General features: G+C 50.5%; 3 protein-coding genes across 9 annotated transcripts in view; 1 reads left to right on the top strand and 2 right to left on the bottom strand.

Annotated features, from left to right (window-relative positions):
• ITGB2 (integrin subunit beta 2) overlaps positions 1-24,423 on the top strand; it is a 51,802-nt gene extending 27,379 nt beyond the window's left edge. For all 3 annotated transcript variants that reach the window (XM_034785668.1, XM_034785667.1, XM_034785669.1), the window contains 14 exons: positions 2,250-2,338; positions 3,155-3,338; positions 7,022-7,192; positions 8,293-8,534; positions 9,055-9,210; positions 9,936-10,031; positions 10,740-10,829; positions 16,262-16,402; positions 17,585-17,769; positions 19,078-19,322; positions 20,757-20,976; positions 21,745-21,947; positions 23,176-23,342; positions 24,300-24,423. In XM_034785668.1, coding sequence (XP_034641559.1) covers positions 2,250-2,338; positions 3,155-3,338; positions 7,022-7,192; positions 8,293-8,534; positions 9,055-9,210; positions 9,936-10,031; positions 10,740-10,829; positions 16,262-16,402; positions 17,585-17,769; positions 19,078-19,322; positions 20,757-20,976; positions 21,745-21,947; positions 23,176-23,342; positions 24,300-24,365 — 2,255 coding nt within the window. In that variant the 3' untranslated portion in view covers positions 24,366-24,423. The remainder of the gene's footprint in view (positions 1-2,249; positions 2,339-3,154; positions 3,339-7,021; positions 7,193-8,292; positions 8,535-9,054; positions 9,211-9,935; positions 10,032-10,739; positions 10,830-16,261; positions 16,403-17,584; positions 17,770-19,077; positions 19,323-20,756; positions 20,977-21,744; positions 21,948-23,175; positions 23,343-24,299) is intronic.
• A 3,738-nt stretch (positions 24,424-28,161) lies between these two features.
• On the bottom strand, positions 28,162-66,724 carry KMO (kynurenine 3-monooxygenase). Of its 4 annotated transcripts, none has more exons than XR_004647623.1 (16): positions 66,527-66,724; positions 62,343-62,412; positions 56,731-56,828; positions 55,568-55,657; positions 54,664-54,712; positions 50,847-50,934; positions 49,273-49,438; positions 47,528-47,599; positions 45,712-45,833; positions 39,531-39,678; positions 35,803-35,860; positions 34,837-34,919; positions 32,411-32,512; positions 32,254-32,313; positions 29,085-29,367; positions 28,162-28,984 (listed from the first exon to the last, which is right to left on the bottom strand). XR_004647623.1 is itself a non-coding variant. In XM_034785261.1 (16 exons), the coding sequence occupies exons 3-16, from the start codon at positions 58,673-58,675 to the stop codon at positions 29,197-29,199; spliced, it is 1,374 nt and encodes a 457-aa protein (XP_034641152.1). In that variant the 5' UTR covers positions 58,676-58,916; positions 62,343-62,412; positions 66,527-66,545; the 3' UTR covers positions 28,162-29,196. The 4 variants fall into 4 exon arrangements, 3 of the variants coding, with proteins under 3 accessions (XP_034641152.1, XP_034641151.1, XP_034641153.1); XM_034785261.1 differs by adding an exon at positions 58,609-58,916 and having other exon boundaries at positions 28,162-29,367; positions 66,527-66,545; XM_034785260.1 differs by having other exon boundaries at positions 28,162-29,367.
• Positions 66,725-80,538: 13,814 nt separating this feature from the next.
• Positions 80,539-110,174, bottom strand: C11H21orf58 (chromosome 11 C21orf58 homolog). 2 transcript variants are annotated; one of them, XM_034785039.1, is made up of 9 exons: positions 109,875-110,174; positions 102,335-102,392; positions 98,891-98,964; positions 97,902-98,045; positions 89,141-89,255; positions 85,678-85,817; positions 82,634-82,872; positions 81,880-81,947; positions 80,539-81,013 (listed from the first exon to the last, which is right to left on the bottom strand). In XM_034785039.1, the coding sequence occupies exons 1-8, from the start codon at positions 109,932-109,934 to the stop codon at positions 81,902-81,904; spliced, it is 876 nt and encodes a 291-aa protein (XP_034640930.1). In that variant the 5' UTR covers positions 109,935-110,174; the 3' UTR covers positions 80,539-81,013; positions 81,880-81,901. The 2 variants fall into 2 exon arrangements, with proteins under 2 accessions (XP_034640930.1, XP_034640928.1); XM_034785037.1 differs by having other exon boundaries at positions 81,880-81,942.
• Positions 110,175-141,304: the final 31,130 nt, after the last annotated feature.

The following is a 141,304-nucleotide window of genomic DNA, read 5'->3' as shown; positions in this document are numbered from 1 at the left end:
GAGGTCATGTAGTCATTTTTGTTGTCAGAAGGGGGTCGCGGGGCAATGAAGTTTGACAGCCCCTGGATTGAGTCATAGAAAGGCATCCAGGTGAAAAGAAATTGAAAAGGCTGAGCTTGTTCAGTTTAGAGAGGAGATTAATAAGAAAGCCCCATTAATAGAGGCTCAATTTAAATATACACCCCAATTTTAAAAACATAGTAAGAGAACGAAAAAAGAGCCACCGTGGCTAACCAACAAAGTAAAAGAAGCAGTGAGAGGCAAAAAGGCATCCTTTAAAAAGTGGAAGTTAAATCCTAATGAGGAAAATAGAAAGGAGCATAAACTCTGGCAAATGAAGTGTAAAAATATAATTAGGAAGGCCAAAAAAGAATGTGAAGAACAGCTAGCTAAAGACTCCAAAAGTAATAGCAAAAAATGTCATAAGTACATCAGAAGCAGGAAGCCTGTTAAACAACTAGTGGGGCCACTGGACGATGGAGATGCTAAAGGAGCACACAAAGCCGATAAGGCCATTGCAGAGAAACTAAATGAATTCTTTGCATTGGTCTGTACCGCTGAGGATATGAGGGAGATTCTCAATCCTGAGCCATTCTTTTTAGGTGACAAATCTGAGGAACTGTCCCAGATTGAGGTGTTATTAGAGGAGGTTTGGGTCCAAATTGATAAACTAAACAGTAATAAGTCACCAGGACCAGACTGTATTCACCCAAGAGTTCTGAAGGAACTCAAATGTGGAATTGCAGAAGTACTAACTGTAGTCTGTAACCTATCATTTAAATCAGCTACTGTACCAAATGACTGGAGGAGAGCTAATGTGATGCTAATGATCATGTGATGCTAATGTGATGACAGAGGTGACCCCAGCAATTACAGGCCAGTAAGCCTGACTTCGGTACCGGGCAAACTGGTTGAAACTATAAGAAAGAACAAAATTGTAAGACACATCGATGAACATAATTTGTTGGGGAAGAGTCAACATGGTTTTTGTAAAGGCAAATCACCAATCTACTAGAATTCTGTGAGGGGGTCAACAAGCATGTGGACAAGGGGGATTCAGTGGATATAATGTAGGTAGATTTTCAGAAAGCCTGTGACAAGGTCCCTCATCAAAGACTCTTAAGCAAAGTAAGCTGTCACGGGATAAGAGGGAAGGTTCTCTCATGGATTGGTAACTGGTTAAAAGACAGGAAACAAAGGGTAGGAATAAATGGTCAGTTTTCAGAATGAAGAGAGGTAAATAGTGGGGTCCCCCAGGGGTCTATACTGGGCTCAGTCCTACTTAACATATTCATAAATGATCTGGACAAAGGGGTAAACAGTGAAGTGGCAAAATTTGCAGATGATATCAAACTACTCAAGCTAGTTAAGTCCAAAGCAGACTGCGAAGAGCTACAAAAGGATCTCACTAAACTGGGCGACTGGGCAACAAAATGGCAGATGAAATTCAGTGTTGATAAATGCAAAGTCAGGCACATTGGAAAACATAATCCCAACTCTACAGATAAAATGATGGGGTCTAAATTAGCTGTTACCACTCAAGAAGGAGATCTTGGAGTCATTGTGGACAGTTCACTGAAAACACCCACTCACTGTGCAGCGTCAGTCAAAACAGAGAACAGAATGTTGGGAATCATTAAGAAAGGGATAGATAATAAGACAGAAAATATCATATTGCCTCTCTATAAATCCATGGAACGCAGGCCAGATCTACACAAAAACTGGTACCACTTTAACTGAGGGTATTTTTAAACTGCTTTCATTACACCAGCCCCAGTTTGTGTGTAGACACCCTTACTTCGGTTTAGCCTAATCAGGTATGAACCTAAACTAGAGTAAGCCAGTCTGAGATGGAAATAAGAGAGCCCTCCTCCAGAAGTGCAGCCCTTTTGCTGAGTGTTGAGTGTGTGGAGTTTCAATACAGGGTTTCTGTTTGATCTGTAAAATCACTCTAGTGGTATGTCCACTTGGACGTCCCACTGCCAAGCCACACTGTGGCTCGCAAGGGGCCTGTCTGGACTGGTTCCTCTCCTGATCTCATGCCTGGCTTCAGCGGAACTGCTGTTCTTATTGTTGGCCATGTGGGCTCAGGGCAGTGTGTGTGGTCTGGGTGAAGAGTTTATCTAGATGGAGTTACTAGGGCTGGTGCACACCAGGGGTGGCAGTGGGCTGTCCCCAGGGGTTGGGCCTCTCCCTCGTGGGCCAGCCGAGCTCCCGTCATGCTTCTTCCCCACCCCTCTCTGTTACAGCTCTTGCCCTGGAATGCCCCAAAATCAAAGTGAGCACCTGTCAGGACTGCATCCAGTCAGGCCCCGGCTGTGCTTGGTGCAAGAAACTGGTAGGTCTGCATTTTTTTTCATTGCACCAGCTCTCAGCTTCTGTGCTGGCCTCCCAGCCGCCTCACACACACCTGTGACGGTGCTTGGGCACACTCACTCCTCCGCAGAAGTCGCCCTGCTCTTGAGAGGGGAGGCTGTGCCAAGGGGTCCCCAGGAAGATCTCCCACTGTCCCAGACTGAGACACAGGGAGTCTCCATCGGAGCTCCATGAGCCCAGGAGACGTTCCTGGGAGTGTCTGTCTCCCATTGCTGTTCCAGGGGGAGATGGACACTCCCAGGAATGTCTCCTGGGCTCTGGGAGCTCCGATGGAGGCATCCCCCCAGGCCCCACAGACTCCCTGCAGCTGGTGATCTGGGCCCTTGCTGACCTCTCACCATGGGGAGATGAAGGGTTAATGCAGAACGCAAGGAGGTTTATTTCCTGGGAGGGGGGATGGAGCCCATGGCTGAGTGAGTGCAGGAAGAGTGCAAGATGGGCAGGGGCGGCGGGGAGCCGGAAGATGAGATGGTCACATTGTCTGAGAAAGGATGTTTCCTGTTTCCTTGATGAGTGAGTTCCTCCATCTTGATGGCCAGGCCAGTAGTTAACTACCAAACCCTGCAGCTCCAGTGCTATGCTTATGCCTGGTGGGGGGGGGGGAGGGGTGCTGGGGGCGGGAGATGGGAGATGTCTGGTGGCAGTAGGCTCTGTAATCTTTTCTGTGCCCCCTGTTCCCAGCTGTCCGAATGACTCGCTTGGGCAGGTCTCTGAACTAACATGGCTTGTGCTCAGCCAGGATTTTCCTTTCTTCCCCCTTTGGTTTTGCAACGCACAGAAATTCACCAAAGCGGGCGAGCCAGACTCCATTCGTTGTGACACCAAAGAGCAGTTGCAGCAGAGGGGATGTGACGCAAATGACATCGTGTTCCCAGAAAGCGATGTCATCCCATTAAAGAACGCCCTTCTGGAGGACAAGACCCAGCTGGCTCCCCAGAAAGTGCGCCTGATGTTAAGACAAGGTACAGTTTGCTGGGAAGCTGGGTCTGGCGACGGGGTGGGAGTGATGCCGTGTGGAGGAAAGCACAGGCGCACAGCCATTGATCAGCGTGGGACCGGTTCAGGCCCAGAATGTGCCCGGGTTCCTCTTTTTCTGCAGTGTGTTTAAATCACAGGTGGGTGCTTCGTTCGAGTGTGGAAACGGGCGCATGAGAAAAATCCTTGTGCCAGCTGAGACAAGCACTGTGGGCGGGAGGTGGGGTTACGTGTGGAAATTAGAGCTGAGGACTGTGCGATGCTCTGGTAGCAGCAGCCAGGCCAGGATTTCACCTCTCCAGGTGCAGCAGGCTCACTGCAGCCAGGCATGCTTGCAGAAAACAGGTACAAATTCACTGGCAAGGTGAGTCAAGTGCAGAGTTGAGGCAGCTCCCCCACAACAGTGTGGGGGACAGAAGGCAGACCCAAAGGGTGGGGAAGCAGAAAGGCCATGACCCGGGAAGGAATGTCAGTGTCTCCAGAACAAGCAGACAGCCCTGTTGACAAGCACCAGGGATGCTCCGCAAGGGTGCAGTTCCGCGCTCTCCCCAGCACCACACAGCCGTGACTCTGCCCCCTTGGCCTGCCAGCACCCCCTTATCCTGGTTCATTGTGAGTGAGCAATAGTTGCCCTAGGAATTGCCCTGAGTAACTAGGAATTGCCCTGATGCCTTGTTAACTGTAACTTTGCTTCTGGAGAGGAGGAGGAAGAGTAGCTCAGTATGCCCTGGGTGATCCCTGTCAGCCAGCAGCAAGGATCAGCTAACGCAGAAATGCTGTGGGGCTGTAGGAACACCAGTCCTGGCTAGAGCTATGGGGGGTTCCAAGAAAATGGCCTCTTGTGTTTGGTAGGAGTAAAATCCTGTGATAAGCCCAGTTCCTAGAGTGGTCCCAATGGGGCAGAGTTAAGGCCGCGGGCTGGTGGGGTGTGGCAAGCAGCACCTTAACTCTGCATTCCCTGGGGTTCATAAGTTTGTGGTGAGTTTTCTCTTGTCACAGTAACTTTCTTTACAGGGCTGTGTGGAGAGGAGTTTGGGGCTTTCAGTCTGAAAAGACACAGGGGCCACAAGGCCCTGTTGTGTGACACTGACCTTATCTCCACCTTAACGCAGTTCGTTGTACATGAATTTCCTTTGTTTTCCAAATATGTGAAAGAACCCAGCTGGCGAAGGGCCCAGCCATCTCCCTAGCATCAAAGCAGATGTACTCTCTCCTGCCTGGGACAGAGCCTCTTTACAGACAGTGTTAGCCATTGCTGTAGGTCTCAAAGAGTCAGACCAACCAACAGTGCTTCTGGAGAGCGCCTGCAAACACAACAGCCTTCAGAGCCACTGTCTCGTCCAAGGGATGAGCCTCATCACCACTGACAATTGCACTATATACGGAGGTTTTTTAGGAGCTGATGAATAATGAATAGGTGTTTCAAGCATGTTACAAGCATGCCTAGTATGTGTTACAGATGGTTATAAGCATATGAGTAGAACTGGGCAAAAAAAAAATTGGCTGAAACTTTTTGCTAGTGAAAACTGCAGATTCGGGTTAACTGAAACATTAGGCAGCTTTGTGTCAATTTTTTTAAATTGTTTCAGTCCAAATAAAACCTAAAAAATATTCCAAAAAATGGAACTGCTTTGTTTTGAAAATGTTGAAATGAAACATTTAGATTGTTGGATTTGAAACAGCTTTTCATTTTGAAATTGCCTTCAATTTTATAAAGGCAGGAACATGTCGCTTTCGATGAAATTTCATTTCAGAAAAAATAGAAGTGTTTCAATAAGGTCGAAATGTTCCGTTTCACAACAAAATGTTTCAGTTTTTCATTTCAAAATGAGTTTCCATTTAGAAAGGTATATTCTTGTATTATATTATCCCAACTACTATACCAGCTATTGAATCATGACCAGTTATTGTATATGATAATTTAAAAATAATTTTTAAACCCTAATTTTAAAATATTATAAGAACAGAATAAAAACTAATATAAAATAAATATAAAGTCAAAATCAAAATGAAATGTTTTGTTTAACCCCCCCCCCTTTGTTTTTATTTTGTTGGGCAGGACATTTTGAAATTTCAACTTTTCATTCCTATTTGGAGAGTTTTTTCCCCTAAATGGTGGAATTTCCCCTGGAATGAATAATTCAAGTTTTGACCAGCTGTAGTTGCCTTTACCATAACAATAATTATTATCGTAGTGCCTAGAGCCCCCGTCATGGAGCGGGACCTCACTGTGCTAGGTGCAGGGATATACACACAATAAAAGGACAGTTACTGCTCTGAAGATCTTACGCTGTAAATATCAGAGAAGATCCAACAGATGGAGATAGACCTGGGAGGACAAGGAAACAATGAGATGCATTGGTCAGCAGGACAGGTGCACCAGCAGCCTCACCAGGGTCCGAGGAGATGGAGGCGGCCGCCATGATGGTGAAGCTCACGCCTTTCTCTTCTCCTGTCCTTCAGTGATCCACTATTGTGGTTGTGACACCTCAATTCTCCCCTCCACCCCCCGAATTTTGTCTTTCAGGGACCCCAAAGGGAGTGATGGGTGGAATAGCCCATCCTCTCATTATTTTTCTGACACCTTGATTTTGGTGCACTGATTTCAGGTCCCACAGTCCTTGAGTCAGACCAGGAGGCTTTTTGTTTGGATTAATTCAGTCTGTCTGTCTCTCCCTTTTGCACCTTTTCTCATCAACATTTGTTGTTGTCGGTTATTGCAATACTTTATGAACTTTCACTCACTTCTCATAAAAAGAACAGGAGTACTTGTGGCACCTTAGAGACTAACAAATTGATTAGAGCATAAGCTTTCGTGGGCTACAGCCCACTTCTTCGGATGCACTTCTCATAGTTGAGCTCACAATGGGGGTAAATTGGTAGGCCAAGTTATTACAACAGGGAAATGGCCAAAATGAAGGGCTAGGAGAATTATCTTTGTAGCTGCATTCTGAATGGCTGTGAGCAGAGCAAGATGGCATTTGTGAAGGCCAGAGAAAAGGATTTTGCAGGAATTGAGATGTGCGAGGCAGAGAACCTGCAGGAGAGTTTTAGCTGTGTGGATGGAGAGGAAAGGCCAGATCTTACGGATGGTAGTCATAGATTCCAAAACCAGAAGGGACCATTGTGATCATCTAGTCTGGCCTCCTGGATAGCACAGGCCAGAGACCTGCCCCACAATAACTCCAAGAGCAGATCTGTTAGAAAAACACCCACTCTTGATTTAAGAATTGTCACTGTCGTGCAGCGGAGCAGGCGATAACCCACTAGGATCCTTGGTAAATCTTTCCAACGGTTCATTGCTTTCACTGGTTAAAATTGACCCCTTATTTCCAGTCGGAATTTGTCTAGCTTCAGCTTCCAGCCATTGGATCATGTTACAGCTTTCTCTGCCTTCAGAAGCTCATTCGTAAATATTCATTCCCCCTGCAGATAGGTATAGACTGTGATTAAGTCGCTCCTTAATCTTCATTTTACACTAAATAGATTTGAGTCTGTCGCTATAAGGCAGCTTTTCTAATCCTTTCATGGTTCTCATGGCTCTTCGCTGACTCCTCTCCAATTCTACAACATCCTTCCTGAATTGTGGGCACCAGAACTGGACACAGTGTTCCACAGCTGTCACGTGATTCCACTGAGCCGTTTCCATGCTCTGTCTCTCCCCTGGCAGGTCTGCCGGCTAAGTTCAATGTGACCTTCCGCCGTGCCCTAGGCTACCCTATCGACCTCTACTATCTGATGGATCTCTCCTACTCCATGCATGATGACCTGGAGAAAGTGAAGAAGCTGGGAGGACACCTGCTCGCAGCTCTGAACAAAATGACCGGCTCCGGCCAGATCGGTGAGTGGTTCTCTGGGCACTCGCACTCTCTTGGGAGCATTGAGGAGCCACTAGCTAAATCCAGTTCTAACAAGAACATAGGAAGACGCACGGCACAGCAGTGAATATGGCCACCCGGCCAGCCTGCAGTAGCCAGGCCGGAAGAGACATCAGGGCTGTGGGAGGAGGTGTCCAGTAAGCGCACAGGGATAATGCATACCGGGATCACCCCCTTGCTCTGCCCAGCCTCTCTATGGAGAGCACTGCGCTCTGCTCAGGCACACGTCCGCGGAGGGGAAGGGGGCCCATAGCTGCAGCCAAGAGAAGTATTGGTTCCATATGTGCTTGGTTCAGATGCTGCCGCTACGTTCAGGTTTGGTTCTGCTTGCTGATATCACTAGCAAAACTCTCTCTGGCGGCCAGGGGCACAAGCAAGGAGCCTATTGACTGCAGGCTCTCAGACCCCACAGGTTTCACTTAAAACCAGGCTGGAATGTCCGACCCATTTGGATCTCTGGCAGCAAAGAAAACAGGCTGAATGGGGAAGGAACTGGGGGCGGCCAGCCGGAGACAGCAGCCCTGGGGGAAATGTGGTCCACCCAGAGCCCTCTGCAGGGGAAAGACAGCTGGGGGCAGGGTCCATCAGAGAGGGAGAGGGAGCCACCAAGGGAGGGGAGAGCAGGACAGAGGGACCAGTGACATCCAAGGCAGGAGGAAGGGAGAATGGGGGTCAGGAACCACAGCGGGAGGGGAGAGGCAGCAGCCACCAGTGGGCCATGAGGAGATTCCCACTCCACTGCTTGACTGTGTCCCCAGAGGTGGATTAAGCTTTTGTCCTGGGCCCTGGGCCAGAGCAAGTGAGGGCCTCTCCCTACCCCTTCCGCCTGAAGTCCCCCCGCCCCTCTCTGTGCTCCTGCTGGGGAAAGGGGGTGGGGGCGCAGAGGCACCTCTCGTTTGCCCTGCGCTGGTTACTTGCACCTTCCGCCCACGCCCCATAGCATTGTGACCCCTGGGTTTAGTACCTCCCCACAGCTGCACCCGCCAAGCCGCTGGCCGTGGCTGTTTGAGGGATGTGGTACTGGGCACTGCTCCCTAATGCTGCGTCCCCCTGTGCATCCCAGGCTTCGGCTCCTTTGTGGACAAGACGGTGCTGCCTTTCGTGAACACACACCCCGAGAAGCTGAAGAACCCCTGCCCAAACAAGGACACCACCTGCCAGCCGCCATTCGCTTTCAAGCACGTCCTCTCCCTCACTGCAAATGCCAACATGTTTGAGACGGAGGTCCAGAAGCAGTCCATCTCGGGGAACCTCGATGCCCCCGAGGGGGGGCTGGATGCCATGATGCAGGTGGCGGTCTGCGGGGTAAGTCCAGTCGCCATCACCTAGCTTAAGCTGGCTGCCAGGTGGGGATGACTCAGAGCCAGAGCATGTGTGGCCAGACGGTGAGGGGCCTAACGCCAGGCCAAAGGGACCATGCAAATGACTGAAGGGTTAGACACCAGGCCTCCTAGGGAGCGGCTCAAGGAGCTCAAGCTAGTTATCTCAACCCAGAGAGGTTGGGGGGTGACTTGATCCCAGTCTGTAAGGAACAGATATTTGATCATTGGCTGTTCAGTTGAGCTGAGCGGTCTAACACAGCCCCACAGTATGTCTGTATATTTCCTTGCATTGTTCTTACTCCCCAGCTGTTTCCAGGGAACTTGCATGCTAATGTCCTGTCTCTTTGTGGTATGAACACAGAGTCTCTCTTTCGTTAGGACGTGATACTCCATATTCCTGAGGTGGCCTGGGCTCTCCCCTTCTTGGGCTCTCTCTGACCCTGTTGGGGTAGTTCAGGCCTTACCAATCCACTGCAGTAAAGTCCCATCCTTTCTGTTCTCAGGGCAAGATTGGCTGGCGCAACGTCACTCGTCTGCTGGTATACGCCACGGATGACGGTTTCCATTTTGCTGGGGATGGTAAACTCGGAGCCATTCTGACCCCTAATGACGGTCTATGCCACCTGGAAGACAATAGCTACAAAAAGAGCAACGAGTTTGTAAGTGTCCTTAGCAGCATTTGGCTCTCACTCACCCTGGCTTCCCAAGTGAGCAGCCACTTTGCGGACTAGCTGGAGCCACTTCCCCTCCAACACTTGACCCCCTTCCCATCCTTGGCTGCTCCCCTGGTACATCCCTCTGCCCCCGTGAACGGCATCCAAATGTGAAGTTTGCAGTTAAATCTGCATTTCTTAGCCTGCTGCTGGTGGGCACTTACCTGCTGACAAGGGGCCCCCTAAGAGACTGTAAAGCAGGCCCTTTGGGGGGTGGGGGGGTCTGTTACTAAAACAGACCCCGGTTTTACTCTCAGAGCATGGAGGAGTGAACTGGGTGCTGGGGATTGTGTCCTGGACGCTCTGGCAGGCCTTGCCCATAGCAGCCACCCAGAGAAATGCTTTAACCCACTCACACAGCAAGGAAAGCAAACCGGAGAAATTGAAATCCCTAATTCTGGGGACTGCTCCTATTTCTCTCATTTACATCTGGGAAAGTCAGACAGATGGTGGTTAAGTCTGTTGCTAGGACCACAAGTCTTCTGCTGGAGAAAGGAAAAGCCAGTCAGCTACCCGCTCAAGAGAGGAGATCCCAGGGTATCTCACGCCATCAGAACCCGTGACCATGCTGGTTCTGTGAGTGGGTCTGGAAAGCAAGCACATTTATCTTCCCGATAGCAAAGACGTGTCTAAAATATGAACTCACTGCTGCTGTTCCCTTTCTCCCACAGGACTACCCGTCTGTCGGCCAGCTGGTACAAAAGCTTGCTGAAAATAACATTCAGCCCATTTTCGCTGTCACTAGCAGAATGGTTGGAATCTACCAAGTAAGTAGAACTTGAACAGTCCCAGAAACGTTGTGGGTTAATGCTTCTGAGAGACAAGGATGAAAAGCGACCGGAAGCCCAAGTCTCTCCTTCCACTCTGTGACATTAGCGCAGTTCATGCTTCCTGTTCTGCTCTTGCACAGATGGGGTGTACAAACCCCACAGGAATCGGGAACAGGTCAGTGCGCTGGTTGAGGCCAGTCATCCCTGCCCTGCAACGCCTGAAGCAGGGGCCTGGCTGGGAGGGAGGAACTCAGCTGGCATCTGCTGCGGAGAGAGAGCAGTGGGAGAGCCGGCTGGCTGGGGGGCAGGGACTGAAGAAGATGCTGCCTGTCCGAGCTGGCCTGAGGGCAGGTGGGCTGGCGTGAGACAGTGACTGACATAGGCTGGGGTGGAAGCCAGTGCTGCGTTGGTACTCTGCAGAGGCTGGGCCAGGGGAGGAATCAGAGGAGTAGGAACCCAGGTGGGAAGGCAGAGTTTGGACTTTGGGTACCCTGGACGGGATGAAACATCTGTGTGACCTAGCCACAGGGCTAAGCCAGCTTAGCCTAGAAGGTGTTCCAGGTGGGGTGGGATAGCGGAAGACCAGGAGGGAAACTGAGGCAGAATGATCGTCACGCTGCACAACACAGTGTAGGGCGAGTACGTGCTCATGCGCACATGATTAAATTAGGGGATGCTTTTCATGTGTGTGTTCTCCATTGGTAGAAGCTCAGTGATATGATCCCCAAATCAGCAGTGGGGGTGCTGCATGAGGATTCCAGCAACGTCATCCAACTCATCCAGGAAGCCTACAACGTAAGTTTCACATCACGTGCTCGATGTATCTTTCTGGACCTTGCCAGGCAGCCTGCACCAAGAGCTCTGTGTGCCTTATACCCTCTGGGGATGGGGGGATGGAACGGGAAGGGTAGTTTGCTCAGACAGTTATACAAAATATAAACAGACCAGCTGCACCCCTTTCCCCCACGTCTCTGTTGATTTCTACGCCTGTAGCCTGTGAATGCTTAGGCAGGCCTTCTTCATCCCTCTGGCAAGGACCTTCTACACTGAGAGTATGATAGCACTGGGACATGCCCCCGGCTGCAACCTGAACTGCTGTGTCCCCCGAGCGCTCCAGCCCAGGGGCCTTTGCCACTGCTTTGCTAGTGACTAGCAGCCCTCTCCAGGCTCCGCTCGCTTATAGCCACCAGCTGAGTATGTGAATGCTAGACCCAGCCATCCAGGAATAGATGACACCCTCAGATCCCACAGTCCCCAAGAAATGTGCCTCTTGTACCATTCTGTAGCCCACTGGACTTACAAGCTCATAAATTAGTTCATCATTCCAAGAAAGGGTGATGAATATGCACCAGCCCTGTTGACCTGAGTAGAGCTTTTCCCAAACACTTCAGTCAAACCCACTGGTTTAGATAAAACAATGAAACAAGTTTATTAACTAGAAAAAGATAGAGGGAACATGGCTTACAGTCTAATTTTTACCACCCACGTGCAGAAGGAATTTTGTTCTGTGCACCAATATGGGGGTGATTTGTGACCTGACCCTGTGTGACACATTATCTCCATATTGGTGCACATAACTAAATTCATGGGGTGGGGGTCGGGCCAAGGGGTTCGGAGTGTGGGAGGGGGCTCAGGGCTGGGGCAGAGAGATGGGGTGCAGGGGGGTGAGGGCTCAGGCTGGGGGTGTGTGTTCTGCCGGAGCTCGTCCCTCTCCGGGGCGGCGGGGAACCACACCGCCTTGCTACCAGGGGCAACTCTATGTATTTTGCCGTCCCAAGCACTGCAGTCAGGCTGCCTTCGGTGGCATGCCTGCGGGAGATCCGCCGATCCTGCGGCTTCAGCGTACCCGCCGCCGAATTGCCGCCAAAGCCACGGAACCGGCGGATCTCCCCCAGGCATGCCGCCAAAGGCTGCCTGACTGCCACCCTTGCGGCGACCGGCAGGGCGCCCCCCGCGGCTTGCCGCCCCAGGCACACGCTTGGGACGCTGGTGCCTGGAGCCACCCCTGCTCACTACGTCCATCTGGTTATGTCGGGGAACTAGTCTGGCTAGACTAGGGGTCTCCCACTGCGGCAGAGGCAAAACAACGGTTACTCATGCCCGGTTGGTGGGCAGTAGCGAGTCCTACGCTCCAGTCCTTGGACAGGGACAGAGCAAACCGTTAAGCAATAAGCCCAGGCTCTGGGTTAAGGCGGGCGGCAAAGAGTCTGTGGCTCAGGCCCTCAGGCAGGGGCTGAGCAGACAAATAAGTTTAGGAGGCCCAGGTCCTGGCTCCGAAGGGCCTGGGAGAGGGGGAGATGGCCACCTGCGAGGTGGGTGGCAGGGGGGACGCAGGCCCACCCACTCCACTGCATCTCAGCCCGGGGCACTAGCCCGCTGCTGTGTCAGTGGGGATCCTGACCGCAACACACTGACATGGGCTCTGGGTGTGCTGCAGCCAGACTAGGGTCGGCTGCCCCCGGGCTACTTCCACACACACCCTGCGTCTGGATGGAGTATTCCAAGGAATCGAGCACCAGGGGCTCCTCCGGGTACCCGGCGAGCGGCAGGCTTGGCAGCTCCTCTGGGTAACTTGCTACAGGCAGGCTTAACAGCTTCTCCGGGGCCTGGTCGGTATCTGGCCAGTCCTCGGGTCGGCCGCAAACTGCAGGAGTCTCCCCACCGGGAGCTAGGCCACAGGCGTCTGGCTTCTCCGGTGGCCGGGTCTCTAGTGAGCTCTGGGGTTGGGCTTTTGTACTTCCTGTCCTGCGCCCTGACCTCTGGGGGGCGGGCGCAGGCCCCACTGGCTCCGCCCACTTTGGCGTCCAGAGGGTCTCTTCCCTCTCTGGGGCGGCGGGGAACCACAGCGCCTCGCTACAGGCCTCATCTGGAGTACTGTGTCCAGTTTTGGGCCCCACACTACAAGAAGGATGTGGAAAAATTGGAAAGAGTCCAGCGGAGGGCAACAAAAATGATTAGGGGTCTGGAGCACATGACTTATGAGGAGAGGCTGAGGAAACTGGGATTGTTTAGTCTGCAGAAGAGAAGAGTGAGGGGGGATTTGATAGCTGCTTTCAACTACCTGAAGGGGGGTTCCAAAGAGGATGGATCTAGGCTGTTCTCAGTGGTGGCGGATGACAGAACAAGAAGCAATGGTCTCAAGTTGCAGTGCGGGAGGTCTAGGTTGGATATTAGGAAACACTATTTCACTAGGAGGGTGGTGAAGCACTGGAATGGGTTACCTAGGGAGGTGGTGGAATCTCCATCCTTAGAGGTTTTTAAGGCCCGGCTTGACAAAGCCCTGGCTGGCATGATTTAGTTGGGAATTGGTCCTGCTTTGAGCAGGGGCTTGGACTAGATGACCTCCTGAGGTCCCTTCCAACCCTGCTATTCTATGATTCTCTGAGGGGTTTGGGGTGCAGGAGGGGGCTCCGGGGCTCTGGCAGGGAGAGAGAACTCTCCCCAGCTCTCTCTCCCCACAGCAATACGTGGACTGGGGGAGAGAGGCGCATCTCCCCGCCAGGGCAGCTCTGGGGCTGGGGCCGCAGGATAGGCTTCTCCTCCCCCCAAGCAGGTCTGGGCCGGGGCTGGGTTCAGGCTGGGGGAGGAGCGCCGTGGCAGGTCCGGGCCCGGGCTGGGTCCAGGCTGGGCCACGCCAGCCGCAGCTGGGTTCGGGCCGGGCCAGGCTGCCCCGCTGGGTTCAGGCCAGAGTAGGGGCGCCCCGGCTGGTCCAAGTGCCCCGGGCGCGACAGAGTTGGGGCTGGGGAAGGAGTGCCCCGGACGTTGCAAGTCCGGGCTGCCCCAGCCACAGCAGGTTGGGGGCCAGGCTAGGTTGGGGCCAGGAGAGGAGCGCCCCTCCCCTGACCCCCGAGCGAGTTCCCCGAGGGCCTGCGTGGTGATAAGAAGGCTTCTGCGCAGCCACACAGCTTACAGGGAACTAGACTGTAAGTGATTATAAGTGTTAGGGCATAAAAGTCAGAACTGGTTACAATCCAGATCAAAAGATAACACTGCAATCTCATTCCTAAACTTTACCAAGCTAAATGAGATTTGAAGCAAACAACATTCTCACCATAGCAGATACTGCAGCCAGTTCTTAGTTCACAGGCTGGATTTCCTTTCAGCCTGGGACCACTCCCTTTAGTTCAGTGTTCTTCAGGTATTCCTTGATGTTATGAGCAGAGCAACATATGGTGGAGAGGTGAGGTGGCCTGAGGCATTCCCCTCCTCCCTTATAATCTAACCCTTTGTACTGGAAAAGTCTTTGCTGGGTCATGGGGTCAGGCAATTCCATGGCATACACAAGCTGCTAGGTGTCCTTCAGGTGAATTGTAAATTTCTTGTTTACAGCTGGTGAATTTCCAATTAAGCAGGTAATGACCCTGCTGGTGTGAAGTCTCTGAAAAACTAGTTTGAGCCAGCTTTTCTAACTTTGTAACACGTTAAAGTAAAATTATTGTTATCTATTAGAGACTCAAAAAGAACAGGAGTACTAGACTAACACGGCTTCTACTCTGAAACCTATTAGAGACTCATCACTTTACATACAAAATCGCCACACATATTTTACCAGGCTAATAATGTCCAGCAGATTATGAGTTTTCAAATGATACTGCACAAGGCATGTTTTGTACAAAATATATCATAACCCTATATAAGTGGTGAACATAGGGTACAGTAACAGAGGGCTAGCCGTGTTAGTCTGAATCTGTAAAAAGCAACAGAGGGTCCTGTGGCACCTTTAGGACTAACAGAAGTATTGGAGCATAAGCTTTTGTGGGTGAATGCCCACTTCATCAGACGCAAGTGGGCATTCACCCACGAAAGCTTATGCTCCAATACTTCTGTTAGTCTTAAAGGTGCCACAGGACCCTCTGTTGCTTTTTATAGGGTATAGTGTGTCACAACCACTACTAAGTATGGTCTTCCTAGGGGTTTCAGCTTCTTAATCAAATCACTTCCTGGACCATCACATCCAACTGAGTGTTATCAGTTTTAGGGCTTGCAGTCTCTTTCAGTCTCCTGGCTATTTTCTTGAAGGCAACCTGGTGTGGGGTTGTCACCCCTTTGCTACCTCAGGCCTTTCCACTTCCCTTTCCTTCTCTGTGCTGTGCCTTTATAGCAGGTCTTGTTTTCTCTACTGATTGCAGCTGTGGGTGCCTGCCTCCACGATTGGCTGTTCTGGAAGCTGCTTGAGAGTGTGATCAAGCTGCTTCCTTGTAAACAGGGGAGACTTTCCTTCCCACTGCCCCATGTTCACTAGGGGGGTTGTAAACCAGTAATAATACTAATCCCAAGCTCTTATACAGTAGTATCAAATAAAATCAATACTGGCTCAGGATAAATAAGAAGCAAAATACAACATTTCAAAAACAGTACTGAGAGGTTGGAAGGGACAATGGAAATTAACATGGGTTTCACCTGCACATTTTTTAGTGCAGTCTTTGTTTTTGCAGCAAACAATTAATTACTCACAGATCATTCATTTTGTATATGAGAATTCTAACATGCCAAGTACACCTTTACCCTGATATAACGCGACCCGCTATAACACGAATTCGGATATAATGCGGTAAAGCAGCGCTCCGGGGGGGGGGGGCGGCGCACTCCGGCGGATCAAAGCAAGTTCGATATAACGCGGTTTCACCTCTAACGTGGTAAGATTTTTTGGCTCCCGAGGACAGCGTTATATCGGGGTAGAGATGTATCTGACATATTATTCATGCAAGTGCTGTGCACAAACTTCACACTAAATATGAGTCACTGACAGAGCATGAACCAAAATGTTCCTCCTTGTCCTTCCACTGTGTGCTCTCATATTGAATAATGGACATATTTCCCCGTCTGGAAAGACTTGGAGCAGTGCAGAGTCGAAGCTGACGTTCCCAGTTATGTTGCCTCATTATCACAGAGCAGGGGTGATGGATCTGGGATAGGAAAGACTGACCCACTCTTCCCCCAAAACAAAGCATAGATTGTACATCCCAAATCCCGACTCATACCCTAGCAATCCCATTTCCACCACATTTACCAGAGCTAAGATCTCATTTACTAGTCCTCCCTCTCAGTCATACCTTGTATTGAACTGATTACAATTACACCTAAAGGAAAAGCAGAAGGTGTAATACACTGTGTCACAGGTGAGCCATCCTCAAGGAATGTTTATTCTGAGGCGGTTCTCAGATTTGATCCCCTTTTTGTGAGGCTGACATATTTCTGTGTCATTTTCTTTCTTGTTTTCCTCACAGAACTTGTCCTCCAGAGTCATCCTGGACCATGGTACCTTGCCGGACTCTTTGAAAATCACATACGATTCTTTCTGCCATGGCAAAAAAACCACCGTGGATGGCGCGAGAGGGGAATGTGGTGATGTCAAGATCCATGATCAGGTAGGAGAGCCCTGGCTCAGTCCTTTCTGTCACCTTAGTTTCTCACAGAAAGATCCAGAGCAATACTAACGTTCTAGAGCTCAAAGTGAACCCAGGATCCTATATGTTCTTTTCAGAGCAGAACCCAATTCCCTGCCCCATCGCCATGTTCAGGTGAAGCTAAGGTTGAAGTTACCTGTCACAGCAGGAGGGAGAATCAGAAAATGGGGACTTTGTTTCTTTTCGGCAAAAAATTTTGGCAAAACAGAAACATCTCCTGCAAATCCTGAATCCCTCCCAGGCTTGGGCACTGAATGGCAGTTGAGGAAGGACTGCCTTCATAGTGTGATCTGTCAGAACTGGCTGGGAATTCTCCAGCCAAATGTTTGTTTGATGGAAAATGTCGTTTCTGCAAAATCAACATGTTTCTATTGGAAAACGTTGATTTTTACAGATTGTTTGTTTGTTTGTTTCCAACTGGGAAAAACTGAAACTAAATACTTTGTTTTGGGTTGGATTGACCTGAACCAAAAATTTCAGTTTGTTGAATCTGTGTCTACATGAGCTGTTTCATGGAGTGCATCATGGAGTTGTAGTCTGGGTGCCTCGTGCCTCCATTGTCCCCTATGAACTGGATTCTCTGGCTAGACGTTATCTCCTACCATGTACTGTGGCCTTGCCACTTAATATGGTGCATCATGGGAATCCCATGACAGCAGTGTATCATGGGAAATGTAGTCCAAACCAGGAGCCTGGCCCATAGAGGAGAATGGGGGCATGAGACACCTGCAATACAACATGGTGGCTTAGTCGACACTATTTAATGTCAAACTGATCTGACACAAAGCGTTTCATCCCTTCTGGACCTAATGTTTTTTTCTCTGAACTTCTAATTTGTGTGTGTGTATGTGTACGGTGGGGGGTTGATATTTTGACTTTTTTCCTGATTCAGGACAAAAACAAATGTTGAAATAGAAGCATTTCCCATAGGATGGAAATTCCAATGTTTGACCATCTCTGCTGTGTTCTAGTGAGAGATTTGAAAAGGGACCCCGCAGACCCGATTCCAGAAATTACCTGTCTCCTGGAGGGGACATTTCAGGACAGAGGCAAATTTAGGCTAGGGCTGGTAGCCTGAGCACCTTGACCATGATGCTTTCCTAGAAAACAGTCCCATAACCTGGCTCCTTCACCTCCTTCCAGATTACTTTCCAGGTGAAAGTTACAGCAAAGAAGTGCATCCAAAATGAGTCCTTTACCATCCGGCCCCTGGGCTTCACAGACACACTCACTGTGGAACTGTTCGGCCGGTGCGACTGTGACTGTGATGAGCAACAGAGCCCCACTGCCTGCAACGGGAACGGCAAAATTGTGTGTGGCACGTGCAGGTAAATGATCCCAGTAACACCAGGCCACAGAACCGGGGGTCCGAGGGCGCATCAGGAGCTTGGGGATCACTGGGAATGGGCAGCTTTCCAAGCACCAGGCCAGCTGATTCGTGGCAATGTTGGGACAGTCTTTGTGCACCGGGACCATGAAATCCACAAAGTGTGAGGCACAGACACTTACTTCAGTCAATCTAATGTGCCCATTTCTTTTCTTCCCACGAGAACTTTCAGCAGGTTGGTTTTATTTTCAATGACTGGTGAATGTCACCGTGACAGGACAAAGTTAATGGGCCAAGTTCCGCCTGTCAGGATGTCCTGCAGTGGACAAGGGATAGCAAACAGATCAAAGCCGATTACCTAGCAAATAAACAAAAACGCAAACTAAGCCTAAACTACTAGAAAGATTGGATATGAATTAGCTAATTCTCACCCTGGCTGATGGTACAAGGTTGGCAGATTCTTAAGGCACGAGCTGCGTTTGCTTTGCAGCTTGGAATCCCCAGGTGTTTCATACTCAGGCTAGAAATCCCTTTAGCCTGAGCCCAGCACTTCCCCCAGTTCAGTCTTTGTTCCTCAGGTGTTTCCAGGAGTGTTCTTGTGTGGGGAGTGAAGAACAACAGATGATGTCAGTCCCTGTCTTATAGAGCTTTAGCATATGGCAGGAACCCTTTGTCCTAAATTCAGTTTGTGGAAAAACACTGACATCCCAAGATGGAGTTCAGAGTCATGTGGCCTGGTCACATGCCCTTGCATACCTTGCTGATTCATAGCAGCCATTACTTACAGGCTGTCTGGAATGTTCAAACAGGAGGGTTAAGTTCTTCCAGGGTCCATTGTCTTTGCTGATGGGCCATCAGCACTGTCTGGCTTCTTCATTGTTGTACCAGAAAGGCTAGTTTGAGGTGTCACCCAGAGTAAGCAGGATTGACATATAGATCCGTAGTCAATATTGCTAACTTTAGATACAAAATTGATACATGCATAGAAACAGGATAATCATATTCAGCAAATCATAACTTTTCCAATGATACCTCACATGACCCGTCTTGCACAAAATATATCATAATTATGCAATACTCATATCATAATTATATCACTGTGAAGAATATGGGGTGCTGTGGTCACAGGGATGAACAATGGAAAACCAAGGGGGCTTCAGGTGCTCAGCATCTCTGAGAACCAGCTCCTAGGCACAAGCTCTTTGTGTTGCTGTGACAGGTCTGAGGATGGTCTGACCAATGTAATAGATTCCAGTCCATACCGCCTGCCACTGACCCTGATTTCTCGGTTCCTCTCCTCTCACACCAGCTGCAATCCAAGCCACACTGGGAAGAACTGCGAGTGTGAAACAAAAGGCAAAACCAGCAAGGAGCTGGAAGGGAGCTGTCGGAAGGACAATGCCTCAGTCATCTGCTCGGGCCTGGGGGACTGCGTGTGTGGGCAGTGCACCTGCCACACCAGCGACACGCCCAACAAACAGATCTACGGGACCTTCTGCGAGTGCGACAACATGAATTGCGAGGTCCATAACGGACAGTTGTGCGGCGGTGAAGGTGAGTGACGGCTCCGTGGTCTGACTTGGCCCCCTCCCTTCCCGTCCTATGGCCACTGTTCCAGTGGCTACCTGCTCCGGGGCACTGGCTGCAGGCCCCCGCTGTGCACTCACGCATCAGTGCATTATTCTTAGCAGACAAACTCCTGAGTTAGACCCGGGCCGTATCCCAGAGAAACAGCCGGGTTAGTCTCAGTCAGGGCCTCCGTACTAGCCTGCCATGTGCCCTGGATCGCCATCCAGTGGAACTGTATAGGCGAGACAGCCCGTTTCCCAGTGCTTTGCAAACACAATCGCCTGATGGGGAGTGCAGCAACAGCTGTGCGGGCGGCACACTCCATGCCCTGGGGCAGGCTAATATTTGTAACGGGAACATCATCCCAGACGCTTCTTTCCACTCCACAAGTTCCCCACGAGGCCGTTCCTTAAACACCCAGGGCTTGGTGTGCTCGAACAAGGGATGTGCTGTGAGAAGCTAGTGAGAGAGCCTTAATGTCTGGTCTCTTTCTCCTCCCTCTGACTTCCCACCGTCCCTTGTGGCCCTGCGGGGACGAGCTGTAGCAGAGTGCTCCACTGGATGTCCAGTAGTTATGCTGATACAGCCCAAGCTGCCCAGTTCACTAAGTGAGATGCCGTAGAAATGTGCCTGCTGCGTGGGGGGAAGGAGGTGCAAAGCCCCTACCTGGAAGACCATGTCACTCGGGGGTCCTGCAGGACGCTGCTTGGGAAGGTTTCCTTCCTCTGATACAGGTGGGCTGAACCCCTGCTGAGCAAATCAGCGCTTGCAGGTTAAGCCGTCTGCTTCCAGGAAGGAAAGGCCCCTTGTGCAGGATTTAAATTCAGCCTGAGCTGCCCGGGGCAGAGCTCCTTGAAATATTTTCAAGCCCACAGGGCTGAAGCCCCAAGTTCTGCAACGCCTCACAGAGCAGAAGCTCTGAGCCCTGGCACACCCCACAGGCCAGAAGCCCCAAGCCCCAGTGCACCCACAGAGCTAAAGCCCCAGGTTCTGGTGCACCCCACCAAGGTGAAGCCCCAAGCCCTGGTGCCTCCCATGGGGCAGAAGCCCCAAGTGCCAGTGCGCCCCACTGAGCTGAAGCCCCAAGTCCTGGCACCTCCTGCGGGGCAGAAGCCCTGAGCCCTGGCGCTTCCTGCAGGGCTGAAACCCCAAGCTCTGGGGCTCCAGGAAATACTCTGAACATTTAAGCCCTGCCCATCTGGAAGAAAGGATGTGTTCTGAGCCTGTCAGGTGAGGAAGAAAATCCAGGCAGGCAAAGGCCAGGCTGGTGAAGGAATCCATAACTCTCACATGATTGGCCCCTAGCTTCTTCTGTTACTGTAGAGGTTCATAGCTCCCGGTGGCCCCACCCAGATACCTGCCTACGGGATTTGTCCCAGAGCAGCGGTATTGGCTCTAAAATCTCTGTTTGCCCCCCAGAGAGAGGGCGCTGTGACTGCGGGGAGTGCAAATGCAAAGATGGCTTCGAAGGCAGCGCTTGCCAGTGCAAGAAGTCTACAGACGGCTGTGTGAACACGCGGGGAAAAGTGTGCAGCAACCGTGGGCACTGCCAGTGCAATATGTGCCAGTGTAAGCCAGGCTACCAACCCCCGTTCTGCGAGGAGTGCCCTGGCTGTCCTTCGCCCTGTGCCCGATACATGTAAGTGACCTGCAGAAGTGCCCGAGCCAGGCTGCTCCCCAGGCTCTCGCCTCCCCCGGCCGGAGCAGGTGCTGGGAGCCCAGGGGCCCTGCGCGGGTGCAGTTTCCCTCTCTCGTCCAAGGTGGCTGTTTTTGTGCTAGTCTGGAAAGCTTGTGCTAATGGCCACTTCGGCCCCACGGTTGTGGGGTGGAGGCACAAGAACCTGGCTCTACAGCTGCCCTTGGCCCGCGAGTGCCCCCAGCAACTCTGCCCCCCCCAGGAGGCTTCTGAAGTCCGTGGAACCCCAGTCCCAGATAGCCCCCTTCTCTTCCCAGCCATCAGGCTGCCTCCTCCTGCCCCGTGTGTCTGAGTCACTAGCTAACCAGCCCCAAGCGCAAGGCCAGAAGGGAGCAGCAGATTGTCCGGTCTGACCTCCCGCATGTCACTGGCTCGCAGCACCACCGGGCGCCCACACACTGCACCCAGCAGCCCACGGGAGACCACAGTGTGACAGCCCCCCGGCAGAGAATGGGGGGCAAGGCACAGCAGGGTCACACTGCTCTCTTAGGCTGGGTTGGTTAGTGAAGCAGCTGCTGGGTAAATGCATTACACCCGGATAATCCTGGCAAGCGACGTGCACGCCATGCTGCAGAGGAAGGCAAAGCCCCCAAGGCCACTGCCTGTTGGAGCTGGGGAATATTCCTTCCCACCGCACACATGGGTCCCCCATCCCTGAGCTGCCAGCCAACCTATTGTCCGAGCCATGCGCCTCCTGGGTCTGTCTTCTAGCTCCTGTGTGGAGTGCCATGCGTTCGAGAGCGGCCCATTTCAGAAGAACTGCTCAGCTGCGTGTTCGAACATCGCCAAACTCAGTTCGTTCGCAGGCGGCCGGCAGTGCCGGGAGAAGGACTCAGAGAATTGCTGGATTACCTACCTCATGAGACAGGAGGATGGGGAGGACCAGTACTCCTTTCAAGTCATTGGCAAGAAAGGTACTGGAATCTCGTCCCACACCCCTCTCTGTACTCCGTAAGGTGGGGTGGATTTCGCACCAGAGCCAGCCTGCTAAACCCAGAAGAGGATACAGCGCCCCCTACAGGCGCAGCAGGAGGGGAATTTTCAAACAGAAAGAAAGTATTGGGGATTTTGCTTCATTCAAAATAAGTAAAGATGCCATGAGAAACACGCCCCGCCCTTGCCAGTGGGGAGTCCCCTGCCGCCGTCCCAGAGCAGCGCCCCCCATGGGAGGAGGGGAAGAACACTGTCACCCCGACAGAGAATGTTCTGGAGACGAGCGTGGCTAGTGCTGGTCCATGGGGGGAGGGATAGCTCAGTGATTTGAGCATTGGCCTGCTAAACCCAGGGTTGTAAGTTCAATCCTTAAGGGCAGGGCTGGCTCCAGGGTTTTGTCCGCCCCAAGCAGCCAAAAAAAAAAAAAAAAAAAAAGCTACGATGGCGATCTGCGGCGGCAATTCGGCGGAAGGGCCTTCGCTCCGAGCGGGAGTGAGGGATCGTCCGCCGAATAGCTGGACCTGCTGCCCCTCTCCGGAGTGGCCGCCCCAAGCACCTGCTTGCCAAGCTGGTGCCTGGAGCTGGCCCTGCTTAAGGGGGCCACATAGGGATCTGGGGCCAAATCAGTACTTGGTCTTGCTAGTGAAGGCAGGGGGCTGGACTCGATGAGCTTTCAGGGTCCCTTCCAGTTCTAGGAGATAGGATATCTCTGTATATTATTATTATTACAGAGGGGCCCGCAGTTACAGCCAGCGCTGGGTCCCTTGGTGAGCGCAGAGAGGCCTTTATGGCCCTTTCCTTTCCTCCCACCAGGTTCTGAAACCTCCTCCCTTCCTCCCCGTTCTGTCTTTCCTGCCGAGTCCTGCTCCTCGCTGGATTCAAGCCGCAGGGCCCTCCCCCAACCCCCAGGGAGCTGGTCAGGCCCTGCTGGCTGGACGCCGCAGACTGGTCCCCAGAGTGCCAGTGGGATAACAGCAAGCAGCCTGCAGATCTAGCAGTTGACTAGCTGCACCCTGCTGCCGCTGCCAGGCGCCGGGTGCTGCGGTTGCTGCTATGTTTTGGCGGCGTACAGCCCATGCTAGCTGCAGTACAACAGGCCCCGTCGGGCTCGGTGTGTGGCCAGCTCTCATCACACCCTGCTGGATGTGGCACCAGCCTGGCTGCTGGCGGCAGGGCTGAACGCTGTCCCGTGCTCTCTCTGATCCCCAGAGTGTCCGCAGCCCCCAAACATCGCTGCGATCGTGGGCGGCACCGTCGCGGGCGTGGCCCTGATTGGGCTGCTGCTCCTGGTGATGTGGCGGCTGGTGATGGAGGTGTTCGACCGCAGGGAGTACAGCAGGTTCGAGAAGGAGAAGTTGAAGGCCAAGTGGAACGAGGTGAGCTGGCTCTGCCGTTCCCGAGGCACCCCACAAACAGCCGCCCTGTTCCGTCTGCCCTGCCTTTTCCCCAGAGCTGCTTGGAGCCCTGCCAGCCTGACGGGTTTCTATTCTTAGTTGTGGGGCGGGTGGGCTCCGGGGGGGAGGCCTCAGGCCCTCTTGCAATCGTGCAGGTGTGGGAAATAACTGGACACAAGCCACTGCCAAGTGGTTCCCAGGCTTTAATTCCTGGTGGGCCTCACGTGTCCTATACCCTCCCCAAACCCAGCACCAGGGCCAGTGGCTCCTTTATGGCCCCAGGCTGGAGCTGTTGAGAGAACAGACACAGATGCTAAGGGGCACTCATGGTTTGGGTACAAGATGGGGTGGACTTTCCCTTCTACAGTGTGGGAGACACAGGGGGCCCAGAGACTTACCCAAAGCAGGTTTATCTGGAGGCCCCTGGCTAGCGGAGATGTCTCCCGTTGCACATCGCTGCTGCCTCTCATGCCCGGGTTGGTCTCATGGCAGGAAGGAGGAAATGCCCATGCAGCCCTAACCAGAAATCATCGGCACATGGCTGGTATGGGGACCTGAAAAGTTAAAAGTTGCAGAACTGAATTGTATAGCCGCTCCACTGGCTGCCCACTGCCTCTGAGAGGGACAGCCACGGACGTACCAGGTTCTTTACAGTCCAGAAGCTCTCACCTGGGCAAATGCTTCTGCACCTGAGGATGAGTATTGGAGGGTTGGAGCAGTGTGTCCACATCATAGCAGAGGAGCGATGGCTCACCTGTCACCAAACTGTGGGGGAAAAGCTCCCCGTGACTGGGGGAGGACCACACGTGAGCAGCCCGTCTCTCCGTCCATTTGTTATGTTCGCTCGAGCCGAACCTTAGCCAGCTGGGTGAACTGAGGCTCTGTTTCTGGTACATCCAGGCAGCACTAACAACGTACCTGTCTGGTTTTTCTTCCCAGGGTGATAATCCCCTTTTCCAGAGTGCTACCACCACTGTCATGAACCCCAGATTCAATGGAGAATGACGTGGCACTACCCTGTACAGCCTGTGAAGGCTCGGCTGTTAAACCAGGAAATACCAAACTAAGGGCGCCAGCATTTTATTCTCTAAGCAAAGAACTGCTGTACGCTGTTCCCTTCTTCCATGACGCTGCCAGTGAAGGGCAGGCTTTGTCCAGCGGGCTGTGTTGTGCACCTCCAGCAACCTCCTCCCTCTGCGTGGCTCCTGCAAGCTGTGTTAATGGGGCTGTGAGAGGGCCGCAGCATAAGCTTTGATGGGTGGGATTATGATCAGTTTGCATTAGCAGGGGCTCCTGGATAACAATCCCACCATCGCTCTCAACTCACGCTGCAAATACCTGCAAGCACTGGCTGCTGCTAGAGCTTGAAACAAGCCTGCATTGTTACTAGTTTTCAACCTGCACCCAATATTGATCTTCGCTTGGCATTTTACCAGATGCCACCTTCTTTCTAGTCTAAAGCTCTCCGCTCAAAGACTGCGCTCACTCCAATCCCTGGCCAGCTGTGCTGCGCTCTGTTACGGGAACTATTGCAGGTCTTGTAGGAAAGACAGTGCTAAAGTCATTCTGGGGTCGGGCCACGTGCCGGTCTCCAGAGCTGTAAACCCACTGGGAGGGTGGTGGCCATAGGGGTGGGTGGATGCTGGTGGCTGGAAAGAGGGAGCAGTCAGCGACGTGCCCCACATCTTCCTAAATCATTGCCCTCTTGCCAGTGACTGACCCCTCAGTTTTCTGCTGCATTTCGGAGTGGGTCTGCAGCCCCAGCTGCACCCGTAAGCCTTGGGGTCTGAGCCTTCGCAATGATGGGTTAGTGGCAGGGAAACAACTGTTCCAAATGTGAAATATGTCAGGTGCAGCAGTCAGATTTCTACGCTAACTTCATCCCATCTCACAAGGATCCTCCTCCCCTTCGCAGTGAGTCAGTCGGACACACGCACCCCAGGAGAAAGCGACAGGCACATCCCGGGGGTGTCTCCGTGCTCAGTGCTAGCTGGAAGTGCTGCATTGAATGACTAATTCTTATTTCAGAGGGTCATGCCTGTAAAAGTCTGTATGAATCTAGAACAGGGGTGGGCAAACTTTTTGGCCTGAGAGCCACATCAGCGTATGGAAATTGTATGGCGGGCCATGAATGCTTATGAGATTGCGGGGCGGGGGGCGGGAGGGGGTGAGGGCTCCAGCTGGGACTGCAGTCTCTGGGGTGGGGCCAGAAATGAGGAGTTCAGGGTGTGGGAGGGGGCTCTGGGTTGAGGTATTGGAGGGTGAGGGCTCTGAGGTGGGGCTGGGGATGAGGGGTTTGAGGTGCAGGAGGGTGCTCTGGGCTGGGACCAATGGGTTCAGAGGGCGGGAGGGGGATCAGAGATGGGGCAGGCTGTTGGAGCATGGGGGTGAGGGCTCTGGCTGGGGGTGTGGGGCTTGGGGTACAAGGGGGGCTCTGGGCTGGGATGGAGGGGTTTGGAGGGCAGGAGGGGGATCAGGATTGGGGCATGGGGAGGGGGGCTGAAGGGTGCAGGCCCCGGGCAGTGCTTACCACAAGCAGCTCCCAGAAGCATGTCCCCCCTTCGGCCCTGAGGCAGAGCCGGGCGGCTCTGCCCCCTGTCCTGTCCACAGATGCCACCCCTGAAGCTCCCATTGGTCGGGAACCGTGGCCAATGGGGGCAGCGCCTGCGGACAGGGCAGCACACAGAGCCGCCTGGCCACACCTCCACGTACGATGTAGGAGCCGGAGGGCAGTCATGCCGGCTGTTCCTGGGAGCCGCGCGGAGAGGTGCAAATCCCCAACCCTGCTCCCTGGGAGGAGCTGAGGGCCAAATTAAATGGTCTGACAGAAGTGGCCCGCTGGCCACAGTTTACCCACAACGATCTAGAACTTGCTTTATGTGTGAGAACAATTTGCCTGTAGCATCATGTCACATCCCCACTCTGGTCTATTAATAAAAATACATCAAACCCGGCAGCTGGCCTGCAGTGTGTGTCTGCAGCCTGCGTGATGCCTTCTGTTGGCTGCCTCTCGAGGGAGTGGACTGATTTAATCCAGCCAGATGAGCCCAACCCAGGTCACGTCACACAGCTCTTCTGGATACGAGTACAAGCCCTGGGCAGAGGTGACTTGGGTGTCCCCTGTCCCTCCCCCTACTGAGTTAGCCCCCCTCCCGTCTGCCCGTGCGCTGGAGCGGCTTGGAGAGGCAGGAGAAGGTGCCAGTGAAAGCACCGCGGGGGTTACTGTACCTTCCGCCTCCTGCTCCACTCCAGCCTGTGCTGACTCCAGTCAGCTCCCGCACACATCGGTGGAGCAGGCGTAGCCAGGTCCAAGGGACTCTGCCTAATACCACCCCCCTGACTGTGGCTCTAGAGCGGTGATACTCACAATACCCCCATCAACACATTGCACCCTGGACGGTCAAGTGATCTGGGCCCGCACTGCCAGCGAGGATGTGCCCCCCGCAGATGGCAGCAGAACTGAGGACCATGGGACTGACTGCTGGCAATGGGTGCTCGTGGCAAAGCCGGGCTGCCCACACCAGGTGCGTTGAGCCAGGCCCTTGTTTGAAGGCTGACGGATGGTATGCACAGCACAGCGGAGCTGGAGGAGCGTCAGGTATTACCTCTGTGCTGCGCTGCGTGTGTCTTCCCCCCGACGCAGGAATCTTTGGGTCCCTTACAGGACCCCTCCCAGAGGGGGAACGGGTCATGTGCCCAATGCTGCAGTTACAAGCCGAGCTCGGGAGTTAATGTGGTCTCAGGGACGGGAGCCTGCCCCTCTGCGCTGGGATGCTGCATAGCTCCAAATGCCCCTGTTAGGGAGTGAGTGGGCCACGAGCTCTGCAGCTGGAGAGAAACTTCCCGCGATGCCGAGGCACAGTCAGGAGCCCTCTCTGGGGCTGCAGCCAAAACCCACACCGGGAAACCCATCCCAGGCTCAGGCCGCACGCTACACACATCTTAGGCCGTTACATCCCAGCAATGCGAGGTGTTCGTTTAAATACATGGCTACCGCCCACTGACTTCAGGGCAACATTACAGCTGTGCTTTGCTGAACTGGGCCTGTAGCACCAAAGCCCTAGAAACTGCTCTGAGCACACGTGAACAAAGCAGTAACCCCTCTCTCTAGGTTCAGCTGCCCCTTGCGAGGATCAAACTCACAACACCCCAAGCCTCTCCCCACAGTCTGCTTGGAGCAGCACTGGGGCTCCAGCAGGGGGCACTGAGAGACCTTACGCCCTGCCACAGAGATCATGAGCCCAGAGAAACAAATCAGCCAGACGAAGCTCAATGCCGTCTCTCGGGAGAGCTACTCGCAAAGCAGTGCCTGGCCATTATCCCGCTGCCTCCCTTTCTGCTGGGCACGGGCTGAAATGGGCCCAGGCTTTTCAAGCACATCCTGGAACTTTCTACTGACAAGTTATTTCATTTAAAAAAACCAATCGGTTTTCAATTTTGAAAGAAGGAAGCCTCACACTCAGTCCTGCCCCACGCCCAGACCCCCAGCAGGCACTACGAGGGTGCAGTCTCAGGGTCGGGGGCCAGTACTAATCCCCGTTTTGCACTTTACTCTCCCAGGCCTGGACAATCACGGCAGTGAGGTACAAAAGCTAGTAGCTAGCACTGAGGCACCAACTGACAATCCCAGGGAGCAATCGCTGCGCCTGATTCCAAGAACAGTGCAAAGGGACCAGCCAGCCAGGGTATGTTAGTGGCTAGGAGACCCCGCAAACAGGCCAGGCAGCGCTGAGCACTGGCTAGCTGAAGAAATGCACGGCAGCAAAACATGTCTGAATCACAAATGTTTATATGTTCCATCTTTTGTTTCAAACAGCTTTTATTTGGGTAGACAAGGGTGACAAAATAACGGGAGTTTACTGATTAAAAATCCCATGAGCGCTTAGGCCTCATTTCAGCCAGTGTCTGACTTTAGGCACATGAGTAATCCCACTGAACTCAATGGGACTCTCCACGCTGCCCAGAGTTAGCCGCATGCCCAAGGTTCTTGCTGAACCAAGGCTAACCCAGGTGGTTGTATCCTAGTACTCATCCTGCCAAACAGAGGGATGGGGGTGCCGGGAAATCCTGGACCTAAACAAACTCAATAGCAGTAAAACTTTCCAGAGGGAAACAGAACTGAACTGTTTCAGCGACAGTGATCTACGATCGGGGAGCTGCCTGCCTGCAAACTGCCTTTCAATATTACCAGGAGAGCCGGTAAGAGCCAGTTTGAAAACCACGGAGGAGCTTTCTCGGCAGAAAGTCCTACTGGGAGTTTGGTCCCATCCGAGTGGCCAGCAGCCTCCCTGTGGAGACACGTGGCTTGCGCTGAGCATGACTCTGCACTGAAGTCCAAGGCTGACGAGGGGTGGAGGTTCATTCTGGAACATCCTGCCTGACGGGGACTTCCTGACGCTAGGATGTGTGGCACCTTGGAAGGATCTTAATGGCGACCCGGGGGGGAGGCAAAGGGTCACATGACCCTCCCCAAAACGCTGGGGAAGGGGGCAAGGCTGGCAGCTGGGGCGATGAAGGGGCAGGGCCAGAGCCGGAAGGGAAGAGGCAGGGCCAGAGCCTCTCCTTTTCGGGCCACATTACCTGGTGCGGCATGCAGAAACTGCACTCTCCCAGGCAGCCTCCGGCCACGCTGCCTGCCAGAGACAGCCCATAGAGAGCAGCCCCTGTGTGCCACACCACGGCGGGCAGCGTCCCAGGCAGGCAGCGTGGCCGAAGGCTGCCTGGGAGAGAGCGTCCCCTTTAGCTAGTGCCCCCTTTGTGTCCCTCCCCCTAGTCGCCTCTCCGAGTTTACAGCCTAGGCCTTTGCCGTGTGTCCCCTCAGCGGCTCCGCTGGCATTTATGCCAGCTGTGTTTCCGGCAGGACACTTCCAATTTTCTTGAGATGAAGTATCCAGCTCCACAGCTCTTCTGCGCAGGAGTCGGACTTACGAGAGAGCCACTTTATGAGCGGGTAGCTGCCACCCAGTGCTGCTGCTGCCCCAATTACGAAGAGTCCTTTGTTAATCACCTGCAAGTATAAGGAGAAATTCAGCCTGGCTCAGAAGGCTTGTTTTGCCCCTAGCAGAGAGAACACACCACTTTATAATAACCCTCCTCGCCCCTGCCCTCGGGCAGGAATTACACCGCCCCCAGCATGGAGCCTTTCCCACCGACCGGGGCACTCCAGAGGAAGGCTCGACTGCTAAGCCAAGCCAGGGTAAGTGTGAAAAATAGCAGATAGCAAGTGTGAAAAATCGGGACAGGGGTGGGGGGTAATAGGAGCCCCTATGAAAAGAAGCCCCAAATATCGGGCCTGTCTCTCTAAAATCGGGACATCTGGTCACCCTAAGCCAAGCCCCGAAGCCCCAGTGTGATCAGGAAAAGGAGTTTGCTGAGAGGACGGAAGTCAAGCCCGGTTGGCTAAGTATCAGCACAGAGCATTGCAGGCCCCTCCTCTGGTCTAGAGCAGCCTCACAGCTGCCAGTGGAGACATCTCAGGGGACTTGTCTTCACTCAGAAAAAGGGGCGTCCTTCGCTCAGGTTAGCTGACAGGACGGAAAGTCCTCGTGCGAACAGGGCAGTTTGTTAGCAGGTTGAAGGAAACCCTAAGCTCCCCATGGTTAAGTCGAGCTGGGGGAGGTTAGGGTTTGCCTCAACCTGCTAAATCCTGTGAAAGCCACACACCACCTTATCTTCGCTCGGGTTTCCACCATCTTAGCTAACGTGAGCTGAGACACATCTTCCTTCCTTCCCAGCGAAGACGCACTGATACAGGAAGGGCTTGCTGCTCTCAGAAGCTCCTGTGGGGTTCTGAGAGGGGGCGCTCACCCCACACTGGCCCTGGAAGGGCTAAGGCAGGTTGAGAAGGGGCTAATTAACCCAGCAGGCCACAGCTGGGAGGAATCAGGAGGCTGAGTCCCGTCCCCACCCCCGGCTGAGGGTGGGAGGAAGGAGCTGGGCTGGGCGTAGAAAGGCAGGAAGGTGATAGCAGAGGGGGCTGCTAGGAAATGCCGCAGGCACTCCTGGGAGAGGGAGGAGTGTTTGGAGGCTGTGGAGACAGGTAGCCTGCAGTTGCTCCCCAGGAGGAGGGAGTGGTGGGGCTGGCACCAAATGTTAGAAGAGAGCTCAGGGAAAGGCCGTAAGGTCCAGGAGGGACCAGACCTTGGCTGGTGGCTAGAGGGTCCCTGAGCCAGATCCCGGAGCAGAGGGCAGGTCCAGGTTCCTGGTCAGGCACTGAGGTGTGGCCCCAGGGGGCAGTGAATGGGGAGACTGCCTGAGACTGCTAGGGAGTGAGACCCTGGTGACCCAGAAGGGGACAACGCATATAGTGAGCTGGCCGGAGGTGGAGTCACGGAGAGGCAGCAGCAGCTTGTGGAGCAAGAGAGGGCTGCACACTGGCAGAGAGGGCCAGAGTGGCATGGAACCGCAGGAAGGGGCGTTGACCTGATAAGCTATTCTGCAGAGAGGCCAGGAGGAGGTGCCATCCTGGCCGTGAGCGGAGCCTCCTGTCACAGGTATTCTCCAGGGTTGGCGGATGCTAGCCATGCCGATCACTTTGTGTCACTAGCCAGAAAGGATTTTGTCAGACAGGCCACCTACACTCGGCCCAATGACTGGCCATGGGCGGCACATGAACCGCTGGCTGGGGGAGGCTAGCCCCCAGCCCCCCCCTTCCATGCACCCCAGAACCCAGAGCCCCCCGACTGTGGCCGCCGGCCTCTGCCCCAGGCTGGCTAGTGCCTGCAGCCCCCACGGCCCCAGGAGGGAGAGCGCATGATGCTGCCGCAGCCCCCACAGCCCCGGGAAGGTGAGCAGCATGGCCCTGGGGTAGAATGTGGGCGGAGCCACATCTGGTTGTTTGGGGAGGCACAGCCTGCCCTACCCACTGCCCATGTGACTGGCCTAAGTTCACAGGCCAGGCAAAAGCGCTGGGGGAGGTATGCCGGGGTGGAAAGGCGTCTTTGGGGGCATGCTTGTGATAAAGTCAGACAAGGGGGACTGGGCTGAAAGGGCTGCACGTGGAAGGCCTGTATTCATGCTGGCAGGTGGGGCTTAAGCCCACAGCTACCATAGCACCAAACGCAGAGGGCAGTTTCCTGCCCGTCATTTGCTCTCTCCCAGCAAGAGGTAGAGGTGCCATGCACAAGTCACTGGAGTGGAAAGCTGAAGCAGGCCACCTCCCCAGTGGCCCTTTCCCACTGTCCGTCCCTCGCCCCCCCACCCCCTCAGCTGTTCTGCACCAACATCCAGTAGAGTAAAAACACTCTCCGTATCTGAAGGGCTCTTTGGCATTTTACTCAATTGTCCTCACTTGCTAGCATAATAACCCCTCCCCCATTGTCACCAGGACTTTCAACACCACTAGCACAGACCAGCGGAGCCAAAGGAGCACCTCCATTAGTAAGCAGCAGTAGTTGACTGTTATCCCCTAGTGCACTAGTTACTGGCGGGGGACGTGATGCATCCAGTACAAATGTGCGACGCTGAGCCGTGGGGAGACACTGCAGGGAGCAGAGCTGGAACGGGGCTGAACCAGTGTCTGCTCCTTGCAGGAACCTGGGGCAAGACGCGTGCGCTCTGTGCAGAGTGGCACAGCTCCCTGCATTAGGGTTCTGGGAAATGACCAATCCGCAGCCTGGGGCTGGGGGAACAGCCCGCTGAGACGGGAGCTCCACCATGCTGCTTTCTGAGGAAGCTCTGAGCCCCTGGCCCCTATTTACTCAGTTTCAGCTCTGCAGATTCACAGCCAGGGGTGTCTCGAGCCAAGGCAGGCCAGCGCAGCCAGAAGGGGCTGGGAAAAGTACCTACCAGTGGCAGGGACACCTGCTTCTATCATCTGAGGAGGGCAAAGGGGGAGGGCACGAGAGGCTCTGAATGTCTGGGTCAGTGAAAATTGGCTCCAATTCCCACTCACCTTGTTCTGCCATTTCCAGCGCTGCCGCGCCTCGTGGTAGCGTATTCTGGTGAACGTGACCTGCGCCAGAGTGCAAAGATAGTCAGCCCTTCGGGGTGAGCAGAGACTACACCAGGGGGAAGGGAGAGCAGGCAGGGGACAGAGAAGAAGGCCTTACCATTGTGTATAACGGGATAATGGTGGACGGCATGAGCCAGTGAAGAAAGTTGTCCACGTACTTGCGGAAAATGAACCACTTGGAATTAACATGGGCACGCATCTGGAACAAAGCGCTGAGTTGAAAAGGTGGTGCCAGTGGGGATTTTTACCCCCATGCTGTTACTTGCTCTCATCCTCTTCGGCCACTCAGAGCTCGCACTTCCTACCACTAAGGCTAGGACCACACTGTCCAGGTCTGAGCACCCTGGCTAGCCGAGCCTGGGCGTGAGCATCCCCACAGGAGAGCCTGACTCGGATTCCTGTGGCCTCACCATTTCTGCACCCGCCTGTGTGTGTCTGAGGGCATATCCCATGGTTCTTTGCACTGAGTCACCCTAGGCAACTGCAGAAAAACTTGTCTGTGCTGTGGCAGGGGCTTGTGGGAAGGCCTGGGAGCCCAGCAGCACTCAAGTGATTTGGCCTGTGTCCTCGCTGCAAAGTGGTGGGTTCTAGCCCGAGTTAACGCAGCGCTTGACTCTAAGCCACTGCCCTCAGCCAGGCCGGGTAGCTGGTGGGAGCCACCTCCCAACCCAGATCGGAGGCTTTACTGGGTTTAAGGCAAGAAGCCAGGTTAACCATGTAGTGTAGACGTGTCCTGGCAGTCACTGCCTGGAGCAGAGTCTGCCATTGTATTAGCAATTTGCACCGGGGTCAGTTTAAAGGCACTCTTAGGCCAAAGTCTCGCTGTGCTCTGCCACAAGCAGATACGGGATGGGGCGAAGTGACAGACAAGTCACGAGGCCAAAACAATGTACAGCAATAGGCACAGATGAGAAGCGGCATGGCCCAGTGGGTAGAGCACTGGAGTGGGAGTCAGGAGAGCTGGGTGACCCTGGACAAGCCACTTCCCCGCCTGTTCCTGTTTCCCCTCCCGGCCTGTGTGTGTCTTGTCTACACAGGAAAGTTTTACCAGTTAGACCAGTATAATTATAGTTACCCCAGTATAAATCCACCACCACCTCCTCCATGAGGACTCCTGAGGCCAGAATAAAAGTGTCGTTTTTTTAATTTATTTAGCTTTAAACCCCTTCCAAAGAGACATCATTTAAACTGAAAAAAGCCCCTTCTAGACAAGAATAAAAGTGTCCCCCTGTGGGAGGGGGATTGGACCAGTATAGCTAGAGTGCTTTACATTCACATCTTAGCTTCGACTGGCGTAACTTGCCCCTGGTGTCTAGCCCCTAGCCTGCAAGCTCTTCAGAGCAGGGCCTGTCCCTCTGGGTGCGTACAGCACTTGTCCCAGTCCAGAGCCTGAGCTGGTTGTGCCATCTGGGTGCCACAGGAATCCAGAGCAGAGAGTCAAAGGAGGCGCTGGGAACTCAGAGCAGCACATTTGATGTCTGTTTACATTAGTTAGCAGGGCCGGTCTCCACACAGGCCACGCTCTGACTGAACGAAAGGGGTGACGATTTGTGGCACTTGTGCAGGCAGACATTCGGAAAGTGGTGTAAGGGAGTAACTCCAATGTGTGTGTGTGTGTGTGTGTGGCTGCTGGACAGTAATGGATCACACCCCTGCCTCTCCGATCCCGCCCTCAGGCCCTCGCAGTGTATGTGGGGAGGGGGATTTGCACTCCTGGTCAGGTAATACGCAGTTGTAGAGTGAGGAGGGGACGGCTGCCTCCTGTAGCAAAGCTTCGAGTCCTGGGCATGACCCAAAGCATCTCAGCTCTCTGGAAATCTGCCCCCGCACCTCTCCCAGCCCCTTCCTGCACAGCTGGGGAAAGGCTGCTCTTAGCTGGGCTTGGAAACCTCAAATCTCCACTTATAGTTCACTTCAGCAAAGGTGCTGGGAAGTCAGGCACTGGTAAAGGGCTCCTGGGTGTGCGTGCGTGCGTGTGTGTGCGTGCGCGTGTGTTTGTGTGTGCGAGTGTGCACGCCTGGAAGAGAATGGGGGACAAGGGGTTTTCTTGCTGGGAGTTCTCAGATGTCAAGTCTTATTTCCCTCCCCCCAGCTCTAAGTTTGTAGTGGCAGAGGACAATATCAGAACCATGTCACTGCATTAACAGTCATTAACAGACACGGGACATCTCTCTGACCACGGTAAGGGCACAGCTGACCTGTCACTCAAAACTGCATGTGCGCGGGGCCGGATTTCCAATGAGGCACAGTAGGCACGTGCCTAGGGGCGCCGAAGAGTTCAAAGTTTCATTTTTCCGGAAAACACAAGGTCAGCGGTCGGGGGGACGCCTAGGGGCGCGTAAGGTGTAAATCCAGCCCTGCGTGTGTGCACACACATTTCAGAACAATTGGCCAGGTTACTAAAACAGCTCAGCTGCTGCTGCTCCCTTTCGTCTTCCCCCGAGGGCATTGCCTGCGCCCAGGACTGCTCACGGGCACCTCGCGTAGAGCACCTGCACGCCCAGCACTGCTCTGCTGTCTTACCTCCAAGTAGTTGTACATGGCTAGATCGGAAATGGCATGGTCGTCGGGCACTCGCAGCCGGGAGAACTCGGGCAGGCAGGCACCTGGGGAAGAGGGATCAGTTCCATACCAGTTAGGCTCCAGTCTGCTCCCTGGCTCTGCCTTCTGTCCTGGTCCCTCTCCCAGCTCCTCCTGTGGGAGGGAGCGTGCCGCGTTCCAAGCCAGGGAGTGGGGCGTTCCATGGTGCATGCACTGCTCCCCAGGGCACACGGCACGAGTGCCCGTCGCTCGACTGAGCCGGCCTCTCAGGAAGTGGCTCGACCAAACGCCAGCTTCTGGGACTGCAACCCAACAACTGGATCAGCTCCACCCTCTGCAGAGTGCCCGCTCCATTAGCCCTGTGGGCACTGGCTCACCCCCAACTGCGAGCACCATGCAGTTCCCAACGGCTAACGGGAAGCTGCTGCGGTGCTGTGCTGGGTCCCGGGGCTGGCACGAAGCTCTTCTCTCTGCCATGAGTCTTGTCTGGCCTTGTCTCCCCGTCCCCTAGCCTGTCTTCTTGTCCTGCCTCGCTTGACTTGCTTCCTGCGCCATCCAGCAGGCCACGCATGAGCACAGGGGCTATGGGGCACGTCGGCGTCAGCAAGGAACGCAGAGTGGCTCCAAGGAAGGCGTGCTGCTGCCAGCCCACCGGGGCAAGGGGAAGGGGCGATAGGAGTGAGGGGGAGATGAACCTGGGGAAGGTTGAAGAGGGGGGAGGCTTTGGCACATCTAGCACCATGTGCCCCTTCCTGGGGATAATTAGATACCCCAGGAGCCTCCTGGCCAAATGGTTAATTCCCGACTGTCCCTCACAGTAAGTGTCTCCCTTGATCTTCTGGGTAGGTCAGAGGCCGTCCCTGGGAGCACCCATTTGGTGACTGATGTCAGATCAAACTGCCCGGAGTTCCCACCCAGGTCTGTTTGTCATGCCAAGGATTTACTCACTGAGATCATTGTGGAACTGGTCCATTAACTCATCGAAGACCAGGCAGTCTTCAAATCCCTGAAAGACACAATAAAGGGAAAATAGCTGGCAGCAAAAGCCTGATTGCTCCTAAACTGGGGTTGGCAGGCAGGGGGCAGGCAGGAGCACTGGCCTGGGCTAGACCTGCTGCCTGGGCTAAACAGGTTTAGTGGCTGCTCAGGGTACGTCTACACAGCAACAAAAAAAAACCCGGCAGCGAGTCTCAGAACCTGGCTCACGGGGCTTGTGCTGCAGGGTTAAAAATAGCAGTGTAGATGTGTGGGCTTGGGCTGGAGCCCAGGGCCTGAAACCCGCCCCCCTCACCCAATATCAGAGCCCGGACTCCACCCCGAGGCCAGACGTCTACAGTGTTCTTTCTACCCCCAGGGCAAGCCCCGTGAGCCTGAGTCGCTTAGCCTGGGCTCTGAGACGTGTGGCCGCAGTTCTGAGGGGAGGTGGGGAGCTGGCTGTGTAGTGGTACCTTAATGGCCTGGGGCAGCAGCAGGGGGCTCTGAACCTGCTCTCTGGCTGGCCCCTCCCTTTCTCAGAGGAGGAGGGATGAGCCTGGCTCCAAAGGAGGTGGATGCAGGGTGCTGCAGGACCAGGGGGGACGAGCTGAAGCATCCCCTACACCCTGGGCAGGAAAGAGAGGTCAAGAAAATCCTCCCTAAGACTTTTTGGAGGAAGAGACCCAGCCCTGCTCTCCTGGAGGGAATCCCAGCCACAGTAACAGTGCCCGCTCCCCTTCCTTTGGCCTGGGGAGGGAGAAGAACCAAGAGAAGGTTGAAGACATGGGGCAAGGCAAAGAGAGAGCTGGGGAGAGTGGGGCACCTAGGACCCAGGGGTAGAGGAAGAAAGCGAGGGCAGCTTGGGAGTGAGAGAGATCCCAGAGAGAGACTCGAATATATTTTTCTATACAAAACCCACTGTGTTAAGACTGGTTGATGGGTCGCACTGGAAAGTCAGGAATAGGCACGTGCAGCCTTAGCCCTGTCCCTGGTGTGGATGTGTTCCAGGACAGGGATTACTGCACTATTTCCCCCAGAGTTGCTAAGCACCCACAACACCCATTAGCTGCAGTGAGAGCACCTTTGAAAATCAACCCCTTTTACTGTGGTCCCTACTGTGATGGAGCCAAATCTGAGACATTAATCTCTGTGCTTCAGTTTCCTCAGATGTAGAGAGCGGGAGTAGCCCATCTACTGTCCAAAGTGACAGTGACGTGGTTAAGGGCTACACAGCATCCTAAACTGCACCAGAATAAACACACACAACTTTCCCGGGCTGGGATCCCGCAGCCTTGTGGCTCCCGCTTATTTGACCAACCCTTGCTTGTATAAATGCAGTGTGGACAGACACCTGCATGAACAGCTGGGCTCCATTGCTACAGCAGGAGGCAGTGGGGCGGGGGGAGGATAGGACCTAAAGATTCCCTTCCCTCCCTCCTATGCCCACCCACACAGAGCAAGATAACTTTGGGGAAGGTCCAAAGAATCACCCCATTATCGCCCCCCCCCAGCGCCTCTGCTCAGCGCTCTGTTGGGGTGTGTTCTTGGTGGACAGAAGTCCCTTACTATGGAGGGGGGGATATGGCACACAATTGTGGGGCAGGCCCACTCAAAAATGCAACACCCCTGAGAACACAGACAGCTCCCCTTTGCTCCACCTGCAGCTCCCAAGGGACCTCAGTGCATAGCCATCGCCCCCAGGGACCCAGGCTGGCGCAGTGCAATGCAGACATGTGACAGATGGCAGTTTCCTGCAACTCCTGTGCAGGACAAACTGTGCTGAATGAAGTTCAACTTTATTGAATGAAGTTTATATATCATTGTGGGCCAGAGATTGTATGTAATTCTCTGGGGGAAGGGGACCACACCCCTCCTGGGACTAAGAACTGTGAGGGTGTGGGGTTAGGAAAATTCATTCAGGTTGTCAAACCTCCCCAGAGCTCCCACCGCCTGGAGAGAGACTCAAATAGACTGGTTCAGACTGGATTCTCCAGGGACCAACAGGCAGAGAAAGGACTTTCAGTTAAACAGCCTGAGTTAAAACTGACTCTGATCATAGAAGAATCATAGAATATTAGGGTTGGAGGAGACCTCGGGAGGTCATCTAGTCCAAGCCCCTGCTCAAAGCAGGACCAACCCCAACTAAATCATCCCAGCCACGGCTTTGTCAAGCAGGGCCGTAAAAACCTCTAAGGGTGGAGATTCCACCACCTCCCTAGGTAACCCATTCTAGTGCTTCACCACCCTCCTAGTGAAATAGTGTTTCCTAATATCCAACCTAGACCTCCCCCACTGCAACTTGAGACCGTAACTCCTTGTTCTGCTACCACTGAGAACAGCCGAGCTCCATCCTCTTTGGAACCCCCTTTCAGGTAGTTGAAGGCTGCTATCCAATCCCCCCTAACTCTTTTCTTCTGCAGACTAAATAATCCCAGTTCCCTCAGTCTCTCCTCATAAGTCATGTGCCCCAGCCCCCTAATCATTTCTGTCACTCTCTGCTGGACTCTCTCCAATTTGTCCACATCCTTTCTGTAGCGGGAGGCCCAAAACTGGATGCAATACTCCAGATGTGGCCTCACCAGTGCCGAATAGAGGGGAATAATCACGTCCCTCAATCTGCTGGCAATGCTCCTACTAATGCAGCCCAATATGCTGTTGGCCTTCTTGGCAATGAGGGCACACTGCTGACTCATATTCAGCTTCTCGTCCACTGTAATCCCCAGGTCCTTTTCTGCAGAACTGCCGCTTAGCCAGTCGGTCCCCAGCCTGTAGCAGTGCATGGGATTCTTCCATGCAAATAGAGAAGATCTCTGGCCCAAGGGGGGGGTCCCAATCCTTGGGGAAGGGTAGGAAGGACTTCTGCCCCATAAAACTGGGTGTTCAGGTTCTGAGCAAAAGGTGCTATGAACTTGTAACCACAGGAAAACCCCTGGCGAGGTAGTAAGGACTGTTCACCATCCAGAGCCCTTGCTGGAGTCAGGGGGTGATCTCTGGTTGGCTTATTACCATGTGTGTAGGGGCTTCTATTGTTTCAATATATTTTCTCTGTAATGCTTTTACCTTAAGAATAAAGGTGCTTGCTTAGAAAGAGCTGTGCGGTAACTGAACTGGGACCATTACACTGTTTACCACCTCTGAGGAGAAAAGGAAGGGGAATTCACAGTGCAGGCAGGGAGCAGGCACCTGGAAATACTCTGCTCAGGAGGGAGAGAGACAGGGGTCTCCATGCAAGAGAGGCAACAGCAGATGTCTAAGAGTGGTGCGCTGGCTGGCTCAGAGAAGGGAAATTCAGGTGCAGTTGCCCTGCACTGTGACAGTCTATCTGAAAAGGGAAGACGCAGCCGCCTGGCCTGAGCATGCATGAGCAAATGCATTTCCCTACACCGCTATCCGGACATCCAGCAGCAGCTGAAGATACCGGCGCCTCGCTCTAAAGACTTGCGTGACTCTACGGGGAGCAGAAAGACCCAACCCACTTCACACAGGTCCCTTCAGCCTATCAGGGAATCTCAGTCTTGTGTGGATCCAGACCCAGACAAGTCCTCCTCCTCCTCCTCCTCCAAGCCTCAAACCCGGCAAGACCCAGGGCCAGCCAATCAATTGTGCAAGCAAATGGAACCAACTGGAGCTAAATGTCTGAACTCAAAAGCAATGGCTTTTTGGTCACAAATGATGCAGGACATTAGGAACTGCAAACTCACAGCATTCATGCCTTGTCCATAGAACGGTACCATGGCGTGGGCGGCGTCTCCCATCAGCACACACCGGGAGGCGATGTGGTAGGAAGAGCACTTCACAGAGATCATGGCCTGGGGTGGCAGCAAAAAGTAATCACGCTGCAGCTCTCGCCTTCAGCCAAAACAACAGACAGTTTGCATGAAATGTGTGATGTCATCATTGGAGACAAGCGAATCAGTCATCAGTGTAATACGTAATGTGCCAGGATGCGCAATCCAACCTTTACCGTGGGGTACTTGTGCTGAAAGTTGTGGGAAACCCGACTAGCTAGATCGTGAACTTCAAACCAGGGGATTAAGCTGCCGCATGCCGCAGAATGTAACGGTAATTTCATGGAGCTATAGACTGCCATTACTCTACAGCTGATAGTCATATTTAACACTATCCCTCATGTGTGTGGTCCTGTTTACACTGCATCCCCTTACAGCAGTGGTATCCAACCTTCTTAAGCACAAGATCACTTTTGAATTAAGAGCAACCCAGGATCCACCCCCACCCTTCCCTGAGGCCCCACCCCCTCCCCGAGGCCCTGCCCTGCTCACTCCATCCCCCCTCCCTCACTTTCCCTCCCCCACACTCTCATCGGGCTGGGGCAGGGCGTGGTGGTGTGGGCTATGGACTGAGGCCGAGGGGTTCGGAGTGTGGGAGGGGGCTCCAGGCTGAGCCTGGGGCAGGGGGCTGGGGTGTAGGAGGGGTTCAGAGTGCAGGAGGAGATTCTGGGGGTTCAGGGATGGGGGTTGGAGTGCAGGAGGGGTGCAGGCTCTCGCCGGGCGGTGCTTACCTGGGCGGCAGCACAGCAGGGCTAAGGCAGGCTCTCTGCCTGTCCCAGCCCCGTGCCACTCCCAGAAGCTGCCGCCACATACCTGCTCCGCACGCTGGCTCCGCGCGCTGCCCCTTCCTGCAGGCACCACCCCCACAGCTCCCATTGGCTGCAGTTCCTAGCTCCCAGCCAATGAGAGCTGCGAGGGAGGTGTTTGCAGGCAAGAGCGGTATGCAAAGACCCCACCCCCACGCAGGGATGTGCCAGCTGCTTCCAGGAGTGGCCCGGGGGCGCCAGACTTTTAGTGGCCGGAGATTGCGATCAACTGTCAGAGGCGCTGTGATTGACCCATCGATCGCAATCTACCGGTTGGTGACCACTGCCTTACAGGGCCCTTCCCGTCTCTATTCAGCAAAGTACTTAAGCACATGCTTCAATCCCATTCACTTCAACGGGATGTACTTAAGTGCTTTGCTGAGGAGGAATGGATTTCAGTCCATTTAAATGCTTTGCCTTTTGAAGCCCCACTGCAATCCACAAAACTCCCACTCAGCTGCTGCCAAACCTGGTAGGCTCCTAAACTCACTCAGTGCCTTCGTGTTTGCAGTAAGCGTTCCTTAGGGGCCTGTGTGTCTGCCTCTGAGCATGTGCATGGCGGCCTCCCTCTGGGCATCCCTCTCTCACCTAAGCCCCAGTGCAAACTACAGAGTAGGGGAACACAGGCATTTGGCCACCTAACTCTTGGGTTGGGCCCCATCTGGTAGGCATGCTCAGAGGCTGCCTAGACCTACATAAAGCAGCCCCAGAGGGTGGGGAACCGCGCTTATAACCCAGGGGTCATGATACTCTCCCTGGATGGGAGACCCCAGGGCCAGCCCCCCTCTGTCGGATGAAGAGCTGGGATGTGCCAGCTTTCAGGTGAGTGCCCTAACCACTGGCCTATAGACTATTCCGATGCCCTCGAGCTCCACTTGAATGAAAGATGAATTGGGCCAGAGCTAGAATGACTCTATGGCCCACTGGTTAGGCATGCACCTGGGAGGTGGCAGATCCCTGTTCAGCTGCCCTCTCCTCAGCAGGTAGAACTGGGGGGGGACTTGAACTGGGGGGTCTCCCAGCTCCTGGGTGAATGCACTAACCGCTGCACTAAAGGTTATGCAGGAGCATTACCGTCTGCTTTTGTGTGGAGTTAGGCAGCCTCTGTGCATGCCTACCAGCTTAGGACCCGCATGTGAGTTAAGAAAATAAGAACGGCCAGACTGGGTCAGACCAAGGTCCATCTAGCCCAATATCCTGTCTTCTGACAGTGGCCAATACCAGGTGCTTGAGAGGGAATGAACAGAACAGGGAATCATCAAGTGATCCATCCCATTGCCCATTCCCAGCTTCTGGTAAATAGAGGTTAGGGATCCCATGCTTACCCATCCTGGCTAATAGCCACTGATGGATCTATTCTCCATGAATTTATCTAGTTCTTTTTTTTAACCCAGTTATAGTCTTGGCCTTCACAACATCCTCTAGCAAAGAGTTCCACAGGTTGACTGTGTGTTGTATGAAGAAATACTTCCTTTTGTTTTACACCTGCTGCCTATTAATTTCATTTGATGGCCCCTAGTTCTTGTGTTATGAGAAGGGGTAAATAGCACTTCTTTATTTACTTTCTCCACACCAGTCATGACTTTATAGACCTCTATCATAACCCCCCTTTCGTTGTTTCTTTTCCAAGCTGAAAAGTCTCAATCTTATTAATCTCTCCTCATATGAAAGCTGTTCCATAACCCTAAGCATTTTTATTGCCCTTTTCTGAACCTTTTCTGATTCCAATAGATATTTTTGAGATGGGGCAGTACTGACGGTGTGGGCAAACCATGGATTTATACAGAGGCAATATGATATTTTCTGTTTTATTATCTAACCTTTTCCTAATGATTCCCAAGATTCTGTTCGCTTTTTTGACTGCCACTGCACATTGAGTGGATTTTTTCAGATAACTATTCACAATGACTCCAAGCTCTTTCTTGAGTGGTAATAGCTAACTTAGACCCCATCATTTTATATGTATAGCTGGGATTATGTTTTCCAATGTGCATTACTTTGCATTGATCAACATTGAATTTCATCTGCCATTTTGTTGCCCAGACACCCAGTTTTGTGAGATCCCTTTGTAGCTCTTCACAGTCAGCACTGGACGTAACTATCCTAAGTAGTTTTGTATCATCTGCTCTGGGCTGAGTGGAGTGGATGGTGCAGAGGGCAAGCTGGGCATCCCTTATGCTGTGCGGACTCTCGGCGGCCTTTTGGCCCCCACTGTCTTTCCCACAGGGCCCCTGCCTCATTCAGTGCTCAGGGCAGACTCGGCTCAGGAAATGAGGCAGCAATTCAATGCTTTGTTTTATTCTTGTTCTTCAGGGTGTCGTTTCTGCCTCGTTCCCAGTGCACTAGTGCCCCCTGGCTCTGAATACAGAAATATTCATTCCCTCATTCTCTGAGGAGCTTTTCTGTGCCACTTGTCACCACCTGAGTGCCTCCCCGCCACTGCGGGAGAAAAACGAGTGGCCAATGTGGAAAATGTTCTCTGATGAAGTAACTCACTCTCCCACTAAAACAACAAGGAGTCTTTAAGGTGCCACCGGACTCCTTGTTGTTTTTTTGTGGATACAGACTAACTAGTCTCCAGGGAAGGCAGTTGTGTAATGCTGGAGACTGGTCTGTAGGTGGCAGCAAAGATGCTCACATCACACTGACTTCTCTGGAACTCAGGGCTTGGTTAGGGGATATTGGCGTCAACAGGTTTCACATATCTCATTGTTCTGTTAGCAAAAGGGCCATGTCAGGACCAGACCAGCGGTATTTAAAAATGACATCGATAACTAGCCCCCGAGCGAATGGGGAGCATGCAGTTAGTGGCCACCGGTGACAAGGCTGGTTTCCCAGCATCATGCAGAAATTCTGTTGCAGCCGCACGGATGGAAGCCAGTTGTCTTAACCATAAAACTGTCCCTTCTCCTCTGGCAATCCCTGATTTATTCACTACGCATCTTCCAACTTCTGCAACAAAAGAGACAGGGTCCTACAGACACCAGCCTCCTTCACTTCACAACCCTGATTCAGTCCTGAGCAGGTCCATCCTTGGGCACTGACCGAAGCAAAGGTCTTGTTGCAAAACAGTATGTGATTATGTAATAATGACTGTGTTGTAATGCACATGCACAAGGGGGATGAATTAAGGTGGCTCAGCAACCTTAATTCTGGCATTTCCTACCTTCGGAGAGCTTGACTTTGCAACATTCTTTGGACATTGGTGGGGTTTTCTATGTAATTGTGACAGAGTTGGTATGTCCATACGAATTGTGTTCTCCGCTTGGTACTGTGTGCTGAACATGTCTGAACTTGCTCAAGGCAGCCTATTGAATGACATTCCAGAGAGCCGCGCTGCTCAGAAAAGGAGTTTCACAGAAAAGTCACTAAGACAACAATCTGGGGTTATCAGCTTGACTGGCTCTCAACTACTGGCTCACCCCCATGGGTCAATGGGCTTTTCTACACGGATGGGGCAAATCTAACTGGGGAGGGGGCTGGAACCTTCCCGCTGAGCACATGGTTAAAAAGCGACAGACTCTGTTTAAGAGTGGGGTGCTGCTAACTATCACCACCTGGAAGCAGGAGACACAGGAGAGGAGGAACTCTGCCTAGCCTGAAATATGGAGAAATCCTCAGACTCACAGGAGGGGTGAGATCAGTCTGGAGTACCTCAGAACTTCTATTTTCTGAAGACCTGTAACTCATTAGTGCTTATGAGTAAAATGACTGTGGTTAAGACAGTCCTTGGCTAAGCCCTGTTCCTTGCTTTCCTGCCATAGAAGATCAGGGTTGGAAGGGACCTCAGGAGGTCATCTAGTCCAACCCCCTGCTCAAAGCAGGACCAACACCAACTAAATTATCCCAGCCAGGGCTTTGTCAAGCCTGACTTTAAAAACCTCTAAAGATGGAGATTCCACCATCTCCCTAGGTAACCCATTCCAGTGCTTCACCACCCTCCTAGTGAAATAGTGTTTCCTAATATCCAACCTAAATCTCCCTCACTGCAACTTGAATCATTACTCCTTGTTCTGTCATCTGGTACCACTGAGAACAGTCTAGATCCATCCTCTGTGGAACCCCCTTTCCGGTAGTTGAAAGCAGCTATCAAATCCTCCCTCACTCTTCTCTTCCGCAGACTAAATAAGCCCAGTTCCCTCAGCCTCTCCTTGTAAGTCATGTGCTCCAGCCCCCTAATCATTTTTGTTGCCCTCCGCTGGACTCTTTCAATTTTTCCCACATCCTTCTTATAGTGTGGGGCCCAAAACTGGACACAGTACTCCAGATGAGGCCTCACCAATGTCGAATACAGGGGAACGATCATGTCCCTTGATCTGCTGGCAATGCCCCTACTTATACAGCCCAAAATGCTGTTCGCCTTCTTGGCAACAAGGACTATGTTGTCCCTGAAGGGGTTAAGCTAGAAGCCAGAGTGACCACAGGTAGATGGCGCTCTGGGAGGCTCAGGAGATCTGAGGCACTGGTTCCAGAGGCTGGAAACCAGAGTCCCATGTCTCAAGGATGGGCTCAGAAAAGAGATCAGAGCCTGGGATTGTATGTTATGGACCCAGAGCTGGAAATGGGGACTAGACTCTGCCCAGATCCAGCTACCTTGGAAGCACATGGGACCTTGTAGCTGGGTCTGCTTGCTACAGACTGATGGCCCTACAGTGCAGTAATGGGCCAGGCTGGGACAGTGACAGTCTAGGTTTTCAGTAAAGAAAAATGGACAAAGCAGACATTCAATCATGTGCAGCCAAATGGCCCTCACGTGTGTTGTCACCCAGGGCCTTCAGATCCAGAGCTCCAACCCCTACCGTTCAGCTAAAGCATTAACTGTTAGCAGTAGGAGGCTGGTATCCCCAAAGTTTTCCAGTCACCAGAAGGGCATGTGATACACACCTGGCCAGTAGATTACGTAACTGGTAGACTGGAGTTGAATGCTGGGAATCAGAACTCCTGGTTTCTGTTTCTGGCTCTGGGAATGGAGTGTGGTCTAATGACTATCACCTGGTGAAGGGCAGCCTGTCCTTCCGACTTGTTATGCCCATTGGAACTACAAATCAGCCTTCAGTCTCTTCTCCTACCCATCCGTTCTGCAATATATCTGGTGTCTAGAAAAATACAGAGATCCACTCCCAAGGAACCTGTAGTGTCCTGCATTTGTCACATGAGGTAGAGTCCCTGCTGATTCGCACTAGAGCATGAAATCACCAGCCCTAGGTGAACACTCAAGTGCTCGACACATCCCTGTTGCTCTACGGCAGTGCGCTAATTAACAAAGAAACACCAGAAATAATACTTACGCTCCTATGAGGGGAATTGAATCTGGGAAGTAGGTTTGGAAGAAATCCAGCACTTGATCACCTGTCGTGAGCCGTTCAAACTCCTCGAAGGGCATGAAGAGCGTGCAGGTGAACGACTTATCCTGTGGGTTCAAAGGGATATTCAAAGAGATTCTGAGAGGGTGGAGATGAGCCCTGCACAGAGCTCAGCCGGGGACCCCAGCGAGGGAGGCAAACAGCTCAGCTTGGGAAGGGGGTGAGGACTGCAACAGCTGCCCCATTTCCCCTCTTGCTGTTGTCATTGATTGTTTGTATCCTCATAGTACCCACAACGGTCTTGGCATGTGCCAAGCGCCAAGGAGAGGCCTGTCTCCGAGCGCACACAAGCCGCAGACAGGGAGCAAAGGTGGGAGAAGGAGCTAGAGCACAGATGGGTCATGGCCATGACTTGGTAGGGCAGGTGGTGGTGGGTATTGCTTCTACGTATGTGCTTGGCTGTATTTCTATTGCAGTGGGAAACCCAGTGAGGGTTGGTTGGTTGGTTGGTTGGGAGGCACTTGTGGTTACAGGGGAGTTGGAGGGAGCAGAGAATGGGAGAAGTGGGAAAGGAGGAAGTGGAGCTCAGTGCTGGGGTGCATCAGTGCAGGGATCAGCTGGTGAAGCTGGCAGGAGGAGGATGCTGTCCTGTGAAGCAGGAGGTGGGGAGGCCTGTTAGGCAGGGGGATATTGGAAAGGCCCAGTCTGCTCGCTAAGTCCTCTGCCAGGAGGATGGGCTGGCTCTGGCTTGCGCCTGCCAAAGTCAGTGACCAAACTGCCACTGCTTTTAAAGGAACAGGTGCAGGCCCTTTGCCTTTGTCTGAACCCGCATTATGGAGCATTCTCTTCGCCCATGTGCCAGGGCTGGAATCCCCGGCAGACCCAGCTGTCTAAAGAACATCGATCATTGCACCAGGTGTACAAATGCAAAGTGCTGCTTGCACTTGGCTGTCTGCCCATGTGCACTCATGATCATAGCTTTTCAGGGCAGGAGGGAGCGCTCTAACCTTCTGCGGAGCACAGGCCATATACTGAATGCAGCCCACTGGAGGGCAGCTTGGACCTCGTCTCTGTTCTCCTTACCTTGGAGTAAAGGAACTGAACCTAGTACCGTGTTCCATAATACGCCTTCTGCAGCCATGCACAGGTCGGCCCATGGCCAGTCTCAGCCTCATGTTCTGGGACCAGGCACCGTGGCCAAGGTCACCAGAAGGGTTGGTGTGAGGGTGCAGCACAGCCAGGGGAATTCTGACAGTGCGGGCATTTGCCATCAGGAGTTTCTAAAGGGGAGTTGGGTTAAAGTGCTGATGGGCTGCAGGGAGGATCTGGGCTGTATCTGCACGGGCTAGGTGTGTCCTGCCAGACTCTGTGGGGCTGCCGTTTCCACCTCCACCTGTTCCTCCCCCCTCACGCATTGCTAGTCCACTTGCTAGCAGTGTGTTATCCCCTGCAGACAGGCCCAGCTTTGTGTCAATCAGGAGTCAGGCCCTTTCACACAGGGTCTGCACTTTCCTGGTCCGTTCCACAGAGGGTCAGATTGTGGTTGGCCTTTACGTGAGAGTGGTGCACAACAGGGAAAGGGCACGAGCGACCTCTCCCCACCCCATCATGGCCCCCGTCAGCGGCAGAGCACGGATTCAGGCTGTGGGCCTCCCTGGGTTAAAGAGTGCACCCCGCTCACCATGGCAGTGCTAGGGTGTGTGTGTCTCCCCAAGTCCCCTCCCAGACCCAGAGCTTCTGCAGGAGCCAGGCCTGGAGCCGTCCCTGTGCCCCGAAAGGATTGGCAATGGTGGGTTCTTACCAGGTTAGGCAGCGCTATCATCATGAAGGTGTTCCTGGGCCAGATGTGAAGGTAATTCTCTTCCATGGCAAACTGAAAGGAAGGGACTGGTCAGTGTCTCGTTAGCAAGCCTGTTACCCACAGATCACCCCTGCAGAGAGGCAGGCAGGGCAGAAGGAAACTGCACCATTTACAGGTGGTAAAAGCCTTAGCAAGCTGGGTCGTTTCCCTGTCATCCCCACCCCACTCACTCCCGCCTCTTCCTTAGGGTTGCCAACTTTCTAATTGCACAAAACCGGACACCCTACCCCCGCCCCCTGCCCCGAGGCCCCTCCCCTGCCCCTTCTCAAGGCCCCACCCCTACTCACTACATTTCCCCCTCCCTCGGTGGCTCACTCTCCCCCACCCTCACTCACTTTCACTGGGGCTGGGACAGGGGGTTGGGGTGCGGGCTCTAACTGGGGGTGCAGGCTGTGGATGAGGGATTTGGGGTGCAGGAGAAGGCTTCAGGCTGGGGGGTGGAGCCATGGGATTTGGAAGGTGGGAAGGGGCTGCGGATTGAGGCAGGGGGTTGGGCTGTGGGAGGGGGTACAAGGCTCTGGGCTGGGGGTGCGGGCTCTGGGGTGGGATTGGGGATGTGGGGTTTGGAGTGCAGGAGAAGGCTCCAGGCTGGGGGTGGGGCCAAGGGATTTGAAGTGTGTGTGGGGGGGCTGCGGGTTGAGACTGGGGTGCAGGAGGGAATGCAGGATCTGGGGTGGGGCCAGGAATGAATGGTTTGGGATGCAGGAGGGGGCTCCGGGTTTAGGGGGGGCTCAGGGCTGGGGTAAGGGGTTGGGGCACGGGCTTACCTCGGGCAGCTCCCGGTCAGTGGTGCAGTGGGGCTAAGGCAGGCTCTCTGCCTGTCCTGGCACTGTGCTGCTCCCCAGAAGCAGTCAGCAGTAGCTCCAGCTCCTAAGCGAGGGGGGCGGAGGCAGGAGGCTCCGCGTGCTGCTCTCGCCTGCAGGCACTGCCCCCCCCAGCTCCCATTGGCTGGTTCCCGGCCAATGCGAGTGCGGAGCCGGTGCTCAGGGTGGGGGCAGCGCAGCACCGCCGACGGAACTTTTAACAGCCTGGTCGGCAGTGCTGATCGGAGACACCAGGGTCCCTTTTTGACTGTCGAAAACTGGACACCTGGCAACCCTACTCTTCCTCCATTTGCTATCATTAGTGCCCCGCCCTAGTGGTGTCCTAGACTGGCTGCTGACATCACCCCCTACTGGCTTCCCGGAGCCAGGGCAGCACTTCCTTCGTTTTTCCTTCAGCACCAAAGACTGACTGCAGGAGCCCTGCCCCAGAAGGAAAGGAGCTGTCCGTTCAGTGAAAGCTGCGTCTAATTCCAAGCACTGGTGGGAGAGGAGGGCGTGCAGAAGGGCCTCTGTGGGTCCTAAGGTCTCCCCCCAGGGATGCTCAGGTATTGAGCAGAGCCCAAATACTCACTATTTGCAAGTCCTGTGCTAACACGCAATTGCCTTATTCTACCACCTGTTTTACCACCGAGATTCACTGGTTCTACCAGCTCTTACGGATCCTGTGATAAGCTTGAAAACAGGAACATTGCAGTGATGTCTGTCTGAGTCTGCAGGGAGCCTGAAATAATAGCTCTGAGAGGTGGGACCAGCCCCATCCCTCCTCGAGAGCCAACATTCTTAAAAGGGATTTCTAGACAGGTCGCTGGACCAGGGACCAGGGCGTTACAGCAGAGCGCAGGATGGAGGGTGGCTACTTACATCCCCATCCTTGGGGGGGATGGTCAACTCCATGTACCCATGAGGAATGTACACATGGCTGTAGTTAAAGCATGTTTGCCGCATGAACTGCTTTCTGACTGTAGAAAAGGCTCCATCGCATCCCACTATGAGGTCACAAGTGACTTCCATGGGTCTTTGGTCAGGTCTGACAAACAAGAGAAATCATTAGTATGAGGCTGCAGGACTTTGGCCTGGACCAGTGAGCTCCCACAGCACCAGCGGCCAGGGTGGACGGGCCGTTTGTACTCTGATGAAGAGGTGTCGAAGGACTCTTCTGGGCTCCATTTTTTGGTACTGTTTTTAGCCTCTAGGTGTATGAAGAGACTGTTTGATCAATGCAGATTTTATAGAGTTCAAGGCCAGATGAGACCATTGAGTCTGACCCCCTGCCTATCACAGGCTGTTACATTTCACCGATACCTGTGCTGAGCTCGGTGACTTGAGTTAGACCAAAGCATTTCAGGCCACAGAGACTAAACTGTTGTGCGCTACAGGCAGTGAGCAGGAGAGAGCGAGGTGCAGGGCCACCCAGAGGGGGGACAAGTGGGGCAATTTGTCCCAGGCCCCGGGCCCCGCAAGCCCTGGCTGAGAATCCCTTTCCTCACCCAGCGGCGGTCCGGGTCTTCGGCGGCGGGTCCTTCAGTGCTGCCGAAGACACTGAGCAACTGAAGGACCGGCCGCTGCCACCACCACAGACTCGGAGCGCCGCACGGTGAGTACAAATGCTCCCCCACTTTGCCCCAGGCCCCCTGAATCCTCTGGGTGGCCTGGCAAGGTGCCACCTGCACCCGAGGCCCTGCAATGGAGGAGGTGAGACATGCCCAGGTGATCCCTGCAGGCAGCCTATGCCCCATGCTGCGGAGGAAGGTGCGGAACCCCAGGTCCCGGCCGTCAGTTAATAAGCTCTGGGGGTGGAGTAAAGACTTAGTCTGTAGGTTATTAAAGTTGGTGTTTGTCAACTAGCCGCCACAGCTTTTGTAAAAGGCTTCTGTTTACAGGGTGACCTAGCGCTGACAGCAGCCACCAGCGTTTCAGGGCCGTGCTGGGTTTGATACCGTATGTCACGCTCAGCTAGAACAGTGTGTATTTGAATACCCAGACAGACACCACAGACACCTTTGCACAATGGCCACTAAGGTCCCCTCCCAGGAGGACACACACGTCATAAATCTGTCAGACTGGTTCAATGCTGATGATGCCGGGGTGTGATCCAAACCTGCCGGGTCACAGAAAGCAAGTCATCACCTTAACTCGGGGGAGACTGTCTAGCCAGGACATGGATGGAAAACTAAAGGTGGCAAGACAAGCATGTCGGTTACTTGCAGAAACAAATAAATCCACGTGTCTGGCTTATTGCTGATGAAGTTGCTTTGACGCTTTTCAACTCTTCATGAAAACTGCTGCAATGTCTGAGTCTTCACAAACCTGACATCAAGGGTCAGCTCCGAAATAACAAACTGGTTGTGAACAGACTTGCCCAGTTGTTTGTTTTGATTAATTATTAGGCAAAAGCTCTATGAAGGGAGCACTCTCAGGGACAGGGCCTGCTTTACCCTTGTAAGGTTAATAGCCCTGATTCAACGTGGCAGCGGAGCAGCTTGTGTCCAAAGTACAACGTAGTGTTGGGGTACTTCTCAGCCGCTGTGAAAAGAAAAGACGTTTCAGCGTAATGGATTGTGCTAGCCCACAGAGTGTCGCTGAAGTATGGAGCCTTTCATCTCTTTGATCAAATTAGATTCCTTCTAGTGGGGGGGAAGAGGGAGATTTTATGGTTAAAACTTGTGAAAAGTATTTACTAAGTGCAATACATCCTGGCAAAGGATTCTTGTTCCCTGAGACAATCTTCAGATACTGCCATGACTCCTGTCCCTGCGCTATAGGAATCATCACAGAGCCAGGGCCTGTGTGATCCCCCAGCAGCCAATGGGAGATATGTGCATGCATCTGAGGGCAGAATGTGGCCACCCAGCTGTATGGCTGACACGTAACCACTTTGTAACATGCTGCAAGTACTGACTTTTTTTCTAGTAATGTTAAATCACTCCCTGTTGCATTCCAAACTCAGTCTTCAGTTCAACTCAGTAGAATGCAAATACACTGAAGAGATGGGTTATGTAGCTTTCCTGTCAACTTTCCCCTTATTTATACACAAAGCAGATCATTAGGAACCGTTCAGATTATCTCACCCAATCTTCAACATCCCCCACCATCAAAATCCCCTGTGATATCAGCTGTTTTCCAATGAATGTCTAATCTGTCGGCTCAGTTTCCATGTGCGTCAGGATGCTGTCTCTCAGAGCTAGTGCTTTGGAAATCAGTCCTTAAAACAAATTTACATATCAGGGCTACAGAACTTTGCTGCTGCTAGTTTCTCCCTTAAAATGTGTTCTAGGTGCCAGACCAGAACGCGGGGCGTTTGGAATCCTAAAGCCTACTTCCACAATAGCCACAGACTGGGAGTGAGAGCCTGGCCACATAATTCAGGCCCAAATTTTCAGAAGGGCCTACTAATTCTGGCACCCGGTTAAAACAATTAGGCAGCCCCAAAATGAGGCCCCCCAAAGTTTGTAACAACTTTTGTAACTTTGGCCCTTACTCCCTCTGGTCCAAGTTTATTCCTCTGTCAAACGAGCACAGTATTTTCCTACCATAGAGGTGTGTTGGGGCGGGGCGTTAATGTTTGTAAAATGCCTTTCTACTTTCAGATAGAGAACACTCTAGATAAGTTTTAAGTATTCTTCAAGACGTGTCTTCAAAAGCTACATGTTAGTCTGTAGTTGTAGACTCCGGTAGTGGCTTCTCACTATCGTCAAGAGACCCAGAACCCTTGGAGAACCAGAGCAGCATTTTGGAAACTTAACCCACTTAAAACTTAGATCAACCTAGCTTCATAGCTCAGGGGTGTGAAAACTTCACCCCCGAGTGCTCTAGTTAAGACAACCTCACCCGTCACCCCCACCCTGCCCCTGCGTAGACATGGCTAGGTCGACAGAACAATGTAGGTACTGACCTAGCGACCGCTGCTTGGGGAGCTGAATTGCCTACGTTGATAGGAAAACGATGCAGGAAGCATCTATACTACATCTCTACAGCACCATAGCCTTTAAATTAGGGCTGTCAATTAATTGCAATTAATCACCATTTTAATCGCACTGTTAAACAATAGAATACTAATTGAAATGTATTAAATATTTGTGGATGTTTTTCTACATTTTCAAATATATGGATTTCAGTTACAACACAACACAAAGTGTGCAGTGCTCACTTGTGTTGGGCCATGTATGGGTTAAGTAGAGACCTGGGAAGCTGCGAATGTGCTGACACGGCATTAGGGGACAAAGGCATCAGAAGGCTGGAGTTCTTTGGTTAATAAATAAGTTGCCATATTTTGCCCTTCCCTGTTGCTTGTAAGAATTGATAAGTGTTGCAGCTGCATAAGAAATGTGGGGATCTAAAGGATACCTTTTGGGTAAAGCAGTGTTAGCTCCTCCTCCCTTCCTGTCCCAGCTACATAAACAGGCCCTGGCTTATGGCCCCTTCCTCCCGCCCCTGAAAATTGCTGACCAGGGAAATTTGTGGCAACAAATTATTGCGAAGAAATATATTTTCAAGGTAAAATGCCTGTGAATATATGTAATGCTGTGCACAATGAATAGGGTGGATTTACTAACAAAATGGGTGTTTGATTACTTAATACGGGTTTTGGGGTGTTGTAACAAATGCAGGTGTGTACATACTAACAAACAAAAAGAATGTGCTATAACTAATTCGGTGCTTACTGGACAATTGGGTCCAGGGGAACAAGTATCGCAATAAAGAAGCCTGTACTCATATCCGCCTCCGGGACAATCTGCTCCTTCTTCTAACTTTATATTATTATTTTAATTACAAATATTTACATTGTAAAAATAACAAACAAAAGAGATAGTATTTTTCATTTCACCTCATACAAATGCCGTAATGCAATCTCTTTATCGTTAAAGTGCAACTTACAAATGTAGATTTTTTTTGTTATACAACTAAACTCAAAAACAAAACAATATAAAGCTTTAGAGCCTACAAATCCAGATGTTCGCATGGCACTGTTGTAGCTGGAGTCACACGATAGTTACGTGCCAGATGCACTAAAGATTCATACGTCCCTTCATGCTTCAACCACCATTCCAGAGAACATGCGTCCATGCTGATGACGCTCGTTAAAAAAATAATATGTTAATTAAATTTGTGACTGAACACCTTGGGGGAGAATTGTATGTCTCCTGCTGTTTTACCCGCATTCTGCCATATATTTCATGTTACTGCAGTCTTGGATGATGACCCAGCATATGTTGTTCATTTTAAGAACACGCTCACTGCAGATTTGACAAAAGGCAAAGAAGGTACCAATGTGAGATTTCTAAAGATAGCTACAACACTCGAACCAACGTTTAAGACTCTGAAGTGCCTTCCAAAATCTGAGAGGAATGAGGTGTGGAGCATGCTTTCAGAAGTCTTAAAAGAACAACACTCCGATGCGAAAACTACAAAACCCAAACCACCAAAAAGGAAAATCAACCTTCTGCTGGTGGCATCTGACTCAGCTGATGAAAATGAACATGTGTCGGGCCTCACTGCTTTGGATCTTTATCGTACAGAACCCGTCATCAGCATGGACGCGTGTCCTCGGAAATGCTGGTTGAAGCATGAAGGGACATATGAATCTTTAGTGCATGTGGCATGTAAATATCTTGCGACGCCAGCTATAACAGTGCCATGCAAACACCTGTTCTCACTTTTAGGTGACATTGTAAACAAGAAGCGGTCAGCATTATCTCCTGTAAATGTAAACAAACTTGTTTGTCTTAGCAATTGGCTGAACAAGAAGTAGGACTGAGTGGACTTGTAGGCTCTAAAGTTGTACAGCATTTTGTTTTTGAAAGCAGTTATTTTTTGTACATAATTCTACATTTCTAAGTTCAACTTTCATGATCGAGAGATTGCACTACAGTAGTTGAATTAGGTGGATTGAAAAATACTATTTCTTTTTTTTTTTTACAGTGCGAATATTTGTAATAAAAATAAATATAAAGTGAGCACTGTATACTTTGTATTCTGTGTTGTAGTTTTTGAAATATTTAATTTTGTAATTTTTGTAATATTTGAAAATGTAGAAAGCATCCAAAATATTTAAATGGTATTCTATTATTGTTTAACAGTGTGATTAATTGCGCTATTGATCATAATTAATATTTTTAATTGCACGATTAATCGCGATTAATTTTTTTAATCACTTGACAGCCCTACTTTAAATCCTTGGTCCAACCCTAGATTCCCTTAGTAGGACAAAGTGAAAACGGGCTAGGAGCCCTCAAAAAAGGCCAGGACACTTACCCGTTAGCAGCTCTTGGTTTAAATTTGCTCTGTCCACGGAGAGAATGTACTGCAGGAAAACAGTTTTAGGAAGTGAGTATTTCTGAAGCACTTTTTGCACAAAATATTAGGAGGATGACATGATAGGCAGCAATCCTGCAAACACTGACATGGGTCCTTACTTGTAAGCACATGAGCTGTCTCGCTGACAACGAGACAAGGCTCTGAACCTTCTCCAGTTTTTCAAGCTGTTTTAGGATGTGAGCCCCCGAACTGTACACAATCGTCCAGCAGTGCTCTCTTTGCTATGGGGGGAAGTGGAAGGGGCAGCAGGGCTGGGGGAAGGGAATGCTGGGTGAGGCAGGGAGACTGCATGTGGGGAACGCAGGGAGAAAGAATGTGGTGGAGCAGAAAGACTGGGTGTCAGGGCTGGTGGCTGAGAGGAGATGGGAATGGGGTGGGCCCACCGCGAGGGATTGCAAGGCATAGGAAATTGAAGCCATGTTTACACAGTTTGACTGTGAGAATCAAACCCTGGGGACAGTTTTTGTGAGGACCCAGAGAAGTTAAAATTTGTGTTTTATGGTTGCAAAAAACATTACAATGTCCCTTGGCCACAAGATACATTTTGCACTAAAGGCAAAACAGCCAAAATATGTATTGTTCCATCATTATGGTGCCGAAGGTGTACAGTCCCTTCCCTGAGGGCTCAGAGCCCACTCCCAGCAAGACAGGGTGCAATGGAAAATGCAGAGAGGGGGATAAGGAAGGTTTTGTGCATAATTACTGTTCACTCACTCCCCAGGGCATCCTTTCATCCACACAGGCTGGATGCGATCCCTGACCATTACACAGTGCTGTAACACCTGTCCAGTGAACGTAAACAAAGGTCCCTCCCCCCGGGGCAGCTGTGGAAGGAAAATACCTGGCTCTTTGTTCCATAGGGGATGGAATATGTGTTTCCTGAGGGCGTGTGTATCCTCCTGGCCCGCATGGGGATGCCTTTGGCCACAATCTGAAATCAAAAGGGAAGAGACCTCCATTACCTTCAGCTCCGATACCGAGGCTGAGGGGCCAGTGAGTGACTCCCTGAAGCCCATTAAGTCCAGTGGGACCTAGGCCCAGTGAGTCAGGGATCCCTAATCTGGCCCTGGCAACGTGTGATGTCACTGTGCTACGCTATAAAACTGCTGCATCTCACTGAGACAATTAGCTGCCGGCTCCTTCTAATAAAAATCCCAGGCAAGTTGGTTTGGCTAGAAAAGGTCTGTAAAGCCCCCAGTGCCTGTGTGGGAATCCGAGCCAAGGGGCGGCACTGGGATACAAGCTGTGCATGATCTGGGCTTTATTCTCCCCTCGGATCTGAAGCGGCACAAGCCTGAGCAGCTGCAGCTAGACCCCTCTCAGCCGGGGCAGGGCAGGGCGTGCACTCAAGCGGGCTGTGCGAAGCTCATGGCATGCTGCAGGCCTGAGCCAAAGCCCAGTGCGGTCTGTGGAAAGGCTCTGATTTCCATGGCCTTTGCAGCAGGCCCTGGGCTGAGGATATATGGGAAAATTCAGCTCTATCCCTGGCTGTCTTGGGGCCTGAAAGGTCTAGGACCCACTATTCTGCTCCTTGGCACCAATGCCCCCACCTGGCTTACTACAGATGATGCTTATGATGCTTCCATTGACATCATACTTGCCTTCCCCCCATCCTCACTCCTCCTAGGGCTCGGGGCTGCCGTGAAGAGCAAGTGCTCTCTCTCTAGGTCCCCTGGCCCGACAGCAGAGTGCCAGCTGCATGGCCTCGGCCCACACCTGCTCCTGGGGAAACAGGACTCGCCCTGCCAGGGTCCGGTGCCCTGCAGCAGAGGAGCGCCAGGCGCCTGGCATGCAGGAGAAGTGGCGATTATCCCAGGAGGCCGGGCCAGTGAACAGCTTCAGGGTATGAACGTCTCCCGGGTAACGTTAGGGAGAAGACAGCTATGGCCTGTCCCTAGGGCTTCGAGCTGCTCCCAGCCAGCCAGCAACTGAAAGGAAAGCGGCGCTTGACAAAGGGTCATCAGGCATTCGCTTAAAAATACTCGAGGGAGGCCGGGAGGCTACCTGCTCTTCCATCCCAATGGCCTTGAGGGCCTGGCGTCCTCTGTGAGACAGCGCCAAGTTGATGCTCCTGCCGCGAGCAGCTCTGGTGACACGGCTATCTGAAAGGAAACAGGAGCTGCAGTTTGTCCCTTGTGCGGCCCTGGCTCGTGCGCAGAGGAGAGGCTGTGCACGGGGCATACGGCTGGCCAGGCAGGAGCCTCAGCAAAGCCTTACGCTAGCCTCCGCCGAGACCAGGGGTTTATTCACACACAGCTTCACCAGACTGAGGTTCCTGCAGCAGCACGAACCCTTCCCGCCAGTGGCAGCTCCAACGCCATCGCGCAGACATGCGCATGGGACCGGAGGCAGCTACGCCATGGCAGGAGACTGGCCTCAACCACGCTTTCTGCCTCCCAGCCCAGTGGCACCTTCCCTCACCCTTCCCCAGGGAGACTCTGGCACACTCCTCGCTTCCTGGAGGGCAAGTACATCGCCTACGAAGGACCTCACCTTGCCCCCTTGACGCCAGCTGAGCAGGACCTTACCCCAGGACTAGCCCCATGAAACCCATGGCGTTACACTCAGGACAAAGGGCCACTGGGCAGGAGTAAGGCAGCAGACACAGACTCCAGGGGCCTGGTCCCAGTCAATGGAAAGACTCCTCATCACTTCAATGAGCTTCGGATCAAGCCCTTAAAGCATGCACGTTTCATGCTGCTGCGTGAGGTGAGCCCAGTCCTGCAGCCCATGCTTGGCCCAGGTCCCAATGGCTCCAGACGGAGGTTGACTGAGTGGAGCTGGTCAGTAGAGGCCTGTTTTTACAGTGAACTATCCTCTTGATTCTCCCACTGAGGAACCAGAGTACCCCCCACACCCCAGTCTGTGACCTTGGCTCTCTGAGGGTGGCAGTTCAGGGATGCTGGAGGGCCAAAGAGGGTGCGACACAGATTTGGGGTTGGCTTTGCTTCACGAGTGTAGCTGTTACTTCAAGTCAGTGACGTTGCTTGCTTGTTTTTCTTGTGTGTGCTGGTGCCTGAGCGAGGTACCAAAGATGCTCCCAGACTGCAGCACCAGCCCCGCACACCCCGGAGTGAGTCAATTCAGTCATTGCTTTGAATCTATTTGAACTGTTAATTTTTGACAGCTGCACTGTTAGTGGTAAACCACCTTTTTGTGTGTTGTCGGCTCTTACAGAAGCGGATGGACGCTTCCTCCACAGCTGTGGCTGGAGCTGAGTAACGTGGAAACATGCAACCCTGGATGTAAAAACCAAGTTCTCTTTTATGCTGCATTCAGTATGTCCATTTCCTCTGCAATTCAGCTTATGCCAGCAGAGCTGAGAGCAGCCAATGAGCATCTTGCTGCTCCCAGCCCTGTGGGAACGGGCGGCTGCTCTCCTGCACCTAGCTCAGGGAGATGGGCAGAGTTGCGGGGAGTGGGCTCTGAGGCCTGCCTAGGGCAGAAGCCATGCTGAAAGGGACCCCAAAGGGAGCTGGAGAAGAGCCAGTCAAGGCAGCATTTGGAGAGTCCATTGGAAGAGCTTAGGAGGTGACAGGTGGGCAGGACAATAGCTAGACAGGGACTGTGATTGAACGCTGAGGGGAAGGAGCCACTGGCCGCAGCCCAGCTGTGCAGCAAAAAGAAACAGTATTACAGAGCAGGGCCGCCCAGAGGATTCAGGGGGCCTGGGGCAAAGCAATTTCGGGGGCCCCTTCTATAAAAAAAGCTGCAACACTATAGAATAGTATATTCTCGTAGGGGCCCCTGCGGAGCCCGGGCCAAATTGCCCTACTTGTGTGTCCCCCCGGGCAGCCCTGTTACAGAGGCTTGATTAGCTGTTTGTAAGAGTGGCTGATCAGCATGGATAAAGCAAGGGGAACCAAAACAAACCAGACTCACTTCCTCTTTGGTTGAATGCACACTGTGGGAATCTCTGTCTCCGAGTTTTCTGCTGTGTAGGACTCATCTTTTCAGTGAAGCATACCGAGAGCTCTGCCTGCCATCAGCGCTTGGCTCCACCAGCTGAATGATGCAGGCTGGGATGGCTAGCCAGATCACGGTGCAGAACAGCTCAGGGCTGAGAGTGGAAGGCCTTTCAAAGTCTTTTACCAAAGAGGTACAGCTCTGTGCACAGCCTTTGTGCTGCTGAGGAATGGGTTTGGCACCCCCAGCATCCTAATCCTCTGTCAGTGATGTTCTGAGGCAGTCTGGGAACAGAGGGGCAATTGGGGGCCCATCAGTGGTAGGGCCCATCAGGTGGTTCTGTATTTTTACCAACCCATTGGCACCTTGGCCTCGTAGCTGGGCACTTAGTTTCCAGCATGTCCTAGGACAGCATAGAGGAGTCAAAAGCTCTGGGAGGCAAACCAGCTTTACTAACTCCCCTGGACGGACGAGCCCCTGATCTTGGCCTGGATTAGGTGCTGGTTAAACATTTGTGGTGTCTTCAGTGTTCACACCCAGACTGAAGCATGCCTGGCTGAATGTGTTTGTCTGGAGCACCCTACACAACTACTGTGGTTTCGGGTGAGCTGGAGACCGAATGCTAACATATGCTTGGTGTCACTTCTGTGCAAGTTGAGGTCACCCAGCACAATGGCGGTTCCCTCACTGTGACAGAGCGTCCGTACATTAGTTCCTCCTGGGAAGTTGGCACCATTCCACCTACAGGTCTGCAGAGCGTTAGGGTTGAGCTAGGGACAGCAGGAGCAAGGGCTGTGCAAGCTTCCCCAGGTACCTGCCAAGCTGCCTCAGCCCTGACTGTGGCAAGTCTTGTCCACCATTTGCAGAGAAGTGGTTCTGGAACATGCACAACGTTAACTTGGACATGGAGGAGACAAACCTAGGGTGCTTTTGAAGGGTGTAATCCTGCAAACATCCAGTACTGGGGGTGGTGCTGTGAGTCGCTCCATTGGAGCCTGGCAAGACGATTTATGCTCAGTACAAGCTTCGTGAAGACGTACAACTATTCAGCTGACCTGGACTCTTCGTTTTAAAGGAGAAGCAGAACAGCATCAGCAGCATGTAATGGAGTCCCATCAGACGGGATTTTTAAGTCAACGTCTAGTTCCTGGTACAGGAGAACCCAAACCGATAAATATCACACGTGTTTATTTTTTCAGTCGATTCTGAATACCGTTAGCACTAGATACTATTATAGGTGTCCATTAGCAAAAGGTATGGTGTAACCATACTCCACTTTCCTACGCCTGGTCTACATCGGGTGGGTGGGGGGAGGAAAACGAGAATAGTGTTGCTGAAGTTGACGTATCTTAGGTCGACTTACCTCACTTCCTCACGGCGCGGGGTTGACTGCCGCCGCTCCTCTGTCGACTCCGCTTCCGCCTCTCGCCGTGGTGGAGTACAGGAGTCGATGACAGAGCAATCGGGGATTGATCACTACCCACCAATCCGGCAGGTAGTGTAGACGTACCTTTAGTTTTGCTTAATGGCTTTTAAGTAACCAGTAATCTTTGCAATTTTTTGGAAATGAACCAAGGTAGTGCATGTATTTGCCTCTGGGGGAAGAGGGGTTCCCTTCCTCAGCAAAAATATACCTGGGGTGCTCAGAACATCTCCAAGGAAGAGGGCATGCATTGTGGCGCTATTTACTGCAGCGTACCTTATGCTATACCATCAGCTGAGGCAGTAATGCCAGAAATTGCAAAAATCAGGGTTTGATCCATAGCCCTCTAATATTAGCTGGTCTTTTGCCAATCAGTTAGATGCACGTATGCTCACATCTGTGAGCCTCTCGGAAGATCTCAGGTTAGCTCTTGGAAGTGCAAAGACTTTGTCGGCTCACTGCTGTAGTTGAGAAACGGACTCAGCAGTACTGGGTATTCATTCACTCGTCTGAGCGTATCCTCTTTTCCTGATGCTTTGTGTGCATAAGACTTTAGACACCATTACCACTAGCCTTGTCCTTAGTGAAAACTTGTTAGAGGACTTGTTACCTTTAAAAGTTAAATACAAGCCCTGGGTGCAATAACTTCCTCTTGCAGCTCTTTCTCCACATAGCACTGGGAATGAGGGGAATGGAGTATTCAAACCTTGCGCGACCTTCAGCCTTGACAAACCCAGAGAGTCAGCAAATAATTCTACAGCGTTAATCAATCATTCACTGCCAGGGTTCTGGTACAGCTTCTGTTGTCAAACTTGGTGTTCAAATCAGCCTTACAATAGGTGCATAAAAAGAAGGGCACCGGTAAGTGCCACAGTTCTGACAGCTGGGTTCATCATGTTACTTGCACATAGGGTGACCAGATCACCCAAGTCAAATATCGGGACACGCGGGAGGGGGGGGGGGGGGGCGGGGCGGGGAAAAAAAACACAAAAAAAAAAAAAAAAAAAACCCCAACAACAACAACACACCGTTCCTCCCCAAGCGCTGGGGGGAGGCCCGGGAGACTCAGGGGAAGCGCGGGGCCAGGGTGAGTGAGAGTCCGGCCTGGCCCCGAGCAGGCAGGACTCAGTCAGGCGGTAGGGAGAGGAGGGGGGCGGCCCGCGGGACCAGGCGGCGGCTGTTCTCCCCCCTGGTTAGCGGGACTCAGGAGCAGCCACTGCTGCAGCTCCCACTGCCGCGGGGGGAGGAAGCGGCCGATGGCCAAGCTCAGCGGCTGCGGCTCTGGCGCCCCCGAACCCCCCTGAGCCCGGGCCTGCCGTGGGGACCCAGCAGCGCGCACGCTGGGCCCAGCCCCTGGCCAGTCATGTCTGGGCTGCTGCCCAGCTGGTGCTATCCCGCAGCGGCCCTGGAGTGGGGGCAGCAGGCCCCAGCCCCCCCGTCCCACTCGGGTCCCGCAGGGGAATGAATGGGGCTGGGCTGCCGAGGCCTCCGCCGCGGGATAGCACCAGCTGGGCAGCAGCCCAGACGCGACTGGCCAGGGGCTGGGCCCAGCGTGCGCACTGCTGGGTCCCCGCAGCAGGCCCCGGCTCGGGGGGTTCGGGGGCGCCAGAGCCGCTTCCTCCCCCCGCGGCAGTGGGAGCTGCAGCAGCGGCTGCTCCCAAGTCCCGCTGCCTGGGGGTGAGAACAACAGCCGCCGCCTGGTCCCGCGGGCCGCCCCCCTCCTCTCCCTGCCACCCGACTGAGTCCTGCCTGCTCGGGGCCAGGCCGGACTCTCACTGACCCCGGCCCCGCGCTTCCCCTGAGTCTCCCGGGCCTCCCTCCAGCGCTTGCGGAGGGAGGAGGAATGGTGAGCCTGGGGAAGAGGTGGGGATTTGGGGAGGGAGCCAATCGGGGGAGGAGGGGGCGGAGTCGGGGCAGGGGCGGGGGGCGCGAGCACTTCCAGGCTCTGGAGCATTTGCTTGTTTGTCCAGTGTCCCGACCGCACATCAGTCGGGACGCGGGACAAACAAGGAAATATCGGGACAGTCCCGATAAAATCGGGACGTCTGGTCACCCTACTTGCACATTCAGAAAGGCACATTGCAGAGTAAATGCTAGCATTTCAATCACGTATGTTCAGAGTGAAAGCAAAGGAAATATTCTAAAGACACATTTTCAGATTCTGTTCGTTCCAGTCTTTGCCCATAACATTCCTTTCCCCTCCCCACCTCACTCCCTTTTAGGAGGTGGTGGAAATAAAGAAGTGATCAGATTATTAATAGTGTAATTATCGTAAGATGGGGCTCACCTTCTCTGGCTTCATACATATCAACTTGGAACCCTCTTCTTGCAAAGAAACAGACATTTAAAGCACCCACCTACAAGAGAGTTACCGAAATATGTTACAGTTATAGAACAATTTCCTTGCAGAGACTCTGAATGTGCTTTGCAATTATAAACATGCAGCATCACTGACAGGCAGCTTCCTATAGAGGGGACGGTGACAACCAACTGGTACACAGCTCAGCAGGAAATGGGGTATCTTGACCATGTACCTGAGAGACCTCTTCTCCTAGGAAAGGTGCCCTAGAATCCCTAACATGCATACAGGGTAGCTAGGACTCGGTGGTCAAAGTTCCCAACCAAAGATCCCGTCACACTAAGTTGCACTGAAATTTAGGCCTTGTCTACACTCAGGCACACACACCGGATTCAGCAAGCAGTGTAACTTCGACGTGTAGGCAAGGGCAAGCTGGAGTTTGCACCAATTGTCAAGCCCCTGTTTACCTCCCGCGAGAGAATTTAGGGTGTTTCTCTTGCAAACTCACTCCAGGGAACTTATGACTGGCTAACTTTGCCTAGATGCCCAAAGTGCTACAAAGGCAAATCTAGATCGTATATTGCTCATACACCATGCTTTTGACTGGTGCTGTGACCTAAGAACCTCTTAAGGCCAACTGGCAAACGCATGCAGAGCTGTTACAGGAATTTCCTGTCTGCCACGTACATTCCTGTTCACCAAAGAATGATCCCAACTGAAAGCCGGAGTCACACTGGTTATGAATAGCATCAAGAAATGTATGTGGAGATACTAGATAAGGAATCATACGTTGATACTGAAAATATGTTCTTAAAGTCTGTATCAAGGTACTGGTCACAGCAAAGGTGAAAAACAGTTTCTCTGTCAGACAAGAGATGTTTCCGGCTATCAGTTTATATGTAGACGGAGTTTTGTCTCATTCACTATGAGTCTTGTATCACCAGTCTGGACTGCATGCAAATGAAGGATTGAGGGGACGTTAAGAAGAGAAACTAACAGGAAGAGAAAAACAGCAGGTGTGGGTGAGAGAGAGCCCTGTCTAGAGCTGCACATCAGAGGTTTGCTCCACTATATTTGTGAAGCAAAGATGACATGCTGGCATCCTTCACTGAGAAAGTAAAAGGCCAGTGACTTTGGTTCATGAAAATGGGGGCTCAGCCAGACTTGGTTGGAAACGCTGGAGAGAACTTTGGGCGTGATAAACTTTTTTAGACAAGAGAGTAACTCATTAGTTACGTCTAGTCTTTAAAAAGTGTGTTGTGATTTGTTTTATACGTAAACCTTTGTTTCCAGTATTCTTACTCACAGTCACTTGAGTCTCTAGTCTTTGATAATAAACATAGTCTCGATTTCCACTACAAATATATCTCAGTGCCGGTGTGTTAAGCAAAGTGCTGGTCCTGAATTGAAGCTCACAAATTGGCATGTCCTGTTCCTTTGGGAACAGCAGGCCTGGTCATTCAGTGAGTGTGCAGTGGATAAGGAGGGGAACACGCCACGTATTCAGGCATTGGCGTGTGCCCGTCACTACCTGTACGGAGAGCAAGGCCTGCGCTGTGCTGCCAGAGACTGGTGGTTTCAGGGCACTGAGCCCTGGCAGGCCCAGACAAGACTGCTTCATGCGAAAGGCAGATGGTGGAGAGGAGCCTAACAACCTGGGAAGCGTCCACAGCTGCTGCCCTTGTTTTCTGCATATCCATCATCATTTTCCACAAGGTCTGCTACAAATCCATGCCAGAAGACAACCCAGACACTTCGTTACAGGGCTCTGTTCCACTGACTTGGCTAGTCAAGGAGCAAAGATCCAGCAAACATGCCAAATCTGCCTTCATGCTACTGTCCCCCACGTCCGTTATCCTACAGGATTTGATTTTAAGTTCAAGGAAAAGGGAGATCAACAGTGGGGAGGAGACATGAATTTCATTATTATTGCTGTTATTTCTTTCTTTGTATTACTGTCATGTAGGGGCTCTAGTCCTGGACCAGGCCACCCACTGTGCTAGGTGCTGCACCAATGCAGAACAAAGGCTGTGCACATCTTGGGACAGGGACTATGTGCCCAAGATGTGTATAAGTCAAGAGACAACACATGGATACAGACAGATTGGGGGAGCACAAGAAAACAGATGATACCATCTAACTAGACCAGAGAGACCCAGCGTGGGGAAGGAATGCACCAGCAGAGTGACTTGTGTGATGGCACGAAATGCACATTAGTGCCACTATTCATTGGACGGGGGGAGGGTGGGGGGAAAAAGGAGGGGATCAGCTAACTGGAAAGACAAGGGAAGGGGAGTGAGGGGGACAGGGCAGGGGGCAGAGGGTCGGGAGGGAGTGAAGGGGGAGGCTACGTGGTGGCGGGAGGTTTGCACACATGCAGAGGGCAGGGCACTGCAACTCAGATAGGATGGCCCACCATCCTGTTCCCAGCTCTCCTGAGGCTTCAGCAGCGACAGGACTGGCTGGGGCTGGAACCATCTGGTGATGATGTGAGAGGCTCCAGCTCTGTAGCAAATATGAGCCCTGCATGGGGGAAATACTTCCTCTGATTGGCCACCTGCCCCACTGCCCTGCCTCCTGGAGCAGAGCAACCAATCCGAGTTGCTGTAGGAAGAGTTCTCTCTCCACCCAAAGCCATTCTTACAGGAGGGGAGGGGGGCAGCACAGAGCCAGCAGCTCAGGGCAGCCCCACTTCCCGCCCCACCCTCCTGTGAGCAATGGGGATGGGATGTGTCTTCTGCTCCTCCCTCCATCCTCCTGCACACCACCTGGTAGGGGCAGAGGGGGGACAAAGAGTCCCTGGAGCTGCCCCCCATCATCAGTCCTGAAGGGGGGAGAGGGGACTCTGCTGCAGTACAGGCTTGGGGGGGGTGTGAAGAACCCCAGGAGGAGCACTGGGGGGGTTGGGGGCCAGGATTAATTTCTAGGCAGGCAATGGACAGACATGGGGTGAGAGTTCCTGCAGAATCCCCCTGCCAATACGTTCATTGTCACCCCCATTCCACGGGTGGGCCGGGGGAGTTCAGCAATCCAGGCAGAAGGGTAAATGTTAGGCTGAAACATCTGTAACAGCTGTAAAGGGGTGGAGGTCTGTGTAAGGAAACAGTCGAGTCCCTGTTATTGTTGTTTAAATGTTATTTAGGCAACACTCCAAATCCTGCTGACGCGATTCTGGGTTGTATTCGGTTGGAAGTTTGTTCCCTTTGCATGAGGCTGACTGGGAGCGGTGACTAACACTTACAGTCAGACAACAGTCCTGAGGTGCGACGCTGTGTAAAGCTCTCTGAGGAGCCAGAACGTGGCCTGTGCGGCCTCCTAGAGTTCAGCTGCGATGCAGAAAAGGGGCCTGTGATGGCAAAAGTTTATCCCCAGCACTTGTGAGGCAGACCAGGGACACTGCCAGGTGTCAGCAACACACATCCACCGAGTCCCAGGCAGGGAATTTCCTCTGGGAAAATGGCAGGGACACTGTGCGGCAAGTGTGGCTTTTCACACCCAATCCTGGCACTTGTCTCACCCTAGTGTGTTACTCGTTCACAAGCTCTTTCTGCCTAAAAGATGTTCTTCAACAGCCTCTCGCTCAGCTCCCCCGTAGAAAGGTGCAACCCAGCAAACACAGCAGTGCATGTGGTGCAAAGTCCTGTATGCACAAACACACTAGGCACTGCCCCTGGCAGTAGCTCCACTGAACCCATTCTAGCTTCCAGGCTTCTTCGAAAACAGCCGGTGCCTTAATGAAGGCAGAGGGCTAAAAGGTAGCAGTGAGGTTTAACTCACCAGCTGAGGGGTTATTCCCTTCGTTTACAAAGCACAGACAAGCAAATACTGTAGAAAGCAGGCAAAAGAGCTGGTTGCATTTCAAACGCTTGCAATTATCACTAGCAGCTATTCCCAACAATCACACCTCACCCAGGGGCAGCTGCCTTGATTGGAGGAGCCCAGTTTTATCAGTGGTAGCTGCAGCCTGCCCAATGATTTTCACTCTGAAAACTGGGCCTGATCTGACCAGTTACACAACCCAAACACCAATCACTTTGCTACAGCTCTTCACATTTTCAGGTCTTGCTAAGAATGACTTGCCCAGCAGTCTGTTCTCATCCCATGCCACAGTCCTGGATCCCTTCTGAGCAAACACAATCAAACCACAACAGAGATAAGGGTGAGTTTCTTACCAGACCACCTCCAACAATGGCTACTTTCCCCTTCTGAAAGTCAGTGGAATTCATGATTGCAACAATCTCACTACAGCATGCTTTTTGCAGTCTTCTGTCCCCTGAGAGACTAGTGACGCTGCTCACCCTGTTACACAAATGTGCTGCATTTGCCAGAGAGCAAAGAGAAGGGAGGGGGAAGTAGGCAGTCTAGTCATGCTCTGAATCACCCTCCTTGGTTAATATTCAGGTTTTACGCCAACCTCAAACTCATAATTGGATCAGCTCTGCCCATGTGACAAGGCCAGATCCAGCCAGGGGGCCCAGCTCTGCTCAGGTACCTGGGTGGGGAGAGGATGTTATTTACAGTGGTGGGTTGCAAACACAAAGGTATCTTTGAAATTTCCCCAAAAGTCTATTGTGTGACTGCTGTGCTGCATATGTAATCCACACACCTTCTGGGTGTGGTGTTCTGGCCTATCTAGTGGGGGGGGGGGGGAAGAGGGAGAGAGATAAAAATGTCTGCTCTACAGCCTTAGCTAATGGGCAGTTGGCTTTTAGCTCATGCTGTAGAGCAGGGGCGGGCAAACTTTTTGGCCTGAGGACCACATTGGGTTTCCAAAATTGAAAGGATGGCTGGTTAGGGGAGGCACAGCCTCCCCAAACAGCCAGGCGTGGCCTGGCCCCCGCCCCTTTTCTGACCCCCCCTGCTTCTCTCCCCCTGACAGCCCGCCTGGGATTCCTACCCCATCCAACCCCCCCTGCTCCCAGTCCCCTGACAGCCCCCCCCCGCCACCCCGACTGCCCCCTGTCACCGCATCCAACCCCCCCCTTCCTGACTGTTGGTGTTTTACACACACACACACACACACACACAGTGAACAAACCTCTGGTATCCCACGCCGATCCTTCTCAACAACACAGAACACAAGACGTGCCAGGTGTCGGCTACGGGGATAACTTGCATTTATTTGGTTGCTGACGAGTGCGCTGCAAGGTTGCATCTGCAACAGCATCTTTCAGACCATGAGATAATACCTCATATGCATCACGAACACTTGTCTCTGAGACAACCTACGGTGTGCGCCTTGCCCCCAGTCCGGCTTTGGGAGTGCAGGATCCTGGCAGAAGCTGGGCACGGGGTGCAACGCTTTCGATGCCGTTGCGCTTTTGCAGTGAGGCCTCATGCCTATATTGCAAAGTCCTTCCCACAAACAACACTGGGTGGGATCCACCAAGGGGCAAAATTTCTACAATGCTGACAGCCGCAGCTGTGTAGAAACTCACAGGAACAATGCGATCCATAAAACTGCGTTAGGCGCCAGGCTCCCTATACAACAAATGGGGAGGGGGAAGCGCCTTAGAATGGGATCCATAAAAGCCAGCACACTAGGTATGGACCCTCCCCTCTCTCAGCGAGGGGTACCTAAGTCTGGGCTGCAGGGAGACAACTGTCTCTGCTAGACATCGCCAAATGGGAACCCCTCTCCCTGAGTCGGGTGGTTTAGGCACCTAAGCTGGGTTCTTTGCAGGAATGAGTTTATCGCCTGCCTCACTCCATACAAAACAGGGGAAGAGCTGGTGGCGGCAGTGGCCACCTTATAACTTTTAGCCTAGTGGTTAAAGCACTCACCTGTGATGTGGGAAACCCAGGTTCAACTCCCCACCTCTCTGCTGGGGGGAGAAAGAATTCGAACAGGGGTCTCCTACCTCTCAGGCAGCTGCTCTAAGCGCTGGGCAAAGGGATGTTCTGATGGGGGCTCCTGCAGCCTCCCCCATTGAAGCTGTTCTGCTGGAGATAAATAATGACAGAGTGATTGAAAGGAGCAGGGGGACTGTAAGGGGGTTGGCTCCTGCCTCTCATGAGCGCCCCCTTCCCTGGCCAATAGTGCCTGCAATCGCAGTTCTTTTGAGCAGGTCTTCAGCAACTCAGTCCTCCGGCTGAGCCATATTCACTGTCCCCCCCTTCCAGGGTGTTGCCGGCACAGAGGCCCGAGGACAGCAACAGCGGGGTTTGTTGCCCGGTGTGCTTCACGCCAATAAACATACCGGGGTGGAGAAACAATGAAAGTTTATTTGAGATCTCAAAGTGATGCAAGGAGATAGGCAAGTCTCAAATCAAGCACACCAGCAAAAACACAGTTTCTCTCTTCTTATACATTTTACAACTAAGCCCCCCCTCCCCCTCTCTACCACCCCCCCTCTACTCCCCCTCCCCTCCCTACCGATGGCATGTTTATACATTTAAGCCGTTAAATCATTCTAGGGCTATAAATCTAGCTTGTTAGTAACACTCCTCTAAACAGTTATTTGGTCCTGTTTACCCTTAGTTTATTACCCCTTCTCCAGCTAGAAACATGCAAACCTCATCATTATCGCTTGATACCTGGTATGAGCAAGGTCGTAATTGCTAACTGTCTGTTTACACATTCCAATTCCTGTCCTTGGCTTTTGAGGTCGATTAGAGTTAAACATGGAAGGACAGAGTTTAAACATGGAAGAACTTTGGTTCACTCGGCCTAATGACGTCAGCAAGGGTATACAGTCTCAGATTCTTTTCCCGGCCCTGATATGGGGCAATAGCTCTAAAGCTTCTTCCCAGAGGCCCTGCCTTCCAACCAGCCAGGCTCCTGGTCCTCCCTCTTCAAGCTCTAGGCAAGAACTGAACTCTGTTCTGCTGCTTGCCTTTTATATGGCCCTTCTGGCCCCTGATTGGTTGCTCCAGCAGCCCCTGATTGGTTGCATCTCTGAAGCCACTCTAGTCTGCCTGGAAAACTTCTCCACTACTCTATTCTGGGGTGGGGTGATGCAGAGCTGAGAGGCCTCCAGCAAGGGGCCTCTGGGTAGGGTTGCCAGGCATCCGGTTTTCAACTGGAATGCCTGATTGAAAAGGGACCCGGGTGGCTTTGGTCAGCACAGCTGACTGGGCCGCTAAAAGTCCAGTTGGCCTCAGTGGGGCTGGCAGGCTCCATGCCTGGCTCTGCGCAGCTCCCAGGAAGAGGCTAGCATGTCCCTCTGGCTCCTAGGCAGAGGGGCGGCTAGAGGGGCTCTGTGCGATGCTACCGCCCGCAGGCGCCATCCTGATCACCAGGTCTACAGCTCCCATTGGTCAGGAACCGCAGCCAATGGGAGCTGCAGGGGTGGCGCCTACAGGCAGGGGCAGCGCGCAGAGCCCCTTGGCCGCCTCTCTGCCTAAGAGCCTGAGGGACATGCCGTCGCTTCCCAGGAGCCACCTGAGGTCAGTGCTGCTCAGAGCCCACACCCCAAACCTGTTCCCATGCCCCAACCCCTTTCCCCAGGTCGGAACCCCCTCCTGCACCCAAACCTCCTCAGCCCCACCCCAGAGCCCACACCCTCAGCCCAGAGCCCTCACTCCCCCACCACCGAACTCCCTGCCCCAGGCCTGAGTCCCCTTCCACATTCTGAACCCCTTGGCCACAGCATGGAGCCTCCTCCTGCACCACAAACCCCTCCTCCCTGGTCCCACCCCAGAGCCTGCGCCCCCAGCTGGAGCCCTCACCCACACCCCAACCCCTGCCCCAGCCTGGAGCCTCCTCCCACACTCCAAACCCCTCACAACCCCCAGCCTGGAGCCTCCTCCCACACGCCGAACCCCTCATCACCCCCAGCCTGGAGCCCCCTCTTGCACCCCAATCCCTCATCCCCAGCCCCACCCCAGAGCCCGCATCCCCATCCAGAGTCGTCACCCCCCCCTGCACCTCAACCTCCTGCCCCAGCCCAGATCCCCCTTCCACGCGCTGTACCCCGTGGTCCCATCCCCTAGCCTGGAGCCCCCTCCTGCACCCCAAAACCCTCATCTGCAGCCCCACCCCAGAGCCTGCATCCCATACCTCCTCCCACACCCCAACCCACTGCCCTAGCCTGGAGCCCCCTCCCACACTGTGAACCCCTTGGCCCCAGCTCGGACCCTCCTCCTGTGTGTGCAATATTTAGCATGCTTTGGAATACAATGAATTGTACTGACGAAACAGCAATTTTGCATGCCGGAAAAATAAAAAAAAATTGAGCTAATTTGTGGAACTTCTTGCCACAATATGCTTTGGTTAACGACATACAGGAGTTAAATACTGAGCTTAAGTTATATTTACCCAAATCAGGTAAATCTGTTTTCTAATCTGGCTGTACAGAAGTTTAAGGTCATTGTGACAGGATGCGACTCACCACTGCGGTGCCCCCTGCTGGATGTCCCAGGGGATCAGCTCTGCTAGCCAGTGCACCCACTTCTGCTCCAGGGACCCACATCGTTCCTAGGACGGCGGCGTCCTCTTCATGACACAACCCTCCAGCTGAGCCATACTCTATGCTCCCCCCTTCTGGAGGAATGGCAGTCCTCTGTCCAGCCACTTCCTCAGTGGCAAGTGAAGGTTTGGTGGGGGGGACCCGGGCCCGCCCACTACTCCAGGTCCCGGCCCAGAAACCCTGTAGATGGCAGCCCTGTGCTGCATCCCCTCCAACCCCTCAGTCTACTTCCCTGGGCCACTTCCCTGCAGCCCCAGCACCTTCTCTGCCCTTGTCTCAGGGCCTCAGCATTCCAGCAGTCAGCCAGGAGCTCACTCTCATTCCCTGGATCCTGCCCAGCCCTGCTCTGTACAAGATGCTGGCTTTCTTCCTCCTGCAAGGCAGCTAGTCCTCCCTCCTTGAGCTCCAGGGAGCAACTGCAGCTGCTCTGTTCTGCAGCCCTTCTTATATGGGTCACCCCGGCCCTGATTGGCTGCTCCTTGCAGCCCTTCTCTAATTGGCTGCCTCCTGCGCAGCCTCCCTAGGGCTCTATTAACCCCTTATGGGCCAGTGTGGGGAGACGCCCCATCACAGCCATGTCAGAATCATGGCCCCTGTAACCAGAATAGCATTTAGATTAAGATCAAACGACTGTTGAATTGCAGCCTAGTGCAGTGTTTCCCATCCGGTGTGCCGCGGCACTCTGCTGTGCCACTGGGCATGAACGGGTGTGCTGCAGAATTCTGGAAAAATCACTTGTGAGGAAAAAAAAATCTGATTTATTTTAATTAGTGTCAGAACCAAATTACATTTTGTGCTGTTGCTCTGTGGGTGTACCTGCGTGAGACAGACGTTACATCACACTACGCTCAGATGACCTTGCTGATCGTGTGGGATCACGTAGTAGCCATGGTTTCTTATCAACCATTAAGGTGCAGTGGTGAATTTTGAATTGAAGACTCAAAAATGGACAAATATTTGAAGAAAAGAAATTCTGGTGCCTCCACATCTACTTTCGCTGATGAAGCTGAACATGAACATAAGAAAGCCAATCAGCTGTTCGGTGGCTGGCGGGAGGTGCTTAGGAGAGGGGACTGAGAGGAGCAAGTTAAGGGGGACTGCTGGGGGTGATGGAGTGGGGTGGGGCCTCGGGGCAGAGCCCGGGTCAAGCACTCACTAGGAAAAACAAAAGCCAGCGCCTATGACCCACACATTCTTCACAACAGTCATACAATACGTTCAGTGCTTCTTTAGACTTTCCATTTTCAAAGGGATGCCGTCTCCTCACCACGTATCCTCCGCTTCTGTGTGATGTCAGAAGAGTGTCTCCAAATAACAGTAAATCAGAACTGTTTTTGATTAAATGATTAAATGCATTTTTGATAGTGTATGAAGAGATTTGGAATTCTGTGATTATATGTGTGAGATTGTGCAGTCTATATGGTTTTATAAAAACATGATAATAAGTGAATATAATGTAACTGGAATATGGTTCAAGCAAAAGGTCTCTTGTAAGGTATTATTACAAAGCTTATAATCTATTGAGTGTGATCATCCTATTTGTATAAATGTACCACTCTTGTATCTGAAACTAGAAATATGAAATATAACTCTGAGGGCCTATTGCAATTATGCAAAGTGTGGGCCATTAATGGTGGTTTGGAATCTTGATGACTCCCATTAACCAGGACCATTGTCTGCAGTTGGCTGTGTTTACCTGTGAGTCTTCCTGTATATGTGTGTGCTGGCAAGTGGGTAATGAAATTCTTGCAGTGACATGTGATCATGTCACCTGAACTGGAATCCATCTTTAATCTGGTGCTTTTCCATGGGGGGTGGGGTGGAAACCCAGAGGGACAAAGGGTTCCCGCCTTATGCAAAAGATATATAAAGGGGTGAAAGAGAACAAAGAGAGGAGAGGAGCCATCATGAAAAATCCCCTAGCTACCACCTAAGCTGGAACAAGAACTGTACCAGTAGAAAGAATTGTGCCCAGGCCTGGAAGGTGTCCAGTCTGAGAAAAAACTTGCTGAAGCATCTCTGAGGGTGAGATTATCTGTATTCAGTTTGATTAGACATAGATTTGCGCATTTTATTTTATTTTGCTTGGTGACTTACTTTGTTCTGTCTGTTACTACTTTGAACCACTTAAATCCTATTTTCTGTATTTTATAAAATCACTTTTTCCATATTAATTAACCCAGAGTATGTATTAATACCTGGAGGAGCAAACAACTGTGCATATCTCTCTATCAGTGTTATAGAGGGCGAACAATTTATGAATTTACCCTGCATAAGCTTTATATAGGGTAAAACGGATTTATTTGGGTTTAGACCCCATTGGGAGTTGGGCATCTGAGTGCTAAAGACAAGCACACTTCTGTGAGCTGTTTTCAGGTAAACCTGCAGCTCGGGGACAAGTGATTCAGACCCTGGGTCTGTGTTGGAGCAGACGGGAGTGTCTGGCTCAGCAAGACAGGGTGCTGGAGTCCTGAGCTGGCAGGGAAAGCAGGAATAGAAGTAGTCTTGGCACATTAGGTGGCAGCTCCCAAGGGGGTTTCTGTGACCCAACCCGTCACAATATGTGTAGGTGCAGTTCAATTCTCTTTATTTGGACTGTGTGATGAACTGACCGTATCCCTGTGAAGTCTGGTTGCAGACTACCTTTTGAGAGTGCAGTTATTAAAAATACTATTACGCTCATGAATGATACTTCTTCAGGGGAAGCCAACGGTTGTAGCCTAGGAACACGTATGTAAGGATACCCCAAGAGCTGTACTCCTCTGTCGGGCAAAGGGCCTCTTCCAGGAGCCAGAGCAGTTTTCAGTGAGATGCACATGGAAGAGTGACAGGGACCCAGCCAATATAGCCCGGATGACCCGAGTGCAGATATGTCTCACAGCCAATCGCCTTCACAATCTGTATAAAGGTCATGCAATATGTCTGTTGCATCTCTGGGTTTTCTGTTTTCAAACAGGTTCCATTACTGACATCCTTCTCAGTGGAGAATGTCTAGTCAGAACAGTAACTCCAAATAATGGTAAGTCAGACTTAAAAATAAGACCTATTTTCTTTGTTTTAAATTGTGTAATAAAAGATGTGGACTATATGTATGCAGAGCTTGACTTTGGATGAAGATTACTGCATATAAATGCAGTGATTCAAACCCCGGCTAAGATGAATGTTAGTCCACGGTTCTAGCAGGGGAGAGTAGCTAGCTATAAGACAACAGTTGGGGAAGATTGGCCTCCAATATCCAGAGCACAGACTTCTGAATGATGCACTGAGAAGGATCACAGGGACATCATTCAGTTCATTCAATATAGTCCTAATAGCCCAAGTGCCAATATTTGTTGTAGGCAGATCACCCTAAGTGGTTGGATAGATTCTATTGCTTTATTCTAGGGAAAGTCTGGGCTCTCTGTTAGGACTTTTTATGATGACAGTGATCCTGCAGAACTTAATAGAACCAGCTATGATCATCTTTGCTGTGGTGTTCACAGCTTCTTTTCATATCCGTGATGTGTAATCTCTGAACACACCGAGGCAATTTCCATCAACACATTTGTTTTCCACCTCTCATAGACTCATAGACTCATAGACTTTAAGGTCAGAAGGGACCATTATGATCACCTGGTCTGACCCCCTGCATGCTGCAGGCCGCAAGACCCTTCCCTGGACTCTGCCGTTGAAGTCCACAATCCTGTGTTTTAGTGACTTCAATCGGCTGAGACCCTCCTGCTAGTGATCCCTGCCCCATGCTGCGGAGGAAGGCGAAAAACCTCCAGGGGCTTAGCCAATCTACCCTGGAGGAAAATTCCTTCCCGACCCCAAATATGGCGATCAGTCATACCCCGAGCATATAGGCAAGAGTCTCCAGCCTGACCCTTCTTGGCCATTATGCTATTCATGTACCATTGCTTGGTTTTCCTTGGCTACTATGTTTTACCATTAAACCATTCCCTCCATAAACTTATCCAACTTAATCTTAAAACCAGACAGGTCCGTCGCCCCCACCGTTTCCCTCGGAAGGCCGTTCCAATATTTCACCCCTCTGACGGTCAGAAACCTTCGTCTAATTTCAAGCCTGAACCTCCCCCCGGCCAGTTTATATCCATTCGTTCTCGTGTCCACATTAGTACTAAGCTGGAATAATTCCTCTCCCTCCCTTGTATTAACCCCTCTGATATATTTGAAGATAGCAAACATATCCCCCCTCAGCCTTCGCTTTGTCAGACTAAACAACCCAAGCTCCTCTAATCTCTTTTCATACGACAGGTTTTCCATTCCTCTGATCATCTTAGTCGCCCTTCTCTGCACCCGTTCCAGTTTGAGTTCATCTTTTTTAAACATGGGAGACCAGAACTGCACACAGTACTCCAAATGAGGTCTCACCAGCGCCTTATATAACGGAAGCAGGACCTCCCTATCCCTACTCGATATACCTCGCCTAATACATCCCAAGACCGCATTGGCTTTTTTCACTGCCACGTCACATTGTCGACTCATAGTCATCCTGCGATCCACAAGGACCCCTAGGTCCTTCTCCTCTGCTGTTACTTCTAACCAATGCGTCCCCATCTTGTAACTAAAATTGTTATTATTCATCCCCAAGTGCATCACCTTACACTTTTCACTATTAAATTTCATCCTATTTCTGACACTCCAATTCACAAGCTCATTCAAGTCTCCCTGCAGAATATCCCTATCCTCCTTCGAGTTTGCAACTCCTCCCACCTTCGTATCATCCGCAAACTTTATCAGCCCGCTCTTGCAATTGGTCCCGAGGTCAGTTATAAATAGATTAAATAAAATGGGTCCCAAAACCGAACCTTGAGGCACTCCACTAGTAACCTCCCTCCAACCCGACAATTCACCCTTTAATACGACCTGCTGCATTCTCCCCATTAACCAATTCCTTATCCACCTCTGGATTTTCATATCGATCCCCATGTTTTCCAATTTAACCAATAATTCCTCATGGGGTACTGTATCAAACGCTTTACTGAAATCCAGGTATATTAGGTCCACCGCATTTCCCTTATCTAATAAGTCCGTTACTTTCTCAAAGAAGGAGATCAGATTCATTTGGCACGATCTGCCCTTCGTAAAACCATGCTGTAATTTATCGCATTTGCCATTAACCTCAAGGTCCTCAACTAGTTTCTCTTTCAGAATCTTCTCCAGCACCTTGCACACTACTGATGTTAAACTAACAGGCCTATAGTTACCCGGGTCACTTTTTTTCCCTTTCTTGAAAATAGGAACCACATTGGCTATTCTCCAGTCTAACGGGACCACCCCCGAGTTTACAGATTCATTAAATATAATTGCTAATGGGCCTGCTATTTCCCGCGCCAATTCCTTCAATATTCTCGGATGAAGATCGTCCGGTCCACCTGACTTAGTCTCATTAAGGCGTTCTAGTTTTGTTTCTACCTCGGATGCGGTAATCCCCCATCCTGTATGCCCCTCTGTAACGGTGCTAGTATCCCTAATACCTTCATTGGCCTCATTAAACACCGATGCAAAATATTCATTGAGATATTGCGCCATGCCTAGATTATCTTTAATCTCCTCTCCGGCTATAGTCTTCAGCGGTCCCACTTCTTCTTTCTTTGCTTTCTTCCTATTTATATGGCTGTAAAACCTCTTACTATTGCTTTTAATTCCCCTTGCTAAGTCCAACTCTACACGGCCTTTGGCCTTTCTCACTCTATCTCTACATTCTCTGACTTCACTAAGGTAAGTTTCCTTACTGATCCCTCCCCTCTTCCACTCTTTGTACGCTTTCTGTTTTTTCCTAATCGCCCCTTTCAGTCGGTCGCTCATCCAGCTCGGTCTAAATCTCTTGCTTAGTAATCTTTTTCCCTTTTTGGGGATACAGGCCTCTGACAGCTCATGCATCTTTAACTTAAAGTAATCCCAGGCTTCTTCTGCCTTTAGATCCCTTAATACGTTTGCCCAATCCACTTCCCTTACCAGTCCCCTTAATTTGTTAAAATTAGCCTTTTTAAAATTATAAACCCTAGTCTTTGACTTAATTCTGGTACTCCTTCCATTTAGTTTAAACCGAATTAGCTCATGATCACTGGAGCCCAAGTTGTCCCCCACTACCACTTCCTCAACAAGGTCCTCACTACTTACCAGAATCAAATCTAAAATGGCCTCCCCCCTTGTCGGCTCAGCTACCACTTGATAAAGGAATTGATCAGCAAGCACATCTAGGAACATCTGAGCCCTATTATTGCTACTAGCGTTTGTTCCTTCTATCAACCATTAATAAATATTGTGTCCATGTTATCTTCTGTAGAAAGTCCTGTAGACAGAAATGTTTTGAGAAACACAAATCTAGAGAGACTTGTTAATACAGTGATAAAGCCGTTGAGTTAATTAGTCCTAGGAAGCGTACCACGCTCGGTCACTATGTCAGTTATTGAGACTAATTTGTGGAATATTTATTCTGTTTGGTGAAATGAAGAAGACACTGTGGATGGCCATATAGGCCAAACATCCAAACATGCTGATTTGTGGCATTGTTTAAAACTATCAGAGGTGTGTCTACAGAAGAACTGAGGTCCAGAAATTCACAATCAACATAGGTGGAAGATACAGTAAAAGTCTTAGCGTGGTTGTGCATGTTTTGAATAATCTGGAAACCTGCTTTGATTCCCGTGGTAAACCTGTGGTTGGCCCTACTCTTTCTACCTCCTTCTATGTTAGCAGATAGACAGGAATAAAGTCAGTTCAGAATGCTTGTAGCGTTAGTTAGAAAATATAGAGAAGTCAGTAAAAAGATGAGGGGCGGTAAAGATTACCCAAGCAATCTAAGTGGCGTTATATCCGTTACTGAAAATCCCCTGGGTAGACTCCGCATGACTCTATGGATTATAGTACAGTTCATTTTTCATGAGGAATTACATTTTCAAAAATAGGTGCCAGAGTTTAAGTGACCTTTACTGCAGGCCTAAAATGCATTGGGAAATGTGGCCCTTCCTACTAAGTCTTTTTCTTCCCAAATGATGTAGGTCCTTTTAACTATGCCAAATTTAGCTTCCCAACTATTGAAGGCAGTTCTGGGTAAGATGGACTAAACACCCCATTTGCAGATTGCCCCCCACTGTAGCTTCCCTCCTGTTTGTAACAGCTCTGGAAGGACTTGAATTTCACAGATTACCTTCCTGGAGGACTTTGTCATCTCACTCAGTCATAAATTGTAGACACTTGTCTCAGGGAAAAAACAGTTCTCTAGGTACCTTGCTGTGACGTTCCATTTTAATTTCATTGTAACACTAGTAGAATGTGTCAACTCCAGTGCTGGAAAGCTGAATCAGTTAACCTCAGACCAGTCTCCTTCAGATGGCTCCAGGATAAAAACAGGACAAGACAATTTATTTTCTACACTTCAGAAATGCCCACCCATATGGATACTCCTGGCCTAGGTGGAAGAAGCTCTCTGAAACCATCTTGGGCAAATTACAGAAAAAACAGAAGAAAAGGAACTGGAACACCTGCAAAAAAGTATGAAAAGCTACTTCTCATGGAAAAATAATAGAAAATAAGGAGGAAAGTAAGGATAATAAATAAATATAAATAAAAGGAAGGCTCTATCATTCTGCACTGGACACAAATCAGAGCACAGAAGACAGTGAAGAGGAGATAACTCAACGAAAATCTCAAACTGAGTCTCTTCAAATGTCTCAAAGAAGACAGTGGAAAGAGAGAGAGACAGGATGGACTCAGAATTGCAGGTTGCCGTATGAGAATTGATGGACAAGGACAAAACCTTGATAATTCACAAAATACAACTGAAGAATATGAAATTCCTGCAGGTTCCAGGAGAAGCCTCTTGAACTCTCAGAAAAGAATTTACCAGAACTTGAACTTGAGTGTACGGGTAGAAGTTTGTGGAATAATGAGACAAATGGGAGGAAATGCATGCTCAACTTAAGCAACTTCCGTAATATTATCCAAGAAAAAACACTTGGTAATACCAGGTACAAGGAATCAATGCACATAGCCCTCCTGAGGAAAATTAGAGCTTCAAGGAAGTGACTTTGAGCAGGAGACTGCAGCAAACCTGTCATTTAGAAGAGAAATGTAAAGATTTGAGACCTGTTGGTGGACACAGCTATGCTGAGGAAAAAGGGAATTCTGGAGCCCTGAAATAAGGTGCGTATTGCATTGTTAATAAATGCCTGTTACTGAATGATACACAGTTGTGTGCATTTATGTTAAAGAACAAGGTAAATACTGCTTCCTTTGTGACTCCTGATCCACATCTGCACTCTCCTTCCCCCACCAGGCATGGCCACTGTCTGTAGTCTAGTGTGAATCACCTGGGAAAGGAGGGGCTTGTTTATACAGACTTAGTAAGTGGCAAGCTGGGGTGTAAATCTACCATGTATTAGCCTGCTGTGCGCTAACTGGCTGTCTGAACCTTGCTACTGTGCACTAAAAATTCCATATTGGACCTAAACCCCATTGGTGGCCCAGACTCACCCTGCACTTCAGGCCTATGGGATCGGGGGAGAAATTCCCTGTAGCATGGGGAAAAGAAAGGGCTTTTTGTGAGAGTTTGGTTTTGATTTTTGAACAGTTGTGGCCACGTTGCAGTCAGAACAGAGGCACATGTGAGGCCACTCAGGAATTTGAAATAAGTGGGCAGAGGTACGTTCCCTGGGTACTGTTCCGGTAGATCTGGGGGAGGGACAGGGGACACAGAAAGAGAAGAAGGAGAAACACCACAAAAGGAGACAGAGAAGGCAGCAAGGAAGTGCCAGACACAGCCACCGAGGCACTGGTAGCATCACCCTGAGGAAAAGCTAAGGGCGTGTCTACGCTGCAATTGGGAGTGTGATTGCAGCACATGTAGCCAGGGCTTGAGTAACAATAGCAGTGAAGCCATGGCAGCCTGGCCAGCTGCATGGGCTAGCCCTGCCCGGCCAGGACCCCGGGTGCACACCTGAGTGGCTGCCATCTCCTCTCTGCTGTGGCTGCATTGCTATTATTCACGCCAGCAGCATCAAAGCAAGTTTGGTTGTCTACACCTGCTGCAATCACAGCTCCTGATTGCAGTATAGACAAGCCCTAAGAGCTTTGGGGTCAAGTGCTGGCTAATAGAAGCTTGGAATTGTGAGCAAAGAAACTGTCGCCTGTTGTTTGCATCCTCTTGTGTTCAAGGAAATAGAACTTTGTTTACATTCTTCCTAAATAATCAGGACTGCATCAAAGAAATAGCTGTCTATCATCAATTTCTCCTTCTAATGGAAACAGCCTCAGGGCCTGTCATAAATATAAAGGGAAGGGTAACAACCTTCCTGTATACAGGAATATAAATATAAAATCCCTCCTGGCCAGAGGCACAAAATCCTTTTCCCTGTAAAGGGTTAAGAAGCTCAGGTAACCTAGCTGGCACCTGACCAAAAGGACCAATAAGGGGATAAGATACTTTCAAATCTGGGGGAGGAAGGCTTTGTTTGTCTGTCTGTTCCGGGTTCTTGCCGAAGACAAGTACTAGCAAGGGAATGCGTTAGCTTACTTTTATTTTGGCTTGTGATTTTCTCGGTGCTGAGAGGGAGGTGTATTCCTGGTTTTCTTCTTGTAACTTTAAAGTTTTGCCCAGAGGGAAATCCTCTGTGTTTTGAATCTGATTGCCCTGTGAGATTATCTTCCATTCTAATTTTACAGAGGTGCTTCTTTTACCTTTTTTCTTTCTAATAAAGTTCTGTTTTTTAAAGAATCTGATTGTTTTTTTTAGTGTCCTAAAAAACCCCAAGGTTGGTCTATGCTCATCTTGTTTATTCTCAAGCCTCCCTAGGACAGGGGGTGTAGGGCTTGGGGGGATATTAGAGGGGAGTAGGAACTCCCAGTGGTCCTTTCCCTGAGTTTTGTCTAATCACTTGGTGGTGGCAGCGTTACCAAATCCACGGTACAAGGCAGAATTTGTGCCTTGGGGAGTTTTTACTAAGCTGGTAGAAATAAGCTTAGGGAGTCTTTCATAAGGGTCCTGACAGGGCCCCAAAGTTTTGGCTAACTGCCCAGATCCAGAAGCGGTAACAATATGTCTTTTTGTATTTCCACAGTTTATTACACAGTTCTGCTACCTCTCCCTTGGTTTTCAGCTTCACTAATGGCACGTGACTATTTATAAAGCAGATTCCTGTCAGCCAGAATCTTTTAGGAACTCTCTAAAGAAAGTCGTCTCCAGTGATGCTATGCTCCACGTGCATGGGTGACGCATACAGTCCATGTCCACTCACTAGCCACCTGCAACAGAAAGAAATGGCTGTCAAGTATATGATGCTAGCCCATAGCATATGCTTGGTGTAACTATAAAAGGATGGTGTCAAGTGCATAGGGGCACGGGACCCTTGGCTAGAGAGGAACTTTAGAGACAAAGGGGAAAATCCTTTTTAAATGATGTGGCCCAAATCTTACCAGGCTGGATGCACTGAGGAGGGGTGGAACACCAGCAACTCACATTGACTTCGGTGAGACTTACAGGTGCCCAGCACTGCTCAGTGTTTAGCTCTCAGAGAATAGTTCTTCTAGCCTGCAGCACGCTGTCTATCAAGCAACAGGGTTAGGAGTGTTCAACATGCTATGATCTGTTTAGCTGACCCTCTCCTGAGCTATGGTCCCGAGCTCAGATCCCACCGTGAGCACAGCGGGATGAATGCCAATGCAAACAGACCCCGTCCATCCCTGTCCTCACTATGTTTCAGGGTGCAGCCTCTGCATCTGGAACTTTGTTTACAAAGCATTTCCAGGCTGTAACGTCAGAGAAATGGCACCGAAACAAACGCGTGATTCAAATGAAAGCAACAACAGTGCCATGCGACAAACCCCTCAGCTACGGGGCCAAATTCCCTCCATGGAGTCGTCCATTGCCATGACATGTCTGTGTCTTCAGATTCCTCCTCAAGGGCTGCTCAGACCGCGACACTCCCAAGGAGCTGGCTGGCCAATAATGGCCAGGTTGAGACGTCACTGGACGACTGCAAAAACCCAAAAGCCAGCCCCAGCAGACTGTGCTGCAATTGGCAATATCCAGTCAGGAGAAGCTCTGGGACAGCAGGGAGCGCACAGGGCAGAGGTGCACTGTGAAAGAAAGAGCTGAGATGATTGGTTACCTTTGCTAGAGGCTTGAGGAGTCTACAAACCCGGGGGCAGGCTGTGGAGGAGTCCATCGGGTACTACACTTGGAAAAAGAAAAACCAGTTAGAAACTTGGATGCATACCAAGGGCTCAGCTTTATTCCAGGAATAAATTCTTCTTCCTGGTCAATAAATATTTGTCGTAGGGCCTAGTCTTGTTCCTAAACCTTACACTGTTTCTCTGGTGTTTTAGGGACGTCACGCCTGAGGGCAATGATAACCCGAGTTTGATTACAGTGGATGCTGGGCATTTTCGGGTTTTAAAGGGCTCCGTTGAGCTCTCATGGAGACCCAGGAGCCACAGAACAACATCCCTGCTACTCATTCCGAAAAGCAGTTGCCAACTGGAGCAATTGGGATCTTCCAGCTGGTGTCCCCAAGGGATAGTATCCCAAACGCTGTTTCCACTGTCGTATTTGTAGCTCTTGTGTGATCTCCCATTTGACCAGCAGTCAGTGAGGGTCAGTTACTCAGCAAGGCCAGCTCCGATCGCAGAGTCTCTCCCAGCACCACAGAACGCTTGCTGTCACTTAAACTCAGTTTGCAAAGCAAAGCAAAGCATATTAAAGAAAATAGGCTGGGCTGGCCCTGTGGGGTAGTCAGAAACCAACGGTAAGTCGGACCTCAGGGCATCTGCTGCTCTGGCCTCCTGTGAGCCCGCTTAGCCACCCCAAGGCAGCAGGAGGAAAGGGACTAGAACAGCTCCTGGCGTGGCAGCTTATTGACTTACGTGTGCATTGCAGGGAAGGTGCTAGTTGGGCCAGACATGTGATGCACAGCGGATGGGAATCCTCCAGTCTGTCCCATGAGGCTGGATGGCATCACAGGGGGCCACATGGAGTAGCCAACTGGGGGCAGCTGAGAAGGAATGGCCTGCGCTCCTGGGGAAGGGTAATGGTGGTGATGATGCACTGTGGATGGCCTTGGTTTTTCTGCTTTCACAACAACTGGAGCAGCAAACTGGGGATCCTCAATTTAAGGGAAAAAGGGAAATTTGTTAAATTTGTACCCATATGGCAGGTGAGCACAATGGTCTGTTACTCACCAACGGAGTGCCAGCTTGGAGCACTCTTCATAAAGAGCATTCCCTTGTCCTGGGCCCATGGCCCAGCTACACTGACGACAGTGCGATAACAACTGCAGCATGGCATGGGTGACTGGGTCCCACCCAGACAGCCAGGGTCTGTCTATCCTGCAATTAGACACTGGCGGCTGGCCCATGCCAGCTGACCTGGGTTAAGGGGCTTGGGCTACGGGGCTTTTTAACTGCACTGTAGACGTTCGGGCTCAGGCTGGAGTCCAGGTCTGGGACCTCCCCTTGGGGGGTTCCAGAGCTTCTGCTCCAGCCCGAACTCGAACATCTAAACCCAATTAAACAGCCCCGTGAGTCGAGTCAGCTGCCATGGGCCAGCCGCGGGTGTCTAACTGCAGTGCAGACATACCGCACGCTCTGGCTCCACTCCCACTCCCCCACCTCGGGAACGGCCGGGGCAAAGCGACTGGCCTTGCCAGGGGATGTAAAGAACAAGAGGGCAGCTCTGCTTGTTTCTTGGCTCTTAGGTGCAGGCTCCTGACCTTTTACTCTTCTCATTTCCTTTAGCCTGTGATCAGTGTCTTTGCTCTCCCCTCCTGCACCCCCCCCCCCTCCCCCCCAGGCTAGGGACAAGCAGCATCAGGCACCGCATTAAACAAGGCTCTGCCTTTCCATTCAATGCAGACGAGAATATTCACCCGGGATGTTAAAGCCACCAAAATTGGAGTGAGGAGAGTACAAAGAAGGGCAGACAGAGTGTGTGCGGGGCAGGTGGGGGGGCAGCCGGATGGGATCTCTCTGGCAGTGCTGGGACACTCGTAGTGCACTACTCCCCCTTTAAGACAGTGCTGCAGTGTCTATGAGCACCCTGATTTTCCTCGCGTGTCCCCCTATGAGCACAGGCATTCCCGCCCTCCCCAGCCCTTGTCACACTGCGCGCTGCTCTGGGGTGTGGTGCAAATGCCACCCCATAACAAACCTGGCTGAGAGCAGGCACAGCGGAGAAGATTCATGCTTCCCCTAGTGCGATACTCTGCCAGTTGGCAGTGGCTGCTGCAGGGCTTGTCCTGAAACAGGAGAGCCGACAGCTGCTCTTAAACACTGGAGTACGTCTGATGTAGAGAAGTGGGCTGAACAGGTGCAGCAAATGCCAGCTCCGCCCCCCACCCACCGCAGCCGAAGGGTGTTGTGTTTCCTAGCAGACAGAGCCCTGTGAACGCGAGGGGGTTGGGCTGTGTAAGCCATCCGTTAGAGCTGGAAATAGCACCCAGCGAAGGTGTTACCAGCCGGGGGAGTGTTACAAGCTCAGATGTGTGCTGGTGATGGTCTTAACACAAGGGGGCCAGAGAGCATCACGCCTGAGTGAGGTCGGGAGCCAGAGCGCTTTCTGGTCTGTGCGCAGAGAGAAAAGAAAGGGCCCTGGCATGCGTGCAGGTGTGAAATGGGGAGGGAAGCCCAGGGCATCTCTCAGCACAGCGTGAGGCGTCCAGTGGAACTCCCAAATTAACTGCTTAGATTGGAAACCCCTCCGAGCAGGGGCTGGGGTAACATTTTCAAATGCACCTCAGTGGCTTAGGTTCCTGTGTCACATTTCACATTTCAGGTGCATTTCACCTAAAGGATTTAGGTACCTAACTCCACCATTGAGGTCAATGGGAGTTTAGTGCCTTGATACCTTTAATAATCTGGGCCTTAGGCACTTAGAGCCAGATTTGTAAACGGATTTAGGTGCCTAAAGATGCAGAGTGGCACCTAGTGGGATTTTCAGATGAGCCTAGGAGCCTAACTGCCATTGACTTTCAATGAGACGGAGGCTCCTAAGTCACTTAGGGCCAGAGTTTAAAGGTATGAAGGCACCTGACTCCTGTGGATTTCAGTGGGCGTTAGACAAATCTTTATAAATATGGCCCTTTGGTGCTTTTGGAAAATGTCTCTACACGTGTGGGTGTGCCCAGCCCCGAGCACACAGGGCCCTGATCCTGACTGCGGTCTCTAGGCACCACCACCACATCAGTGCTTCCGTTCCAGCCCATCGCAAAGCGCCACGCCAGACGTTACCAGTTACGGGTTCCAGCAAAATAAGCTTTCAGGAAATGGAAGGCCCATGGAAATATTCCCATGAATTGACATGCAAGTGTCTGCCCCAGCCTGCGGCAGAATCCCAGGTTCTCAGTCACCAGGCAGCATGTGGGCATCTGGGAAGTGGGCTCTTCCCTGGATGACTGACTGTTTTCTCATGTGCAATTCAGCTATGCTCTTAGGGCTGGAGTGTACCCAGCCTGCAGGAGTGCAGCGGGAACCTGCACATTGCCAAACACAGTCTGGCCCCAGGCCTGGACGAGCCCAGTGCTGGGCAGAGAGGAGGCGAGGTCGTGGCAGAGCAGAGCTGGCCTGCCGTGGAGGGGGGAGCATACCCTGTACGCCCTATCCAGGGGTGGCGCAGCAGCTGAACTCCTCCGTCACCCCAGGCAGAACCAGGAGACATGCGGGGGGAAGGGGGGCAGGTTCAGCTCCAGAAGACACCATCCAGCCTGAGCTCATCCCATAGATTGGCCAGAGTGTGCAGTGCCCTACAACGTGCTTCCATGGGCAACGGGTTCTGAAGCTGCATTCAGGCCCAAATATTCAAAACGCGCTCCCCAACCTCCAGGCCCTGCACCGACACGTGGAGATCGGCTCCCCGTCTCCTGCCCCAGCAACTGCTTGCTCGGGGAGCTCTTTGAAGGAGTGAATGTCATTACCTGCTGGGTGTGCTGCAGCAAGGGAGGCCCAGTCCCACCAGGCTGTGAGAACGCCATCGGTGGCAGAGCTTTCAGCATCATGTTCTGCATAATGATCTGGTGCATCTGAGCGTTCTGCATCAACATCATCTCCACCATGTCTGGGAACAGAAAAATCCCAAAGGGAAAGGAACAGCATTGCCAGTGAGAGACAGAGGGAAAGGGGCGTCTCAGTGGGTCAGATCCTTAGCAGAGCGCCCAGACAGCTCTGACTTAGGGAAGGCAGCTGAAAGGGGATCTTGAAAGGGCCTTTCGCACTTGGAGGAGGAGAATGTTAGTAGACACTGCTATTTCCTTGGCCAGTGACTGCCCTTTATGGGCTGGATGAGAGCGTTCAGACTCTCAGCCCAGCTTCGTTTTTCCCTGTCTCTGCGAAGAAGCCCTCGCTACGTGTTTGTGACCCAAACTAAGGCAAGGCTCGCTGCTTTGGGCTTGTCCAGACTCTCAGACAGCGGCGAATTCAGAAAGGGCAGACCCTAGCTGACCAAAGCTCTGCACACGCAGGTCCAAAGAGGCTCATCACAAGTGTTTGCGTAGAAACCAGTTCCTACGGCTTTACAGGCCAGAAAGTCCCACGAGGTTCCCGTTCAAACACCTGGTGTGCCTGTGGCTGAAACACGTCACCGACCCACATTCTCAATTCAGTGTCACTGGATTCCTGCCCATTTGGACCATGAGAGTATTCCCAACACGCAGGGTAACTGCGGGAGTGTAGCGAGGCGGCCTGGCTCCCCACCACCCCGGAGGGGGACGAGCCCCTTCGGGCGCCAAAGTGGGCAGAGCCAGTGGAGCTTGCACCTGCCCCCCAGAGGTCAGGGCGCAGGACAGGAAGTACAAAAGCCCAACCCCAGAGCTCACTAAAGGCCAGAGAAGACAGACACCTGTGGCCTAGCTCCCGGTGGGGAGACTCCTGCAGTTTGCAGCCGACCCGAGGACTGGCCAGATACCGACCAGGCCCCGGAGAAATTGGTAAACCTGCCTGTGGCAAGTTACCCAGAGGAGCTGCCAAGCCTGCCGCTCGCCGGGTACCCGGAGGAGCCTCTGGTGCTCTATTCCTTGGAATACTCCATCCAGACGCAGGGTGTGTGTGGAAGTAGCCCGGGGGCAGCCAACCCTAGTCTGGCTGCAGCACACCCAGAGCCCATGTCAGTGTGTTGCGGTCAGGATCCCCACTGACACAGCAGCGGGCTAGTGCCCCGGGCTGGGACGCAGTGGAGTGGGTGGGCCTGCGTCCCCCCTGCCACCCACCTCGCAGGTGGCCATCTCCCCCTCTCCCAGGCCCTTCGGAGCCAGGACCTGGGCCTCCTGAACTTACTTGTCTGCTCAGCCCCTGCCTGAGGGCCTGAGCTCCTGACTGTTTGTTGCCTCGCCCTGATCCAGGGCCGGGGCTTGCTAATATTTTTAAACTGTTTGCTCAGCCCCTCCTGAGCTGCTGACTGTTTGCCGCAAAGCCAGGCTAATTCCCCTACTCAAGTGACCTAAGTAGTGACGACGCGGCCTGGTTCCCCGCCGCCCCGGAGGGGGACAAGCCCTGGCCGGACCCCTACAGGGAGGTACAAGACTGACGCAGCCATGGGGACTGGGACAGTGTGCTCTCTTCTTTGTTTTTCCAGATGAATCAGAGAGGTCAGCCTGAGAAACCCCCTGACAACAGCTTCTGCTGGGCTGGGCTGGGCTGGGCTGGGCTGGGCTAGCTCCCCTGGCCACAGAGCACAACCACAGCCAACCAGGGCACAGGAGGATACTACATGCTTTCCATTGAATGATCTATCCCAAGAAACCAGCCTTGTCCCGCCAGCTGCAGCCTGTCCAATTCTGTGGGAAGCCAGGTAGAGAAAATGTTTCACAAAAAGCTCATTGTGGGCAGTCTGCAGGAACGTACGAGAGCCCAGCCAGCACGGCTGGGTCCCGGACGTCGCACAAACATGAGCTGAGGCAGTGGGGAATTTTGCAGGTTTCCCGGCGCTCTAGTGAGAACCCACACAAACTGAAAGTGAAAGATGGTCTGCACCTACTCCCTGGAGCCCAAACCACTGTGCAGCACACAGCTGCGGTACAGGCCTGTGTCTGGGACCTTCGTTTGCTGCCATGAAAATGATTGGGAGGCCTCAAAGTGAGCATCATCCCTTCACCGCGAGATCACACAGGGACAGCCGCTGAGCTGCTGAGGGACAAACTGTTAATCACCCAGGGCTTCTATCACCAGAAAACATGACCCGAAATTTGAGGGGAAAAACAAGGGAAAGGAAAACATTTCTTTAAATGTTTGTTTAAACATCTTCTCCAGCTTTACGAGACATTAAACTGTCACCCTGAAATTTCTTTCCATGTGGATTTAAAAATGCATCTAAAGTATATATCCACCTTGAACCAATCACCCTGGTATCTTGGCACCAGAATCAATTCAACCACAACACAAAAACAATTAAAGTAACCAGGTTTTTCATTTAACTGGACATATTGAGCCAAATTCATTCCTGGGGTAAATGCATCATCTTCAGGGAATTAGAGAGACAAGATGGGTGAGGTAATAGCTTTTATTGGACCAACAGAGCTCTGTGTGGCTCAAAAGCTTGTCTCTCTCACCAGCAGAAGTTGGTCCAATAAAAGCTATTATCTCACCTACCTTGTCTCTCTAATATCCTGGGATCTAAATGGTTACAAGAACGCTGCATTCAACTTCAGGGTAGTCAGACATAAATGTGGTCCATTTTGTTTTAGAAAATAAATTGATTCAAATAAACCAGAGACTTTATTAAATCCCCAAGCAACAGACTGTGGAGTTGCTCTCTGATTTTTTCATTTCCCTGCAGTACCAGGAAACCTCACGCAAAAATCTGAGTTGGGGAAAGAAGCCCAGATATTAGCTCCATATGCTATTCTTGGACCTTGCCCACTTCCATTTAGAAACACAAAACCAGTTTGTTTATGTGCATGCAGGGTAGCACGTGCAGCTGCCGCCCCTTGTTTCCAATGACAGGCGGTTCCTACACGTTTTAAAATAAACGCTGATATTGTACGAAGGAGAATGGACAGTGGGTACAAAATCCCTGTTTGCTCATTGTAGCGTTATTAGTTGTTTGTAAAAGTTTGAGCTACAAATGCCCTTGTTAATATTTAACCAGTATGTTCTACTTTCCCCAAACCCTCTCCACAGCTTAACCTGGTTTTTACCAAATGTACAGTGCCTCTGTCTGTTGCAAGATAAAGTGCCCAGCAGTGCTAAAGTTATTCTAAGTTCCCACGTCAGAGGGCCCAGATATTTGATTGGCAAGACCAGTAATTCCATTGACAGCCTGGTTGTGCTAGGTCACAAGGTCACTTGAGTGCTGTCTCATGTCACCACAGTGATACTTTCTCCTGCTTTCCTGAGCTCCCTCTGAGCTCGGAGCACTGAATGACCCAGCATGTTAGGGTGGCTTACCTTCCTTAATGCTTCCAGAACGGGGGAGCGGGAGGGGCTGTGGAGGCGGGATCTGTGTGATGAGAGGTGGCTGCTGAGGTAACTGTTGGATGATGGTTGCAGGTTGCTGAGGCATCTAGGAACAAAAGGAAAATAAGAGGAATCAGGATTGCCATCTGCCTGCAATGCTGGGCTCTCTGGGCTACTGCGTTTCATTTTCTGATGCCCTGCATGCTTCACAGCTGAGCCACACGTTACACCTGCAGGTGTCCAGCTCAAAGATAAGGGTGTGACTCTATGCCCCATATTCTTCCTAGAGATATGCTTATGATAAGAATATGGCATAACTAAGATACGTTTTATGCAAGATGGGTCATGTGAGGTTGTAACTGAGCCTTCATGGGTCACAACTGAGAATACCAAATTCAGGACAAACTGCTGAGAAATAGGGCAGACACCCCCCACAAAACTGGTGGCTATTCTCCCATAAGATATACCAAACCAGCAATAAAAGTGAACTTCTGTTGCACCACACTGGCTAACAAGAAGTCATAAAAGCAGTTTCCTTAGGCATTCCAGTCCTTGTATCACCACCAAAAACACTAGACTTTAAGACGAGTGGTTCTTTACAACCAATTTCATCAAATGAAAGGTGGTTCTGATCCCAAAGGATCAGCCACACACCCAGGTCAATATATAACTCAGATCTTACCCAATAATCATGCCGTTGCCAATCCTTTAGTATCTAATCTCTAAAGGTTTATTTATGGGCAGGTCTACACTACAGCAGGGATCGACGCTCTGAGATCAATTCACCGGTGGTCGAGTTAGCAAGTCTAGTAAAGACCCACCAAATCGACTGCAGATTGCTTTCCAGTCGATCCCTGTACTCTACCCCCGACGAGAAGAGTAAGGTAAGTCAACGGGAGATTTTCTTCCATTGACCCCCCATGGTGTAGACCCCGTGGGTAACTAGATCTGTGGTACGTCGACTCCAGCTACTTTATTCACATAGCTGGAGTTGTGTAGCATAGGTCGACTTACTGCAGTAGTGTAGACATAGCAGAAGAAAGAAAGAAGAGAGTTAAAATTAGTTAAAGGAATCAAATACATACAATGATTGCAAGTTATTGGTTCAGGCTTGTAGCAGTGATGGAATAAACTGCTGGCTTAAGTCAAGTCTGTGGTTCCTTCCAAATCATTAGAAGATCCTCAGTCCCTTGGTTAGAATGCTCCCATTAGTGTAAGTCCATTGTCCAGAGGCTTGAGCAGGAAAGAGGCAAAATGGAGATGTTTCCAGTGCTTTTTATAGCTTCTACCATGTGGAGGGAAACCCCTTGTTCCAAACAAAGCTCTCAGCACAGTTAGTGGACAATCACAGGAAAAAGCTGGAGTTTGGAGTGACATGGGCAAGTCACACGTCAATGCATGATTTCACTTAGTCATAGCAGGAAAGTCCATGAAGTGTAGATAGGAGTCTCCCATGGTCCATTGTGAGTTCAGTATATGTTGATGAGGCACTTAATTTGAATAGCCCCTTCAAGATGTGCAGGCTAAATACACCTCTACCCTGCTATAACACGACCCGATATAACACGGGTTCGCATATAGCACGGTAGCAGCGGGGCTCGCTGGTGATTTAAAGGGCCTGGGGCTCCCCGCAGTGGCTGGAGCCCGGAGCCCTTTAAATTACCACTGGAGCCCTGCCGCCCCACCGTGATATAACAGGGTTTCAGCTATAATGCAGTAGGGCAATTAGGAAGGACAATAGGACTTTGAAGATACTAATTTCCTTCCTTCCTGAGAAGTTCCCTGGGATGCTGCTTTGATTTAAGGCTGGGGAGTGAGTTAATCTTGGTTCTTCTCCACTGCCTCCCCGCCCAAGAAGGAAAACTGCTGAAAACACCTGAAGAGAAAGGAACTAAGCTGGGGGGGACAGGGGCTGAGCTCAGGTGAGAAAGGTCTAGCCCAGGAGTGGCCAACCTGTGGCTCCGGAACCGCATGCAGCTTTTCAGAGGTTAATATGCGGCTCCTTGCATAGACACTGACTCCGGGGCTGGAGCTACAGGTGCCAACTTTCCAATACTCACTGTTCAACCCCTGCCTCTGCCACAGGCCCTGCTCCCACGTCATCCCTTCCCCTAAGGCCCTGTCCCTTCCCGCCCCCTTCCCCGAGCCTGCCGCGCCCTTGCTCTTGCTGATGGGGACTGCTGACATATTACTGTGGCTCTTTGGCAATGTTCATTGGCAAATTCTGGCTCCTTCTCAAGCTCAGGTTGACACCCCTGGTCTAGCCTGTGAAAGGAATACCTGAAGATTTAAGCTGCAATCAGTGCAGGTTACCGTCAAGAAACTCTGCAACCTGCACAAAACAACATTTAGGGTGAGAATGTGCTACTATTAACCAGTTAATTTAGCGTATTAAGCTTAGTGAGGGTATTTTGTTTGATTTGCTCAGGAATCTGCTTTGATCTGTTTGCTATCCCTTATAATCTCTTGACATTTACCTTTTGTAGTTAATAAACTTGATTTTTGTTTATTCTAAAACCAGTTTGTGTAATTCATAACTGGGGGGTAAAAAGCTGTGCCTATCTTCCTCCACACTGAGGGAGTGGACAGATTTCATGAACTTACGCTGTATAGATTTCTGTGCAGTGCAAGACAATATAATTTTGGGTTTATAGTCCAGATGGTGTGTGCACCTAAGTGCTGGGTAATTACCTAGCTGAAGCCTTCCCATGCAGCACTGATTTCAGTATCCGTGTCATTCTGCAGCTGGGTGTGTCCCTACCCGTGTTTGTGCTAGACGAGGCTTGAGGGCCTGGCTCAGCAGGGCAGAGCGAGGGAGCCCAGGCTGGTGGAACGGGCGGGCTCAGTGGAACCCCAGTACATCAGGTGGCACCCCGGAATGGGGGGCACCCTGTCACAAAGGGTCTCTAGAAACTAAGGCTGTCCAGGTGTCTAGTTACTAGCTTGCAGGCACAACGTGCAGCCGCCCCGTCCTGTGTCTGACAATAGGGAAAGCTGAGCCCACGGGTCACGGACAAACTTGTACATCAGAATTCAGCACAGCGCCTACCAAGAGCCTTGTCCCACTTACAGCCACTGGTGCAGCTGCACTGGGGCAAACCTCCCATTCAGGAGGCAAAGTGGTGGTGGAGCTACCCTGGCATCTCAGACGGGTAACCAGCACTGGTACAAACTGTGGCATATCACAGCTTTGGGGAGGATATGCTAGGGGGTTGCATCAGTGCCGGGCACCACTGACTGAAATCTCAAGGGCAGATGAGGGTTTATGGTTTGATTCTTTTTTAAAGGAGGCTTCCTTTTTAATGTACTAGATTCAGATGTGCCATAAATGGGGGCAGCCCCCCCGAAGTGAAACAGAGTTAGCCATATCTTGTCCCAGGGGCCCTGGCCCTTTAAGAGCGATGGGGCTCAGCGGCACACTGGTGCTTGCTGCCGCCCCAGGCGGAGAGGATGAATGCAAGGGTCACATGACTAAAAGCCAGGCCTGCTGGGCTATAAGAACAGCCTGTGGCTAAAGGGAAAAGGGGTCTGAGGGAGTTGCCAGGAACAGCATAGCTGGAGGCAATGCTCCCTCGAAAGCAGGAGGCTCCCCAGGGAAGATTTGGGGAAATGTCCCTGAGCAGGACGTTCCAGGACAGACAGCTGGGTTGCTTAGGGTTCCCATGGCTGGGAACCATAGTAGAGGGTGAGCTGGGCTCCCCCTAGGCTGCCAAGCCATGAGGGGTGCAGTGAGCCCTGTAGATCAGGGCAGGAGGGAATGGTTAGAGCCCAGAGGAGTGAAAACAGGGTGGCAGAGGACAGCCCATAAGAGGAGAAGGCTGTGCCCAGTGGAAGAGCCTAGGATAGAAGATTTGGTTTTATGCTGGAGTTAAACCCTGGAAGCGGGGGACTTTTGGACTTAACTGAAGGGCTACGTCACTGCCATGACCTGGGTGTGCTGGGAAACTGAGGCAGGGTCTGACTCCAGCCTTGGAGAGACCTTGCTCCATGCCTGCTTAGGCCACAGCTGAATATAGTCCAAAGAGTCCAGGTTCCCTCATAGAATCATAGAATATCAGGGTTGGAAGGGACCTCAGGAGGTCATCCAGTCCAATGCCCTGCTCAAAGCAGGACCAATCCCCAGACAGATTTTTGCCCCAGATCCCTAAATGGTCCCCTCAAGGATTGAACTTACAACCCTGGGTTTAGTAGCCAATGCCAGGGCCGGCTCCAGGCACCAGCTTAACAAGCAGGTGCTTGGGGCGGCCAAGGGAGAGGGGCGGCATCTGCGGCAATTCAGGGGCGGCAGGTCCCTCGCTCCCTCTAGGAGTGAAGGTCCTGCCGCTGAACTGCCGCCGCCGATCACGGCTTTTTTTTTTTTTTTCCAATTGCCGCTGCCGGTGCTTGGGGCGGCAGAAATGCTGGAGCCGGCCTGGCCAATGCTCAAACCACTGAGCTATCCCTCATGTCGGTTATCATTCCTGGCTTGGCTCCTGGTGACGCGAGATGCCAGGAGAGGCAGTGCCATGCATGAGGCGGGGGAGACGATAGCATGGCAAACACATCTGCACATCGAAGGCAGCCCACCTATGTATCATCACAAGCTTGACTCCATCTCCGGAGGCACCGCACAGAGGCAAGATGGAGAGGCACTTCTTTCGCCCTTCCTTAACCCCAGCAGAGCTGTCCTGGGGCCTGGCCTGACCAAACCACAGCAGTGCCCTCGTATGCTGGCATTTACCATAACATTTCTAGTTGGGGTCCATGGTATTTATACCAGCAGGCTTTTGACATCCTGGCAAGGGAAGACCCGCTGCTGCTGATGGGAAACGTCTGCTTAGCCCTTAGGGAAGGAGCTAAGTCCCAGGTGGATGTCACTCAGGAGCGGGCTGGCTCCTAGGATTAGGAGGTGGTCACTGAGGGTGTGTCTACACTGCAGCCGGACACCCACGGTTGGCCTGTGTCGGCTGGCTCTAGCTAAGGGGCTGTTTAATTGCGGTGTAGAGATACAGGTTTGGGCTGCAGCCTGAGTTCTGGGACCTCTCAGCTCACAGGGTCCTAGAGCCTGGGCTGCACACCAAACGCCCACACTGCAATTAAACAGCCCTTAGCCTGAGCCCACGAGCCTGAGTCAGCTGGCGTGGGCCAGCCGTGGGTTTTTAACGGCCGTGTAGACCTAGGTACGTCCCATACTGCAAATGGCCCAGCTCAGCTGACCTGGGCCTGCTGGTGGTCTTTTACTGCAGTGTAGGCATACCCTGAGGTGACTGCCGAGGAGCAGGGTGGGTTTATGGCTGCTGGGAGAAACAAGCTGTAACCTGCCTTGCCTCTCTCCACCCAGGCACCTGCTCCTCTCCCAGCACATGCTCCTTAGGTGACCGGCCCCTGAATCTTGGCCAGGTCCCCAGGCTGAGAACCAGCAGCAAGCCGGGAGGGGAGAGGCAGGCTGGGTTGGGTAAGAACTACCATGGACCCGAGCAGCAGAGGGGAGCTTGGGGATAGGAACATATTTCATCTCCCATAAAGGGAGCACTGGGGGGAGGCCCAGGGAGATGGGAAGTATTGTTTCTGGTGGCGGAGGGAGTGGGGAAGAGGCAGGGCTCCTTTTCGGGGCCAGTCAGAGGGCCAAGGCACTGAAGAGGAGCATGATAAACAAGTGCCATAGAGCGGGGATCGGGTAGCTAATGAGGCTGTGAAGCTGTTTACTCAGAGAGCAGGTTAGCCCAGCTGCCGTGAGCTGTGCTCGTGCATGTCGGCTTGACACAGAATATCACGTATGCTCAGTTCTCCGTGAACATGAGGAGAAAACGCGCTATAACTCGGCAATGGACAAGGAATGGGGGGATATAGGTGTGCTGCCGTAATGACGCTGTCTAAACTGCCCAGGCTGTGTGGATTTGTCATCACGTTCCCCCTCCCAATGCTGTGAACACAGATGCTCAGTACCCGTCCTGAGTACTAATCTCTGTCCTGCTGCAGGACAGCGGGCTCAGAATGGAGCTGGGATACATCTGGTGTCTAGTAACAGCGCTGTCTCCTGCCACCATTGCTGCAATAGCACTAAAATAGTGTCTGCAACTCAGTGATACAGCCTATGTAACAGACACGATCAGATGCTGCTTGTCTCCTCTGAGCACTGAGTAACAGCTTTAATAACAACTTGGGGACAGCGAGTATTCTCAGAGAAGGGAGCTAAGAGAAATCTCCAGAGGAAACGCCGAGCCAAAGCAATAGAAGAACTAACAACCAAACAGTAACAGCATCTGTCCCTGTGACAGTAACTGGGAACCTCCACAGACTGTGTGGTTAAAAAAACCCACAGTTCCCTGTGGGACCTCTAGTGGTGGTGAACACTACCCTTTGGTATATGTAACAGTCTGTAACCCAGACCCAAGCCAGGAAATAGGCAGTAGTCCTTCAGCAGCACTTCTGTCTCACAGCTTGAGTAGAGGGCAAGAGCATGTGTAATGGCCATTGGTGGCAGGATCAAACCTGGGAACCTCTGGAGCTTAGTATATGAGCTAAAAGCCCCGTGGCTCTTAGCCAAGGCTGTAGCAGACTCATCAATCTCTAGATGGTCTAGTCGCCTCTAGAGGGGGGACAGAGTCAGGGCCGGCTCCAGGCACCAGGCAACCAAGCACATGCTTGGGGCGGCACCTGGTAAGGGGCGGCCAATCTTGGGGTGGCAGGGGGCAGCGTGGCGTGGCATTCCGCGGAGGGGGGCACTCTGGTGGTGTGGCGCTCGGCAGGGGGCGCTCCGGTGGCGTGGCGTGCGGCGCTCGGCGGGGGGGCGGCGCGGGGCGCGGCGCTCAGGGAGGGGTTCCGGCGGCGCGGCGCTCGGGGGGGGGGGGGGGGGCGGGGGGGGGGGGGCTCGGCAGGGCGGCACTTTTTTTTGCTGCTTGGGGGCAGCAAAAAAGTTAGAGCCAGCCCTGGACAGAGTGCCACACGAAGCAGGCCTGGGTTACACATGTACTGCTAAACAGGAAAGAACTAGAAACACAAACTACGAGTTAGCCTGTCCTCTGTACAGTGGTGGCTCCTTTGCTAGGATATGTATTGTTGTAACCTCTAAATGTATGGAGTTTTCACCCCCATTCCACCTCAGCCCTGCTGGGGCTATTCTGTCACTGCAGAATGTGTCTGCTTCCATTTGTAAGCAACTTTTTTTTTTTTTTTTTTTTTGGTAGGTGGGAGCACAGATCTCAATATAGTCCCACATGGCCTTTGGAAGATTAATACAGAAATCCAACACTTTGGATGACGTAGGCATGAAAAGGTCATTTATCTCTATCTTCCCTCCAAGTCTTGCCCAGCAAAGCAGTCTCAGCACGCTGTGTCAAAGCTTGCATTACCTGACTGCTGTCAGAGTTTGGGGGTCAATTCTGTTGCCATAGTTTGCAGTCAGAGGATTGCAGTCAGAGCCTGAACATTGTTGTAGACACTGTCAGGCAGCCAGACCCATCTGTTTCAGAGAATCTAGGCCAGATTTTCAAAAGCAGTCTCCAAAATTGCAGACAGTTCTTCCATCGCTAACTTTTTGCATGTGAAAAGCTCCAGTTTGTGAATTGCAGTGGGGCCTCAAACTGGGACTGAAGTGCCTAAATCCCAGACTTAAACACTTAAGGATTTTTGTGAATCTAGGCCTGAGAAACCACTTGCTCAGCCAGGATTTTGATAGCCGCCTTGCTGTGAGGAGCCGGGTGCTGTACTTATCTCTTATAGCTAAGTGTGATATGGCAGCTGTCCTACACAGGTAAATGGAGGGTTAAAGCAGCCCTTAGGGAGGCTGCACAAAACCCAACCAATGGAGGGAGGGCTTGTAGAGAGCCAATCAGGAGAAGGTTTGTTGGAGCAGCCAATCAGGGCCAGGGAGGGCCATATAAAGGCTGGTCACCAGAGCAGAGTCAGTCTCTCCCTGGAGTGTAAGGGAGAAGGACTGGCTGTCTTAGAGGAGTACCTTAGATAGAGCGATGCTGGGCAGGGTCAGTAGGGAGCTCCAGCCTGAGGACTGCCAGACTGTTGCCCCTGATACAAAGGGCCAGGAAGGTGCTCGGGCTATGGCGAAGTGGCCCAGGGAAATAGGCAGTGGGAGTTGGAGGAGCAGCAGCACGTGGCTGCCGGCTATAGGGTCCCTGAGTTGGGGCCCGGAGTAGTGGGCTCAGTCCCCCCCGCTCACTTGCTACAGAGGGGGTGGCCAGTATTCAGACTGCAGTTTATTCCTTGAGGTGAGGGGCCAGACCGAAGGCTACAGTAGGCCACAGCGGCAAGTGGCTGCACTAGAGACAGCCGGTTCCCCCCCCGGAGCGGGGGAGAAAGTGGAGAAAGGATGCTGTGGTCTGGGGAGTGACTTGGCTCTTAGAGGGGGAGCAGAAGTGATGGCAGTGAGACGCCACTAGAGGAAGGTGCACTGACAACCAAGAGCTATTTCCCAGCACAGCCAGCAGGAGGTGGTGAGTCATGCCCCCTCACACGAAAGTTAAGATTCTGTCATGGTTATGTAGGTAAAAGTCACGGACAGGTCACAGGCAATAAACAAAAATTCATGGAAGCCTGTGACCTTTTGGTGACTTTTATTAAAAATAATGGGGGGCTGGCTGCTGGGGGGAGACTGACAGCTCTGGGGCTCCTGCCACTCTGAGCACAGGGCTGGAGCTGAGGCAGATAATGTCACGGAGGTCTCAAAAAGTCACAGAATCCATGACAACATCTTACCCTTACTTATAGCTTGTACTGTTGGGAGTACACACTGGTACTGACAGGGGGAAGATCTTACTGTCTGCTGGATGATCCTTGGGGGTTCTGGTGCAGGTGCCAGAGGGGAAGGCTGGTAAACAGGTACTGGCTTAGGTCTGTAGTTCTTTCTGTGGCCTCCTGCCAACATATAGGGCTGTGAAAATTCTTCCAAAAGGTGCTGCTCCTGAAAGATCCAAGTGACACAGGAGCTCTTGTTACAGAGAGAGAGAGAACCCTGTGCAGTAAAGGCAGGAAACAGGAATACAGTCACAGGGTTACACTTGGCCCTGATGTAACTCTAATGACTCCACACCAGGGATTAATTTGACCCACAGTGGCTCCACAGCCACTCTGAAGATTGAGGAAATGGGCTTGGGGGAGGGGGGATTCCTTTCCCTCTGCCCCATAGAGAGACCCAGCTCATGGTCTAATGCTTGAGCTGTGTACTGGAGGAGGGGATCTGCCCCAGCAATGCTTGGTTTTCAAGTCACAGGACATGACCGGCTAACTGGAAACATCCCAAAGCCAGGTCAGCCTCTGCAGTGGCACAGTTACTGTGTGCATTGATTGCCCTTTTGGGCAAATGCTGCTTTCTCCTCCTTCCCCCCCCCCCCCAGCTCTTCTAGGGATACTCAGTTCCCTGGCTGCCTACAAGCCCCATAATACATGGCTCCACTAGCAGCTGCCCATACAACAAGTTCCCAAAGAATCTTAGGGGGGGTGATCTGGATGTCTGGAGCATGACCTGGGGCACAAGGGTTGGACCCACTTCCACAGCATTTCCCCCAGTATCCCAGGAATATGGTAAAAGAGCACTCATGAACTTTGCTTCCCTTTTACAGTCTTCTCCAAGTTCAATCACCTCTGATACAGGGATCCCAAGAAAAATGCAGTCCCTGAGCTTCCCAGTACCAGCAGAGTCTGGTAACTGCTATCACAATTGCTATTGTTCATGTGTGATTCACACTCCAGGATACTGTTTAACTACTGAAATCCTCTACAGCAGTCACCTCGTAGTGAAGACCTTACCCTAAGCTTCTGCAGGAGGTCTTTCCTTCGTCTCAGCGCGTTCTGCAGTGCGTCCTCATGTCCATCGCTACTCCCTGAAAGAGGAATCTGATAGACTCCGTTGCCTTCTTAAAGGATAACTAAGAGAAAGGGCTGTTCTAGCAGTTACAGTAGTGGGTTAACTCTAGAAAATGTGATACTCTATTGTTATGATTACTTTCCAGGCAATTTTTTTAATTTTCTGTTAATTTTCTTGACAATCCTATCCCAAGAACGAGAAAGGATTGTATTGTATGAGTACAGCTCCAGCCCCAATCACTGTGCAAAGTTAATATCACCTCTCCCAAAGCTAAACCGCAATGAGCTTGTATTATAAAGTCCTATTTTTAACTTCTCTAGGGCAAAACTTTGTCTGGGAAACTTAATTTGGCCTGATGTTTTCTGGATTTACTCTGAAGGCAAAGGAGACTGTGCAAAGTCTGTCAAAATGTTTCAAAATGACCCTCTTTTGAAATGGCGACTTTTGTCTAACACATCTCATTCTAGCTCAGAAATGGCTTCTTAACTGCATGGAAATTTTGAGGTGACAGTAAGTCCCCTTGCAAGGCTGATTTTGAACTCTTTTAAAATTCCATGTGCTTTCAGATATGCAGGATAAGTCTCACTGACAGCTGCAATTTGTTCTGAAAAGTTTGAATAGTTCTTTGCCATTAAGACTTAAAGCTCCTTTTAAACTTTTTGCTGAAGTATTTGAAGTTTTTGTCCTGCTGTCAGCCCACTGAACTTGCGTCACAAAATCCAGCCTAGAAAGAAATGTTACTGGGTGCACATAGATACTCAGTTAATTTTTAACCCATGTACAGCATAGCGATGAGTGATATGTATGTGTAGATTCTGGCTCATGGAACAGGCAGTCTTCATGATCTGGAATCCTATCATGCTTAAGAAATTGCCATGATTTGAAACCTAGATATGAGTCTCTATTACGGGAGCTAAGGAAGAAGAGAAAGTTGGTGGATAACAGATACTATGGCAGCCCTTATCACTGGCAGATGGTTTCAGTTAGAAAAGCACAGACTTATGGGATGTTTCACTTAAACACTGAGTTCCCTTGGCCCTTACATCACCCCAATATATTTGTATCACTTGTGCATGTTATCTGACATTCTTTGCACAAGTTTCACAGCAACCTGGGGAATACGGATGTTGGTTTCCAATTGCATCTGCTTGGCCAGCACACGCCTACTCCCTGGGTTTAATAATCTGGCATCCTCTCTCCCCCATTTGATTCACATTCTACAAACTGTGATCTGTGTTCTGCTCTGTGCAGCTTTGCTGGTGCAAAGCAGGCCAACACTGACTTAGCAGGTGACTGAAGGATTATTCCTGCTTAGTGGCTCCTTTATACACACTCCGTCATGACTGCTGGGGGTATGGCCTCTGCTACACTAAGTGCTGCTCAGAAATAGCTGAGGATCTGGCCCTGTCTGCTCTTTTAGACACACACAAATGAAATGGGGGGGGGGGGAGAGAAGGAGAAATTCGAGCAATCAAAATCAAATGGCTGCCTAGTGCACTGTGCCCTTCCTCATCACCCGCTGGAACAATTGGTATTTCATTCCAGCACTGATTTCAAGATGGATCACTGCTGAGTGGCAAATGCTTTCCTCCCGTTAAGGGCTGTGTCTTCACCCTGCCCCGGCTCCTGCTGGCCTGTGGATCTGAAGGCAGAGCGGTTATCTTAGTAGGAGATATAGGCCTGCTATTGTGGGGAACTTTCCTGGCTTATACGCTACCCCGGTGAAATGGGCTAGCGGAAGGATCTGAGTCCTCGCTCCCACTTCCTTTACCCAGAGGCCTGCTGACCTTGAGGGCTCCCCTTCCACTCTCTTACATAGACTCATAGAATATTAGGGTTGGAAGGGACCTCAGGAGGTCATCTAGTCCAATCCCCTGCTCAAAGCAGGACCAATCCCCAGACAGATTTTTGCCCCAGTTCCCTAAATGGCCCCTGAAGGATTGAACTCACAACCCTGGGTTTAGCAGGCCAATGGGGGGGCAGAGTCCTCGTAACCCCAACAAGGCTGGGCCCAGGATTGCTGGGGGGACGACTCAACCCCCAATCTCGTCGTGGTCACTTAGGGCAGGGACTAGGGTGTCCCCACTCTGGGGTGGTCTGCTTCCCTGGCCCACTGATCATTACATACAGTTCAAAGCAAATACAATTTATTTAGAAATCAATTTAAAAAAAAAAAGGAAAACATGGGAAAGGTCAAAGGAAAACCCGTCACCCTGTTCTGTGGCACAGGGACACCACAACCAGCCAGCTCTGGAAAGTAAGGACAGTTCAGTCTGCTCCTCACACGTCGCAGGCCTCCTGCCCAGGCCCTGGCTGTGCTGCAGGGAGGCTGTGGGTCAGACACTCGCTCTGGCGGTGGCCACACGCCCTCAGGCTCTACGTGGCAGGACCATTCTTCCCAGCATCAGTTTTTTGCCCCAGATCCCTAAATGGCCCCCTGAGAGTTGGGGTTACGATCCCCCTCCAAGTCTGGCCTGCAAGGCCTCTTGGCTGGGGGCATCTCCCTGCACTGAACCTGCTGCCCAGAGTCCCCCTCACCCTGCCCAGCTGCTCCCCGCACCCGGCTCCAGACTGCTCCAGCTCCACTCTGCCTCCAGCCCCGGGCTGCTTGTCTGGCCCCTCTGCCTCTGATTGCTGCACACACACAGCTCTGCTCCCAGCACAGGTCTGCTCTCTGGGCTGCTTCTGCAGCTCTGCTCCCAGCTCTGACCCGCTCCCTGGGCGGCTTCTCTGGTTGTTCTCTCTGGCCGGCACGACTCTGCTCCCCCGCTCAGCTCAGGCCCTGGCCCTGGCCCTGGCCCTGCTCTCTCCTTAGCTCAGCCCCACTCTGTCTGATCCAGGCAATTCCAGCTCACACAGAGGATGGGACACTCCTGACCTCCTGACTCCCTCATTGGCCTGCCCGCCATGTCAATCAGGCTGACCTGGAGCATTGGCCTCTCCCCATTGCCCCTGATTTCCCATTGCCCCTGATTTCCCATTGCCCCTCAGTCTCAGGGTCCTGATTTCCCATTGGCCCTTCCCCTTTCTTTTGGCACTGGGAGCTAGCCAGCCAAAAAAACCCCACTGAGTTTTAGTAAGGGGCCAACAGTCCCCTTACATTAGGTTAGACAGCTGTACAAGATGCCTAGACTGAGGGAAGGCAGCACCAGAAGGAGTTTGAGGCCACTTTCCTGTCACACTGTAATATTCCTATTGACATAATAAACATAGGGTGCTTGCTGACTGCCTCACTGGGTGTGGTGGGTGAGAGCAGAGATGCATCTTCTAGATTTGAAGGCCGGAAGAGACCATTGACCTCCTGAGTCGCCCAGGCCAGAGAACATCACTCAATGATTGCTGCATCAAACTATGATCCAAACTAGAGCAAATCTTTTATCTCTTACTTGCTGTGGAGAGGGGGGACTCAACATTCTCCAGGGTCTCACGTTCGTTTTCTAGTTTCTGTGGATAAAACCATTGTGAGAATTGATTAAAAGTCAGGGACTGAGGCTCACAAGAATATCCAGCCCTGCATGACAAACACACTTTTGGGACACAAGGAAATAAAATGGAGTTGGAGAGAAGGGACATCTCTCACTTCCTGCTAGTCATACTTATTGTGCATCTGCAATAGAAAAATGAATCCCGTACAGAGCTACTAGCCACATCCTTGGCTGTGGCTGGGAACTCCCGGGCTAGGGTTGGAGGTTCAGGGGCGGTTGCCTTGGTGATTTGCCAGTCCCATAGTGACAAGTTAGGGTACTTCGAAGACAGTTCGGATGTTAATATAACGTGAAAGGAAGCCTCAGTCTTATCTCCTGCAGAAGCTGCAGGAGGTCATGTGGAAGAGAAGAGAGGTCATGTGGAAACTGCTATATTGCCTCCACATCATCAGAGAATCCCCTTACACAGAGGTGATCCACCCAGGGCCAGGGGTAAGTAGCCCTAAAGACAGCATTGTCCTGGCAGAGCCAAGGACCAGGGTCAGCTGGATTTTTTTAAATTTTTTTATTTAACGTAACTGATTTCAACAAGTTTAAGCACCTCTAAACTACACACAGGAAAAAACAAAGAGCTGGAAGTAAATGGGACCAGAGGGAGCTCAGCATGGCACAGGATCAAGACCTTTTTTGGGACTTTAACTGTTCTCCCAAATATACTGATGTGCAAAAATAAGGTAGAGACACAATGTAGAAAGTCACGTACAGTGAAGGTTTAAATGAAAGGCACATGGTTATTTGAGTATATAGGACAAATATTTGTCCTATTTCACATGTGTTGTACAAATAAAGTATAGCTGCTAGGGCGGTGGTTCTCAACTTATTTACCATTATGGGCCCAGATGCAGCTCTCTGTGTTATGTGGGCTGCATCCACACAATATATCTAGTACCTGTGTGGCTCTGAGGCTGTCACAGGGGCTGCAGCAGTGTGCTGCTTGGGGCACAGGTTGAGAACCACTACGCTAGGGAGAGAGGGTGAATGAAAGGCTCTGTCTTTTTACAACTGCAGCTGCTGCCTTCTCCCAGGCTTGCTGTGTATATTTGCTCCCCCCCCCCACACACACACGCTCCGTGTGAGGTTGTTGTCCGTCGCTGGAACCCTGTGGGGCCCCCTCAGAAGGCTCTAGCCTGTTGCTGGAACCCTGCCCCCCCATGCTGGAACACTGCTGCCTCCCTTCCTCTGGGGAGCTGGCGTCTCTGCTTGCCCCCTTTGCACCACACCCCACTTTTTTGACAAAAGTGGGCATTTCTCCCATTGGCAAGAGCAAACTGATGAAGTCAGCAAGAGTAAATGTGACAAATGCCTCCTTTTGGGAAAAAAAAAAGTCGGGATGGCCAGGACAGAGCTTAAAAAAGGGACTGTCCTGGCCAAAACGGGATGTATGGTCACCCTACCCCTTTCCCTTTAGTTGGGGCCTGAGGTGAGCTCTCCAGTCCTCCAGAGGGTCCTCCAGCACAAACAGGGAAGGGAAAACTTGACCATCCTTCTACCCATAGGCTAAAACACAAGAAGAACCTTGGCGTATACACACACACACACACACATATAAAGAAAAAAATGATTGATGCCATTTTTAAATATTACAAAAAGGCAAGACTGCACAGGTAAAACAAGTGCCCCTTTAATACACAAACATGTGGGCAGCTTGGCTGTCTGCATGGAATTATTAGAAGTGCAGGTACTTTCCTCCTGGCATATCTTGAGGTAAAATATAATCACAGTTAAAAAAAAAAGTCTAAAACCCCCACCTAGACCTAGGACAATACCTAGGTCTTTGTTGAATCTCCTTTGCCTAAGGCAGAAGAAGCAAAGGCCCTGGATCTGTGAGGTGCAACAGAAAAATTAAACCAAAAATGATCAAGACCTGCATCTCATCAAAAAATGTGTATGCTTTCCAAGGGAGCATTTCCAGGGAATACAAGCACCCAAATGATTTTGTTATTGTCGTTTGCTAATCACAGGGAATCATGTTACAGAGCTGAATTCTAATGAAATAACTGCTCCAAGCGGCAGACTATCCCCACAGCACATCCTGGGTTTCATTTTAGAGGCCCATGGGCCACCTCAAGGGCTTTTCCTGTGGTAGGCAAACTAGAAGATGTATGCCCCTCACTAACTGCGTCACAATAGCAATTCCTCAACATTCTGCAGTTGTAGGCCCTGATTCTGGCAGTTGCTCCATGTGAGAATAGGGGTCTGTTCACATGGAGAAGCTGGCCAAATCAGTGCCCTAGGCTGAACGGTCGGTGCTGCCTTGAACAAGTTAGAGCAGATCCCAGAACCTTGACAATTACAGACTATTTAGAATGTCATAAATATACAAAATGAAAACAGACTGATATTTGTAAAAGTCTATTGATCCCAAAATGGTTAAGTGTAAATCTAGTTTGGTTAAAGAATGAACTTTAGTGCCAAGGGGCCAGATAATCCCTTCCATGGGAATTACTTGCATGAGGGACTGGAAAATCTGTGAAGCACCATTCTCAGAGTTTCCCCAGCATCATTTCCTTTGGCGCATTAGAGACATGTAGTGGATTAGTCCCCAGTGCCCACAGATCTTGGAAATCTAGAGATAACAAGGTTATCTGCGTGAAGGCCTTGTGCTTCTGCATTTTCTTGGCCCTCTGGATCTGCAGTGCCAATAGTTCCCCTGCCAGTCAGCAGATGCCCCCAAGACTAAAAGAGAATTCCACAGCACAGAGGGAGGAATTTACTTCAAGGTTGATGGGCAAATGATATGTGAACCGCATCCATCCCTGCAGTACATCACGCTTGGCAGTCGACAAACCCTCCATGTTGAGTTGTAACATGCCTAGAGCTGGACCAATGACATAGAAGTCATCGGGCTGCATGCTGGGGTTGTCAGTGATGACAGTGCTGGGATTCGTTGAGCTGGTGCTCATGGAATTCGGCTTGGTGGTTGGATCATTAGCTTCCCTGACTGCTGTCAGGTACTGGCGGGTGGCGCAACGGGAACGCTGATCCAAGGTCTCTGTGTAGCCAACCAGTATCGCTGGGGCCTTCGTGACAGCCCTTTGCGCAGCTACAGCACAACACAGACGATGTCGCACATTGTCGCTGAATGCCTGCTGACTGGGTTCAGCGGTGGCCTAGAAGAACTGCATCACACCACTGAAGATGCCATCACTCGGCTAGACGACTATGCACACGCTAAATAAATAATCCCTGCAGTCAAATCTCCTCCACTCCCATGGATCCCCAACCCAAACAGCTTCCACTGATGCTGCCATCGTAGCCTTAGGCAGGACTCTCTGCAAGCCTGTGCCTAGAGGATGTGCCGAGGAGGGAGGCGTGCCAGGTGTGGTAGGGGGCAGGGCCACAGAGTAGAGTGCTTCAGAGATTCTGTATGGCACTGCAGCCCACAGGCATTTGCGGATGGGTTGCCTAAGTTGCATTGGGGACCACACTGGACCCCAAAGCAATCCATAATCAGAAGGGCACAAAGATGTCTAAAAGCCTACTTAGCCCCTTCCTGCCCTTGGGATGCACCTGTTTGTGCTGCTTTGCTGAATGATAGTGACATTGAAATTTTTATTTCATAGGCAACGTAAGCTTGTTTAGTTAACCAACTATTACTTTGACATTATGGGATGGTAATCACTCTATCATTATTTCCCCCCTTTAATTTGTTTTAAGGTTCCTATAACATTGATATTATAAAATTATTTTATTCTCTTAAAATAATTATAATTATGATACTCTTAGGCTGCACTCTGTTTGGCTTCTCACTATAGGAAAAAGATAATGAGTTGGATGCCGAACGCTTCTTGTGTTTTGGGTGAAGTACAGTCACAGAATCATAGAAATGTAGGACTGGAAGGAATGTCAATAGGTCATCTAGTCCAGTCCCCTACATTGAGGCAGGACTAAGTATTAGCTAGACCATCCCTGACAGATGTTTCTCTAGTTGTTCTTAATCTCCAATGATAGAGATTCCACAAACTCCCTATGAAATTTCTTCCAATGCTTAACTATCCTTCCAGTTAAGAAGTTATTCCTAATGTCTAATCTATATCTCCCTTGCTGCAGTTTAAACTCATCACTTCTTGTCCTGTCCTCAGTGAGTAAAAAAAACCAATTTATCACCCTCCTCTTTATAACAACCCTATACATACTTGAAGACTGTTATCATGTCCCCCTTCAGTTGCCTTTTCTCCAGACTAAACAACCCTTTTTTTCCCAATCTTTCCTCATAATTCATGTTTTCCAGAACTGTAATCATTTTTGTTGCTCTCTTCTGGATTTTCTCCAATTTGTCCACATCTTTCCCAAAGTGTGGTGCCCATAACTGAACACAATGCTCCAGTTGATGCCTTATTGGTGCTGAGTAGTGTGGAAGGATTACTTCTTGTGTCTTGCTTACAACACTCCTGCTAATGTATCCCAGAATGATGTTCAATTTTCTTGCAACGATATTACATTGTTGACTCATATTTAGTTTGTGATCCACTGTAACCCCTAGATCCTTTTCTGCAGTACTCCTTTCTAGACACCCATTTCTCATTTTGTATTTGTGCAATTGATTATTCCTTCCAAAGTGTAATACTTTGCATTTGTCCTTATTGAACTTCATCCTATTTATTTCAGATAATTTCTTCAGTTTGTCAAGATAATTTTTAATTCTAATCTTGTCCTCCAAAGTGCTTGCAACCCCTCCCAGCTTGGTGTCATCTGCAAACTTTATAACTCTACTGTCTATCCCATTATCCAAATAATTTATGAAGGTATTGAATAGAACCAGATGTAGGACAGCTATCTGTGGGATCTCACTTGATACTCCCTTCCAGCTTGACTGTGAGCCATTGATAACTATTCTCTGACCACAGTTTTCCAAGTTGTGCATCCATGTTATAGTAGGATAGTCTAAGGCTATATTGCCCCAGTTTGTTTACGAGGTCATCTGAGACGGTATCAAAAGCTTTACTGAAGTAGAAGTAACTCACATCTACTGCTTCCCCCATCTATAAGGCTTGTTATCCTGTCAAGGGAGGCTATTAAGTTAGTTTGACACAATTTTCTTAACAAATACACATCTTAGGGATCACATGGGTCTCAAACCCTGATCCCCAGGGCTTATAAAAGCTAGGTAGTCCCCATCTGCCACCTAGTGGTATGCTAGCAATTTCTAGAATAGCAGCTGAACTCTAGTCCTGAGATCTGATTGGTGAAACAAATCTCACAAAACTAAGTGATTGGGCAACAAAATGGCAAATGAAATTTAATATGGATAAATGTAAAGTAATGGACATTGGAAAAAATAACCCCAACTATACATACAATATGATGGGGGCTAATTTCGCTACACCAAATCAGGAAAAAGATCTTGGAGTCACTGTGGATAGTTCTCTGAAGATGTCCACGCAGTGTGCAGAGGCGGTCAAAAAAGCAAACAGGATGTTAGGAATCATTAAAAAGGGGGTAGAGAATAAGATGGAGAATATATTATTGCCCTTATATAAATTGATGGTACGCCCACATCTTGAATACTGCGTACAGATGTGGTCTCCTCATCTCAAAAAAGATATACTGGCACTGGAAAAGGTTCAGAGAAGGGCAACTAAAATGATTAGGGATTGGAACGGGTCCCATATGAGGAGAGATTAAAGAGACTAGGACTTTTCAGAGGAGACTAAGGCGGGATATGATAGAGGTATATAAAATCATGAGTGATGTGGAGAAAGTAGATAAGGAAAAGTTATTTACTTATTCCCATAATACAAGAACTAGGGGTCACCAAATGAAATTAATAGGCAGCAGGTTTAAAACAAACAAAAGGAAGTTCTTCTTCACACAGCGCACAGTCAACTTGTGGAACTCCTTGCCTGAGGAGGTTGTGAAGGCTAGGACTATAACAGCGTTTAAAAGAGAACTGGATAAATTCATGGAGGTTAGGAAGTTAGGTCCATTAATGGCTATTAGCCAGGATGGGTAAGGAATGGTGTCCCTAGACTCTGTTTGTCAGAGGGTGGAGATGGATGGCAGGAGAGAGATCACTTGATCATTACCGGTTAGGTTCACTCCCTCTGGGGCACCTGGCATTGGCTACTGTCAGGATACTGGGCTAGATGGATCTTTGGTCTGACCCACTACGGCCGTTCTTATGAAACCATGCAGATCCTGATTAGTCCCCACACTATATTTAACCCAAGCACAGGAACAGGAAGTTGGCCATGCAACTGTGTTCTCCCTGCTTTAGGGCTGTTTCCCCTGTGATTCCTGCTCTTTGTGCCTGTTGCTGATCATCTGGTAACCTGACCCTGCCTGCCTTCTGATACCTGACTCTCTGTTTGCCTTCTGGCCTGTCTCAGATGCTAACCTCCAGGTATTGGACTTGGCATAACTCTGACCACTCTGTTGATTGCCTATGTCCTGGTTGTGACACTATGTTGACTGTGACTTATTATCTTCTAGGTGCTTATAAATTGATTGCTTGACTATTTGTTCCAGTCCTGTTGTAACGTTTCTTTTTAACCTTTCAGGCATTTCAATTGTTTGCCATTGCCTCTGATGGTGTCCCATTCAGTCTTACTATTGTGAAAAGCTAAACAATTGAGCCTTGCATTGCATCACCAGCCAGGTTAGGCAGGATGACAAATCCCCTTGCCCCAAATCCCTTGGTCTTCCTCTTGTTTCTAATGGATTTATAAATATTTTCTTGTTACCCTTTATGTCCCTAGCTAGTTTAATCTTGTTTTGTGTCTTGGCCTTTTTAATTTTGTCTCTACATGCTTATGTTGTTTTTTTCCATGTTCATCCTTTGTAAGTTGACCTACTTTGGTATGAATCTTTTTTTGAGTTTCAGGTCACTGAAGATCTGCTGGTTAGGAAGTATGGTAAAAGACACCCCCCCAGCTTATCCTTCCTACCTGTTGGGATAGTTTGCGTTTTGTGCCTTTAATAATGTCCCTTTACAAAAGTGCCAACTCTCCTAAACTTCTTTTTTTCACCTAGCCTTGCTTCCCATGGGATCTTAAACTTAACAATTCTCTGACTTGGCTAAAACCTGCCTTCTTGAAATCCATTGTCTTTATTCTGCTGTTTTCCCTTCTACCACACCTTAGAATCATAAACTCTATCACTTCATGATCACTTTCACCCAAACTGACTTCCACCTTCAAATTTTCAACTAGTTCCTCCTTATTCGTCAGAATCAAATCTAGAAAAGCCTTTCCCCTAGTCACTTTCTCCACCTTCTATAATAAAAAGCTGCCCTAGGCATTCTAAGAACTGGTTGGATAATCTGTGCCCTCCTGTATTTTCCTAACAGATGTCTGGGTAGTTGAAGTCCCCCACCATCACCAAGTCCTGTGATTTGCATGATGTTTTAGTTAATAACTATAATTGTCATTGTTATAATAATGATAATTAATATAATTATTTGAAGGTTTACAAAAATATGAACGCTGCATTGTTATCTTACCTTCTCCAGGAGTCTGAGTTTCAGTCGGGTCATGTGATCTACCATGGCAGGGTCTGTCATTGTGGCAATTTTTCAGAGTAAGAGGTGGGTAGATGTGGATTACACAGCTAAACTAGGGAGACAGCTTTTATTTTCAGTTATTTTTGTCCTCAAGGATCTTCCAAGAAGCATTCCATTAAACAGTCTCCTCAGTATGAGTGGGTGACAATAGAAGACAATATATATATATATAAAAAAAAAAAGTTCCCAGGCTCAAATGAATGACTAAGGGCAACACAGATATTCCAAGCACAGCTTTCTTTGCTATTTCTTATTGCAATCTCTGGGGATAGGTCATGGTCGCTGCAATGTTGCTCAGCTTGAAATTGTCACTCCTTTCTTAATTGTTGCTAGCCTTTGCCTCAAAGCGTCACTAAGCCCAGCCCTATGCGTTGCTAGCATGCTCTTATGACTAGCTCTGAGTACAGGCCATGTAGCCTGGTTGCTAAGTTTGTTGTGCCTGTCTACAATCTAAACAACTTATCTCCAGGTTTACATGACTTGCATACTGTATACTGAACTACCAGCACATCAAGTAGAGACAAAAGCAAACTGGACAAAACTATTTGTGGTTTCATAACATGAGGCCAGTGTCGGGGGACCAGATTGCATACATGAGTAAAGGTGGCAGTGCTGTTGTAGCTGTATCAATCCCATGATATGAGAGAGACAAGGTGGGTGAGGTAATATCTTTTATTGGACCAAGTTCTGGTGGTGAGAGAGACAAGCTTACACAGAGCTTGAGAGGAGAGGGTGGCTTTAAGCCATCTTCACACCTGTCACATTATTGACATAAACTGGGACCGTATAGATCATTGTTGCAACCAAGGTCCTGTAGTTGCACCAAATCTGGTATAAAGGAGGTCAAATAAGGTGTCTAAGACAAGGTTATGGTTTGCTGGTTATGATTATGCTGTCTATATGTGTGTATCATTTTTGTAGTTGAAGTTATGAATATTGGCTCTATACTGTCTGTATTTCAAAATATGCTATGCTTCTGGATGATACCCCGACAAGTTGGTGTCAGCTCTGCCTAGCCTGCTTGATGGCCCATTAAAGATCATCAGCTATACAACTGACCATTGAGAGAAGGCAGATACGCCTTGTGACTCAGCAAAGTATGCAGGGACTTGCCCATGTGATTCCAGACTCCATTTTGCTGTAATTTTCCACAGTAAGAACAAAGAGGTGTTCTTATACCTGGAAAAGACTATAAAAGGCTGATGCCTCATCTCCATCTTGTCTTCATTCCTGCTTCTTACCTCTGGAGGGTCTTTGCTACTAATGGAAGCTCTACACAAAGGACTGATGACCCATCCCAGCTGGGGGGATCTACTCCAGAGACTTGATTTAAACCTGCAGTTTATTCTATCACTGCTACAAGCCTAAACCAAGAACTTTGCCATTACTGTATGTAATTGATTCAATTTAACCAATTCTTGCTCTCATCTATATCTTCTTCCTTTATGAATAAACCTTTAGACTTTAGATTCTAAAGGATTGGCAACAGCATGATTTGTGGGTAAGATCTGATTTATATATTGACCTGGGTCTGGGGCTTGGGCCTCTGCGATCGAGAAAACCTTTTTTCTTTTACTGGGGTATTGGTCTTCATAACCATTTGTCCCCATAACGAGTGGCACTGGTTGTGATACTGGGAAACTGGAGTGTCTAAGGGAATTGCTTGTGTGACTTGTGGTTAGCCAGTGGGACAAAACCAAAGTCCTCTCTGTCTGGCTGGTTTGGTTTGCCTTAGAGGTGGAAAAACCCCAGCCTTGGGCTGTAACTGCCCTGCTTTAAGCAATTTGTCCTGAATCGGCACTCTCCGTTGGGTCCCACCAAGACCAGCATTGTTACAACATCTCACTAATACCGATCCTCCCTGTAGTTGTTGGCATAAGTTAGAGCAGCCCAGGGGCTGGGCCTACTCATGTAAGTAAAGTTAGGGTCTAAGTGAAGTTGCGATGATGATGTATGCTGTCTATATCAAGTCTGCTGCTCCAAGGAGTGTTCAGGGGTTCATTCTGGTGACCCGAGATTATTCAGGGCCTGGCCCAGTGTGTAGGGGGTGTTCAGGGCCCCTCCATGTCCCCAGGGGCCCACTCAGGTTGCTCCAAGGGTCCATCCCAGCATCTCAAGGAGCATTCAAGGGGTGTTGAAGGGTCACTCCTGCAGCTCCCAGTGTCTGTCCCTGGACCTACAGACAGTGTACAGGAGTCTGTCACAGTGTCCCCAGAAGTAGTCCCCAGTAGTTATTCTGGTGGTTGTTCAGGGGTTCCCAGCAGGTCATCAGCAGGCCATGTCAAGGCCCACAGGGGGTGTTCAGAGGCCCATCCTATCATCAACAAGGCAGGGCAATCTCTACCATGATGTAACCATTGCAAGGACATCAATTGCATGAAACTGTTGTCTCAATTTTCTCTGCATAATTCAGTGGGCTTGATTCTCCTTTTACAGCAGTGTAAATCAGGAATAACATAATTCATAGATTTTAAGGCCAGAAGGGACCCTTAGATCATCTAATCTGACCTCCTGTGTAACATAGGCCATAGAATTTCAACCACTTACCCCATATAGAGCCCAATAACGTGACTAAAGCATAGCTTCCAGAAAGGCACCCAGTTCTGATTTGAAGTCTTGAAGAGAGAGAATCCACCATCTCCCTTGGTAGCTTTGGCAAGTGGTTAATCGATCTCTCTCTTAAAAATTTCACCTTATTTCTAATTTGAATTTGTCTGGCTTTAGCTTCCAGCCCAGTGGTGGGCAACCTGTGGCCCATCAGGGTGATCTGCTGGCGGGCCATGAGACAGTTTGTTTACATTGACCGTCCACAGGCACGGCCGCCCGCAGCTCCCAGTGGCCGTGGTTTGCTGTTCCCAGCCAATGGGAGCCGCAGGAAGCGGCGGCCAGCATGTCCCTGCAGCCCAGGCCACTTCCCGCAGCTCCCATTGGCCAGGAACGGCAAACCATGGCCACTGGGAGCTGCAGGCAGCCGTGTCTGCAGACGGTCAATATAAATAAACTGTCTCACAGCCCGCCAGCAGATTACCCTGATGGGCCACAGATTGCCCACCATTGTTCCAGCCACTATACCTCTCTCAGCTAGGTTCAAGAGCCCTTTAGTATCTGTATTCTCTCCCTGAGAAGGTACTTATACACCATGATCAGCTCACCTTCTTTTTGATAAGCTAAACAGCTAAATGCTAAAAGTCTCTTAGTGTAAGGCAATATTTCCAGCCTTCAAATAACTTTTGTGGCTATTTTCTGCACCATCTTTAATTTTTCAACATCCTTTTTAAAATGTGGACACCAGAATAAACACCACTATCAGTCTTAACAATAGTCTTTCTTCCTAGATGTATGACCTTGTATTTGACTTCATTAATACATTTTGTTTGAATGAGCTCAGCTTACCAAATAATCTCAATTTCTCTGCATGATGGTTCTTATTTACCACTCAGACAATCTTAAAATTAGTGGATAACATAATCAGCAGTGATTTTTATATTTACTTCCAGATCGTTGATAAAAATATTAAATAGCATTGGGTCTAGAACGGATTCTTCCAGAACCGCATTACAAACACCCATGTTTGATAATGAATAAGGCTACATTTTAGTCACTAGTATCTTTAGTAAAAGTCATGGACAGGTCACGGGCAATAAACAAAAATTCACGGCCAGTGACCTGTCCATGACTTGTACTATATACCCCTGACTAAATCTTGGGGTTGCGGTGGGACATGGCCTTGGGGTTGCCATGGGGGTAGGATGGGGCGTGGCCCCGGGAGGTGCCGCAGGTGCTGGCGGGGGCAGTTGGTGGGGCTGGCAGGCTCCCTACCTGACTCTGCACCTGCCCAGAAGCAGTGTCATCCCCCTCCCTCAGCTCAGAGGCATGGCCAGGCAGCTCTGTGCGGTGCCTCCACCCCAAGTGCTGGCTCCACAACTCCCATTGGCTGGGAATCGCAGCCAAGGGGAGCTGCAGGGTTGGTGCCTGCAGGTGGAGGTAGCATGCAGAGCTGTCTGGCCATGCCTCTGCCTGGGAGCTGAGAGATGTCGCTGCTTCCGGGGAGCCCCCCCAAGATAAGCGCTGCCTGGAGCCCTCACCCCTCCTGTGCCCCAGCCCTGAGCCCCCTCCCACACCCAAACTCCTCCTGCTGCTGTTGGATGGGGGGCACTGTGGACCGAGACTGCCCCAGCAGTGGCCAGTGTGGCTGGCCCGGGGGCTGCCCGAACTGCTCAAGCAGCCCCCAGGGCCAGCTGCTGCAGAAGTCATGGAGGTCCTGGAAAGTCATGAAATCCTTGACTTCTGTGACAAACTCGCAGCCTTAATAATGATTCCCCATTGACAACTACTTTTTTGAGATCTCAGTCACTTATTTATCAATTTTAACAAGTGCTTTATTGATGTTGTACAGTGCTAGATTTTTGTTTGAAATTAGACAGATGTAAAACCAAGGATGGTAAGGGAAGGATCAAGCACAGTTGTCTAAATAGCACCATTATTTTTAATAGAACGGTGCCTGCACACTCTGACATAGATACTGCTTCTAGCATGAGATGAGTATGCTATATTCTGAAGCCACACGTGGTTTTTCTGTCCAAAAAGTGTTGCAGCCATGCACTAGGGCGACTTGGAGCTGAGGCAAACCTCTTGTCCCAGGGACTGCAACTAACCAATGCCATATCATAGTTAGGATGTGGATGAACAGGGCTGTACAGTTGTGGAAGTCTTCTACCACGGAAACCTATAGTTGCTTGCAAATTGCAATGTCTTCAGGGCATTTGTAGCACACAGGGACTGTGTATCAACATACTATTGGCTGGGTATATCAGTATTCCAGGGGTGGGCAAACTACAGCCTGTGAGCCGTTTTAAGCCGGCCCGCAAGCTGCACCACACGGCTCAGCCCTGCTCCGGCTGGGGCGCGGTCGGGGGCCGCACCACACGGCTCGGCCCTGCTCCAGCCAGGGCGCAGGGCCGGGGACTGCACCACGCAGCTCCCAGAAGCTGTGGCATGGCTCCGCTCTGGCTCCTACATGCTCCAATGGGAGCTACAGGGGCGGTGCCTGCGGATGGGGCATCGTGCAGAGCCACACCTCTGCGTAGGAGCCGGAGAAGGGACATACCTCAAGCAGCTCCTAGAAGCAGTGGCAAGTGCTGCTCAGAGCCTGCACCCCCTGCGCCTCTCCCTACACCCCTACCCCACCCCTGATCCCCCTCCCACTCTCCAAAGCCCTCAATCCCAGCCTAGAGCTCCCTCCTGCACCCCAAACCTCTCATACCCAGCCCCACCCCAGAGCCCGCACCCCCAGCCAAAACCTGCACCCCTTCCTGCACCAGCCCTGATACCCCTCCTGCTCTCTAAACCCCTCAGTCCCAGGCCAGAGCACCCTCCTACACCCCAAACTCCTCATCCCCAGGCCCACCCTCAATCCCACGCCCCAACCCCAATTTTGTGGGCATTCACGGCCCATCATACTATTTCTATTCCCCAATGTGGCCCTCGGGCCAAAAAGTTTGCCCACCCCACCCCTGCAGTATTCTCACATACCCCTGAGTGCCAGTCCAGCACCCTCCACTTTAGGCTGATTTTGCTGTGAACCTCTACATCCTGTCACAGGAAAGTTACAAAAGTACCCTTATAACATTCTCAGCACTGCCAAAGAAGTTGATTTTACATTAACTACCAAAAAACCCTCATGAGACCTGTTTGTTTATAAACAAATTATTATATTTTGTATTTTCTTTGCAGCAAATGCATTAATCACTACAGCTAAGGATTACTGACTGGTGGCTTCTTGTATGCGGCAGTAGTTTAGGTAGTTGCTTGGACTCTCAAACACACTAATACGTTTCTGTTGAATAGTTCATATGTCAACAGTCACAAAAGAGAGAATAGAAAAATAAATACACACCTCATACCACGCTTTTTTGAGGGGCAAACAGGCACTGCACTGTTTTCTCTTGGTTCATTCACAGATCACTGATTAAATAAATTCTAGCCACTGGAAACAATGGCTTAAAATTCTTTCAGATCCACCCAGCTGATCCCTAATGGCAGGGCAATCACAGAGATGCAACAGAGCAGAATTTGGCCGTGTGTGTGTGTGTGTGTGTGTGTATATATATATATATATAGTGACAGACCCAGAGCAGTGGGGTACAGGAGTCTGGTAGAGGGCAAATATACTGGTCACTGGGTGAGTAGTTTTCTGTTCCCTGAGTGACCAGAGCAGGGGCTGCACTAGAGTAATCAGGAACCTGCTAGAACCAGTTAAGGCAGGCAGGCTAATTAGGACACCTGGAGCCAATTAAGAAGAAGCTGCTAGAATCAATTAAGGCAGGCTAATCAGGGCACCTGGGTTTTAAAAGGAGCTCACTTCAGTTTGTGGTGGGAGTGTGAGGAGCTGGGAGCAAGAGGTGCAAGGAGCTGACAAGGTGTGCTGCTGGAGGACTGAGGAATACAAGTGTTATCAGACACCAGGAGGAAGGTCCTGTGGTGAGAATAAGGAAGGTGTTTGGAGGAGGCCATGGGGAAGTAGCCCAGGGAGTTGTAGCTGTCATGCAGCTGTTACAGGAGACACTATAGACAGCTGCAATCCACAGGGCCCTGGGCTGGAACCCGGAGTAGAGGGTGGGCCTGGGTTCCCCCCAAATCTCCCAATTGACCTGGACTGTGGGTTCTTCCAGAGGGGAAGGTCTCTGGGCTGTTCCCCAACCCACATGGTGAATCTCTGAGGCAAGAAAATCTGCCAATAAGTGCAGGACCCACTAAGATAGAGGAGGAACTTTGTCACAATTGGTGTCAGCGGTAGGATCTTGGGGTGCACAGCATGGTGGAAGAAGGAATGTGTTTTTTAAAAAAACAAAAACAAAAAAAAGGGAGAGGGTTTTTTTTTTTTTTTTCACCAAAAGATGACTTAGTGCGGGCACTGACACAAGCTACGGTGGCCCAGCAGGAGGCTACCCGCGTCCAGGCAGCCGCCCAACAGGAGGCAGTGCGGCTGCAGCAAGAGACTAATCGCCTGCTGATGGACCAGGCTGCTCAAGACCGAGCTATGTTGCAGGAACTGGTAAACCAGGTAAAGTCCCTTACAAAGCTGAATCACGGCCATGATGGGCTCATACGGGCCAGCCATTGGCTGCAGAAAATGACACGGGAGGATGATGTAGAGGCATACCTTCTGGCCTTTGAGAGGACAGCCCTACGGGAGGCCTGGCCTTGAGATCAGTGGTCTGGCATCCTTGCCCCATTCCTGTGTGGGGAGGCCCAGAAGGCCTACGATGATCTGCCTGAAGAGGCTGCGGCAGACTACCGCCAGCTGAAAGCAGAGATCCTGGCCAGATCTGGGGTAACGACAGCAGTGCGGGCCCAGCAGTATCGCTGTTGGAGGTACCAGGAAGACAAAACCCCGCGGTCCCAATTGTATGACCTCATCCATTTCGCGTGAAAGTGGTTGCAAACAGAGTCCCGGAGTCCAGAAGAGATACTAGCGGTTCTAGTCATCGACCGATACATGAGGGGACTACCACCAGACCTTCGTCCCTGGGTAAGCCAGAACGAACTCTCCATCTATGACGAGGTTGTCGCACTGGTAAAGAGGCAAAGGACAGGGAGGGAGCTGACCCGACCAGTTAAGGAAGAGGCACCCCGGGTTAAACTAGCAGCACCAAGCCCTAAAGTTCGGGTGACTGGGCCACCAGGAGGGCCCAGATGGAAAAAGAGAGAGGCTGAAGGCCCATTAGAGGCCACAAAGAGTCAGAGCACTGAGGGAGAAGAGGATCGGGATGTTAGACTGACCAAACCAAAGAGACCGGGGAACGCCTAGGGCTCCATACAGATGTTATGCCTGCGGGGAGTGGGGACACAGCTGCACAGTGTCCCAATGCTGAGGAGCCTATGCAGTGTAACCTGGAGAACTGGGCAGACCCATGCTCCCTAATCCACCTTGTGGGGGTCTCACTCACCCCACATATGTATACCAGACCAGTGAAACTAAATGGGGTAGGGAGCACGGCACTGGTTGATTCGGGGAGTGCTATCACGCTTATCTCAGGGAAGCTCGTGAAGCGTAGTCAGCTGCTGCAGGCTAAACGTACGGGGATAACATGTGTCCATGGGACAGTTAGTTACAACTCCACCATCCCAGTAAAAATCGAGGTCCAAGGGAACACTACTGAGGTAGCAAGGTTGACCAGACTCCAAAGAGAAACTGCTGAGCTCCAGTTCATTTGCAAATTTGACACCATCAGATCAGGATTAAACAAAGACTGTGGCCTTGACTACACTTACCAGCTAGTTCGACGGCTGGAAATCGAAGTTCTGGGTTTGACTTATCGCGTCTAGTCTGGACGCGATAAGTCGAACCCGGAAGTGCTTGCCGTCGACTGCGGTACTCCAGCTCGGCGAGAGGAGTACCGCGGAGTCGACGGGGGAGCCTGCCTGCCGCGTGTGGACCAAGGTAAGTTCGAACTAAGGTACTTCGACTTCAGCTACGTTATTCACGTAGCTGAAGTTGCGTACCTTAGTTCGAATTGGGGGGGGTAGTGTAGACCAAGCCTGTGAATGGCTATCCAACTACAGAAGCAGTTTCTCCTCCCTTGGTGTTCACACCTCAACTGCTAGCAGAGCACCTCACCCTCCCTGATTGAACTAACCTCGTTATCTCCATACTGATTTATACCTGCCTCTGGAGATTTCCATTACTTGCATCTGAAGAAGTGAGGTTCTTACCCACGAAAGCTTATTCTCCCAATACTTCTGTTAGTCTTAAAGGTGCCACAGGACCGTCTGTTGCTTACTACTGAGGTAGCAGCAGGTGTAGTCCCTAAACTCCCATACCCGGTGCTCATAGGGAGGGACTTAAAATAAATAAATAAATAAAAAATAAATTAATGGAGACATCCTATCTCCTAGAACTGGAAGGGACCTTGAAAGGTCATAGAGTCCAGCCCCCTGCCTTCCCCTAACAGGACCAAGTACTGATTTTTGCCCCAGATCCCAAAGTGGCCCCCTCAAGGATTGAACTCACAACCCTGGGTTTACCAGGCCAATGCTCAAACCACTGAGCTATCCCTCCCCCAGGGTTTGGAAACTTACTCCCAGGAGGGGGATTGGAGAAAGATGGGGAGCCTAAAATTGGTGAGGCATCCACAGCAGACTGTCAACCCCCAATCTTTTCTGAAATATCCCCAGATTTGTTCTCCACTCCCAGACAGGGTAGAAAGACAAAAAGGGAAAGAAAGGCAGCTAAGGCCTTGGGAACCCGAATATTGACCCAAAGCCAGAGGGTCGCTCTTGTAGGTAGGCGGATCCGTGCAGCTGAAAAGGAGGCCACACAGGAGGGAGAAGCACCTGAGTCTGACCCTCACCCTAATGTTTCTGAACCAGTAGAGGCAATGGAGTCTGGGCCCCTAGATCTTGGGCAGATTAGGCCCGGGAGAGGAAATTTTGGACGGGACCCGGCAGAAGACCCAAGGTATGACAACATTAGGAAGGAGGTGACTGAAATAGATGGGGTCCCCGTGGAAGGGAAAACCCAGGGACCAGGACCCTACTTCATAATGAAGAAGGATCTCTTATACTGGGTTGCACCAGTACAGGGGCAGAAGGTACAGCAGATCCTAGTACCTCAAAAACACCAGAATGCTGTATTAAGTCTTGCTCATAGTCATCTTTTTGGGGGACATTTGGGGGTAGAGAAGACCCTGGCACGAGTCCTAAGACAGTTCTTCTGGCCCGGAGTACATGAAGAAGTGCGGAGGTACTGTGCCTCCTGCCCGGAGTGTCAGCTGCACAGTCCCTGTCCCCACTTGAGGGCACCTTTAGTACCCCTTCCCATCATAGAGGTCCCCTTCGAGCGACTAGCCATGGACCTAGTGGGACCCCTAGAGAAGATGGCTCGGGGCCACCAATATATACTTGTTGTTTTGGACTATGCTACTCGCTACCCAGAAGCCGTCCCCCTGCGGAACATGGCCTCTAAAACTATAGCCAATGAGCTGGTGGGGATCTTTGCCCAAATGGGGCTACCGAAAGAGATATTAACAGACCAAGGAACCCCATTTATGTCAAAGCTAATGAAGGACCTCTGTACGCTGCTCCATATACATACCCTGAGAACTTCGGTCTACCATCCGCAGACTGATAGGTTGGTAGAAAGGTTTAACCGAACCCTCAAGGCTATGATAAGGAAGGTGGTAAGTCAGGACAGGGAGGATTGGGACACCCTACTACCCTACCTTATGTTCGCTATCTGGGAGGTACTCAGGCCTGAACTGGGTTTTCCCCTTTTGAGTTATTATATGGTTGTCACCCCCGTGGCATACTAGATATCGCCAAAGAGATCTGGGAAGCGGAACCCAATGAGGGGAGAAATATAATAGAGCATGTAATGCAGATGCGAGACCGGATAGCCCAGGTTACCCCTATTGTATGGGAACATTTGGAGAAGGCACAGGAGGCCAAGCGAACCCATTACAGTTGCCAGGCAAAAGTGCAACAGTTCCAACCAGGGGATCGGGTTATGGTATTGGTACCCATGGCAGAAAGCAAGCTTCTGGCCCAATGGCAGGGGCCCTATGAGGTGGTTGAACCCATGGGGAAAGTAACCTACAAGGTGCGGCAGCCAGGACGCAGAAAACAAGAACAGATTTATCACGTTAACCTTCTGAAACCCTGGCATGCACAAGAGGCATGCACAACAGTTCAAAAAGACCTAACCCAGGAAAATAAGCCTTCCAAATAGGTGAGAGTGTCTCCCGATTTAACACCAGACCAGAAGAATGAGGTGTCTGAGATGATCTTCCGGAACCAAGATGTGTTCTCGACAAAAGCGGGTTGAACAACCGAGACATATCACCACATCGTCACGAACCCTGGGGCCAGAGTAACAATGAGGCCCTATTGGGTGCCAGCGGCAAAAAGGGAGGAAATAAAAGCAGAAGTAAAAAAAAATGCTGGAGTTGAGGATCATCGAAGAATCCCACAGTCAGTGGTCCAGCCCAATCGTGTTGGTGCCCAAACCTGATGGCACCAAGATTTTGCAACTACTTCCGGAGACTAAACGAAGTATCCCAGTTTGACGCGTACCTCATACCTCGCATAGATGAGCTAGTGGACCGTCTGGGAAATGCCTGGTACTTGACTACCCTAGACTTGACAAAGGGGTACTGGCAGATTCCCCTTGCAGAAGACGCAAAGGAAAAGGCTGAGTTCTCTACACCAGAGGGTCTTTTTCAATATTCTGTCCTCCCTTTTGGACTACATGGGGCCCCAGCTACCTTCCAGCGCCTCATGGACAAGCTATTACGCCCGCATAACAGTTATGCTGCTGCCTACTTGGACGATGTGGTCATTCATACCCCAGACTGGGAAACCCACCTGGAGAAGGTGGAGGCAGTCCTCGATACCTTCAGGCGAGCTAGCCTTACAGCAAACCCTGCCAAGTGCGCTGTAGGGTTTACGGAGGCCAAATATCTTGTCTACATCGTGGGGAAAAGGTCTGGTAAAACCAAGTGAACAAGTTAGAGGCCATCCAAAATTGGCCCCGACCAACTCGCAAGAAACACGTCGGGCGTTCCTAGGAGTGGTGGGGTATTACTGATTATTTATCCCCCACTTTGCCACTACACACAATGAATTCAACCTCTTTTAATGTTTATTAAATTAATGGATGCAAGCAAATCATGGAACAGTTATTGCTCCTCCACATTTCTGTGCCCTTAGTCATCAGCCCTCAGTTTCATGCAGAAAACACAGTAGAGGAATAACACTTCATGAGGAAGCAGAATAAAATAGAAGCAGCACTAGTAGTGAAGTACTATAACAAAAATAAAATAAACCAGTGGATATGCTTCCTGCTTCATTTAATCAAAATGTACATTTTCTCCCTGATCTAAGTTCATTATGAGCTCAAAATCAGTTATGACTAGAGTTTGTATGTATATATCTTTATATTCTGATTTTTAAAACAAGATGTTCTGTCTACATTTATTATTTACTATTCCTATGAGAGTAATGCCTAAAGGCCCCAACAGAAATCCCAGCCCAATTGTGCTAGGTGCTGTACAAACCCATGAGAGACGGTCGCTGCCACAAAGGGAGTACAGCCTAATGCCCTGATCGTGCAGATATTTATGCATATGCTTAATTTTTATGTGCTGTGAATAGCCCATTGAAGTCAATGGGATTACCCTCATTTTAAAAACTAAACACGTGCATAAATCTTAGCAGAAATGGGATCTAAAGATTCTAAACAACGTGTGGGAGATTAAAGAGAGACAGAGAGAAAAGTGACTTGTCCAAGGTCACACAGCAGAGCAGGGGCAAAGCTAGGAAAAGAACAGAGGTCTTATAGATACCAGATCTGTACCCTATGCACTACAGTGGTGTTTCTCAACCTTTTCAGGTGGCAATACCTGATCTGGAAAAAAAACCAAAACCCTGCAACAGTAAAAAAATATATCAACAATAGCAAAATGCTAAGTCTGTGTAAGTGTGTTTTTGAGAGGTAGAGGTGGGTGCTTGAAATTAGAATGAGCTGGGGCAGCAGAATTTTCTTTGCTTTAGATCGTAATAACATTTTCAATGCCTTCTGACTCTCCTCCCCACAAGTCCTGTCCCACCCGAGGACAGACACTGTTCTATACGGAGTGTGCTGCCTTCCAGCTAAGCTCTGCGTGGACTCTTACGTTTCCAACCTTTGTTAAACAACAGTTCTCAGTTGCTAGTTACAAGGTGCCTATCAGTGCCTATCAAAAGGAAGATCATCTCACCCCTGCCACATGCTGGGATAGGAACAGAACAGCTGCATTTTAAAATTAACGGTATGTCTGCACCACTACGGTAGCATTGGCCATCACGTGCCTCAACAATGCTCCCTCACAGCCTAGGCAAGGCTGATGAGGGTTGGTAGTGGGGGATGGGCTGGCCAGCCCCAGCCAGAATGGGGGGCAGCTGGAGCAGGGGGGAGAAAACAGAGGGTTCACAGTGCTAGAAGCGCGATCCCTGTGAGGTCCAGGCCCTGACGGGGAGGACAGGGGATTGGGGGATGGCATAGTACTAGGAACCTCCTCTCCATTTAGGGTGACCACCTGTCCCCTATTTTAAGGGATGTGCGTTGATCATTTTAAATATTAAACTGACGTTTATGATAATTGCATTGTCTACTTGAGAGAAAAATCCCTGACATGCTAAGGGAAAGGCTGTTTCCCTAAACTGTCACTTAAAATACAGGGCCAGCCCCTATTATTATGTGGTTGTCCCTTTATTTTCCTCCAACAAAGCTGGGTACCCTAGGGGGGAGGGGAAGCAAGGAAGTTTCCATAGAGCTAGGAGCCCCTCCCTGTGGGGGTGGGCCAGGCCCTCAGGAGAGGGGCCATGGAGCTAGAGGGCGGGGTGGGGGGGGGCCATGGAGCTAGGAGCCCCTCCCCTTGGGGGCAGGGTGGGGGGGTCCATAGAGCTAGGAGCCCCTCCCTGTGGGGGTGGGGCAGGCCCTCAGAAGAGGGTCCATAGAGCTGGGGGGCGGGGGGGGGGCAGGGGGGGCTCCATGGAGCTAGGGGGCAGGGCCGGAGGGGGCCCCGTGCTCCCCGCCCGTCTCGGGACGCACGCAGCCCACGCGAGCAGCGCAGCGGCAGACGCTCCCCCTGCCCTGCCCCCACAGGGCGGGACTAGCGCGAAGCGCCTCCCCCTGGCCCTGGGGGCGGAGACCCCCTCACAATCCCAGCTCCTGACGGGCCGGTTCGCTTTTCCCGGGGCGGAGGCCTCCCACTCGTGATTGGCTAGCTCCGCTGTGGGGGCGGGCCCTCGCCTGCAGCCCTTTGAACGGACCATTCACGCCGCCGTAGCGCCGCGCTGGGCGGAGCTTCTTCATTGGCGCTTCCGTTGGCGGGGGCGGGAGCTGCAGAGGGAGGCGAATACCGGCCCCCTCTGTCAATGCCAATAATCCGTTAGTGCGAATGGGCACAGTGCCGGGCACACCACACTCCCACTGCCCCGCCCCGCCCACAGCCCCCCCAGCGCTTCCCCGCCCCGCCCACTGCCCCCCCGCCCCGCCCACAGCCCCCCAGTGCCCACTGCCCAGCGCCGCCCCGCCCGCAGCCCCCCACTGCGCCCCCGACGGGCCCCCCGAGACCCATCCCCCGCTGGGAGGTGCCGGTGCCCGCTGGGCTGAGCGGCAGGAACAACGGGCTCGGCCAGGCCTGGGGGGCTCCCTGGGCCGGGCTCTCTCAGGAAGGCCCCTGGCCTGGCGCAGCCCGGCCGAGCCCCACGCGGGGCTCCCCCCTGGCCTGGGGCGGAGCGGGGGGCGGGGCTACGGTCCCAACGCGGCCCTTTCCTGAGCGTGGGCTTGGCGGGCGCCATTGTAAGCCCAAGAGCGGCCGTGAGGCGCGGCGGAGCCCGTCCCCCCCCTCCCCCCGGCGGGAGCCTGCCCCGGTCTGCGGGCTCACGCCCCTCGGCCACCCCGGCCCAGCCATGGACGAGGAGCGGAGGCGGAAGCTGGAGGCCGGCAGAGCCAAGGTGCTACTAGAACTCCCCTTCCCCCTCTCGCGGGGGGCTGGCACTGCTGGGGGGCGATCCCGGGGGGGGGGGAGATGAGCTGCTGGGCTCCTGTGTTTTCCCCCAGCCTGGGCGGCGGGGAGCGCGACACCTGCACCTGTGTGACCCTGGGCTACTTTCCTGGGCTTCACTTCCCCCCATGAAGCAGCAGTGACCCCCCCCCCGGTGGGCTGTGTGGGGTAGAGTCCTGGCGGCCCCACGGGGGCAGGCTGAGACCCCGGGATTTTCATGTCGGTTCTGTGACCTGGTAACAGCCCTGATCTGAGCCTTAACTCTTCGGTCAAACAGCTGACCGTTAACGGCGTGAGGTGAGGGTGTCATAAATGTGCACAGTGCTTCACAAACAAAAACAAGGCTGTTGCCCTGAGAAACTTGTAGCCAAGAGCCCGTCCTGCAATGAGCTCTGTGCAGAAATATCCCTTGTTGGGGCGAAGTCCTGCACTTTTGGGATCTAAAACACAAAATCCAGGTAAATGAAAATGTGTTGTTTATTTATGGATTGGCCCTGGATTCTGATGGCTTTTCACTTTCCTATAAATAGCAAACGGAGGATAACTGGGTGAAAACTGAAGAGGGTATGCAGTGGATATTTAGTGAGTTGCACCAGTGTATAAATCAATTAATGTTGCATGTGTGCACATCTTATGTACTTAAGTGTAACTAGGTCAAAATGACTTAGTTCTGCTTCTGTTAATCTTAAAGGTGCCACAGGACCCTCTGTTGCTTTTTACAGATTCAGACTAACACAGCTACCCCTCTGATACTAGGTCAAAATGATTAATTTTATATATAGTCAGTGAGGGGTCTCCTGAATTCCAGCTGGGAGTATCTGAAATGCTTGTCTTGCTGAATGTCATGTCTGATGCAGGGATATTGGGAAACAATCTACCTTGGAAATCAACATAAAAGTTACACTCAAGTTGGGAATTTTGTTACCACCAGCATCTGTTTTTTTCATTTGGCTCACTTAAAAATTGCTGCTTTGTTTTAACATTTTAATCTTAAATGCAGGTTCTAAATGGTTTCAGTGTAAGAAAATAATTGTTTCAGAAGCTGTGTAACCAGAGAAGTGAAAGTCTTAATTTGGTGGCTTTGGAGGGTTCTCAGGGGTCAAAGAGATCAGAGTTCAGAATAGTGGTATGAACCCAAAATATGAGTTACATTTTCTGCTGCTTAAATAACTGATAAACTCTAGTGGCATGTCAGGGTCAGTGTAAGGATGATTCTTTTTTAAGACTCAGACTTCATTTACTTGGAAGTAGATTGACACTTGAGAAGTTGAGATTATCATTATAGGTACTGGGAAACATTTTTTTTTTTTCATTCCACTCTTAGGACAGACTAAATATTGACTCATATGTACAAGGTTAGTAGTGTTATGGTCAGTGGAACCTCCCATGTGTTTAGAAATGTACAGCGTTAGGGCCCGAGAATGTAAGCTTCTCACTGCAGTTACTGTTGTCTTTGACTTGTACAGTGCTGAGTACCTTGTTGGTACCTAACAAATAGCACTGTTTGGAAAAAAAAATCACATGTGCTTTACATTGATAAAACTTGATCATTTTCATAAATTTTGATATGACCAGTCACTGTATCATTTTGTTTTTGTGGACTGTCTTTGGTCTCCAAGTAGAGAAATATGATGTCGAAATGATAACGGAAGCCACTGTGATCCAACACATAGGACAGTAAACTGGGCATCTAGTTGTGGGTTGGCTGTCTACCTGCTGCATAACTTCAAACTGGTCTTAAGTTACTAAATTTGATGTATTGTGATTTGGTATCAGCGGCTGTAGCTCTTTAGCCAGTGAGAATATGAAATTCTAATTTGACAGTTTTAATTTTGTATTTCAGAATCAGAGAGACATGGTGGGTGAGGTAATAGCTTTTATTGGACAAACTTCTGTTGGTGAAAGGACTAGCTTTCAAGCTACCCAGAGTTCTTCTTTCAGAAGGAGGCATTTTGACAAAAGGAGTTTATATTTAATGATTTTGTTTATATCAGACAGTAAAAATGATAGTCATCATTAGTCCCTCACACATGAACAATTCCATCATATACATTGCAGGAAATAAAAGTAGATTCATTTGAATCACTGTGGATAAAATGTAAAACAAAACAAAAAAAAAAAAAACAACTTAATTATCAGTTTTATCTTTTTACCACTACTTACATGTAGATCTGACCTATGACTTGACCTAACACTCTTGTATGTTTCGCTTGGCTACATTATACAGAGCATAGTACATGAGGTGTGAGCAGGATTTTGTTAAAACTTTCCTTGTATTAAGTCCCCTACTAGTACAGTATCTGGCTATAGTAAGAAAAATGTGGTATTCTAGTATAAGAAGCAAACTGTTTCCACCTGTTGGACAGCTGTCACTTTGCCATCTCCAAATCAGTGGGGTCTTAAATTATATTTAAAGCTCCATGCTGTGCCAGTGTTGCATCTTAGAGTTCTTTAGTTTAGTTTTAAATGTTTAGTTTTGTAGGCTAATTAGTTACATTACACTACATAAAAATTCAAATGTAGGTAAAAAGCAGAGCTACTGTTATACCTCTAATTACTCAGGTGAAATATTTTATTGCATTTAATATTTATTTGTCACCCTTCCCCTATTTTAGCACTCTCATTCTGAGGAAGCTTAATATCCTGATGTTGCCTGTTCTGAACCTAAAAGAAACATTAACTAGGTTTCTGGAAACATATCTGTAGGTCAAATATGGGCCTTAATCCTGAAAGTTCTGTGTGAGAAGACCACTGTAGACTTCCATTAACATCAATGGGGCCCTGCATGGGAGTCTGCCAAGGTGGAACAACTTGCAGGATTCAAACCATGGTTAGAAGAAGAGCAATACTGCCAACCCTGAACATTAAAAAATCTTGAGTCAGCCGTCCCTGCCTTTCCTGAAGTCATGAGATTGGTTTAAAAATTGAGATTTAAAAAATAAATTTATTTATTTGCCTTCTGGTGTTTGTGCCTTTTAGGGTTCATATTTTCAAACTTTTCTCTGCATCCATGTGGGGTAGAAACTTAAATAAATAAAATAGAGAGAGAGAGATGAGGTTCTCACATAGTCATATTACTCTAGGAGCTGGTATATCATGGAAAATGCCAATTATTATGAGACCTGCAATAAAATTATATGAACAAGTTACTCTACTCCCTGCAGATGTAAAAAGGACCCGAAATATTCCATTATGTTTTTTGGTTGTCTCTTGGGGATTTCCAGTTTTCTATAGAACGAGGTGAGGAAAAAATCTACTTTGCATCAACCAATGCCTGTATCAGAGAAAGTGATTTTAAAATACCAACAGTAAGGAATTGCAATATACGACTTGTGAAATATTCTCCTTTTTATCAGGCCTTTATGCTTGTTTTTGTAAGCATATCTTAGACAGCATATCTGTATCTAGCCATCGCCACCATAGATCCTAAAAATTCCCAAGAAAATGTCCAAGATACTGTCATTATTAAATGGAAGTGAAAACAGAACCAAAGAAGGAATTGTCCGAGTTCAAGAGAAGTTACACTTGATCCAGCTCTTGTTGAGCAGTCTGAGAAAGTAATATGGTGGGATTCAGTCATAGCTGAGTTATTAGGGCAGTGTAATTTACAAAGGAATTAAGAATATAACAAGAATGGCCATATTGGGTCAGACCAAAGGTTCATCCAGCCTAGTATCCTGTCTTTTGACAGTGGCCAATGCCGGGTGCCCCAGAGGGAATGAACAGAACAGGTAATCATAGAATATCAGGGTTGGGAGGGACCTCAGGAGGTCATCTAGTCCAACCCCCTGCTCAAAGCAGGACCAATTCCCAGACAGATTTTTGCCCCAGATCCGTAGATGGCCCCCTCAAGGATTGAGCTCACAACCCTGAATTTAGCAGGCCAGTGCTCAAACCACTGAGCTAGCCCTCCATTCCCTGTTGCTCATTCCTAGCTTCTGGCAAACAGAAGCCGTCCCTGCCAATCCTGGCTAATAGCCATTGATGGACCTATCCTCCATGAATTTATCTAGTTCTTTTTTGAACCCTGTTATAGTCATGGCCTTCACAACATCCCCTGGCAAAGAGTTGCACAGGTTGACTGTGCATTGTGTGAAGAAATACTTCCTTTTGTTTGTTTGAAACCTGCTGCCTATTAGTTTCATTTGGTGGCCCCTAGTTCTTGTGTTATGTGAAGGAGTAAATAACACTTCCTCATTTACTTTCTCTACACCAGTCATGATTTTATAGACCTCTATCATATCCCCCCTTAGTCATTTCTTTTCCAAGCTGAATAGTCCTAGTCTTATTACTCTCTCCTCATACGGAAGATGTTCCATACCCCTAATCATTTTTGTTGCAGTTTTCTGTACCTTTTCCAATTCCAATACATCTTTTTTGAGATAGGGCAACCACATCTACACACAGTACTGATGATGTGGGCATACCGTGGATTTATTTAGAGGCAATATGATATTTTCTGTCTTATCTATCCCTTTCTTAATGATGCCCAACATTGTTTGCTTTTTTGACTGCTGCTGCACATTGAGTGGATGTTTTCAGAGAACTATCCACAGTGACTCCAAGATCTTTCTTGAGTGGTAACAGCCAATTTAGTCCCCATCATTTTATATGTATAGCTGGGATTATATTTTCCAACGTGCATTACTTTGCATTTATCAACATTGAATTTCATCTGCCATTTTGCTGCCCAGACACCCAGTTTTGTGAGATTCCTTGGTAACTCTTCGCAGTCAGCATTGAACTTAACTATCTTCAGTATTTTTGTATCATCTGCAAATTTCGCCACCTCTCTGGGTACCCCTTTTTCCAGATAATTTATGAATGTGTTGAACAGCACTGGTCTCAGTACAGTCCCTTGGGGGACAGCACTGTTTACCTCTCTCCATTCTGAAAACTGACCATTTACCTACCCCGTTTCCTATCTTTTAATCAGTTACTGATCCATGAGAGGACCTTCCCTCTTATCCCACAACAGCTTACTTTGCTTAAGAGCCTTTGGTGACGGACCTTGTCAAAGGCTTTCTGAAAATCTAAGTACACTATATCCACCGGATCACTCTTGTCCACATGCTTGTTGACCCCCCCTCAAAGAATTCTAGTAGATTAGTGAGGCATGATTTCCCTTTACAAAAACCATGTTGACAGGTTTCAAAGTAGCAGCCGTGTTAGGCTGTATCCGTAAAAAGAACAGGAGTACTTGTGGCACCTTAGAGACTAACAAATTTATTTGAGCATAAGCTTTCTTCTCTGTATGTATGTGTGTGTGTATATGTGTGTGTGTGTATATCTATCTATCTTATTATATGTTCCATTCTCTGCATCCGATGAAGTGGGCTGTAGCCCACGAAAGCTTATGCTTAAATAAATTTGTTAGTCTTTAAAAAACCATGTTGACTCCCCAACAAATTATGTTCATCCATGTGTCTGACAATTTTGTTCTTCACTGTAGTTTCAATCAGTTTGCCCTGTATTGAAGTCAGGCTTACCAGCTGGAATCACTTCTGGAACTAGGTTCCCTGTAAGCCACGTGGCCGCGCAGAAGTCTATTTAGCACCGTGCAGGCACTCGGGGAACCCGCCAAGGGACCGGCTGGAGCAGGGGTGCCCCTTCCCCGGCCCCAACCTAGCTTGGCCCTGCTGCGGCTGGGGCGCCCAGCCCTGCTGTGGTTGGAGTGGCGCAGTCTGGCCACAGAGCTGCTGTGATGGGGAGAGGCGCCTCTTCCCCCACAGCCCAGGTGCTGTTGTTGTGGGGAGAGAGAGCTGGGGAGAGTCCTCTCTGCCCACTGTAGCCCTGGAGCACCCTCCTGCACCCCAAACTCCTCATCTGTGGCCCCACCCCAGAGCCCGCACCCCCAGATGGAGCCCTCACACCCCTGCCCCCCAACCCTCTGCCCCTGCCCTGAGCCCCCCATCCCTGCACCCCCGGCCCCACCCCAGGGCCCGCGCTACCACCACATGAATTTTTAGGGAGGTGGTGGAATCTCCATCCTTAGTGGTTTTTAAGGCCCAGCTTGACAAAGCCTTGGCTGGGATGATTTAGTTGTGTTGGTCTTGCTTTGAGCAGGGGATTGGACTAGATGACCTCCTGAGGTCCCTTCCATCCCTGATATTCTATGATTCTATGAAGGTGCACATCCCCTCCATATTGGTGCACGTAACAAAATTGATTCCGCACATGGGTGGGAAAAATTAGAACACTGCTCTGGAGCCCTTTTTAATTGGCATCACATTAGTGATGCAATTAGATGTAATTGGCTTCACATTAGCTCTCCTCCAGTCATTTGATACAGAAGCTGATTGAAATGATAGGTTACAGACTACAGTTAGTAGTTCTGAAGAAACTCAAATGTGAAATTGCAGAACTCTTGGGTGAATACCATCTAGTCCTGGTGACTTATTACTGTTTAGTTTCAATTTGGTCCAAAAGCTCCTCTAATAACACCTCAATCTGGGACAGTTTCTCAGATTTGTCACCTAAAAAGAATGGCTCAGGATTGAGAATCTCCCTCACTTCCTCAGTCATGAAGACCGATGCAAAGAATTCATTTAGTTTCTCGGCAATGGCCTTATCATCCTTGAGTGCTCCTTTAGCATCTCCATTGTCCAGTGGCCCCACTGGATGTTTAGCAGGCTTCCTGCTTCTGAATTTTTTTGCTATTACTGTTTGAGTCTTTAGCTAGTTGTTTTTCAAATTCTTTTTTGGCCTTCCTAATTATATTTGTACACTTCATTTGCCAGAGTTTATGATCCTTTCTATTTTCCTCACTAGGATTTAAATTTCACTTTTTAAAGGATGCCTTTTTGTCTCTTACTGCTCCTTTTACTTTGTTTAGCCACGGTGGCGCTTTTTTGGTTTCTGACTATGTTTTTTAATTTGGGGTGAACATTTAATTTGAGCCTCTATTTTCGTGTCTTTAAAAAGTTTCCATGCAGCTTGCAGGGATTTCACTTTTGGTGCTGTACCTTTTAATTTCTGTTTCACTAACGTCCTCATTTTTGTGTAGTCCCCCTTTCTGAAATGAAATGCTATGTTGTTGAGCTGCTGTGGTGTTTTCGCCGCCATAGCGATGTTAAATTTAATTATATTATGGTCATTATTACCAAGCAGTCCAGCTATAGTCACCTCTTGGGCCAGATCCTGTGCTCCACTTAGGACTAAATCAAGAATTGCCTCTCCTCTTGTGGACTAGCTGCTCCAAGAAGCAGTCATTTAAAGTGTCAAGAAACATTATCTCTGCATCCCGTCCTCAGGTGACATGTACCCAGTCAATATGGGGATAGTTGAAATCCCCCTTTTTTATTTTAATAGCCTCTCTAATCTCCCTAAGCATTTCCCAGTCATTATCCTGGTCAGGTGGTTAGTAATATATCCCTACTACTATATTCTTATTATTCGAGCATGGAATTACTATCCATAGAAGTTTTATGGTACGGTTTAGTTCATTTAAGATTTTTACTTCATTTGATTCTATGCTCTCTTTCACATACAGTGCCACTCCCCCACCAGCACGACCTGTTCTGTCCTTCTGATATACTTTGTACCCTGGTATTACTGGGTGTCATTGATTATCCTCATTCCACTAAATTTCTGTGATGCCTATTATATCAATATCCTTGTTTAATACGAGGCACTCTAGTTCACCCATCTTATTATTTAGACTCCTAGCGTTAGTATATAAGCACTTTAAAAACTTGTCACTTTTTATCTGTCTGCCATTACATAATATAATTGAATGGTACTTTTTTTTATTTGACTGTTTCTCATCAGATCCTACTTGTATTTTATCATCTTCCATCCTCTCCTCCTTAATGGAGATTTTCTATGTCCTAGTTATAGATCCTCCCATAAGGGATGTCTCTGTCCAAACCATGTGCTCCTCCGCACCTGTCGGCTCTCCCCCCAGCCATTAGTTTAAAAACTGCTCAACAACCTTTTTAATTTAAAGTGCCAGCAATCTGGTTCCATTTTGGTTTAGGTGGAGCCCATCCGCTCTGTATAGGCTCCCCCTTTCCCCAAAGTTCCCCCAGTTCCGAATAAATCTAAACCCCTCCTTCCCACACCATCGTCTCATCCACACATTGAGACCCTGCGGTTCTGCCTGTTCAACTGCCTCTGTGCGTGGAATGGAAACATTTCAGAGAATGCTACCATGGAGATCCTGGACTTCAATCTCTTACCTAGCAGCCTAAATTTGGCCCCCAGGACCTCTCTCCTATCCTTCCCTATGTCACTCTTACTTACATGTACCATGACCACCAGCTCTTCCACAGCACTACGTGTAAGTCTATCTAGATGTCTTGAGAGATCCGCAACCTTCGCACCAGGGAGGCAAGTCACCATGTGGTTCTCCCGGTCATCGCAAACCCAGCTATCTATGTTTCTAATGATCGAATTGCCCATTACTAATACCTGTCTCTTCCTAATAATTGGAGTTCCCTCCCATGGAGAGGTATCCTCAGAGCGAGAGGATACTACATCATCATCTGGAAGGAGGGTCCCAACTATGGGATTGTTTCCCTCTGCTCCAGTTGGAGGTTCTCCATCCTCCGCAACAGCACAGAGGCTGTCAGTTCGGGGGTAGGACCGTTCTACGGTGTATTGGAAAGTCTCAAGCATAGTACTTTCGTCACTTAAGCCGCCAATCAGTGTCCTGAAGCAAAAAGTCACAGAATTTGTAAAATGTCTAGTCAACTTTCATTTTGTATTGGTAGACTCCACTCAACCTCTAAATCTATTTTCTGCAGGTCAGTCCCGCTCCCTGCTTTTTAACTATGATTATATTTATAGGCTATCTAAACGTTCTTTCCTGAAGGTAATTACACCTCTACCCCGATATAACGTGACCCAATATAATACGAATTCAGATATAACGCGGTAAAGCAGCGCTCCAGGGCGGGCGGGGCTGCGCATTCTGGTGGCTCAAAGCAAGTTCGATATAATGCAGTTTCACCTATAACGTGGTAAGATTTTTTTGGCTCCCGAGGACAGCGTTATATCGAGGTAAAGGTGTATTTTCATAGTCTTTACAGGATAGAATGGCTTTTCAGAGTGCGGAGCAGGCTCTTTTACCCAGTTCATACACAGCTGGTTATATTTCAAGTGTAAGTCTGGAAAGCTGTCTGTCCAGAAGAGTGAGGGGAGGCAGGCATGCAAAACTTCTTGGTCTTATCTTCACTGCATAGTTAACTTGAGTTACTTGCACTTGAGTTAACTCCTCTCCAGTTACCCTAGCTCACATGAGAGCAGCCACACTGCAAAATAATACTTGAGCTGCACAGAGTGGTTGTTTTAGCAGCTGATGAGTTGTGCTAACTTGATCTTTAGTGTCTACCCTCTGATTGGCCAGCCAACTCGAATTAAAACCACCGCCATGCTTGATTTCAAGGTTTCTATGTGTGCATGGAACTTGAGTTAGCTTTACAGTGAGGATAAGCATTCAAAGGTGCACATCAACGTGGTGAGGCTTGCAACCTCCAATCCCTAGTCTGCATGTAGACATAAAGTGATGGAAAAAGATAGGTTTTCTCCTCTCCACTTTGGGGCAGGTGGCACTCAAGCTAAAACCCCAGCTCTGGGAAAGGAAGTATGCTGTCCATACTTAGACTCTAGTGAGGTCATTATCTGCCCCCAATAGACACAGAAAGGCTCTCTGCAATGTGTGTTGTCTGCATAGGAGGAGGGGGTGGAGTTGCAGTAGACAGGGATGGTTGCAGGGTCATTCCTACATATCCACAAAAGATGCTTGCAAAAAGTTCACACAATGCCAGGCTATGGTAACTTCTCTGCATATACTGCCCACTTCTTCCTAGAGTGGGATGTAGGTTGAGCAGAAGAGAGTTCTAGGTAGTATTGAGCTATGCTACTGGGGAAGAGGAGTGAGCTGCCAGAGTAGGGTGACCAGACCGCAGATTTGAAAAATTGGGACAGGAGGTGGGGGTAATAGGAGCCTATATAAGAAAAAGACCCAAAAATCGGGACTGTCCCCATAAAATCAGGACATCTGGTCGCCCTATGCCAGAGGGGTGCAGGGTTGTGGTTTACTCCGGATCACAGGAGTTCTACTGCTGTTGTGGGGAGAGGGTGCTGGGTAAAGATGAAATGCCATCCTCCTGTGCGAATGATGGAAGGTTATCAACTCAAGGAAGTTTTGGTCTAGAGCAGGGGCAGGCATACTACAGCCCGTTGGACCCTATTATCTGGCCCTCAACCTCCTTCTGGGGAGCAGGGTCAGGGGCTTGCCCTGCTCCGTACTGCAGCCAGGAAGCGAGTTCAGGGGTTTTCTGTGCGGCTCCTGGAAGTAGCGGCATGTCCCCCCTCTGGCTCCTACGTGTACGGGCATCCAGGGCCAGGGGGCTCCGCATGCAGCCCCCACCCCAAGCGCTGCCCCCCACAAATCCCATTGGCTGGGAACCATGGCCAATGGGAGCTGCAGGGGCAGTGGCTGCAGACACTGATGCAGAGCTACCCGGTGCCGCACCTCTGCAGAGGGGGCGGAGGGGATGCCGCTGCTTCTGGGAACTGTGGGGGCAGCGCTTGCGTATGGGGCAGCGCCTGCGTATGGGGCAGCATGCAGAGCCTCCTGGCCATGCCTCCATGTAGAAGCCGGAGGGGGGACATGCCACTGCTTCTGGTAAATGCCGCCTGGAGCCTGTACCGCCGAGCCCCTCCCCTGCACCCCAGCCTGATCCGCATCCCGCCCTCTGAACCCCTCGGTCTCAGCCCAGAACACCCTCCTGCACTCCAGCCCCACCTCAGAGCCTGCACACCCAGACAGAGCCCTCAATGCCCCTGTGCCCCTCCCCCAGCCCTGATCCCATTCCCACCCTCCATACCCCTCAGTCCTAGCCTGGAGCACCCTCCTGCACCCCAAACCCCTCAGCCCCAGCCCAGAGCTCACACGCCCAGCTGGAGCCCTCCCCTGCCCCTTCCACATCCCAAGCCCCTGCCCCAGTCCAGAGCCCCCTCCCACACCCTGAACTCCTCATTTCTGTCCCCACCCCAGAACTCTCACCCCCTCCTGCACCCCAACCCCCAATGTCATGAGCATTCATGGCCCGTCATACAATTTCTATACCCAGATGTGGCCCTCGGGCCAAAAAGTTTGCCCACTGCTGGTCTAGAGGTTTTCTTGGGTTTTTAATAGAAAGGCAGCCATTTGATTAGATTTGTATTCCAGCATGTATATCTTCAGCACCCTGTTCTTGTGGCTGAGGGAACAGCAACCAGCTGTAACCTGGTTTTAAACTTCTCTAATAGCATCTCCCTAACACATTCCCTGCAATTCCTGGGGAAATCCTTGTGTAACAAACAAGCAATTCAGGCTCCTGGACTCAATAATTAAAATCATCTTACAGCATTAAAATATACCAACATACAGCACTAGTATTGCAAGTAATCTTAGTCATCACCAAAGTCCAGATCCTTAGATTCCAAGCATAATGCCAAAGTTACTTAAGATGTATTGCTATCATAGCAGAATACTTTTAATTTTGAAAACACACACAGTTAATACTTGGATAAATATAGTCTATTAAGTGTGATGGAAAGATTCTATAGTATCACAGAAGTCTAAAAAGAAGCATCAGATAAGCTTAAACAAGTGAAAGGGAAAGTCTGCTATAACAAAGGTCCTGCGTATTCAGTGATTCCATGGCAACAGCATTTGCTGTGGAATTCACTACTTGCTGTAGAATTCAGCAAATTGCATCGTTCTTAAAAAATTATATTTCTAGCACCCCTGGATACAAAGGTAACCTTGAAATGGATGTAAACTGGTGCAACACTTTCTTTGGGTATGTGTACACTACAGAGACCATACTGGCGTAGGTACGTTGCTGTAGGTATGCTGGCATAACTCTGTAGTGTAGCTGCAGCCTGCATAAATGGAAGGGGTTTTCCATTAGTGTAAGAATACCGCCTCCCTGAGCAACTGTAGATACATCGACAGAAGCATTTTTTCCATTATGTAGCTGCATCTATATTGGGAGTTAGGTCAGCTTAGCTACATTGGTCAGAGGTGTAGATTTTTCACCTTGCTGGCTGATGGAGCTGTGTTGACTTAAGTCTTGTGTGGACCAGACCTTCTTGTGGGCTAGCCTGCCCTTACAATGCTACAGCAGGATAGCTACAGCAGTGCCACTGTAGCGCTTCAGCATAGCCATTCACTACAGCAACGGAAGGGATTTTCCCATTGCTTTAGTGACTCCACCTTCCCGAAAGGCAGTAGCTATGTTGATGGAAGAATTCTTCCGTCTACGTAGGGCTGTCTACAACGGGGGTTAGGTTGGCCTAACTACAGGGCTCATGAGTGTGGCTTTTTCACACTTCTGAACGACATGGCTGGGTTGGCTTAACTTTTGAATGTAGACCTGGCCAGTAGTTTGCAGAGCACCTGAAGTAATAGCTCAGAGGCGTGAACTGCCCCATTCGTCTTAATTAGTTAACTTTGAAAATTCAAGATGACAACATTTGGCATTGAAAATGCGGGGAGAATATAAAACAAACACATTTAATATCAAATACAGGAACTACTGTTATGATTGAATTATTCATTTGCATAGTGGATTTAAAAAACTCATTATTAAAATGTATCTAAAACTGCCATTGAACTTTGAGAATTTTCACCAGAGTGCCATAGAATCAAGGATCCTTGTAGCAGAATTTCCCGCTTGCTGCAGAGTATGCAGGGCCTTGGCTATGTTCTTATGTTTCTACTAGCAAATTTAATCCGGTTAGTAACTGAAAAAACAATAACACAAGTCTTGGCTCCACTGGCACTTTATACCGCAATAAAGCCTCCCAGAGCACTCTACCTTACTCCCCGTCCACACTGGCATGGCACGTAGAACGCTCTGATTCCCTGGCTAGAGCACTCCTGGTGCTCCACCTCCATGAGAGGGATAACGGCTGTTGCTTATTGGCTGAGACGCCCCATGGCCAATGTAAATGGCAGTTAAGTTACAGTGTTCTGACTGACCTCCAGAAACATCCCATAATCCCCTTAAGTCAAGAGGCCTCTCTTCTCTTTGTTGTGAAATCGGCTGAGGAATGCGGAAGTGCCTTTTCAGAGCTCCATTTCAGACAGTGGCTGCTTATCTGCAACGGGGCAAAGCAAACGTTTACTGAGTGAGTGAGTGAGAGGCGGGGGATAGGGGGATCTGAACTTACAAGATAGTGTGCTGACACACTCTCAGCACTCCTAAAACCCACTCACTCTCTCCCCCCCACATATAAACAAGACACTCCACCCCACCCCACCCCACCCCCTCATTTGAAAAGCATGATGCAGCCACTTGAACACTGGGATAGCTGCCCATAATGCACTGCTGCAAGTGCTGCAAATGTGGCCACACCAGTGCACTTGCAGCTGTCAGTGTGGACAGACTGGAGCGCTTTCCGTAGTGTGCTCTCCAAAGGCTGGTTTAACCCAAAGCGCTCTACAGCTGCAAGCGTAGCCGTGGCCTAAGCTAATTTGTTTGGTTTACACTTTAAGGCCCCGTCTACACTGGCAAGTTTGTGTGTAGAAAGCAACTTTGAGCGCTGTAACTCCTGAGGTGTAAACACTGCCAAGCCACTTAGTGCACAGAAACTGTGCAGATGCAGCGCTCTAAAAAAAAATCACCCCGATGAGAGGCGTACAGCTTTCTGCGCCAGGGCTACAGTGCTGCAGTGGCAGTGTAGACATGGTGATGATTACAGTGCTGTGATTGGCCTCCAGGAGGTGTCCCACAATGTCTGTTCTCACCTCTCTGGCCTGCCCTCAGGTGACCAACCGTCAGCCCCACCCCATACATTCCTTTGCAAATTTGAAAGTCCCCTTCCTGTTTGCTCGGTGATGCATGATGTGGTCTCAGTGCATCTTTCCAGGTGGCCATGTCTGTTCCACGCACCAGGCGATCCCCTGCTTGGAGCAATGCCAAGCTGCTGGACCTCATCGGCATTTGGGGAGAGGAGGCAGTGCAGTCACAGCTGTGCTCCAGCCGTCGGAATTATGATACCTATGGACAGATTTCTAGATGCGTGATAGAAGAGGGTCATGACCGGGATACATTGCAATGCAGGGTCAAAGTGAAGGAGCTGCGGAATGCCTATCACAAGGCATGGGAGGCAAACCACTGCTCTGGTGCTGCACCCATGAGCTGCCGGTTCTACAAAGACCTGGACGTGCTACTTGGTGGTGACCCCACCTCCACTGCAAAGGCCCCTGTGGATATTGTGTTGGCTCGCGTGCCAGTCGAGAGTGGACCGAGCCAGGAGGAGGAAATCTTGGATGAAGAAGGGGAGGGGGACCCAGAGGCAGAGGATGACTCAGAGGCCAGAGATGCATGCAGTCAGGAGCTCTTTTCTATCCTGGAGGAGCCTAGCCAGACACAGCAGTCGGATCTTGGCAAAGCGCAAACAGGAGAGGAGGCCCCTGGAAAGGGGATCTGATTTTGGGAATTGCTGAAGCGAGTTGTTGGGGGCAGCAGGGTTGCAGAAAGCAGGCTTGTCTCCCACCTCGTGCCTAGTTTGAGTGGTGGAACAGGCTGTTGATACGCTCCTGCACTTCACGGGAATCTCCCTCAGAGATCTCCAGGAAACTCTTGTGGAGATACTGGGCAATTCTCTGCTGCAGGTTCCTCGGCAGAGCTGCTTTGTTTCTTGCCCCATTAATGGTAACTTTCCTGCGCCACTGTGCCATCATGGGGGGGACGGCGACGGACCATTGCTGCACACAGGCTAGCTGCATAGGAGTCAGGGAGGAAGCTGCGGGCTTGGAGAAGACTCTCCCTTGATTCCCTGCTCACCCTCAGCAGTGAGGTATCTTCCATAATGATCACCTCCTGTGGAAAGTGTGGGGACAGGAATTATTATCAGTCTCACTCAACAGTGCTGGCTCTCCCCAAGAGCCACGTGCCCAGTGTACAGCAGGGTCCAGTGATTTACCCTGCCTCTGCGACTACTCATCATTTTGGGGGTCTTGTGGCTTATGTGTGCTTTCTGGGGTCAGCCAGTTAGTGACAAGTGTATGACTACTGGCTGTGTTTTAAAGCAGTAAAACAGTGTTGTCTGTGTTGCAAACAATACTGCTTCTTTCAGATGTTGCATTTAAACTTCACAGAGATGACCTTGGGAGCCTCCCTCTTTGTTATCAGCGGCAGAACGGTTGTGAAGAATTAGCAAGCGTCCAAGAAGAACTAAGGAGGATTTTATGCGTGAGGTTATGATGCACTCTGCTGCTGAGAAAAAGGAATTGAAGGCATGGCAGGACAGCGAGAAGAGGGACCGAAAGGAGAATGCGGCACACCAGAAAGAAGCCACGGAGAGGCTCTTAACAGTTATAATAATAATAATTAATAATAATAATATATGGAGATAGGTATAACTCATAGAACTGGAAGGGACCCTGAAAGGTCATCAAGTCCAGCCCCCTGCCTTCACTAGCAAGACCAAGTACTGATTTTGCCCCAGATCCCCCTAAGTGGTCCCCTCAAGGATTGAACTCACAACCCTGTGTTTAGCAGGCCAATGCTCACGCTCCAGGCGTTACTAGCTCTTCAAACCAAGCAGCTCTGCACCCGCCCTCCCCTGCAGCCGCTGTCTCAAAACTCTTTCCCGTGTGCCAACCACACTTTTGTCAACCTCCTGGCTCCACTCTCTATCCGCAGCATTTCACTCCTCCCAGTCCAGCAGTGTGGACTTCCACTACTCACTGCACTCAATGCCGATCCCTCTGCAGTTTGGCCCTGTTGAAGTACAGCACCCGCTGCATCGTACTCCAAAGGAGAAGGTTGGGCATGATTCCTGGACATACACAAATCTGTAGCCATCCCGGGACCCCTCCTCCTCTTGAGATCTTCCCTCCCCCAACTCCCTCCCTGCTGCTGATTTTTTTTTGTTTTTGTTTTTTTGTTTGACCCTCTCCTCTGGTTGTTGTCTTTCAATAAAAGAATTGTTTGTTTGAAAGCAATCTTTATTCTATTAAGTGAAAGGAAAAAGAGCACTGCAAAGCAACATACAATTATGTTAAGGCTCCTTCTTGCATCATGTGCACCAATCACTTCCTAGCATTACAAGCACTGCAGTCCAGAGCACTGCAATACATATTAGTGGTTTTCAGTATAAAATTGCTGCCTCAAAGCATCCATGATCCTTATGGCCCCGTGCTGTGTCCCTCTAATAGCCCTGCTCTGGCTATTCAAACTCAGCCTCCAGGGGTGGACTGCAAAGGCTCAGCGTCTGAGTGAAGCTTTCACCCTTCCCTTCACAAATATTATGGAGTGTACAGCATGCGGATATAAGCATAGGAATATTATCATCAGCCATGTCCAGCTTCCCATACAGGTATCGCCAGCGCGCTTTTAAATGGCCAAATGCACACTCAGTCATTCTGCACTTGCTCAGCCTGTTGTTGAACCTGCTGTCAAGTTGCCCTGTGTATGGCTTCATGAGACATGGCATTAAGGGGTAGGCGGGGTCTCCCAGGATCACAGTGGGCATTTTGACTTCCCCTACAGTGATCTTCTAGTCCGGGAAGAAAGTCCCTGCTTGCAGCTTCTTGAACAGGCTAGTGTTCCAAAAGATGCACTTTTCCAGACCAGCCTGCGTTAATGTCTGTGAAACGCCCATGGTGATCCACAAGCGCCTGGAAAACCACTGAGAAATGCCCCTTGCGATTAATGTGCTAGGTGATCTGGTGCCAGAATTGGAATGTGCGTGCCATCTATCGCCCCTCCGCAGTTAGGGAAGCCCATTTGTGCAAAGCCATTCACAATGTCTCACGCATTGTCCAGAGTCATGGTCTTTCAGAGCAGGATGCGATTAATGGCCCTGCACACT

Source organism: Trachemys scripta, chromosome 11 (genome assembly GCF_013100865.1).
Source record: "Trachemys scripta elegans isolate TJP31775 chromosome 11, CAS_Tse_1.0, whole genome shotgun sequence".
In the NCBI taxonomy this organism is placed as follows: domain Eukaryota; kingdom Metazoa; phylum Chordata; order Testudines; family Emydidae; genus Trachemys; species Trachemys scripta.
Note: the sequence above shows the minus strand (reverse complement) of the source record. Positions and strands in the feature narration are given on the sequence as shown.

What these genes read in the sequence shown, in the direction of transcription:
- KMO (XM_034785260.1), bottom strand. Translation starts at nt 66,580, where the DNA reads ATGAATTCCACTGACTTTCAGAAGGGGAAAGTAGCCATTGTTGGAGGT. An exon ending in CCAGTTCCACAATGATCTCA is followed by an intron (nt 34,920 to 35,802) that starts GTGAGTAAATCC and finishes CCTCTTCCCCAG; the next exon opens with GTGCCTGCCTGCCCGAGTTC. An exon ending in CCATGTACAACTACTTGGAG is followed by an intron (nt 32,513 to 34,836) that starts GTAAGACAGCAG and finishes GCTTTGTTCCAG; the next exon opens with ATGCGTGCCCATGTTAATTC.
- C11H21orf58 (XM_034785037.1), bottom strand. Translation starts at nt 109,934, where the DNA reads ATGACAGACCCTGCCATGGTAGATCACATGACCCGACTGAAACTCAGA. An exon ending in AACTCAGACTCCTGGAGAAG is followed by an intron (nt 102,393 to 109,874) that starts GTAAGATAACAA and finishes TTTTATCCACAG; the next exon opens with AAACTAGAAAACGAACGTGA. An exon ending in ACCTTCCCTGCAATGCACAC is followed by an intron (nt 81,943 to 82,633) that starts GTAAGTCAATAA and finishes TTCCAAGTGTAG; the next exon opens with TACCCGATGGACTCCTCCAC.